Below are 144179 nucleotides of genomic sequence, written 5' to 3'. Positions count from 1 at the left end.
CGGGTGCGGGACGTGCACCCCGGGTGCTGGGGACCCCGATCCCCGGCGCCCCTGTTGGGATCGGGGCCCCAGGAGCAGCGGCGGCGGAGACGACGAGGGACTGACCTGTGCGGCGAGGATCGTTGGAGGTGAGTGACAGCCTCCTGCTGCATAACTACAGCTCCCTGCAAAAAGGGCATGCTGGGAGCTGTAGTTATGCAACAGCAGGAGGCAGACCACCACAACTCCCAGCATGCCCTTATGGGCATGCTGGGACTTGTAGTTTTGCAACAGCTGGAGGCACATTCTTTCTATGGAAAAGTGTACCTTCAGCTGTTGTGTAACTACAACTCCCAGCTTGCACAATCAGCTAAAGTGCATGCTGGGAGTTGTAGTGGTGCATCTGGTGGTTGCATAACTACAACTCCCAGCATGCCCGTTGGCTGTCGGTGACTGCTGAGAGTTGTAGTTTTGCAACAGCTGAAGGCACACTGAGTTAAGTAGCAAACCAGTGTGTCTCCAGCTGTTGCATAACTACAATCCCCAGCATCCCCAGCCAAAGTAGTATGCCTCCAGCTGTTGCATAACTACAACACCCAGCATGCCCTTCCGCTGTCCGTACATGCTGGGGGTTGTAGCTTTTGCAACAGCTGAAGGCACACTGGTTGGCCTCCAGCTGTTGCAAAACTACAACTCCCAGCATGCACTGATAGACCGTACATGCTGGGAGTTGTAGTTTTGCAACAGCTGGATGTTCCCCCCCCCCCAATGTGAACGTACAGGGTACACTCACATGGGCGGAGGATTACAGTAAGTATCCGGCTGCAAGTTTGAGGTGCGGCAAAATTTCTGCCGCAGCTCAAACTGCCAGCGAGAAACTACTGTGAACCCCCGCCCGTGTGACTGTACCCTAAAAACATTACACTACACTAACACACAATAAAATAAAAAGTAAAAAACACTACATATACACATACCCCTACACAGCCCCCCTCCCCTCCCCAATAAAAATGAAAAACGTCTGGTACGCCACTGTTTCCAAAACGGAGCCTCCAGCGGTTGCAAAACTACAACTTCCAGCATGCACTGATAGACCGTACATGCTGGGAGTTGTAGTTTTGCAACAGCTGGATTTCCCCCCCCCCCCCCAATGTGAACGTACAGGGTACACTCACATGGGCGGAGGATTACAGTAAGTATCCGGCTGCAAGTTTGAGCTGCGTCAAATTTTCTGCCGTAGCTCAAACTGCCAGCGAGAAACTACTGTGAACCCCCGCCCGTGCGACTGTACCCTAAAAACACTACACTACACTAACACAAAATAAAATTAAAAGTAAAAAACACTACATATACACATACCCCTATACAACCCCCCTCCCCAATAAAAATGAAAAACGACTGGTACGCCACTGTTTCCAAAACGGAGCCTCCAGCTGTTGCAAAACAACTACTCCCAGTATTGCCAGATAGCCGTTGACTGTCCAGGCATGCTGGGAGTTTTACAACAGCTGGAGGCACCCTGTTTGGGAATCACTGGCGTAGAATACCCCTATGTCCACCCGTATGCAAGTCCCTAATTTAGGCCTCAAATGCGCATGGCGCTCTCACTTTGGAGCCCTGTCGTATTTCAAGGCAACAGTTTAGGGCCACATATGGGGTATCGCCATACTCGGGAGAAATTGGGCTTCAAATTTTGGGGGGTATTTTCTGCTATTACCCTTTTAAAAAATGTAAAATTTTTGGGAAAACAAGCATTTTAGGTAAAAAAAATATATATTTTTTTACATATGCAAAAGTCGTGAAACACCTGTAGGGTATTAAGGTTCAAATTACCCCTTGTTACGTTCCCCGAGGGGTCTAGTTTCCAAAATGGTATGCCATGTGTTTTTTTTTTTGCTGTCCTGGCACCATAGGGGCTTCCTAAATGCGGCATGCCCCCAGAGCAAAATTCGCTTTCAAAAAGCCAAATGTGACTCCTTCTCTTCTGAGACCTGCAGTGCGCCAGCAGAGCACTTTTCACACCCATATGGGGTGTTTTCTGAATCGGGAGAAATTGGGCTTCAAATTTTGGGGGGTATTTTCTGCTATTACCCTTTTTAAAATTGTAAAAATTTTGGGAAACCAAGCATTTTAGGTAAAAAAAATATATATTTTTTTACATATGCAAAAGTCGTGAAACACCTGTAGGGTATTAAGGTTCACATTACCCCTTGTTACGTTCCCCGAGGGGTCTAGTTTCCAAAATGGTATGCCATGTGTTTTTTTTTTTGCTGTTCTGGCACCATAGGGGCTTCCTAAATGCGGCATGCCCCCAGAGCAAAATTTGCTTTCAAAAAGCCAAATGTGACTCCTTCTCTTCTGAGACCTGTAGTGCACCAGCAGAGCACTTTTCACCCCCATGCAAGGTGTTTTCTGTATCGGGAGAAATTGGGCTTCAAATTTTGGGGGGTATTTTCTGCTATTACCCTTTTTAAAAATGTAAAATTTTTGGGAAACCAAGCATTTTAGGTAAAAAAAATATATATTTTTTTTACATATGCAAAAGTCGTGAATCACCTGTAGGGTATTAAGGTTCACTTTACCCCTTGTTACGTTCCCTGAGGGGTCTAGTTTCCAAAATGGTATGCCATGTGTTTTTTTTTGCTGTCCTGGCACCATAGGGGCTTCCTAAATGCGGCATGCCCCCCAAAAACCATTTGTTGCTCCTTCCCTTCTGAGCCCTCTACTGCGCCCGCCGAACAATTAACATAGACATATGAGGTATGTGCTTACTCGAGAGAAATTGGGTTTCAAATACAAGTAAAAATTTTCTCCTTTTTATCCCTTTCAAAAATTCAAAAATTGGGTCTACAAGAACATGCGAGTGTAAAAAATGAAGATTTTGAATTTTCTCCTTCACTTTGCTGCTATTCCTGTGAAACACCTAAAGGGTTAATACACTTACTGAATGTTTTTTTGAATACTTTAGGGGGTGTAGTTTTTATAATGGGGTCTTTTATGGGGTATTTCTAATATGAAGACCCTTCAAATCCACTTCAAAACTCAACTGGTCCCTGAAAAATAGTGAGTTTGAAAATTTTGTGAAAAATTTCAAAATTGCTACTGAACTTTGAAGCCCTATGGTGTCTTCCAAAAGTAAAAACTCATAAATTTTATGATGCAAACATAAAGTAGACATATTGTATATGTGAACCCCAAAAAAATATATTTTGAATATCCATTTTCCTTACAAGCAGAGAGCTTCAAAGTTAGAAAAATGCTAAATTTTCATTTTTTTCATCAAATTTTGGGATTTTTCACCAAGAAAGGATGCAAGTTACCAAAAAATTTTACCACTAAGTTAAAGTAGAATATGTCACGAAAAAACAATCTCGGAATCAGAATGATAACTAAAAGCATTCCAGAGTTATTAATGTTTAAAGTGACAGTGGTCAGAATTGCAAAAAACGCTCCGGTCCTTAAGGTATAAAATGGCCTGGTCCTTAAGGGGTTAAACAGGAGCCATTAATACAGGTAACGAGTGGAGGACAGAGAAGACTCTAAAAGAAGAAGTTACAGGTCTGTGAGAGCCAGAAATCTTGCTTGTCTGTAGGTGACCAAATACTTATTTTCCACCATAATTTGCAAATAAATTCTTAAAAAATCAGACAATGTGATTTTATGGATTTTTTTCCTCATTTTGTCTCTCATAGTTGAGGTATACCTATGATGAAGATTACAGGCCTCTCTCATCTTTTTAAGTGGAGAACTTGCACAATTGGTGGCTGACTAAATACTTATTTGCACCACCGTACTTTCCTTTTCTTATCTTCTACTGATTGTGATCTATATGTCATATTCTTCACCATTCACACTCAAAGAGGAAAATTCTGCCTTTTTCTTGGAATCTAGATGTGGTTTATCTTCTCTTTATAGACAGTCATTAAACTTCATATGTTTTTTAGACTATAAAATGCACCTGACTATAGGACGCACCCTTGGTTTACAAATGACAGAAAATAAGAAAAAATACTTCTCTGGTGGTCTTGGGATGGAATTAATTTAGTGTTCTATGTACCCCAGCACCTAAGGGGTTAAACAGTGGGGTTAAGAGCCATTTATGATCCTTGTTGCTCCGAGTAGTGTCTGCTCCATATTTGCCCAGCACACATCTGCCTTTCATATACAGCTGATGCTGCTACATGGTTACACCTCTTTTAGCTCAACGTGCCTAAACTGTACATGTAAACTATGCAACTCCTTTAAGATGCATGCTTACAGTAAAATATCTTATATGTAAATGGATTGAGCAGCTAAAAGCACCCCAATTCTGACCCCGTATAGACATTATACTAAATGAGTAAATACATTTCCTAGGAGGTCTACAGTTCTCTAAATGATATGCTGTTCAGCTTTCTCTCCTGCTCTTATTTATCAGCCATGGGGAGATTTATCAAAACCTGTCCAGAGGAAAAGTTGCTGAGTTGCTCATAGCAACCAATCAGATTGCTTCTTTCATTTTTCAGAGGCCTTTTCAAAAATGAAAGAAGCAATCTGATTGGTTGCTATGGGCAACTGGGCAACTTTTCCTCTGGACAGGTTTTGCTAACTCTCCCCCTTAGTGTAGATCTAACCTATTAGAATATTTTTGGACTATAAAATACACTTTTTAAGAAGAAAAACATCTTGGTAAAAATCCTCATGTCTTACAGTCTGCAGTCAAAGGGAGCTCAGAAATGTGAAAATCTGCCGAACACTTCTTTAAGTATCAGGCAGACCATATGATGAGCACTCTGCCGGACCATTCTCTACTCATTGCACCTGTTTGTAACTTCTTCCACCTACCTGTTCAACTGTCATCTAAGATCCTGCAATGCACTGATCTCCAGTAGGTATCCAGCAGAATTAGTATTATGTTTGGATAAGGGACCTGGGGTGAGATAAGCTTTCTTGGTGTGCAAAACAAGAGTTTCTGAACTTCTCCTTAAAGCGGTACTCCGGCTCTAAGACATCTTATCCCCTATTCAAAGGAATCTGCTGTGTGAGGACCACGGGGCCAGAGTATCGTGATGTCACGACTCCGCCCCCGTGTGACATCACGCCCCCTCCCATAGACTTGCATAGTGGGGGCGGGGCATGAAGTCACACAGGGCCGGAGTTGTGACGTCATGATACTTCGGCCCCGTTGGTCGTGACATGGAAGATTCTGAGCTGTCAGTGCGGCGTGCAGCTCCCGAGGTGGGTGCTGAATGCAGCGGGACCCCCCGCGATCAGACAACTTATCTCCTATCCTTTGGATAGAGGATAAGCTGTCTTAATGCCAGAGTACCCCTTTAAAGTTTTTCTATACAGCTAGTAAACAGACAGTATTTTTTAAATTGTCCGCTAACCTCGCAATTTCCTCATCAAATACTTCATGTATAATACATTATCTCCAATACCCTGTACCCTCATCCTCATCACACAGTAGTACATCCACAGGACACATCATCAATAAATAAGTTATTACTAAGAAATAGACCATAGTGGCAAGTGATAGGCTGCATTCAGCTCAAAAAGTGGTTGTGTTCTGCTAGACTTTTAGGGTGTATTGTTGTGTCACAACCGAACCCACTAGAGGATCCTCTGGTGGGTCATTTTAACATAGTATACTGTATATACATAAATATGTCCAATACTTGCCCTTGTTTCTCTCTACCGCCATACCCAGAAGGATACACTGAATGGAGCTGAAAGTGCTGGCTCCTTATATTATGGAGCAGCCGGAAAAGGATTGCATTATGGAGTTGCAGAAAGAGGATCACACTGGGAACCGAACCATGACACTGTAGACACTGCAAGAAGTTTATTTCTTTACGTATTGCAGAATGGGCATAGTTCACAACTCCTTGCCTGCTGGATAAACCCTTGAATCTATACAAATTGTTCTGAAGATGTCTCCTCTCTCAACAATATACATTCATTTTCTGCTGATGGGACAAGGAGATCATCTGAGGAAGATGTTAATTCTGCTCTTCTCCTACTATTTTTAATGACTAATGCACTATAAAGAGGGGTTCACTGCTCAACAGCATTATTAGTTACCCTGACAGAGCATCCAAATGGTTGGCTTGAATAGAACAACAAGATGAGTAAAGCATAAACAAGTATAAATAAACAATTAAAATTTACTTGTAGAATATTGCAAATATTTGTAAATATCATGGGCAAAAAAACTGCAAACATTCCTACAAAAAACGAGAAATCTTAATATTAAACCACAATCTCCACCTGTGCCATTATTCTTTTAAGGGTCAGTTCACACATCATAAAATATTGTGACATATTTTATATTTTAGCAGTAATCACAAAAAAAGCTGTATTGAAAATGCAGCTTTTTTTGCCGATCACAAAGGAAAATCCATGCATAAAATTAAGTACGTCACTTAATTTTACGATGTGTGAACTCACTCTAATCCTTCCCTCAGCTAGTTTTGTCAGTAATAAGTGATATAGTCAAAGTGGGACATTTTCCCACTGGTTTTACAGCTTAATGAGTTTTTATTACTGAAAAAAGGTTTGCGCTGCTTGCAAAAATTGTTTACTCTGAAGATCCCAGAGAATTAGCTCTGTGAATCATATACTTCAGTAATATTAAGGCTGTTGTAAGAAATTCATGTTATTACCAGTAAATATTTCTCTTGTCACACAGTAAAATATCCTACACATTAACTTCATTATAGCAACCATATGTTAATTTTTTTCTAACGCTTTTTTTTTTATAACCAGCTGGTGTCATACTATAAGCTGACTTGAAGTATCTTAACCTTTCTTTGGGCAACCTATATTCTGATGATGCATAAAGTCAGTTAAAATAACCCTTTTCCCCTTAAAGGGGTACTACATCCCTAGACATCTTATCCTCAATCGATAGGATAGGGGATAAGATGTCAGATCGCGGGGGTCCCACCGCTGGGGACCCCCGGGATCTCGGCTGCAGGACTCACCTGTTGCTGCTTCCGACAGCGCTGGAGGCTCTCATCCTAACGCCTCCTGACCACGGAGACGTGAGATCATGACATTACGACTCCGCCCCTGTGTGCTGTCACGCCCCGCCCCCTCAATGCAAGTCTATGGGAGGGGGCGTGATGGCTGTCACGCCCCCTCCCACAGACTTGCATTGAGGGGTGGGGCGGGACGTCACACGGGGGCAGAGTTGTGACATCACGATCTCACGTCACCATGGTCGGGAGCCAAAGCCTCCAGCGTTTCCGGAAGCCGCAACAGGTGGGTCCTGAAGCCGAGATCCCGGGGGTCCCCAGCGGCAGGACCCCCGCGAACTGACATCTTATCCACTATCCTTTTGGATAGGGGATAAGATGTCTATGGGCGGAGTACCCCTTTAAAGTGGTACTCCCTTGTTTCCCCATAACATCGCCAATGATCCATTGAGCTCCAATGTGACAAATTAACCATAGTCTCCATCTCTGCCATGCTCAACTTCCCAGTGAAGAAGGTCAATGGGTCACATTGCTGATCAGCCAATCACTGGCTAAGATGGTACACTGCTGCAGCCAATGATTGGCTGAGTGGCAATGTGACATATTGGAAGTCTAACAGATGGAGAGTAGGTGTCACAATATCAGAGACTATAGGGGAGTGAGGGTGGTGTGTACAGTCTTCTTTTGTTTAAGCAAAAAGCCTGGGCATATTTAAAAAGATAGCCTTTTTGCCAGAATGTTCCTTTAAACTAAGCAAAATCCCGAATTCAAATATATGTTCAACTATTTCTGATTCAAGCAAAATCAGGTGACAACCAATATGGATTTCAATAAAACTCCTATAGTCCTAAACTGCAGTGGCACAGACACAGTATAGTGTGCCTTTGCAGTTTTCCAGCTTTGCTTCTCTGGGAGCTACCGAAACTCGGTGAAAAACATCTCGCCAAGCCATGATGGCTCATACTGCATGTTTCCCAGCTTTCCTATAAACAGATAAACAAAAAGTGTAAGTAGTTACTAGCAACGAAACCGGGGCAGATGACATGTTACATTAGTGAAAATTGTCGTTCTCAGATGTTGCTAAAATTGGCATGAAATGAGTGTGCATACAATTTTTAGTGAAGCCTCATGTGTTTTGCCCAGCTCTAGCCACACTCTGCTTCTTTGGGCAATGAGCAGCTTTTAAGGGTTGCTAATCCTGGAGAGCCGACTGACATCACCTCACCTCTCATGGGCTGATGGGCTGTACAAGCCTCTCATTTCCTCAATACTCTTAACGCTGCTGCTGATTTGCCACAATCATATGTTTACTTTTTTTTCCTCTTTTTCCCTCATGTCTTTTTTGGTCCTAATTCCTGTGAAACTGCTTCCCACCCTTTCTCTCGCCTCCGTCATGTTTTAATACTGCCCTGTTCAGCTGGACAGCAGTCTCTTACGACACCAACACAAAAAAGTGAGAAAGAAGGGGATTTTTTTCCCATTTCTTTCATTGATTTCAGTACCATGTGACTGGACTGTTTCCATTTCCCCTCCCGACTGAAGAGAAACATTGTTTGGCTGCTGCTGCAGGGGCGGTCTTTTTAGTCACTACGTAGGAAGATAAAAATAACCAGCATATTTAAAGGCAGCAGTGGAATCCCAGCACAGACAGAGAGGCCGGTCACTGGATGAGGCACCAGCTCTCCGCTACATGTGCGCACATAAAAACACTTACTCTCTAGGGGACATCTACTACGTGTAAAGTGCTTGCAGACGCAGGGAGACATCTGACTGTTACTTATGTATCACACAACTTACCTCTTGTAATACTAGAGCAAAGACTAATATAATAAAATCTAATATTGAAAATAGAATCAGTCCTCTACAATCTAATTGTATGGATTCAGTTAGGTCCATATCACAATTAATCATCACATCAGATAAACCCGAAAAACTATGCAGATGTCCACTGGAGAGTATCCATAGGGTTTATACTGTATGTAGCAGGTGTATGACGCAGAGATTATCTTTTTAGTGAAAATTTTAAAGCTTTACAAAGTTACTGATAATAACAGATTAATATCATTTATAGTATCTGATGCATATATATGCATATATATATATATATATATATATATATATATAAAGATATTAACATGAAACTTGGCACACATGTTACTTACATGTCAACAACAAACATAGGCTAGGTGATTTAACCATTACTCACCCCCATTTGCCAGGGGCGGGGCTTATGTTTAAAGTCCCATGCAAGTCAATGGGAAATATATATTACCGCATAACTTCCAAACGGCTGGAGATATTTCCATAATACTTGGTCACATGTTAATTATATGTCCACTTAAAATATAGGATAGTTAATTTAACCCTTATCTACCCCCATTTGTGAGGGTCAGGGTTTTTGTTTAATGTCCCATGCAAATCAATGGGAAATGTATGTTCCCATATAATTTCCGTATGGCTGGAGCTATATCCATACCTGGTACACATATTACCGGTCGGTATATGAGGACGGGATGGGAGGTCGGGATAGCAGGTCGAGATAGGAGGTCGGGATATGAGGTCGGGATAGGAGGTGTGGATAGGAGGTTGGGATAGGATGTCGAGATAGGAGGTTGAGATAGGAGGACAGGATAGGAGGTCAAGATAGGAGGTCGAGATAGGAGGTCGCGATAGGAGGTCGAGATAGGAGGATGGGATAGGAGGTCGAGATAGGAGGTCGAGATATGAGGACGGGAAAGGAGGACGGGATAGGAGGTCGGGATAGGAGGTCAGGATAGGAGGCAGGATAGGAGGTTGAGATAGGAGGTCGAGAAAGGAGGACGGGATAGGAGGTCGGGATAGGTGGACGGGATAGAAGGTCGGGATAGGAGTTTAGGATAGGAGGTCGGGATAGGAGCTCGAGATTGGAGGATGGGATAGGTGGTCGGGATAGGAGGTCGGGATAGGAGGACGGGATAGGAGGACGGTATAGGAGGTTGAGATAGGAGGTCGAGAAAGGAGGATGGGATAGGAGGTCGGGATAGGAGATCAGGATAGGAGGTTGGGATAGGAGGTTGGAATAGGAGGTTGAGATAGGAGGTTGAGATAGGAGGACGGGATAGGAGGTCGGGATAGGAGGTCGGGATAAGATGTGCTGACTTGGACAAAATTGTTTTGTTGGTACCTTTCCGAAAAAGACAGCAAAACCCACCCACCTGCTCCAGCTGTCTCAGATTTGGAGGGTGTCTTCTCCAGACTGCATATTTACCGTATTTTTTGCCCTATAGGAAGCACCGGCATATAAGACGCACCCAATTTTAAAGGTGCAAAATCTAGAAAAAAAAGATTCTGAACCCAACAGTGATCTTCAACCTGCGGACCTCCAGATGTTGCAAAACTACAACTCCCAGCATGCCCGGACAGCCGTTGGCTGTCCGGGCATGCTGGGAGTTGTAGTTTTGCAACATCTGGAGGTCCGCAGGTTGAAGATCACTGGATAGGAGGTAATACTCACGTGTCCCCGCCGCTCCGGACCCGTCACCGCTGCCCTGGATGTCGCTCCATCGCTGTCGCCGGACGTCTTCTTCCCGGGATCCACGCTCTCCGTCGCTGTCATCACGTTGCTACGCACGCCGCTCCTATTGGATGACGGGACAGCGTGCGCGACGACATGATGGCGTAGTAGGAGAGCGCCGGCCATGCAGGGGATCCTGGCACGAAGCAGACACTGAGGAGGCCTGGTAAGGTCCATCCCGGTGTCCTGTAAGCTGTTCGGGACACCGCAATTTCACCGCGGCGGTCCTAAATAGCCCGACTGAGCAGTCGGGTTACTGTCACTTTCCCTTCAGACGCGGCGGTCAGCTTTGATCGCCGTGTCTGAAGGGTTAATACAGGGCATCACCGCGATCGGTGATGTCCTGTATTAGCTGCGGGCCCCGGACGTTGATGGCTGCAGGGACCGCCGCGATAGGTTTGGGTATTCGCCGTATAAGACGCACCAACTTTTCCCCCCCAGTTTTGGGGAAGAAAAAGTGCGTCTTATACGACGAAAAATACGGTAGTTCCTATTACAGATGTTCAATAGGATTCAGAACAGGGCTCATAGAATAACTTTCTGGAAGTTTCTCCCACCTGCACGCAGGATCTTTTTACCTCAGGCAAAGCGACCATTTTTTGTACCCTTCTCCAGATCATTGTCACACAATCCTATCTCTGAGCTTCACAGGCTTCTGCAGGTTATTCCCCCCCCCCCCCCCTCATGTCTTTGTTTTTGCTCCAATAATGTCCAATAAATTAAATTTACCGCAGGTCACTCTAATCAAGGTGTAGACACATCTGAGATGTTCAAGTGGAATGGGAGGCTCCCAAAGCTTTATTTCAAGTGTCATAGCAGAGGGTCTGAATACTTACATCCATGCAAAATTTTAGTTTTTCCTTTTTAATACATTTGTGAAAGTTTCTAAAATTCTGTTTTCACATTCTCATTATGGGGTATTGAGTGCAAATTATATTTTTTAGTACATGTCTGCAACATGTGAAAATGTGAAAAAGGTGAAGGGGTCTGAAGACTTTCTGTGCATTGGGCACAAACATGGTAATGATAGGGCCTAAGTTGGAACCAACACCTGCAAAACTGCTGGCCATCATATGTCAGGTCTGATCAGGCACATAGGCACAAGTTGTAGAACAGTTAATGTTGGTAGAGGCCCCTAACTAAAATATTGGATGGGTTCCTCTAATCCCATTTTCTTAGAAGAAAGGAGCAAGATAATAGATAAGCGGCATTTGTTATACATAAACACCTGTGTTTGAAAGGTATACGTACTGTATGTTTGCAATTAGACCTCTCCAAAAGACCACCACAAATTTTCAGTCCACCATACATTATGAATAAAGACCATCTTCTTTATTCATAATGTATGGGATCTTCGTATCCCTTATCCAAAGGATAGGTGAGAAGTTTTAGATCGCAGGGGGGTCCGACTGCTGGGACCCCTGCGATCTCCTGTCTCTCCAAGCTCTCTCTCTGTGAACAGGGCACGCTGACCCCCACACAAATCAGCGGCCGACACACCCCCTCCATATATCTCTATGGGAGAGCAGCTTGTTCTAAAATCTATCCCCTATCCTTTGGATAGGTGATAAGTATTTCAGCGTGATACTTCTCCTTTAAATGTCCAGGACTGGAGTTAGGTGCCAGTTGTATAACACAGCTAGCAATTGCAGGAATTGGTTCATATAAAGTTCCTGAGGCCATACCATTACAGTACTGTAATAATCGGCAAACATACCGCATGGGGTGGGAAAGAGTTAAATACTTCTCCCCCCAACAAATCTATGTTCTGATGCATTGATAAGAAGAAGAAGAATATATTTAATGGAGCCATTTGCTCAGTCTTTGACATATATTTATTCATTCCAGAAAGAAAATTATTTGTCAAGACCGTCTTTTAGTTGTACCAGACATCACATCATTATCACTCCACGCACAAGATCCTTTGAACGTGGAAACACAGACAAAGTGCCAGGGAGAAGGTTTGATGAACAGACAAATTGAAAAGCAACCATTGCAACATAAGACTTGACTACTCATGTCTGGATATAACACGCCAAGTGAAGTCTCCCTGTAGTTTTTATTGGGCATGTATAGCTGTTCAAACTATAAAATGCTCCATAAAATTCTACAGCTATATGTACTGTAGTACACCTACAGAAATTCATTTACCATGAAACAGCTTTACTCCAGTTAATGCATTGAGTGGTTTAATCCCCTAGTGGCATATGTAGGTGATCTGAAGTTCCCTGTACAGTCATCTTCATTTAAATAGAGACGATTACTAATATCTCCCAGCATGCTGTCTTCAAATCATTCTGTTATGATATCAGTAACCCCATGTGAATGTTCAGAATCATCTATTCATTTACCATTTCATATTAGAAACTAGATGGAAACTCACTAAACTTTAGTGTTAGTGCTCGCCTCATGTTTGGTGACTTTCACACCCCAAAATACAGGCCCAAAACATTACTAAAACTGATCGCCGCAAGCACTGAGAAACAAGCTTTCTAAATTGTGCTGGTGAAATAGGCACCACAGCTTTCACTCACTATATTTGCTGGGCTATGCACCCAGCTGCTTAGTGTACTGTACAGGAGCAGGGACTCCTGCATTTTACATAAGTACCTGCTCCTGTACATACATTGCACAGGACGTCGCAGGGCATTTCTAATTCTAAACTGGAATTTGAATCTCATGTCATTCTGACAGTCGAATCAAAGAAATGGACTCAAAACTAATCTCTAACCAAGTCCACACAAGGCCCAATAACTTACCAGAGACCACTTAAAAGGAGTGTTTCTTATTTTTCACAAACTTTTATCTTTATGGGAGAATAAATCACAAACAAAAATAGTGGATTGGTCTGAAGCATCATAGTCTACAGTACAGCTGCAATGCAAATATGGGGTTACCCAAGTGTGCATTGCAGTGATTTAGCATTCTCCCTTTGTACACCAGATTGTTTAGTTAGATTTAATTAATCCTTTGGACTTATTACAGGTGAGGATGAAAGATTATTCAGCAAGTATTAAAGGGTTTTTTATGATATGACATCAATATAAGATCAGTTGTGGTTCAGCATCACCATTAACTGCCTGAAGGGTCTCTTTCATATAGTCCCAAGGCAGCCAAGTACAGAGATCCCCCGACCTACGATGGCCCCGACATACTCCGCTGCATAGCCGTCGCTCTCCTTCGTCGTCATCACTTCGCTGTGCCCGCCGCGAGTCATGCAATAGGAGCGGCGTGCGCAGCAACATGATCACGGCGAGGCAGAGCAACGACCCAGGGCAGCGGTGATGGTCCGGAGCAGCGGAGACACCCTGGGGACGTGATGACGGCAATGAAGAGTGACGATCAAGGGCAGCGGTGACGGTCCGGAGCAGCAGGGACACATGAGTATAACATTCTATATTAGTATTGTACGGATCCCTCAACATACAATGGATTCAAGTAACAATGGTTCAAATTATCATCATATGTTGAGGGATCACTGTACAGCTATTTTTTGCTGTTACAGTTTAAATGGAGCAGCAGTGTGCATACTTGACCACTGCTTCCTTCAAACAGAGGCATACAGGAAATCTGTTCTCATGAAAAGTGTGGGTCCCAGCAGTTGGATTTCCACCAATCAGTATTCAAGTATTTTTAAAGTGGTTTTAAGTCTAAAGTAATGTCAAAGTTATGGAGGCATGCAGTAACTTATGGTAACTAACAGCTTGTTAAAAAACACACTGCGCTAGTGGATTTTGTATGTTTTTCAACACTAAAGTAAAGGTATATAAAGTATCCCTGGTTGTTGGTAGATGCCTGTCCGTGTTAAAAATGCACACGGAGGTATCGGAAGATACAATGGATTTTTTCCAAGCATTCTGAAAACGCCCACTTTTTGCAAGTAGCAACAGGTTTTGAGTCTGGAAAGTAAAGATGCAATAGATGCAATGGATTTTTCCTGGTGTGTCAAAAATTCTGCCATTTAGGAGTTGCAACAGGATTGATGTCCCAAAATAGTGAAGAATAGTACACACCTGCTGCTGTTCTAGACAAATACTGTTTTAAGCGTAGTGAAGCATATTGTACTCCCCTGATATAAGCAATAAGTATGTCATGCAGAGTAGTGCCAGAATGTGCACAGTGGAGTGGCAGAGGCCTAAATTCATCAGGCACAGGCAGAGGTCACAGCAGAGTTAGGTGTGTGTGGCAGCCGGAGTCACAGCGAGAGGTCTGAGCTCCCGGTGTCAGCTAGCAGTCATGCCTTGATCAGCAACCCAGCAGCCGTGATTGATCGGTTCACTCGGTCATCCACTTCATCCCAAGTGACATCCGACACCCCCAGTCAACAGTCGGTGGGTTCCTCAGACTCAACCCTCAGTTGGCATGGCCCTTATGCTGCTGCTGCCACCTCAAGGCTCTGTCATTGTGCTGCTCTATAGTCTCCTCATGCTAATGCTACCACCTCCACGCTGTCTTTGCGCCACCATATGGTCTCCTCATGCTGATGATACCACCTCCAGGCTCTGTCATTGTGCCGCCATATGTCTCCTCATGCTGATGCTGCCACCTTCAAGCTCTCTAATTGTGCTGCTTTATGGTCTCCTCATGCTGATGCTGCCACCTTCAGGCTCTCTCATTGTGCTGCTCTATTGTCTCCTCATCCTGATGCTACAACCTCCAGGCACCGTCATTGTGCCGCCATATGGTCTCCTCATGTTGATGCTGCCAACTCCAGGCTCTCTAATTGTGCTACTGTATGGTCTACTCATGCTGATGCTACCACCTCCAGGCTCTTTCATTGTGCTGCCATGGATACTGCAAAACATAATTAAGGTGCTGGTTCCCCGTTTCAGAAATTCCTCTGCATAAGGGTCACTTTCAGGACTTCTGATGCTGCTGATGCTACCTCCAGGCTGTCTCATTCAGCTACTATACGGTCTCCTCATGCTTCAGCCAACTCCAGGCTGTGCAATTCAGCCACTATATGGTCTCCTCATTCTGCCACAAACTCCAGGCTGTGCCAGTCAGCCACTATATGGTCATGCTGCCACAAACTCCAAGCTGTGCCATTCAGCCACTATATGGTCATGCTGCCACAAACTCCAAGCTGTGCCATTCAGCCACTATATGGTCTCCTCATGCTTCAGCCAACTCAAGGCTGTGCCATTCAGACACTATATGGTCTCCCCATGCTGCCACAAACTCCAGGCAGTCATTCAGCCACTATATAGTCTCCTCATACTGATGCCACCTCCAGGCTCTGCCATTGTGCTGCCATGTGACATGTGACTCCTTGTTAAATTTGGTCCTTTGGTCCCACACGCCGGGGCCCGGGACACTAAAACTTGGGAGTTAAAATTTTAATTTCAAAATCTTCAATTTCAGTTTCAAAATCTTAAATTTAAATTTTAAAATCTTAAATTTCAATGGTCTCCTCATGCTTAAGCCACCTCCATCTTGTGAAATTCAGCCACTATATGGTCTCATGATTCAGCCACCTCCAGGCTGTGTCATTCAGCCAATAAATGGTTTACTGATGCTGCTGGGCCTGGGCCTAAAATGTTTATGGTAGGTTGCACTAGCTAGCATAAATATTCAATTTAAATTTCAAAATTCATCTTGTGTCACGCCAGGGCCCAGGACACTAAAACGTGGGAGTTAAAATTTCAATTTCAAAATTCCCAATTTCAATTTAAAAATCTTAAATTTCTATTTAAAAATCTTACATTTCAATGGTCTCCTCATACTTCTGCCAACTCCAGGCTGTGCCATTCAGACACTATATGGCCTCCTCATGTTTCAGTCATTACCAGGCTGTGTCATCCAGCCACTATATGGTCTCCTCATACGTCAGCTAGCTCCAATCTGTGTCATTCAGCAACTACATGGTTTAGTGATGCTGCTGGGCCTAGGACATTACCTATATATGTTTATGGTAGCACTAGGTAGCATACATCTTCGATGGAAATTTCTAAATTCATCATTTAATCTTAGGGGTTGTGAAGACCGGTAAGTTTAACGTGCATTGTGGGTAAATTGTTTGAAGGACTTATAAGGGATTACATAGAGGAATACATAGGGGATAATTGTATTATAAGTGATAGCCAGCATGGGTTTACTAAGGATAGAAGTTGTCAAACCAATCTAATTTGCTTTTATGAAGAGGTGAGTAGAAGCCTTGACAGAGGAATGGCTGTGGATATAGTGTTTCTGGATTTTGCTAAAGCATTTGATACTGTCCCTCATAGACGTCTGACAGGTAAGTTAAGGTCTTTGGGTTTGGAAATTTTAGTTTGTAACTGGATTGAACACTGGCTCATGGATCGTACCCAGAGAGTGGTGGTCAATGATTCGTACTCTGATTGGTCCCCGGTTATTAGTGGTGTACCCCAAGGTTCTGTACTGGGCCCGCTGTTGTTTAATTTATTTATTAATGATATAGAGGATGGTATTAACAGCTCTGTTTCTATCTTTGCAGATGACACCAAGCTTTGTAGCACAGTACAGTCTATAGAGGATGTGCATAAGTTACAAGATGACTTGGATAGACTAAGTGTCTGGGCATCCACTTGGCAAATGAGGTTCAATGTGGATAAATGTAAAGTTATGCATCTGGGTACTAATAACCTGCATGCGTCGTATGTCTTAGGGGGGATTAAACTGGCAGAGTCACTGGTAGAGAAGGATCTGGGTGTACTTGTAGATCACAGACTACAGAATAGCATGCAATGTCAGGCTGCTGCTTCCAAAGCCGGCAGGATATTGTCATGTATCAAAAGAGGCATGGACTCAAGGGACAGGGACATAATACTCCCCCTTTATAAATCATTGGTACGGCCTTACCTGGAATATGCTGTTCAGTTTTGGGCACCTGTCCATAAAAGGGACACTGCGGAGTTGGAAAGGGTGCAGAGACGCGCGACTAAACTAATATGGGGAATGGAACATCTTAGCTATGAGGAGCGATTAAAGGAGTTACAATTGTTTAGTCTTGAGAAGAGACGTTTAAGGGGGGATATGATAAACGTATATAAGTATATTAATGGCCCATACAAAAAATATGGAGAAAAACTGTTCCAGGTTAAACCCCCCCAAAGGACGAGGGGGCACTCCCTCCGTCTGGAGAAGAAAAAGTTTAGTCTCAAGGGGCGACACGCCTTCTTTACCATGAGAACTGTGAACTTATGGAACAGTCTACCTCAGGAACTGGTCACAGCAGGAACAATTAACAGCTTTAAAACAGGATTAGATACATTCCTGGAACAAAATAAGATTAATGCTTATGAAGAAATATAAAATCTCATCCCTTCCCCAATATCGCGCCACACCCCTACCCCTTAATTCCCTGGTTGAACTTGATGGACATATGTCTTTTTTCGACCGTACTAACTATGTAACTATGAAGCCCTAGTGTCTACTCAGGCTGCTGCCAGCTCCAGGCTGTGTCATTCAGCAACTATATGGTCTCCTCATGTTGCCTACACCTCAACGCTGTGTCATTCAGCAACTATATGGTCTCCTCATGCTGCCTACACCTCAACGCTGTGTCATTCAGCCACTATATGGTCTCCTCATGCTTCAGCCACATCCAAGCTGTGTCATTTAGCCTCTATATGGTCTCCTCATGCTGCAAACACCTCCACACTGTGTCATTCAGCCACTATATGGTCTCCTCATGCTGCCCACACCTCCATGCTGTGTCATTCAGCCACTATATGGTCTCCTCATGCTTCAGCCAAATCCAAGCTGTGTCATTCTGCCACTATATGGTCTCCTCATGCTGCCAACACCTCCACGCTGTCATTCAGCCACTATATGGTCTCCTCATGCTGCCAACACCTCCACACTGTGTCATTCAGCCCCTATATGGTCTCCTCATGCTTCAGCCACATCCAAGCTTTGTAATTCAGCCACTATATGGTCTCCTCATGCTGCCAACTCCTCCATGCTGTGTCATTCAGCCACTATATGGTCTCATCATACTGATGCCACCTCCAGGCACTGTGATTGAGCCGCTCTGCGGCAGTAATTCTAAAGGTGATGCCTGTAATCTGCATGTCATACTGAATAGCAGTATTATTTCACTATCCCAGCACACTCCATATGCATCTTAGAACAAAGCAAAGTGTTCTACACCCCTATTGAGGCTCTCGGTAGTCCAGAAATAGCCTTTTTTAATATAGATTAGCCGCAAATAAATTTGGATCAAACCAAATTTTTTCAAAAAATTCGGCAAATCGGCCGAATCAAATTTTTCAAAAGTTCACTCATCTCTAGCTAGTACCTTGGAAGTCCTGAGTGGGATGGGGATTAATACTGAGTACCTGGTATATGTCAGGCAGGTGCGCTCTGCAGTGCTGGAGTCCCCCTGTTATTTCACTTAACCCTGATGGCACAGGCATAATGAATCGGAAGTCCCAAGTGAGGTGGGGGGGGGTGGCACCAAGCGACTCTTACCGGTAATATGTAAGCTGATGTAAAACTCGCCTCGGGACATGGTTCCTCAGACAGATCAGATAGAGCTGGCCAGCGGTGTGAGTGAGATTCAGAGAGCGTGCGCTCCACTTCTGTACTTGCGGTAGGTTTACAGTATTGCAGATCCTCTGGTTTTGTCAATATTGGGGTATGAGCAAAGGTATGGGTATTGGCTATACGCGTTTTGGGGAGCCAGGGCCCCTTTTTCAATAGCTGGTAGTGGTAGTTGTATAAGTGAAATGCCCGGGAAAGTTGTGGCATTTTATAACTCCTGCATCAATACGTCAGACAGGTATCTGGTAAACACAGGACTGGATCACCTAGGGGTATAATTGAAACCTAGGGGTATAGTTCAAACTGGGAATATACAAAATTATTGGACAAAAGAAAAGAAAAACAAAGAAAAAACATAGACAATCAGAAAGTTGAGAGAATATTAGTGTATACACAAAATTAGAACATGTGTATGTAAGAACTAATCAATAAAATATAAAAAATAAAAAATAAAAATAAAATATATATATAAACAAAAAGATGAATAAATGAAATGATACTATTGTATACAATATAGATATTTTCCTATATCAAACACAATGGTACAGATGATAAAAAGCATAGAAATAGGTGACTTGTAGTGTGGTAGAATATATAGATAGACCAAATTAGATAAATATATCGGGACTGTACATAATTAAAATAACTCGTGAGACTGTATATTGCTAGTAGTTCCAGATTATACAGTCATGTGGGCTACGCCGCAGGGTCCATCCAGGTGTCAGTTATGCGACCAGGCTCAGGACGAGCCGTGCAGCCAAGTCTACCAAGACTGACTTCCTTATTAAAAAAACGATTCTGCATTTAGTCCTCTTGGTTCCAGACTAGAAAACTCATATTTTTTTCTCGTTTCTGCACTCGACATCTGTAACAAGTAATTTTCACCTCTCCAGCTTCTCTTGACCGACTGGATTGCTGTGAAAATAAGACCAGACGGATCTGAATTATGGTGAGTGTGAAAATGTGCTGAAAGGAGGTGTTTATCATTCTTTTTTATATCGTAAATATGTTCTGCAATTCTGGCTGTTAACAGGCGTTTCGTTCTTCCAATGCACTGTTTATGGCATGTACATGTTATTACATAGATTATCCCTTTTGAATTGCTTGTTAGTAATTGTTTTATTTCCCACTGAAATGCATTGAATGTAGATATGATTTTTTCAGTCTTTTTTTTGGTAACTTGGTAACTCGGCAACAAGAACAGAGGCCTCATCGATGGAACCCCTAGGTGGATAACCACATATCTGATCTGCTTTCCTGTCTGTTAAGGATAGTTGGGGCAACTTGGATTGCTAAATTGGGTGCTTTGGTAAACACGATAGACTGTGTATTTGGTAATAATGTGCCTAAATATTTGTCTTGCTGTAATAGATGGCAGTTTTTGTTATATATTTGTTTTAGCTTTTTGTGTTCTTGGGTGAAGGGTTGTATTAGATGTATAGAGTTGTCATTTGTTTGTAATTGTGGCTTATTTTGGAAGAATTCAGTTCTATCAAGTTTTTAAATCTTTTCCTTGGAGCTTGCTAGGGTTTTGATTGGATAATTTTTTTCTCAATATTTTTTGGTGAGTTCTTGTGCTTCGGTTTGGTATTGTTGATCACTAATACAATTTATTTTTAGTCTTCAATATTCGCTGGTAGGAATGTTAAGAAGCCAACGTGGCAAGTGGCAGCTCGAGAATAAAATAAAACTATTCCTAGCTCTGAGTTTATTAAAAGTGCTACATACTTATTTAGTGGGAGTTCAAGTGATTTGTAAATCAAGAAATTCTATATTTGTATTACTTATGTGGGAGATGAAAGTTAGGTTCCAAGTGTTACTGTTTAGATTACTGATAGATGTGTTAAATTCGCTCATTGATCTGTCCCAAATTAGGATGATGTAATCAATGTAACAGTGGCAGCGTACCAGGCCCGCACCCAGCTGGGGAGTGATGTTAGGATGTTCCCAAAATGACATAAATAAATTTACATAGCTGGGCGCGTACCTGGTACCCATAGCAGTTCCGTTATTCTTTAAAATAAGCGTCAAGATAAAATGGATAGCTTCCAAAATAAAAGATACTTGGTCTGGTAAAATATGTGCCTCTAAAAGATCGTGTTTGACTGCATTTAAACCCAATTCATGTTTAATATCAGTATACAATGAGCTAACATCACGCGTGGCTAGTGTATAATTGGGGTTCCATGGGAATTCTTCTATTAGTTTTACTACTTGAGTTGTGTCCTTAAGAGAATACGGAGTTGATTGAATGTGTGGCTGTAAAAATGTTTCAATATATTGAGGAATGCTGGAGGTTAGTGATCCTATCCCTGAAATTATGGGGTGGCCAGGAGGTTGTATTGGATTTTTATGTATTTTGGGTATACAATAAAAGGTAATTTTTCTTGTGTCCCTAAAATAAATTTGGCTTCTTTGTCTGTTAAAATATTATTTTCTAAAGCTCTATGGGATAATTTTTTTAAGTTCACCAGAGAAATCTATAAGTGGATCTCCGTTTAATTTTTGATATGTATTTTGATCCGCCAATTGTTTCAAACATTCCATATTATAATCAGATGTGTTTAAAATTACTATGCCCCCTCCCCCCTTTTCAGCTGGGGGGATAGTAATTTGTGTATTTTCTTATAATTCTTCAATAGCTGATCTCTCTTTGAATGTAAAATTTTGTTTGGTATTCTGTTTGATTGGTAGACGTGATAAGTCACTTTCTGCCACATGTTTAAAAGTGGTAATGGCTGGTCCTGCTTCTTGTCTGGGGTTAAAATTGGATTTGAGGACACAATACATATGAATGTAAGGGTCTGTATTGGGTGGTTTAGGTATGGCAGGATGTTTCATGAAATATTTTTATTTGCAATAAATTAGATAATTTGAAAAAAGATATTATACAATGTAATTCAAAAAAACTTGTTTGGTCAGCAAGTGGCCCTAAACCACACACTGACACAACTAACAAGAATAATGTGTATAATATTCCAACACAGAACAGATTCACTCCACTTATTGAACCTAATTCCCCTTCTTTAGACAAATGCACGTATCCTCAACACTCACCTTGGAGAGACAACAGACCAAATTATTCTCATCTTTCTCCTCACACAAGTCACCACACAAACACATACAGAAGGGAACCAATCCACATTATGCACCTGGATACACAAGACACCCACATTATGAGCCCCAGAACACTCTCCCACACAGACAACCTCCTTTATTACCCATTCCCTTAGGAAACCCAACACAACACCAGTGTCACGATGCCGGCTGGCAGGTAGTGGATCCTCTGTGCCAGAGAGGGATTGGCGTGGACCGTGCTAGTGGACCGGTTCTAAGCCACTACTGGTTTTCACCAGAGCCCGCCGCAAAGCGGGATGGTCTTGCTGCGGCGGTAGTGACCAGGTCGTATCCACTAGCAACGGCTCACCTCTCTGGCTGCTGAAGATAGGCGCGGTACAAGGGAGTAGGCAAAAGCAAGGTCGGACGTAGCAGAAGGTCGGGGCAGGCAGCAAGGATCGTAGTCAGGGGCAACGGCAGAAGGTCTGGAAACACAGGCAAGGAACACACAAGGAACGCTTTCACTGGCACTAAGGCAACAAGATCCGGCAAGGGAGTGCAGGGGAAGTGAGGTGATATAGGGAAGTGCACAGGTGAACACACTAATTGGAACCACTGCGCCAATCAGCGGCGCAGTGGCCCTTTAAATCGCAGAGACCCGGCGCGCGCGCGCCCTAGGGAGCGGGGCCGCGCGCGCCGGGACAGAACAGACGGAGAGCGAGTCAGGTAGGGGAGCCGGGGTGCGCATCGCGAGCGGGCGCTACCCGCATCGCGAATCGCATCCCGGCTGGCAGCGGAATCGCAGCGCCCCGGGTCAGAGGACGTGACCGGAGCGCTGCCGCGGGGAGAGTGAAGCGAGCGCTCCGGGGAGGAGCGGGGACCCGGAGCGCTCGGCGTAACAGTACCCCCCCCCTTGGGTCTCCCCCTCTTCTTAGAGCCTGAGAACCTGAGGAGCAGACTTTTGTCTAGGATGTTGTCCTCAGGTTCCCAGGATCTCTCTTCAGGACCACAACCCTCCCAGTCCACTAAAAAAAAATTTTTCCCTCTGACCTTTTTGGCAGCTAAAATTTCTTTGACCGAGAAGATGTCCGAGGAGCCGGAAACAGGAGTGGGAGGAACAGATTTGGGAGAAAAACGGTTGAGGATGAGTGGTTTGAGAAGAGAGACGTGAAAGGCATTAGGGATACGAAGAGAGGGAGGAAGAAGAAGTTTATAAGAGACAGGATTAATTTGACACAAAATTTTGAAAGGACCAAGATAGCGTGGTCCCAACTTGTAGCTAGGGACACGGAAGCGGACATATTTAGCGGAGAGCCATACCTTGTCTCCAGGGGAAAAAACGGGGGGAGCTCTTCTTTTCTTATCCGCGAACTTCTTCATGCGTGATGAAGCCTGTAAGAGAGAATTTTGGGTCTCTCTCCATATGATGGAAAGGTCACGAGAAATTTCATCCACAGCGGGCAGACCAGAGGGCAAGGGAGTAGGGAGGGGGGGAAGAGGGTGACGGCCGTACACCACGAAAAATGGGGATTTGGAGGAAGACTCAGAGACTCTGAAGTTATACGAGAATTCGGCCCATGGGAGGAGATCTGCCCAGTCATCCTGGCGGGAGGAAACAAAATGTCGCAAATAATCACCCAAGATCTGGTTAATCCTTTCTACTTGTCCATTGGACTGGGGATGATATGCAGAAGAAAAATTTAATTTAATCTTGAGTTGTTTACAGAGAGCCCTCCAGAATTTAGACACGAATTGGACGCCTCTATCCGAGACAATCTGCGTAGGCAACCCGTGAAGACGAAAAATGTGTACAAAAAATTGTTTAGCCAACTGAGGCGCAGAAGGAAGACCAGGAAGAGGGATGAAATGTGCCATTTTGGAGAATCGATCAACGACCACCCAAATAACAGTGTTGCCACGGGAAGGGGGTAAATCAGTAATAAAATCCATACCAATCAGAGACCAAGGCTGTTCGGGGACAGGCAGAGGATGAAGAAAACCAGCGGGCTTCTGGCGAGGAGTCTTATCCCGGGCACAGATAGTGCAGGCTCGCACAAAGTCCACAACATCCGTCTCCAGAGTCGGCCACCAATAGAAGCGGGAGATGAGTTGCACAGATTTCTTGATACCCGCATGACCTGCGAGATGGGAGGAGTGACCCCATTTGAGGATTCCGAGGCGTTGGCGAGGAGAAACAAAGGTCTTTCCTGGAGGAGTCTGCCTGATGGAGGCAGGAGAAGTGGAGATCAGGCAGTCAGGTGGAATGATGTGTTGCGGAGAGAGTTCAACTTCTGAGGCATCCGAGGAACGAGAGAGAGCATCGGCCCTAATGTTCTTATCGGCAGGACGAAAGTGAATCTCAAAATTAAATCGGGCAAAGAACAGAGACCACCGGGCCTGGCGAGGATTCAGCCGTTGGGCAGACTGGAGGTAGGAGAGGTTCTTGTGGTCGGTGTAGATAATAACAGGAGAACTTGATCCCTCCAGCAGATGCCTCCATTCCTCAAGTGCTAATTTAATGGCTAGAAGCTCTCGATCCCCGATGGAGTAGTTCCTCTCCGCTGGAGAGAAGGTCCTAGAGAAAAAACCACAAGTGACAGCATGCCCGGAAGAATTTTTTTGTAGAAGAACAGCTCCAGCTCCCACTGAGGAGGCATCAACCTCCAATAGGAAGGGTTTGGAAGGGTCAGGTCTGGAGAGGACGGGAGCCGAAGAAAAGGCAGACTTGAGTCGTTTAAAGGCGTCTTCTGCTTGAGGAGGCCAGGACTTGGGATCAGCATTTTTTTTGGTTAAAGCCACGATAGGAGCCACAATGGTAGAAAAATGTGGAATAAATTGCCTGTAATAATTGGCGAACCCCAAAAAGCGTTGGATAGCACGGAGTCCGGAGGGGCGTGGCCAATCTAAGACGGCAGAGAGTTTGTCTGGATCCATCTGTAGTCCCTGGCCAGAGACCAAATATCCTAGAAAAGGAAGAGATTGGCATTCAAACAGACATTTCTCAATTTTGGCATAGAGTTGGTTGTCACGAAGTCTCTGAAGAACCATACGGACATGCTGGCGGTGTTCTTCTAGATTGGCAGAAAAAATTAGGATATCGTCCAGATATACAACAACACAGGAGTATAACAGATCACGAAAAATTTCATTGACAAAGTCTTGGAAGACGGCAGGGGCATTGCACAGTCCAAAGGGCATGACCAGATACTCAAAGTGTCCATCTCTGGTGTTAAATGCCGTTTTCCACTCGTCCCCCTCTCTGATGCGGATGAGGTTATAGGCGCCTCTTAGGTCCAATTTAGTGAAGATGTGGGCACCTTGGAGGCGATCAAAGAGTTCAGAGATGAGGGGTAAGGGGTAGCGGTTCTTAACCGTGATTTTATTAAGACCGCGGTAGTCAATGCAAGGACGTAGGGAGCCATCTTTTTTGGACACAAAGAAAAATCCGGCTCCGGCAGGAGAGGAGGATTTACGGATAAAGCCCTTTTTTAGATTCTCCTGGACGTATTCGGACATGGCAAGAGTCTCTGGGGCAGAGAGAGGATAAATTCTGCCCCGGGGTGGACTAGTGCCCGGGAGGAGGTCGATAGGGCAATCATAAGGCCTGTGAGGAGGTAGAGTCTCAGCTTGTTTTTTGCAGAAAACATCCGCGAAGTCCATATAGGCCTTAGGGAGACCGGTTACTGGAGGAACCACAGAGTTACGGCAAGGGTTACTGGGAACCGGTTTTAGACAGTTCTTGGAACAAGAGGACCCCCAACTCTTGATCTCCCCAGTGGACCAATCCAGGGTAGGGGAATGAAGTTGAAGCCAGGGAAGTCCAAGGAGAATTTCCGAGGTGCAATTGGGGAGGACCAAAAGTTCAATCCTCTCATGATGAGATCCGATGCTCATAAGAAGGGTCTCCGTGCGGAAACGTATGGAACAGTCCAATCTTTCATTATTTACACAATTGATGTAGAGGGGTCTGGCGAGACTGGTCACCGGGATGTTGAACCTGTTGACGAGAGAGGCCAAAATAAAATTTCCTGCAGATCCAGAGTCCAAGAAGGCCACTGTAGAGAAGGAGAAGGCAGAGGCAGACATCCGCACAGGCACAGTAAGACGTGGAGAAGCAGAGTAGACATCAAGGACTGTTTCACCTTTGTGCGGAGTCAGCGTACGTCTTTCCAGGCGGGGAGGACGGATAGGACAATCTCTCAGGAAGTGTTCGGTACTAGCACAGTACAGGCAGAGGTTCTCCATACGGCGTCGTGTCCTCTCTTGAGGTGTCAGGCGAGACCGGTCGACCTGCATAGCCTCCACGGCGGGAGGCACAGGAACAGATTGCAGGGGACCAGAGGAGAGAGGAGCCGAGGAGAAGAAACGCCTCGTGCGAACAGAGTCCATATCTTGGCGGAGTTCCTGACGCCTTTCGGAAAAACGCATGTCAATGCGAGTGGCTAGGTGAATAAGTTCATGTAGATTAGCAGGAATTTCTCGTGCGGCCAGAACATCTTTAATGTTGCTGGATAGGCCTTTTTTGAAGGTCGCGCAGAGGGCCTCATTATTCCAGGACAATTCTGAAGCAAGAGTACGGAATTGTACGGCATACTCGCCAACGGAAGAATTACCCTGGACCAGGTTCAACAGGGCAGTCTCAGCAGAAGAGGCTCGGGCAGGTTCCTCAAAGACACTTCGGATTTCCGAGAAGAAGGAGTGTACAGAGGCAGTGACGGGGTCATTGCGGTCCCAGAGCGGTGTGGCCCATGACAGGGCTTTTCCGGACAGAAGGCTGACTACGAAAGCCACCTTAGACCTTTCAGTGGGAAACAGGTCCGACATCATCTCCAGATGCAGGGAACATTGGGAAAGAAAGCCACGGCAAAACTTAGAGTCCCCATCAAATTTATCCGGCAAGGATAAGCGTATCCCAGGAGCGGCCACTCGCTGCGGAGGAGGTGCAGGAGCTGGCGGAGGAGATGACTGCTGAAGCTGTGGTAGTAACTGTTGTAGCATAACGGTCAGTTGAGACAGCTGTTGGCCTTGTTGCGCTATCTGTTGTGACTGCTGGGCGACCACCGTGGTGAGGTCAGCGACAACTGGCAGAGGAACTTCAGCGGGATCCATGGCCGGATCTACTGTCACGATGCCGGCTGGCAGGTAGTGGATCCTCTGTGCCAGAGAGGGATTGGCGTGGACCGTGCTAGTGGACCGGTTCTAAGCCACTACTGGTTTTCACCAGAGCCCGCCGCAAAGCGGGATGGTCTTGCTGCGGCGGTAGTGACCAGGTCGTATCCACTAGCAACGGCTCACCTCTCTGGCTGCTGAAGATAGGCGCGGTACAAGGGAGTAGGCAAAAGCAAGGTCGGACGTAGCAGAAGGTCGGGGCAGGCAGCAAGGATCGTAGTCAGGGGCAACGGCAGAAGGTCTGGAAACACAGGCAAGGAACACACAAGGAACGCTTTCACTGGCACTAAGGCAACAAGATCCGGCAAGGGAGTGCAGGGGAAGTGAGGTGATATAGGGAAGTGCACAGGTGAACACACTAATTGGAACCACTGCGCCAATCAGCGGCGCAGTGGCCCTTTAAATCGCAGAGACCCGGCGCGCGCGCGCCCTAGGGAGCGGGGCCGCGCGCGCCGGGACAGAACAGACGGAGAGCGAGTCAGGTAGGGGAGCCGGGGTGCGCATCGCGAGCGGGCGCTACCCGCATCGCGAATCGCATCCCGGCTGGCAGCGGAATCGCAGCGCCCCGGGTCAGAGGACGTGACCGGAGCGCTGCCGCGGGGAGAGTGAAGCGAGCGCTCCGGGGAGGAGCGGGGACCCGGAGCGCTCGGCGTAACAACCAGAAGACTAAACCAATTCCACTGATCAAGAAACACGTTATAACCACGGACATACACTTAATACCATTAACACCCTCGCTCAACACGGTAGTCCCCAATTTTCCAGTCACCCCCAGAAAAAGAGCGATAGACGAAAAAACAGAACTAGACATGCAGTCCCAACCACCATCGAAAGTAGGCAAAACACAGCAGAATTAAGTGCTATTATCAATTTAAGTAATGCAAAACTTACACCAGCTCAAACCTCACTATTTAATAAAGGCCTCAAATATGCCCCAACACACCCATTAGACAAGTTTAGCTGCTACATTGTCTTTGAAAAATTCGTTAGACAATTATGTCTGAAACAATATTTAATGAAACATCCTGCCAAACCTAAACCACCCAAAGCAGACCCTTATATTCATACTCATGGTGTCCTCAAATCCAATTTTTACCTCAGACGAAAAGCAGGACCATCCATTACCAAAATGTAACATTCAAATAGACATCAGCTATTAAAGAATTACAGGAAAATGCCCAAATTACTATTCGCACAGCTGAAAAGGGGGGGGGGGGCATAGTAATTTTAAACACATCTGATTATAATATGGAATGTTTGAAACAATTGGCTGATTAAAATACATATAAAAAATGAAAAGGAGATCCACTTATAGATTTCTCTGCTGACCTTAAAAAATTATGCAATCAAGCATTAGAAAATAATATTTTAACAGACAAAGAAGCCCAATTAATTTAAGGGACACAAGAAAAATTACCTCTCTTTTATTGTATACCCAAAATACATAAAAATCCAATACAATCTCCTGGCTGCCCCATAATTTAAGGGATAGGATCACTAACCTCCAACCTTTCTCAATACATTAATACATTTTTACAGCCACACGTTCAATCGACTCCGTGTTATCTTAAGGACACAACTCAAGTAGTAAAACTTATAGAAGAATTCCCATAGAACCCCAATTACACACTAGACACTTTTGATGTTAGCTCATTGTATACTGTTATTAAACATGAATTGAGTTTAAATGTAGTCACATACCATCTTTTAGAGGGACATATTTTACCAGACCAAGTATCTTTTATTTTGGAAGCTATCCATTTTATCTTGATGCGCAATTATTTTTATTTTAAAGGAGATTATTTTTTACATTTTAACAGAACTGCTATGGGTATCAAGTTCATGCCCAGCTGGCATCAAAACTGGCATCTATTACAGCAAGACAAATATTTAGGCACATTATTACTGAATACACAGTCTATCATGTTCACCAAAGCACCCAATTTAGGAATCCAAGTTGTCCTATGAGTAACAGACAGGAAAGCAGATCAGATATATGGTTATCGACCACGGGGTTCCATCGATGTGGCCTCTGTTCTTTTTGCCAAGTTAACAAAAAAAGACTGAAAAAAAATCATATCTACATTCAATGGATTTCAGTGGGAAATAAACCAATTACTAACATGCAATTTAAAAGGGGTAATCTATGTAATAACATGTACATGCCATAAACAGTACATTGGAAGAACGAAACGCCCGTTAAAAATATGAATTGCAGAATATATTTACAATATAAAAAAAGAGTAATGATAAACACCCCCTATCAGCACATTTTCACACTCACCATAAGTGAGTGGGCTTATTTTCACAGCAATCCAGTCAGTCAAGAGAAGCTGGAAAGGTGGAAATTACTTGTTACAAATGTCTAGGGCAGAAGCGAGAAAAAAATATGAGTTTGCTAGTCTGGAACCAAGAGGATTAAATGCAGAATTGGAGCTGTTTTTTATAAGGAAGTCAGTCATGCTGCACGGCCCGTCCTGAGCCTGGTTGCATACCAGACACCTTGACTGACCCTGCGGCCTAGCCCACATGACTGTATTATCTAGAACTTCTAGCAATATACAGTCTCACAAGTTATTTTAATTATGTACTGTCCCGATATATTTATCTAATTTGGTCTATCTATATATTCTACCACACAACAAGTCCCCTATTTCTATCCTTTTTATCATCTCTACCATTGTGTTTTATATAGGAAAATATCTATACTATATAGAATAGTATAATTTCATTGATTCATCTTTTTATTTATATATATTTTTAGCTTTATTTTTTATTTTTATATTTTATTGAATATAAATATTAGTTCTTACATACACATGTTCTAATTTTGTGTACACACTAATATTCTCTCAACTTTCTGATTGTCTATATGTTTTTTCTTTGTTTTTCTTTTCTTTTGTTCAATAATTTTGTATATTCCCAGTTTAAACTATACCCCTAGGTTTGAATTATACCCCTAGGAGATCCAGTCCTGTGTTTACCAGATACCTGTCTGACGTATTGATGCAGGAGTTATAAAATGCCACAACTTTCCCGGGCATTTCACTTATACAACTACCACTACCAGCTATTTAAAAAGGGGGACCTGGCTCCCCAAAACGCGTAAAGCCAATACCCATACCTTTGCTCATACCCCAATATTGGCAAAACCAGAGGATCTGCAATACTGTGAACCTACCGCAAGTACAGAAGTGGAGCGCGCACCCTCTGAATCTCCCTTACTCTGCTGGCCAACATCATCTTATCTGTCTGAGGAACCGTGTCCCGAGGCGACTTTTACATCAGCTTACATCGGTATTAACGGTTAGAGGCACTTGGTGACCACCCCCCCCCCCAATTCACTTGGGACTTCCGATTCATTATCCCTGTGGCGTCAGGGTAAAGTGGGGTATATGCAGAGCGCACCGGCCCGACATATACCAGCACTCAGTATTAATCCCCATCCCATTCAGGACTTCCAACGCACTAGCCCTGCGCCATCAAGATAGAGTGGGTAACCAACAGGGGAACTATAGCGCTGCAGAGTGCACCTGTCCGGTCTATACCAGCCTCACTCAGTGTTTATAATAGGGCACGGTGCTGTCCAAGCCATTATCATAAGAGACAGTTTGCTATTTGAACTATTATATCACTCTACAGTATTGAGGAAAGACACTAATCAGTTACCTATATGCTAATGAGACATCAGTTTTAACATTTATACTCAGTCTACCAATTGGGGAATAATCTTCTATTTACTGTTTTAATATATGAGCATTTTTTACCAGCATTTTATGAATATTTGAATAATTTTATCTTATTTTATTCTTCTATTTAAACCTGTGACATGTCTGATGTAAGGGCCCTGCAGAAGACATCATAGTAAGCATCATTTATTGTTTAATAAATATTCTTAAATAATTTTTGGACACATTCTCTCTTTCTATACTTTAACCTAGTAGGACTGTTACAATTATTTGGTTTGTTTCATATAGTATTTTGACACATTGGGTAATGTGTACCACAGTATCCTCAGTTTAGGATTGTTGATTTATGTAGAGCTCCCACAATTCTTTTTCTTTGTATATTAAGCTTGCTATTTACGTGCCATGGCCTACTTTCTGTTTGCAGAGACAGCACAGTGCTGCCTTTTTGCATCTGGTAAGGTAGAAAAGAATTACAACATGGCAGAATACCAGACAGGTACACCACCACCTGACTGTGTACCTCCTTTGGAAGGTTTTTTTCTCGAGCCTACAGATGCAGCAGAGAATCATCAAACTCCTTCCCATTGTTCCTGCAACTCTTCTCACCATGAACTTCTAATGTCTGATCATGAACTATTTTCTCCAGCTTACTATATCCACCAAGATGTCTTACAGTATGCCCACCACACATGCCACCACCAGTCCCACTACTGCTATGTTCAGCCACAGCTACCACTTCCACCAGAGGACATGGTATAGGTGTTCTTTCGCCTACACCTTCCTCTGCCAGCAATTCCTTTAAGAGACATTTTCTTTTATTACTGAAAAAGATTTGGAAGTACATTTTTTTGAGTAATTTGACATTCACCAACTAGTCAAGTGGCAGAGAAACTGCCATTCCATGTTAACTATACACGCTTTTAATGCATATTTAAGTTAAACCCAGGTAGAAATACTATGTGTTTGATTAAGCCTAGAAAATACATGTATCTTGGCCTAAAATACAATAACTGAAGATGGCTAGGCATGTCATCAGTCTCTGAACACAACAGCAGTTAAGCTAAAATCTACCTCAGTTCCAAGAAGTGGTCATAAAGGACCCTACAAGATCTAAGGATCAAGAGCTCTGGTATTACTCACTGGTCAGACTGCTCCTGCTCACCACACACAAACACCATACCAGATTGCTGCACAATGTTTAAGTCAATTCAGTGTAATCTATGAAAACTACAGCTTACACTCCAGTGCCACTAACTGCTGACTGTGTTACTGCAGTGGTAACAGACAGGACAGGTTTAAAATAGAGGTGAATGTGATGGTGAATGTTTCATACTTTCAGTATTAGTGATGAAATAATTATTAATCACCAACATGGTAACACAAGAACTTAAGAATGATGGGAACCTCCCTTCGATATATACTATGCGCGTATACGTTTTCATAAGTAAGGAATGGTTTTATAGCATTATTAGAGATAACAAAAATTATCTAGAATGAAACCCTTTCCAAATGCACATGATATTTCCTTGTAATCTATAAGAATCACAAAAATTCTTCTTAACATATTACAGTAAAGTTAGTGAGAAATACAGCGCATTTGGTCAGCGCCAGGTCTGGCAGCTGTGACACTGGATGCTTACCAAACATTTTTAAAGCAGTCATAAAATTAGGGATACAGCCAAAAAGAACAATAGCAACATTTTAATGGCTTCAATGTGTTCCCATTATTTATTTATTTTATTAACCATTAAATGGCAGATTCACAATACAATTGTGTATTTTTTCTTTCAATGTATTTCTCTATGTCCATGTGTAGAACCATTAGAGTATTCAGGATTCTTATAAATATTGGTATAGCTACACTGGGTGTTAATATAATAGAAGATATTGTTGGTAATATAAAGATCATAATTCATAATAAAAAGATAAACAGACTGAATATATTATGATATCACTAGGTTGGCCACTTGCTGCATATAGGCAACTTTTGTGCAGCTCCAGACCATTTATGCCTATGCCAAAAATGTCCAGGGTACAGTAAGACAGTGCTCAATTCCTGGTATTGTTTAAAGGGGTATTCCAGGAAAAAAAACTTTTATATATATATATATATATATATATATATATATATATATATATATATCAACTGGCTCCAGAAAGTTAAACAGATTTGTAAATTACTTCTATTAAAAAATCTTAATCCGTTCAGTACTTATGAGCTTCTGAAGTTAAGGTTGTTCTTTTCTGTCTAAGTGCTCTCTGATGACACCTGTCTCGGGAAACGCCCAGTTTAAAAGAGGCTTACTATGGGGATTTGCTTCTAAACTGGGCGTTTCCCGAGACAGGTGTCATCAGAGAGGACTTAGACAGAAAAGAACAAGCTTAACTTCAGAAGCTCATAAGTACTGAAAGGATTAAGATTTTTTTTATAGAAGTAATTTACAAATCTGTTTAACTTTCTGGAGCCAGTTGATATATATAAAAAAGTTTTTTCCTGGAATACCCCTTTAAGCAAAGCTGTGGCAGTAAGTACAATGCTGTTGCTGCTATAAGATTGGAAATATTATATGGCCCTTGCTTTGTGACTGAAACAATATGATCAATAATTCTGTGAGGAGGGCACACAGTTATGGGTATCTGTGAGTTGATGCTGTTACTTAGCTGTGTTATTGCTATTTGACCAGGAAGTGTGAGTGGGACAAGCCTTGCACTGTGCAGGCTCCTGGCTTGTCAATCAGCCTGCTGTGTGAGTCGGGGGTGGGGGTGGGGGGGTTACAGAGCCCCAATGCACAGCTCAGGCAATTGTCAGCTCTGAGGAGTGAGGGAGGAATTCTCACAAAAGATTTCAGTGCAAGGGAACGCAACAAAAACAAGGAATTAGGAGTCATAGAAGGATGGAAACCAGGATTTCGGCACACATACAGGATTAGCACTAAAGAGGAAGCCTGGTGCATTTTTTTCTGTCTTGTGACAACTGCACTTTAAGAATCCCATTAGGACATTTTAATGTAATGGGGGATGCACTTACCTCTATAAGCCAGAATGTAGAACTGCTACAAAGTATGCCTTAAAGGGCTACTCTGCCCCTAGACATCTTATCTTCTATCCAAAGGATAGAGGATAAGATGTCTGATCGTGGGGCTGTCGCTGCTGGGGACCCCCGCGATCTCCCTGCTGCACCCAGCATTCGTTTAGAGCTTTGGGTGCAGTGCCACAGGCTCTTGAGGTCATGGCCACGCCCCGCTCATGATGTCATGGTCATGCCCCCTCAATGCAAGTCTATGGGAGGGGGCATGACGGGCATGATGGGGGGCCCCTCCCATAGACTTTCATTAAAAGGGTAGCCGTGACGTCACGAGAGGGGCGTGACCATGAAGTCACAAGCCTCCGCCCCGCATCGCCAGTCATCTGGCACGGAGCAAGGTTCGCTCTGTCCACCAGATGTCTGGGGTGCCGTTGGAATTTAATGATAACGTTCTTGAAGTTTCCACTGAATACAGAATAGTTTTTAAGTGTAACATATCAGGCAACCCCAAGTGATGATGTAGCCACTTAGTTCAATAGACATTAGTCAGTGTATACATGACTACACACTATTACCGTATATACTCGAGTATAGGCCGAGTTTTTCAGCACGATTTTTCGTGCTGAAAACACCCCCCTCGGCTTATACTCGAGTGAACTCCCCCACCCGCAGTGGTCTTCAACCTGCGGACCTCCAGAGGTTTCAAAACTACAACTCCCAGCAAGCCCGGGCAGCCATCGGCTGTCCGGGCTTGCTGGGAGTTGTAGTTTTGAAACCTCCGGAGGTCCGCAGGTTGAAGACCACTGCGGCCTTCAACATCATCCAGCCCCCTCTCACCCCCTTTAGTTCTGAGTACTCACCTCCGCTCGGCGCTGGTCCGGTCCTGCAGGACTGTCCGGTGAGGAGGTGGTCCGGTGGGATACTGGTTCCGGGCTGCTATCTTCACCGGGGAGGCCTCTTCTAAGCGCTTCGGGCCCGGCCTCAGAATAGTCACGTTGCCGTGACAACGACGCATAGGTGCGTTCATTGCCAACGTACTTCTGCGTCATTGTCAAGGCAACGCCTCTATTCCGGGCCGGAAGCGCGGAGAAGAGGCGCCCCCGGTGAAGATAGCAGCCCGGACCACCTCCCCACCGGACCACCTCCTCACCGGACAGCCCTGCAGGACCGGACCAGCGCCGAGCGGAGGTGAGTACTCAGAACTAAAGGGGGGTGAGAGGGGGCTGGATAATGTTGAAGGCCGCAGTGGTCTTCAACCTGCGGACCTCCGGAGGTTTCAAAACTACAACTCCCAGCAAGCCCGGACAGCCGATGGCTGCCCGGGCTTGCTGGGAGTTGTAGTTTTAAAACCTCTGGAGGTCCGCAGGTTGAAGACCACTGAGGGCGAATGATGAGAAGAGGATGATGAAGGGGGGGTGTGGGGATGATGAAGGGGGGTGGGGATGATGAAGGGGGGGGTGTGTGGGATGATAAGGGGATGATGAAGGGGGGATGTGCGGGATGATAAGGGGATGATGAAGGGGGGATGTGTGGGATGATAAGGGGATGATGAAGGGGGGATGTGCGGGATGATAAGGGGATGATGAAGGGGGGATGTGCGGGATGATAAGGGGATGATGAAGGGGGGATGTGTGGGATGATGACAAGGGGATGATGAAGGGGGGATGTGTGGGATGATAAGGGGATGATGAAGGGGGGATGTGTGGGATGATAAGAGGATGATGAAGGGGGGATGTGTGGGATGATGACAAGGGGATGATGATGAGGATGTTAATGACGGGTCTGGATGATGACAGGGGGGGATGAGGTATTTCCCACCCTAGGCTTATACTCGAGTCAATAACTTTTCCTGGGATTTTGGGTTGAAATTAGGGGTCTCGGCTTATACTCGGGTCGGCTTATACTCGAGTATATACGGTAACCTTTAAAGGGGCTGTCCCGGATTATAAAAACTCCTTGCTGCTTTATATCATACATAGTGTCACACCTGTTCATTGGTTATTTCTAGTATTGCTGCTCTACATGCTACAAGTAAACGGGTCCCATTCTGCAATACCCTACACAACCTATGGACACGTGTGGTGCTGGCTTTGATATAAAGCAGCAATGTTTTCATAATTATCATGGGGGAAGCTCTCACCTGGAAAACTCCTAATGTAATTTCTTCCTCAAAGAAGCTTGATGTAAGGGCGGGTAAAGCTTCTATTGTTCCTGTCCAGTACTACAGTTTGGCTCAGGTACTAGAAATGCAGTATATATGTATAATGCTGCAAAATGGACTTATATCCTAATCTACCCTATTATTGCCTATTCATTACAGTAAGTTGTTTCCATTTTATAAAACAAAACATAACATTATACTAATAAGAAAATTTGAGTAAACACATAACAGTTTTATCACATTCTTCCCTATAGAACTGCATTAATTCACACAATGAACAGTATACCTATATAAACATCTTATTATAGAATATGAATTTGACGTGCCAATCTAGACTTATTATTCTTTCCGCACCCCTTTTTTCTCTCATCCCCTAGACCAGGGGGTAGCCTGCCCTAGACCCTCTTTCCATCCACCTTCAATGTTGCAAATGTTTAGAAAGTGCTTCTGTTATCTCCGCAACTGCTTTATCTATGCCCCTGGATCTGATGGGTATTTATCTGTAGATTTGCCTGTAGTTGTACTTAACCCCTTAAGGACTCAGCCCATTTTGGCCTTAAGGACTCAGACAATTTAATTTTTACGTTTTCATTTTTTCCTCCTCGCCTTCTAAAAATCATAACTCTTTTATATTTTCATCCACAGACTAGTATGAGGGCTTGTTTTTTGCGCGACCAGTTGTCCTTTGTAATGACATCACTCATTATATCATAAAATGTATGGCGCAACCAAAAAACACTATTTTTGTGGGGCAATTAAAACGAAAAACGCAATTTTGCTAATTTTGGAAGGTTTTGTTTTCACGCCGTACAATTTCTGGTAAAAATGACGTGTTCTTTATTCTGAGGGTCAATACGATTAAAATGATACCCATTATTATTTACTTTTATATTATTGTTGCGCTTAAAAAAAATCACAAACTTTTTAACCAAATTAGTACGTTTATAATCCCTTTATTTTGATGACCTATAACTTTTTTATTTTTCCGTATAAGCGGCGGTATGGGGGCTCATTTTTTGCGCCATGATCTGTACTTTTTTTTGATACTACATTTGTATATAAAAAACTTTTAATAAATTTTTTATAATTTTTTTTTTAATAAAATGTATTAAAAAAGTAGGAATTTTGGACTTTTTTAATTTTTTTTCGTTCACGCCGTTCACCGTACGGGATCATTAACATTTTATTTTAATAGTTCGGACATTTACGCACGCGGCGATACCAAATATGTCTATAAAAAATGTTTTTTGTATCTGTATTGATCCCGGCACCTGAGGGGTTAATGGCGGACGCCCGCGAGATCGCGGGCGTCGGCCATTGCCGGCGGGTCCCTGGCTGCGATCAGCAGCCTAGATCAGCAGCGCATGACACGGGCATCGCTCCGATGCCCGCGGTTATGCTTAGGACGTAAATGTACGTCCTGGTGCGTTAAGTACCACCTCACCAGGACGTACATTTACGTCCTGCGTCCTTAAGGGGTTAAAGGGGTATTCCAGCCATAGACATCTTATCCCCTATCCAAAGGATAGGGTATAAGAGGTCTGATGGCGGGGGGCCCATCACTGGAACCCCCCGCGATCTCCGTGCAGCACCCGGCATTCTTTTCTGGGCTGCTGCTCCAGTCTCGGTAACCTCTGTGTTTCCGGGACTGGAGATGTAACGTCACACCACACCGCCTCATGACGTCACGCCACGCTCCCTCCAATTTATGTCTATGGGAGGGGGTTTGACGCCCCATTTGTCTATAGCCCTTTAAGCTAATATGTTATATTAGGGAATTGCTCATTCATAACTCCATCTCAGAGTTAAACTTTAACCATTAAAATACCGAGGCCTTTAAAATGTATTGATTATTCTTTGAGATGTGTCAACATACACTGTATAAGGAAGGAAAGACCCATTCAACACAGGAAGCCCTAACAAGTGCCAGTTATTCCTCTACCTACAGTATTCGGAGTGGCTGACTGTTTGCACAGTTCCCAGGATTTTTACGCATGGCTTCAATGGAGTGAGTCTGTTTATTTTAAATAATGTAATGTGTATGTTTCAGTTGATGACAACATCTTTCTCAGTTGTTTCCTCAGGAAAAAGTAAGGCTGATAAATTTACAGCAAACGTAGACAATGGTTTCTCCAAACATTCAGAATTTGGTTTAATACCATACATTACAATCTACACTTGAAATATTAACATGGACTAGTTTGTACTGAATATAGATATTATTTGTAGCCTGAGGGTAGGCTCCCACGTAGCGTATGCACTGTGTTTTTGCAGCTGATTTTGCTACAGATTTACTTTAATGGGTAGGAAAATACACAGTGCATACACTATGTGGGGCACTACCCTAAAGGAATTCACTATTATTCCTTTTTTTATTTTTTTTATTTTTTATAATATTTCATACATGTAAGGGGGATTTATGAAGGTGGGTATACCTGCTTTCAGGAATAAAATCAAGTTGCAAGTTGGAAGGGTCAGGATTATGCTTGTCACCCGCTCGCACATCTTCTGCCCGCCCACATCACACGACTACAACTCCCAGCATGTCCTTACTGTAAGGGCATGCTGGAAGTTGTAGTCGTGTGGCACGGGCGAGTGACAAACAGCGGCATTGTGTTCCGCTCCCTGGCTTGAAAATGAAGTTATGGCACTGTAACTTCATATTTCCCTCTGGCAGCTGTGATTGGCCAGGAGGTCTGGGCCAATCACCGGTCCTCTGGGGAAATATGAAATTGCAGTGCCGCAATTTCATTTTACTGTTGCCCAGTTCCGCTTCTCGGCCACCCGCCCATGTCTACCACCCGGCAGCAAGCTGTTGGAACTATAACTCCCAGCATGTCTCCTCACTGTAAGGGTATGCTGGGAGTTGTATTCCTGCAATAGCCACCGGGCGGGTGGTAGATGCGGGCGGGTGGCCGGGGAGCGGAGCTGTGCAAAAAGTCACACAAAAGCAACTTTTAAAAAAATGCTGTCAGAGGCAAATTTGTAAGTCATGTGTGAGTTGGCTTACACTTGTGACTTTTTAAGGGGGTTTGCAGCATTCACACCTGATCAATTCCCGACCATTAGTACTTTATGCTTACCCACAAAAGTCGCACAAAAAATTAGCTTAGGTGCAAGTGTAACTTTTCGTGCAACTTTTGTAGGCAAAATAACCCTCTAAATACTTTGATAAATCTCCCTCTATAGCTTAAAAAATTGGGGCATAATAGTTTATTGACTTTTTTTTCTTCACATACCTCTGATTTCTAGGTTACTTTGTGGCAGATATACACTTTAAAAGAACACTAAAATGTAAAAAATACAATAAAAACAATCCCAATAATCCCTGCCTTAATCTCCTACTCTTCTTGATCCTATTGTTTTTTATAGTACAACCAAAACTGAGATACAGTTATAGAGAAATCTTCTGTATGTGTCCCATTATGTTCTCCCCCTCCTTCCTTACCATAATCATGTATATCTGAAACACAGGCGGCTACATATGCATTGTCTGGTCTGCCCTTGACTAAGCCCAACTTCTATATTATGGATCCAGGGCAGTTAATATACATAGCACAAATGCAGGTATAGCAGGAAAGAGGGCCCTGTCTCAGGGGCGGATCCAGAGTCTAGTCTCGGGAGGGGCACTATTAGAGAATTTCGTTTTGGTGGACAGAAAATAAGGTGTTGCTTAAAGAACTTACAATATTTTTAAATGTATCCAGTATAACAATCAAATACACCAATTGCCACAGAATGGGAAAGCGCTAAAGACGTTTTAACCATTTAAAACTACAGCTCCCAGTATGACCTAAGTAGTGGTGAGGAGATGCTGGGAGTTGTTGTTTCACCCATCATTACTGCAAAACTTACAAGTGACTACAGCTCTGATGGGACAGTCAGGACAATACACAATGATATCAGTGACTATAGGTGACGTCTTCTCTATAGTCTTTCCTTATCTAATTCAGATGGTACATACCACCGGGTCTAGCTAAATATTCTCGCTGCATAACTTGATGCCCAGATGGCTCTTCACTATGTCAGCGGATTCTGATCCTCTATATGAAAAAAGTATTATTATAATACTGCCAAACATCCTATCCTTTGAATATAATTCTGACACACTGTACCCTCCGAATATACTACAACTCACTTTACCCTTTGAATACAATACTGCCACACACTGTACCCTCTGAATATAATACTGCCACACATTGTACCCACTGAATATAATACTGCCACACATTGTACCCACTGAATATAATGCTGCCACACACTGTACCCTCTGAATATAATACTGCCACACACTGTACCCTCTGAATATAATACTGCCACACACTGTACCCTCTGAATATAATACTGCAACACACTGTACCCACTGAATATAATACTGCCCACACACTGTACCCAATGAATATAATACTGCCATACACTGTACCCTCAGAATATAATAATGCCACACACTGTACCCTCAGAATATAATACTGCCACACACTGTACCCCAGAATATAATACTGCCACACACTGTACCCCAGAATATAATACTGCCATACACTGTACCCTCAGAATAAAATACTGCCACACACTGTACCCTCTGAATATAATACTACCACACACGGTACGCTCTAAATATCCCTCTGAATACAATACCGTTATGTATTGTGGCTAATGAAAACCGTACTACCCCAGAAATTCCTTATACTCTGTGCCCCTCATATATAGTAGTAATGCCCCATCCTGTGCCCCCACATATAACTATAACCTGTCCTGTTTCCCCTCATAATAATAATGCCCTCTGTCCTGTGCCCCTACCGTATAATGCCCCCTGTGCTGTGCCTCTCACATATAATGCCCCTGCAATGTTCCCCTCACTTATAATGCCCCCCAATCCTGCTCCCTCAGGGGGCATTATAAGTGAGGGGTACATAACAGGGGGGCATTATAATACAGGGCACATTATATGTTAGGGGCACATGACGGGGGCATTATATGTGAGGGGCACATGACAGGGGGTTCCTCACTTATAATGCCCCCCTATCATGTGCCCCTCACATATAATGCCCCTGTAATGTTCCCCTTACATATAATGCCCCCTTTCCTGCCCCTTCAGGGTGCATTATAAGTAAGGGGCACATAACAGGGGGCATTATAAGTTGAAGTACATTATATGTTAGTGGCCCAAGACAGGGGGGCATTATAAGTGAGGTGCCCAAGACAGGGGGGCATTATAAATGAGGGACCAAAGACAGGGGGCATTATAAGTGAGGGCCTGTTATGTGCCCCTCACTTATAATGCCCCCTTGTCATGTGCCCCTCACATTTAATGCCCCCTGTTATGTGCCCCTAACTTATAATGCCCCTTTCATGTGCCCCTCACATTTAATGTCCCGTTATGTTCCCCTCACATATAATGCCCCCTGTCCTGCACCCTCAGAGGGGCAGGACAGGGGCACATGACAGGGGGGCATTATACGTGAGGAGCCCCCCTGTCATGTGCCCCTCACTTATAATGCCCCCCTGTCATGTGCCCCTCACTTATAATGCCCCCTGTCATGTGCCCCTCACTTATAATGCCCCCCTGTCTTGGGCCGCTAATATCTAATGTGCTTCGACTTATAATGCCCCGTTATGTTCCCCTCACATATAATGCCCCCTGTCCTGCACCCTCAGGGGGCATTTTAAGTAAGGGGCACATAAAAGGAGGGCATTATAAATCAGAGCACATTATTTGTTAGCGGCACATGACAGGGGGCATTATAAGTGAGGGGCACATGACAGGGGGGCATTATAAGTGAGGGGCACATGACAGGGGGGTATTATAAGTGAGGGGCACATGACAGGGGGGCAATATAAGTGAGGGGCATTATAAGTGAGGGGCACATGACAGGGGGGCATTATAAGTGAGGGGCACATAACGGGGCCCTGTCAGTCTGCTGGAAGTGGCCATTCCAATGTTCCCCGCAGGAAGCTCCGTGCAGGGTTCAGCACCCCTTCCAGCAGACTCCAGGGGCCCTGTTCGGGAGATTGTAGGGGGTCCTAGCGCTCAGATCCCCCCCAATCTATAACTTATCCCCTGTCTCGGCATCTAAATAGGCTGTAAGTAAATGAAAAATAGATGCTGGCAGCAGTGGGATAGATATGATATAGATATATATGAGATAGATAGATATGAGATAGATATGACATAGATAGATATGAGATAGATAGATATGCTATAGATATATAGATAGATATGAGATAGATAGATATGAGATTGATAGATAGATATGAGATAGATAGATAGAGAGATATGAGAGATAGATAGATAGATAGGAGATAGATAGATAGGAGATAGATAGATAGGAGATAGATAGATAGGAGATAGATAGATAGATAGATATGAGAGATAGATAGATAGATAGATAGATAGATAGATATGAGAGATAGATAGATAGATAGATATGAGAAAGATAGATAGATAGATAGATATATAGATATGAGATAGATAGATAGGAGATAGATAGATAGATATGAGATAGATAGATAGGAGATAGATAGATAGATAGTAGATAGATAGATATGAGATAGATGGATAGATAGATAGGAGATAGATAGATAGGAGATAGATAGGAGATAGATAGATAGATAGATATGAGAAAGATAGATAGATAGATAGGAGATAGATTGATAGGAGATAGATTGATAGGAGATAGATTGATTTGAGATAGATAGATAGAAGATAGATAGATAGATAGATAGATAGATAGAAATACAGATAGATCAGTGTTCCCCAACCAGGGTGCCTCCAGCTGTTGTAAAACTACAACTCCCTGTATGCCCACAAAGCCAAATACATGATGGGAGTTGTAGTTTTACTATAGTTAGAGGCCTCTGCTGGGAAACACTGATAAGCGTCCCCCTTTACCTCTCACTGTCTCCTGACCCCCCCCCTCCTCCTCACCCCAAAGTTACTTACCATGAAGGGCAGCATCAGGGTGGGCAGGGGGGGGGGGGTCTGGAGGCATTGGGTGGGTGTCCGGGCCTGTGGTGGAGGGCAGTAAGCTGAGCCCGACCTGTAGGAAACACAGAGGAGTGAGAGGGGGAGGAGCTTATCTCTTCCCAGCCCCTGCACAGTGTAATGGCTGCAGACTGTATAATGCTGAGATCGGAGCATTCTCAGCACTGACAGGCAGCCCGCGCGGCCTGCAGAGAATGGTGTCCTGCAGAGAATGGTGTCCTGCAGAGAATGGTGTCCTGCAGAGAATGGTGTCCTGTAGAGAATGGTGTCCTGCAGAGAATGGTGTCCTGTAGAGAATGGTGTCCTGCAGAGAATGGTGTCCTGTAGAGAATGGTGTCCTGCAGAGAATGGTGTCCTGCAGAGAATGGTGTCCTACAGAGAACGGTGTCCTGCAGAGAACGGTGTCCTGTAGAGAATGGTGTCCCTGGCGGTTCACACGCTGCAGGTGAGGGGACAGTGCAACCGGGGCTGACAGCTCCCGCTCATCACTAATATAGTATTGGGAGGGGCAGCAATCTCCCCCCGGATCCACCACTGCCCTGTCTGTGAGGCCTTACAATGTTCTTTTCAGGAACATTGGTTCAGGGACATACAGATAATCCTGCACCCTGACAAACAGTGGGGGGGGGGAATGTGACACCTGCTTACATTTAACATTCATTTCAAGGTAACATTTTCTTAAGCAGGAGGATGCAAGTCTGTTTTATGTTTGATATACAGGAATATTGTCTCATCTTTAGAGTTTGCCAAAGGAGGCTATATTTTGTATGTCTTGTAATAAGTGACAAATAATACAGACAGATGATAGACCGGATAGGTTTGTCCTTTTTACAGCCACCATCAGGCATATCAGTAAAGCAATAAAACTTTATAATTACAATCTAAATAGGATGACGTGAAAAAGGTCAGGATCCTTACCAAGCTAATGGTAACCTTCATGTTTGCCATTGTACAATACTTGAGCACAGATGTTTTAGGTAGAAAATACCAATAACATGGATATCGTATCATTCAGTGTACAGATAACTCTGAGGGACTGATGTTACCCTTGTATTTCAACCTTCACTGCTCTGGTGGGAGATTGATTCATTTCAAATAAAATCTATGATAGTATTTTTTATCGATTCAGAAAATATAGGACTTGTTTAAAGTGCATCTGTCGCTTTAAAAACAACTTTTGATATATCCTAAAGATGTGTCACAAAGTTTAAATTGGTGCGGGTCTAAGTGTACAGCCCCTGGCCAGTTGTTGTAATGAGCAAGGAGAAAAGCACGGGTGACCGAGACAATCCTATAGACTTACATTGTCAGTTGTGTCACATAACCCATGTTCACACGGCAGAATTTCCAGCGGAGATTCCGCTGCTGTTGAATTTAACGCAATTTTGCTGCTCTGTGCACACGGGGAACATTTCCATGTCAGATGTTTCCATGCTGACATTCAGGCGTGTGAACATATCCTTAGTGCGCTCTTCTCCCAGCTAGTTCTAGCTATTGGTTGCAGTTTGATCACTCAGATCCTAACCGATCAAAACATGTGACATATCTCTACAACATGTCAAAAGTTTTTATTTTAAGCAACAGTAGCCATTTAATGACGTTATTTACTCTTTAAACCATGGCTGTCTTGGCATACTTAGAGGTGTAGTTTTACAATATTTGGAGTTCCATAGTTTGGTGACCATTGGCCTATGAGTTGAAACCGCAGGGCCAGGTTAAAAATGCATTAGCATTTATTTCCTAGTATTTTTTTTAACAATGTTCACATAAGTGTTGATGCTTTTATACCTATCCTACACGTTATCCAGATCAAGTTATACAGACCAACCCTGTAAATAATACATTTTTCAACCTGACCTTTCCAAGTGCATCATATGATATGATATGAGGGGAAAAAAACTATAAAGAACAAAGGTATGTACTATAGATTGTGTATCATTTGATATTGCATGTGGAGATATTCTGATTCAGGTAAAATGATTACAGTGTACCTATCATTTTAACAAACTTCTTACATGTCATAGTGACAGATCAGAAGTCTGTCTTGGTGAGGGTATATCTGCTGAGACCCCCACTAATCACTAGAATGAAGGGGCAGAATTGCACAGCTGTGTGCACTTTCATCCCTGCTCAGCGAGCTATATTCGGATAAAAGAAAAACATTTGGAACATCCACAAACTTCAGTAGTTATTCCTGTGAGATATACTCTAGGATTGTCATTCGCGGCAGCCAAAAAGCCACATTTTCACCTCATTAAACCAGCTCCACACCAACTTCTGCATGCAATTCTGGCTCCTCGCCAGCTTTATTCACACAAAGGTTGCAGGTTTACAAAAAAAAAATCCTAAGCCTGTCAGGCCTGCTTACTATACATAGAGCGTGCCCTGCCAATCAACTGGAGGACTTTTCCCTACCAGTTAGAACATGTGATAGGGCAGAGATGAAAGGGCACTATGCTGGGAGCCTTCATTCTTTGAAATGTTGATGGTTTCAGCACCCAGACCCCCACCAATATAAACTTCTGACATGTCAGGCATAGGCAACCTTTGGAATTGTAGATGTTTTGGACTACATCTCTCATGATGCTCTTACAGCCAAAATACTGCTAAAGCATCATGGGAGATATAGTCCAAAATATCTGCAGTGCCGAAGGTTGCCTATGCCTGGCCTAGACTGTAGAAACTCTTTGGGATCCCATCATGTTCAGGCTGTCTGTCAGTGTTTTACTGTTACGCCGATCGCTCCGGGTCCCTGCTCTCTCTGCAGTGCCCCGGTCAGACCCGCTGACCGGGTGCGCTGCACTGACATTGCCGGCGGGGATGCGATTCGCATGGCGGGACGCGCCCGCTCGCGAATCGCATCCCAAGTCACTTACCCGTCCCGATCCCCGGCTGTCACGTCCTGGCGCGCGCGGCTCCGCTCCTTAGGGCGCGCGCGCGCCAGCTCTCTAAGATTTAAAGGGCCAGTGCACCAGTGATTGGTGCCCGGCCCAATCAGCCTAATTAGCTTCCACCTGCTCCCTGTCCATATTACCTCACTTCCCCTGCACTTCCTTGCAGGATCTTGTTGCCATTGTGCCAGTGAAATCGTTTCCTTGTGTGTTCCTAGCCTGTGTTCCAGACCTCCTGCCGTTGCCCCTGACTACGATCCTTGCTGCCTGCCCTGACCTTCTGCTACGTCCGACTCTGCTCCTGTCTACTCCCTTGTACCGTGCCTATCTCAGCAGTCAGAGAGGTTGAGCCGTTACCGGTGGATATGACCTGGTTGCTACCGCCGCTGCAAGACCATCCCGCTTTGCGGCAGGCTCTGGTGAAAACCAGTAGCAACTTAGAACCGGTCCACCAACACGGTCCACGCCAATCCCTCCCTGGCACAGAGGATCCACCTCCAGCCTGCCGAATTGTGACATTTACATTGGGAAACTGGCATACCACAGCATACCTCTGGTGGACCCATTCTATTTCTTGACCATGTGCTACTACATTTAGTTCAAATGGTCCGCTGCAGTATATTTTGTTATACCTAGTTGGCATACACCAATGGCTTACAGTCCGTCGTGGGGCGAGAACCTAGCTGTGAAAAAACCTAAAGTGGTATATGCCATCAGTTTCTGGATGAGAACACAAATGTTTCTATTCAGTAAAGGCAAATATACACATATTATAATTTTTTCATATAATTTTTTATACTATTTTATATATTATTATTATTTTGTCGCCTAAAAATAAGGGCAAGACTAATGTGATTTTAATGGCTTCTTTCCAATGCAGGACATTCTTTCATGTTAGAAGTAGAACCCACAGCACAAAGATTACAGAGTGTATAAAAGAAACCTTAAGTGCTGTAGACAATGTTATACTGTAATTGTAAGTTTCACAAGTTTCTGCTCCATGAATAATTATATTCTAGCAGAACAATAAACCTTTGGAGTTCAAAAAATATAGGAAATAAGATGTTATTTTCTCTTTACTCATTACTCATTATTGCTGGCTGTTGGAGCCTCTGCTCACTTTATATAATATACGTTTAGAAAAATTATTGTATAGGTCATGTAACTTCTCATATAATGTATTACTTTGTTTAATAAGCAGAAGTTATGGCAATATTATATTATATATTAACCCTTTAAGGACACAGTTTTTTCCACCTCACCTTCTAAAAATCATAACGCTTTCAATTTCCACCTACAGATCCATATGAGGGCTTGTTTTTTGTGCCGCTAATTGTACTTTTGTAATTACATCAATCATTTCACCACAAAATAAAAATAAAAAATCCTCCATTTTGTATCTTTTGTGGGCTTCCGATTCTACACAGGGCAATTTTCGGTAAAATGTTATCATGTTACATGTTATCTTTATTTTGTAGGTCCACCATTTACAAGGATACCCAAATTATATAGGTTTTATTATGTTTTAAGTCTTATACCGTATATACTCGAGTATAAGCCAAGTTTTTCAGCACGATTTTTTGTGCTGAAAACACCCCCCTCGGCTTATACTCGAGTGAACTCTCCGCCTGTCAATCCCTTCTCAGTGGTCTTCAACCTGCGGACCTCCAGATGTTGCAAAACTACAACTCCCAACATGCCCGGACAGCCATCGACCAAAAAAGTGAACTGCATAGAATCGGAAGCCCCCAAAAGTTCCAAAAGGGCGTTGTTTTTTTTGCAATTTTGCCCCACAAAATTTTTTTCTGGTATCGCCGTAAATTTTGTGGTGAAATGATTGATGTCATTATAAAGTACAATTGGTGGTTCCTCATCACCTTTTTAGAAGGTGATGAGGAAAAAAACAAAGTGCAAAAATGGAAAAAAAAAACTGTGTGCTTAAGGGGTTAATGGCAAAAGGGGGTGATTAACACTTAAATCACATTTATTAACAATTTTTTTACTTTTGTTTTTACACTGTGTTTTAGTGTATGCAATCATTAGATTGCATAAACTGAACAATGCTATTCCATAGCATAGCATTGATCAGTGTTATTGGTGCTCCATTCCTCTAGCCTGCTGAGGCTGACTGGAGACTTGAAGAACCGATTGGACGGTGAGGAGGCAGGTAAGGGCCCTCCCGCCATTCTTTCAGCTGACCAGGACATCCCAATTTCCCCACGATGATCTGGATAAGCTCCGCTGAGCTACTGTCAGTTTTTTTCACCATCAACGTCTAAAGGGTTAATGCTGGGCATTGGCCCAATTGCCGGTGTCCGGCATTAGCAGCCGGGACCGAACAGATAAGAAGCGAGCTCAGCTCCTGAGCTCGCTTCATAGACCTACCACATGGCCACGCCATATATATACGGCGCAGGTTATTAAGCGGTTAATACAGGGTCAGTTTATTTTCGTATTCACTTAGTAATCATAATGATTTTAGGTTAGTTACTATGAGTACAGTCAGAAAATTCATTGAATAAAAGACAATTCTGTAAAATTAATTTTTATAAATATGCAAATTAGAGTGTTTGGTGCACAGTGAGCATTCCTTTTCCACTAGGTGCACCGATCCACCCACCTGCTGCTCTAATAACGTCTACTTTAGGTTATCAGCGACCCCACTGAAGTGAAATAACTCGATAACATGACATGATCTTACTCATGAAATGGGTTAGTTTTCTAAATGCTCCAAGAACATGTTGTTTTTAAATGTCTTCTGATTTTAAAGGATTTAAATAAAGATCACCCCGTTTTATTTCGAAGACAAGTTCTGGATATTACTACCTATTTCTACAAGAGCGCACCCCGACCATCATGAATGTTTTCCCCAGGCTCTACTGGAACTGAAAGGAGTGTGCCCAAGTGGCTGACGGCTTATTGAGAAGTGATCTTTTGTTTGCATATAGGGGGAAATTTATCAAACCCGTGCAGAGGAAGAGTGGTGCAGTTGCCCATGGCAACCAATCAGATTGAATCTTTCGTTTTTAAAGAGGCCTGTGAAAAATGAAAGAAGCTATCTGATTGGTTGCTATGGGCAACTGCACCACTCTTCCACTACACAGGTTTTGAAAAATCTCCCCCATATAGTATGGTTCACTTGATTCACTTGTATGGTGTAGTTATTCTCTTTCACTACAACCTTTGTTCATAGGAAGAAAATGTTGATTTTTGCTTCCCACAAATAAAGATTTCTTTTTTGATGGACTGGTCACCCTGTGTCAAGAAGCACATAGACTTAAAGGGGTACTCCGCCCCTAGACATCTTGCGGGGTATTTATCAATTTTGCCTGTTGACAGTTTCTTTTTACCCTTTTTTTTTCACTTTGGTTTTCGTGGACATGGACCAAATTTATCATTTGGTGCAAGTTGTTAGTAATTTTGGCGCAAATGTTGAAATCAGCTGTTCACAGCGCCTTTTACACAGAACTTACCGCCACAGAGGACGCATATTTTACCCTGTAGAGCAGCCATGTCGGAGTCCCTCCTGCAGTATATCAGCAAGCGACATGAGTTATTTTCTTTTGTGGAGTTTATAGCCACCATGTGAAATGGATTTTATTTTCAATTTGGGTAGTTTTTTTTTTTTTTGTTACTTTAGTGCAGTGGTCTTCAACCTGCGGACCTCCAGATGTTGCAAAACTACAATTCCCAGCATGCCCGGACAGCCGTTGGCTGTCCGGGCATGCTGGGAGTTGTAGTTTTGCAACATCTGGAGGTCCGCAGGTTGGAGACCACTGCTTTAGTGCTTACCTTTCCTGAACCTGTGTGGCCATGTCCAATGCTGGCTCAACGGAGGGTGAAGGTTCCTCAGAGACAACTATGTCGCAGGATAGTATTGCGCAGCCCCAGAGGCGTCGCTGCTTTCACAAAAAGATTTTTTCATGTATTTTGACACCTTTACATTTTCTGACATTGCTATGTGTGTTTTCCATGTGCAAAATTTCTTGGCGGTGATTTGCGCCCAAAAAAAACTCTAAAGGCGCAAAATTGCGCCAAAGATCGATTGGCGCAAATGATGAATTACTGACTAAAGTTAAAATCACACACAGGACCATGTGATTTTGATAAAGTTGTAAAAATGACCGTGGAGAAAATGCGCCAAACTTTGGCACAAAAAGACACTGAGCCAAAGCATTGCGCCAAAGTTACGTTAAAAAAAAACATAAATCCTTTGATAAATACCCCCCTTATCCCTATGCAAAGGATAGGGGATAAGATGCGATCTCCTGCACGCCACCCTGGCATTCTGAACTTTTCATTCTGAACGCTGGGTTTTGGGCTGTGATGTCATATCTCAAGTTACCCATGTAGCTCAGTTACTTTGTTCTCAGAATTTATCTACCGTCTCTCTTCATTCTCTTCATGTATTTAAAGGGGTACTCCGGCGCTAAGACATCTTATCCCCTATCCAAAGGATAGGGGATAAGATGCCTGACCACGGGGGTCCCGCCACTCGGGACCCCGTGATCTTCCACGCCGCACCCCGTTAGCATCAGCCCCTGGAGCGTGCTCGCTCCGGGTCTGATTACTAGCGATCACAGGGACGGAGCATAGTGATGTCATGGCTCCGCCCCGTGTGACATCACGGCTCCGCCCCCTCAATGCAAGCCTATGGAGGGGGCGTGGGGCTGATGCTAACGGGGTGCGGCGGGACCCCCACGGTCAGGCATCTTATCCACTATCCTTTGGATAGGGGATCAGATGTCTTAGCGCTGGAGTACCCCTTTAACATAGACATAATAACAATCCTCAAATAACTTGTTGATACATCCCACTTTCCCTTGTGGTTTAACATTTTAGTAAAATAATTAGAAATCTATAATTATAATCTGAAACAGAAAAAAGGATATTCTCATGCTGTGTGGTGGTAAGGAGTTACAATACAGAATAGCCTGAAAGGAGTCCTATAATTATAGTCATTAAACCAGCTAAGTAAAGCCAGGGATAGTCTTTCTAAGCGCAGAATTAACTAAAAGTTCCTGACATATGGTACATATGAGAAAGCAGAATGCCACTTAAAATTATGCAGGTATTATATAATACATAGTAAACAAATAAAATGAAAAGTTACGGATTACTGTAATGAATACATTTGCTCCATGTTAATATCATCAGGTTGTTATGTAATATTAGTTTTTTTGTTGGGCAGTGTTGTCATGTTGCAGTTGAATTATGTATTAAATCAAACAATTTTTCATTGCCTAAAATATAAATAGGCAAGCAACATTAAATACGTTTTTAGAATATTTTTGTATTTTCTGAAGCAATGCGTTGTGTTCTTTACACAGGATTAGTGGATACGTGCTTCAGAAAATACACAGACCATTCGAATAATCAAATGAAATCTATTTTCTTATACACACAATGCTATACATCTCTGCCGTGATTTACAGGACTCATCTCATCTGGACAATGTCATGGTAAATTTCCCATGTAGGGGAAACTGAAGGGCCAGACACAGCTTTCCCTGGAGATCAACTGATCAGCTTCCATTTAAAGAGGACCTATTGGTTCTGAGAAAAAAAGAAAAAAAAAAAGAGACAGCAATTTACATTGTAAACCTTTTCTCAAATACATATCATGAAATCATTTTTTCTCCTCATTATCACAGGGGGACAGATTTAAATTGAAAGGGTCCCTGGAGTGAGACCCCCACAAATCATTAAAACAAGCGGGCAGGAGGGCAAAGCTGTGCATTTCACTCCCCAAATCACTGTGATCTCTCTCAGGAGACGGGCTCCATTATAAGTGTACGGAGCCCATCGCCTGCAACTGGACGGAGATTACAGCAAGCCGGGGAGTGAAGCTCAAAGCTGCGTGCTTTTCCCGCTCATATTAATGATTTTTGGGGATCAGAGCTAATAGATCCTGACCAATCAAAACTTTTGGCCTGTCTCTGTTACATGTCACAGAATGACACATGCAAACCTCCAGCTGTTGCAAAACTACAACTCCCAGCATGCACTGACAGACCATGCATGCTGGGAGTTGCAGTTTTGCCACAGCTGGTGGGAAGACACTGAGTTAGGTAACAGGCTAACTCAGTGCTTCCCAGCTGTGGCAAAACTACAACTCCCAGCATGCATGGTCTGTCAGTGCATGCCGGGAATTGTAGTATTGCAACAGCTGGAGGCACACAGGTTGGGAAACACTGAGTTAGGTAACAGACCCAAACACAGGGTTTCTTAACCCCTTAACGACGAGCACCATAAATGTACGTCCTGGTGCGTTGGTACATAACGCACCAGGACGTACATTTACGTCTTAAGCATAACCGCGAGCATCGGAGCGATGCCCAGATCGTGCGCGGCAGGTCCCAGCTGCTGATCGCAGCATGGGACCCACCCGTAATGGCGGACACCCGCGATCCCGCGGATGTCCGCCATTAACCCCTCAGATGCCGTGATCAATACAGATCACAGCGTCTTCAGCATGGCGGTCACTAAAATGGATGATCGGATCGCCCACAGCGCTGCCGCGGCGATCCGATCATCCTGCACGGCAGCCGGAGGTCCCCTCACCTTGCTCCGCTGCCTTCCTGCAGACCAGAGCAGAAGATGACCGATAACCCTGATCAGTGCTGTGTCCTATACATAGCACTGAACAGGATTAGCAATCGAGTGATTGCTATAAATAGTCCCCTATGGGGACTATTAAAGTGTAAAAATAAAAGTAAAAAAGGTATAAAAATAAAGTTTAAAAAATGTGAAAAACCTCCTCCCCCAATAAAAACGTAAATTGTCCCATTTTCCCTATTTCACCCCCAAAAAGTGTTAAAAAATATTTTATATACATATTTGGTATCGCCGTTTGTGTAAATATCTGAACTATTAAAATAAAATGTTAATGATACCATATGGTACATACCAAAAAGTACAAAATAGAAAAAAAATTAAAAAAATGGATTAAAAGTTCTATATAAGCAAATATGGTATCAATAAAAAGTACAGATCACGGCACAAAAAATGAGCCCTCATACCGCCGCTTATACGAAAAAATGAAAAAGTTATAGGTCTTCAAAATAGGGGGATTTTAAACGTACTAATTAGGTTAAAAAGTTTGCGATTTTTTTTAAGCGCAACAGTAATAGAAAAGTATGTAATCATGGGTATCATTTTAATCGTATTGACCCAAAGAATAAAGAACACATGTCATTTTTACCGTAAATTGTACGGCGTGAAAACAAAACCTTCCAAAATTGGCAAAATTAATGTTTTCTTTTTAATTTCCCCACACAAATAGTATTTTTTTGGTTGTGCCATACATTTAATGGTAAAGTGAGTAATGGCATTACAACGGACAACTGGTTGCGCAAAAAACAAGCTCTCAACAAGCAAAAAACAAAAACGTAAAAATATTATTGTCTGCCTCCTTAAGGCCCAAATGGGCTGCGTCCTTAAAGGAGTACTCCGGTGCACACTTTTTTCATGTTATCCCGTCCGGGCTGCAAAATAAAAGAAAACGCACTTTATCTTACCTGCCAACGAGCCCCCGGAGCTCCGGTACAGGTGTTTGGTCCCCGGGCTGTATTCTTCTTACTTCCTGTTAGCCCGGCACGTCACACGGAGCTTCAGCCTATCACTGGCCGAGGAGGGACATCGCTGTGGCCAGTGATAGGCTGAAGCTCCGTGTGACGTGCCGGGCTAACCGGAAGTAAGAAGAATACAGCCCGGGGACCGAACACCTGTACCGGAGCTCCGGGGGCTCGTTGGCAGGTAAGAGAAAGTGCGTTTTCTTTTATTTTGCAGCCCGGACGGGATAACATGAAAAAAGTGTGCACCGGAGTACTCCTTTAAGGGGTTAAACCAGTGTGCATCCAGCTGTTGCAAAACTACAACTCCCAGCATGCAGCCGAAGGGCATGCTGTAAGTTGTAGTTATCCAACAGCTGGAGGCACACAACTACAACCCCCAGCATACCCTTTGGCTGTCCGTGCATGCTGGGATTTGTAGTTATGCAACAGCTACTGCAGTAACAGTTTTCCAAAAAAAACACCAGATAAAAACCTGTGTGGAAACCTAGTCTAAGAGTCTTCACAAGAAGATACTACTATACATACATCCCATAATAGCAAAGTTTTCTTTTTATTTCTTCTGGAGCTGCACACTGATCACAGCTCAATACATCTTAATACACTGACCAATGACAGACAACTGAAATAGAGTAAAATAATATTTCACATACAGAAAACCTAAAGTGGTCTTCTCTCACAAGGAATCTCAATATACACAAAGCTGCTTCACAGTGCAATTCTTTTATAGGTAACCAGGAAAATGTATCCAGAGCAAATGAAATAATCCACTTATTCTACAGTAAGATCACCAGCTAGTCATTCAAAACATATTATTATTGAGAATTATCTCCATATTTCTCTTAAAAGATGTAACCCACAAGTAGTGTCCCAATCTATATTGCTCTAGTTTAATAAAGAATAACAGAGTTCATAACTTTCTTTAAATAAACTGCCTGATGATACTTGAGAGATGCATGCCCTTTTGATATAACAGGAAAGCTTAAAATGGAAAGTATGCAGTATAAAGGAAGGGTGTGGTAAGAACATACATAAGGAAGCGACAGGTTGCTAGGAATCATTTTCAAGGCAATTACAAATGCCAAGAGCTGCTACAACGAAAAAGCTCCTAGTGCAGGGCAGTGATGCTAAACTCAGCCTTTTACAGTCTGTAGTGAGTAAGTATCTGAAGATTTATCCAGGTCCTATGGTCACGATTACGTTAGAAGAGCAATTAGAACAGAAGAAAATCATATACACACACACAGTGGGGCAATAAAGTATTTGAGAGATGAGTCATTTTCTTCTACTGAGTATCCCCATCTTGAAATATTGGCATATCGCTAGGGCTTTTACTCCAGGGATCCCACCTATCTGAAAGAAGTAAGTGACGGACAAAGGTCTCCTAGCCACCTGCTGTGTAGGAAGCTACCATCAAGCTGCGCAGGAGCAATAAGCCCTATGCCAATACTGTAGTATATGTTGCAGAGCTCTGTCAAAGGTAACTAACTTTCAGAAAGGTCCTTTAATGTATTCAAGGGTTATTTACCGTATATACTCAAGTATAAGCTGACCTGAACATAAGCCAAGGCCCCTAATTTCACCCCAAAAACCCAGGAAAAGTTATTGACTCAACTATAAGCCTAGGATGGGAAATACATCATCCCCCCCCCCTGTCATCATCCAGACCCCAGTCATCATCACCCTTTCATCATCCAGACCCCCGTCATCATCACCATCTGTTAATCCCTTTAATCAGTGGTCTTCAACCTGCCGATCTCCAGATGTTGCTAAACCACAACTCCCAGCATGCCCAGACAGCCATCGGCTGTCCGGGCATGCTGGGAGTTGTAGTTTTGAAACATCTGCAGGTCCGCAGGTTGAAGACCACTGCCGGGCCTTCTTCATCATTCAGCCCCCCGCCCTTTAGTTTTCTACTCATCTCCCCTCGGTGGGAAGGAAGGATGAGCTGGTCCGGGCCATCTATTCTGCAGGGACTGTCTGGTGGGGAGGGTTAGTCGTTCCGGGCTGTCCATTTTCACCGGGAGGCCCTCTTCGCCGCTCCAGGCCCGGCCCCGGACTAGTGACGTTACCTTGTTGACGATGTCCGTGCGCATGAACGTCCCTGTGTGTCGTCGTCAAGGCAACGTCACTAGTCCGGGGCCAGGCCCGGAGCGGAGAAGAGGGCCTCCCGATGGCTGTCCGGGCATGCTGGGAGTTGTAGTTTTGCAACATCTGGAGGTCCGCAGGTTGAAAACCACTGAGAAGGGATTGACAGGCGGAGAGTTCACTCGAGTATAATCCGAGGGGGGCGTTTTCAGCACGAAAAATCGTGCTGAAAAACTCGGCTTATACTCGAGTATATACGGTAATACTGGAAAAGGGTTGTAGAAAAGGCTAGAGAAGAGGCCTTTGTCATGACAGTGAGGAAGTAATGTTTCTCCTTGAGGAGAGCATCAAAGGTCTCTCTGCTAGACAACACCCTGCCCTGTACTAATAAGGGACAAACAAAACTGGACCAGCTGTTTACAGATGAGTAACTTTTATTTTGGGGGGGGGGGGAGGGATAAAATTCTGTCTTGTTTAATAATCCACAGTCATGTTTTAAGGTACTGGAAAGTCAAGCATTGACTTGCAGGAACATTGGGGGAGATTTATCAAAACCTGTCCAGAGGAAAAGTTGCCCAGTTGCCCATAGCAACCAAATTGATTGCTTCTTTTATTTCTGAAAAGGCCTCTGAAAAGAAGTGATCTGATTGGTTGCTATGGGCAACTCAGCAACTTTTCCTCTAGACAGGTTTTGATAAATCTCCCCCAATGTTATCGTTAATATGTGGCACCAAAGAGAAAACTCTATCTTGTAAAAGAGAGCTACTTTGCATATTTATTTCATGAACTGTAAGGAGAAACATTATACCCGCAGTCCAACCAAAATCAGCCAGGGGCTAAAGGAAACATCTGTCATTTGCTGTTAGACTGGCAGCTTATCCAAACCTAACACGTGCACACTGCTTGACACAGGTAAGCTCTGATAATTACTACTCTTCTCCTTCACTAGTGGAAGGGTGTTGTGTTACAAAAAAATAAAAAAAATACCATGCATAAAAGTGAATTTGTTTTCAACAGACCAAACAGACCTGGTCGCATGTCTACAACACGCACCTTGATCTAATGCTTCTCAGCAACATTCATTAAACTAACAGATCATTAGCGTAGTTTATTACCATGAAGTGCAAGCCCACTAGCCACGACATGGCCACCTGTAAGTAGCAGGTCCCTACCATCTCTAGCACAAAATGGCGCCGCACTGAGCAGCGACCACCACCACTGCAACTCCAATGCCCACAGGGACCATGGCCCACTGGCAGAGCATCCCCAATGCTGCCCGAACCAGACACGGCACCGCGGCAGCAATGGACACCACATGGCACAGCACCAGAGTGAACAGGTCACAAAGCTCACTTACCATGTGCTCCCAGTCAAAGACTGGGAGACTACCAGAAAGAATATTGCCCTATGACGCTTCCTGCCAATTTATATAGGCCTGGGCTGAGGGGGAGGGGCAATGTGCTGACCAAGTAAAAACAAAAAAGAGGGGGATAGGAAACTCAATGTGAATTCAAGTAGAGAAAAAAAACAGACATGGTCGCACATCCTGTCTGTTTTCTTTCTCTACTTGAATTCACATTATAAATTTGCTTTCACTTCCTTCATATCTCCAATGTGGCCCAAAATGTGATGTAAACAGTGAAACCTTAGCCTGATAGCAGTTGGAACTCACACATTTATCCTTTGTACAGGACCATGCTGCATTGAATATATTGGGCCTCATTTACTAAGAGTGTAGGGTTCTTATGCTGCTTTCACACTATAAAATTCATCCGTTTTAAAGATCCGCTTGATGTTCTGTTATGAAAACCCTGAAAATCGGCCATTAAACGTCCGTTAGAAAATCCCATTATAGTTTTTACATTATCCGTTTTAATCCGTTATAGTCCGTTATTAATAACGGACTTTATTTTGTGATGGGAGAATGAACGGAAGAAATAGTGCATGCAGTATTTCTCCTGTTACTATCTTCAGTCACAAAATAATGACCGTTATTAATAACGGATTAAAACGGATAATGTAAAAATCCCATAGTCACGCCGAGCGCTCCGGGTCCCGCCACTTCCCCGTGTCTCCGGTGGGGACGCGATCTGAGGAACCGGACGTGCCTGCTCTCGGATAGCACCCCGTGTCTCTCACCTGCCCCGTCCTCCTGTTCAGTCCCCCCGCTCTCTAGGGCGCGTGCGCGCCGGGTCTCTCAGATTTAAAGGGCCAGTGCACCATTAATTGGTGCATGGCCCAATTAGTCCCAAGCACTTCCTACACTATATAAACCCACTTCCCCTTCCTGTCCTTGCCGGATCTTGTTGCCTAGTGCCGTGTGAAAGCGTTTCTGTGTGTTCCATTGCCAGTGTACCCAGACCCTTGCTGTTGCCCCTGACTACGAACCGTTGCTGCCTGCCCAGCCCTTCTGCTACGTCCGACCTTGCTCTTGCCTTGTCCTTGTGTACCACGCCTGTCTCAGCTGTCAGTGAGGTTGAGTTGCTATCGGGTGGAACGACCTGGGGGTTACCTGCCGCTGCAAGTCCATCCCGCTTTGCGGCGGGCTCTGGGGAAAACCAGTAACCCCTTAGATTCCGTTCCCCTGGTACAGCCCATGCCATCACCTCACTGACACAGAGGATCCACCACCCGTGTCCTCCCTGCATACCAGTCCGGATCCTGACAGACTATAATGGGGTTTTCTAATGGACGTTTAATGGCCGAATTTCAGGGTTTTCATAACGGAACATCAAACGGATCTTTAAAGCGGATGAATTTTATAGCGTGAAAGCAGCCTTACTAGTGTGAAATGTTGTTTCAGACTTGTAGGACACCTCTCTATTTACTATGGGGATTCACAGATTTACAAGTTGGAAACATTTTCTGACCACCTTTTGCTTGGTGGAACTTTCCAGCCATTTACTCACAGGATGTTCTGTGAATTCAATAGTAAATAGGTCTGGTTGTGAAACCACACCCCTTTTTGGGCCAGTCATGCCCCTTTGTGACAGAAACCACCCCTTTTCCGGCTTTTCACAATGCAGTGTCGGGTTAGTTGGATTTTACTGGTGGACAGTGTATCAGACATGTCTCAGACACTATGCACCAAAATAACTTGGAAAAAACAGACACAAACTAGTGGGTTTTAGCTTAGTAAATGAGGACCAATGTTCCTAAAAAATGTATATGCCCATTGCCTTATCAGTAGTCTCTCTATGCACTTGCCCCAAGTGAGACAGGAATTTAGGAATACCTTCTTAAATTGCCTTTGTATTTGCCTGGTATTGCACAGAGAAATTCATCATAACGAAGAATGAACGTAGTGGCACTCACTACGCTTCAACAGACCCAGACACCATATTTCAAAGTACTCCTACTGTTTCCTCAAATATATAGTTATGTTTGATCATCTACTGTTTTACATTTTGCTGAGCACCTACCAGTGGTCACATTGGGGTGGAGTATTAGCCAATCCCCAAACCAGGATGTCTAACAAAGAACATTAAAGGAGTAGTCTGGTGGAAAACAAATGTTTTCAGATAAACTGGTACCAGAAAGTTAAACAGATTTGTAAATTACATCTATTAAACAATCTTAATCCTTCCAGTGCTTATCAGCTGCTGTATACTACAGAGGTATGGTTCTTTTTTTTTTTTTTTTGACCACAGTGCTCTCTGCTGACACCTCTCTCCATGTCAGGAACTGTCCAGAGCAGGATAGGTTTGCTATGGAAATGTGCTCCTTCTCTGGACAGTTCATGACATGGGCAGAGGTGTCAGCAGAGAGCACTGTTGTCAGACAGAAAAGAACAGCTCAACTTCCTCTGTAGCATACAGCAGCTGATAAGTACTGGAAGGATTAAGATTTTTAAATAGAAGTAATTTACAAATCTGTTTGAGGCTGGGTTCACATCACGTTTTACCAATATGGGACCGCAAACGGCTGTGGGGAGCTAAAACCTTGCACTCCCATATCACTGCCGTATGCTGCCTGTATGTAATTCATTTCAATGAGCCGACCGGAGTGAAACACTTTTAGGTGCGATGGAAAACCGCATACGGGGCAAAAATGAGCCGACCGGAGTCAGAGTCTCACTCCAGCCGGCTCATTGAAATTAATTACATACGGGCGGCATACGGCAGTGATACGGGAGCGCAAGGTTTTAGCTCCTCCCAGCTGTATGCGGTGAACACTGCAAAAAAAAAGTGGCAAAAAAAAAAGTTAATGAAGATCATTTAAACCCTTCCCTAATAAAAGTTTGAATCACCCCCCTTTTCCCATTTAAAAAAAAAAAAAACCTGTGTAAATAAATGTGGAATCGCCGCATGTGGAAATGTCCGAATTATAAAAATATAACGTTAATTAAGCCTCATGGTCAATGGCGTACGCGGAAAAAAATTATAAAGTCCAAAATAGAGTATTTTTGGTCACTTTTTATATCATGAAAAAATGAATAAAAAGCGATCAATAAGTCCGATCAATACAAAAAGGGTACCGCTAAAAACTTAAGATCACGGCACAAAAAATTAGCCCTCATACCACCCCATACGCAGAAAAAAGAGAAAGTTATACGGGTCAGAAAATGACAATTTTAAACGTATAACTTTTCGTGCATGTTGTTATGATTTTTCCAGAAGTACGGCAAAATGAAACCTATATAAGTAGGATATCATTTTAACCATATGGACCTACAGAATCAAGATAAGGTGTAATTTTTACCAAAAAATGTACTGCGTAGAAACGGGAGCCCCCATAAATTACAAAATTGCGTTTTTTGTTCAATTTTGTCGCACAATGATTTTTTTTTCCGTTTTGGCTTAGATTGTTGGGTAAAATGACTGATGTCATTACAAAGTAGAATTGGTGGTTCAAAAAAATAAGCCATTATGTGGATTTTTATGTGCAAAATTTAAAGAATTATGATTTTTTAAAGGTAAGGAGTAAAAAACGTGCAAAAATGGAAAAACCCTCAATCCTTAAGGGGTTAAAGGAGGAAAATAGGAGGTCGGTAAGTATTTATAAAAGTAAAAAAAAACATGTAAAATATTTTTATTCTATTGTACAGAAATTACATTTCAAAAAGGATGAGATGACAGAACCAATTTAAAGGGGTTGTGCGCTGCCCTGCAGTTCGGAGCTCCGCTCACAGCGTCCGGAAGTTCATTACTCCAAATGCTGTGTGCGGGCTTCCGTGTTCACGGCCGGCGGGCGTGACATCACGCCCGGCCCCTTTGTGACGCCTCGCCCACCCCCTCAACGAAAGTATATGGGAAGGGGGCGCGACCGCTGTCACGCCCCCTTCCCATAGACTTTGGTAGAGGGGGCGGGCGTGATGTCTCGAGGGGGCGGGCGAGACGTCACGAAGAGGCCGGGCGTGACGTCACGCCCGCCGGCCATGAACACGGAAGCCCGCACACAGCGTTCGGGGTAATGAACTCCGGACGCTGTGAGCGGAGCTCCGAACTGCAGGGCAGCACACAACCCCTTTAACAGAAATCTCTGAGTGGCGCCAATGTGTTAGAGCTTATTATAAAGCCCAGAAAAACTGTATGTAGTATGTATGAGCAAAGAAATTGTCATTTTCATTATATTCCGCCTCTATGTTGCATAGCTAAATTAGAGTTATGTATATATAACATATAGATCACTTCCTTGAAGGGACACTTACATGATGTTTATTCTGTTTAACGTTCACTTTTTGGCTGCCTTTAAGCACTATTACATTTCTGCCTTAATACACACTTTGCTTGTGTAAAAACAAGGTATACTTCAGCTCTGCTTGGTCAGATATGTTATTATTTATATGCATATTCCCACCATATTCCCACCAACAGGATGCCTGCATATTATGAGCTATTTGCCACTACAGCATTATAGCCACCAAATTATTATAAGCTACTGCAAACATAACTAATCCACCAGTGAGTAAGGCTGTCCGATGTGTGTAATGCATGTAGTGAAGCTAAAAAGCCAAAATAACAGGGCGCTTGAGATTAGTGTATCATGATAATGACATAAAATAAAGTAACACATTTACTTGATGGCAGCTTTGCATGTAATCAGCGAATTTGCATGTTTGCTAAAGAGCTATAAATGACCATAGTGTAAAAAGCTTCTTAGTTCAGTGTGTGGATGAACAGTAGATGCCTGTGGCTTTTTACATTACATGATCTCCTGAAAACACTGAGACATACCTCCATCTGCATGTCAATGTTTTAGCAGGTGTTTGCCTTAGGGGCTGAATTCAAATGTATGAAAAAGTCTTAGCTCAAATATTAGCCTGATGATTTGCTTATAAACCATAATGGAAGTTGCTATTTCATTTCCATAAAAATTTCATTTTATACTCTTACATTATACACCGATCAGTTATACCATTTAAAACACCTGTGGTATATTGTATATGTCACCTTTGTGACGCTAAACCAGCTGTGATCCATCAAGTCCTGTGATATTTTTATTTTATTTTTATGTCCTACAAGTTATAAGGTGATGCCTCCATGGATTGGACTATTTGTTTTTTTTCCAGCACATCCCACATATTCTCAATCACATTGAGATCTGGAGAAATACGAGGCCAAGTGCACACCTTGAACTCTTTGTCATGTTCCCTTAACCATTACTTAACAATTTTGCACAGTCCAGGGGCTTACATAGAATTCATGGGGCCCCATGGCAAAAATCAGCCCCCCCCCCCCCCTCCTGAGCAGGAAGCAGCTGTGCATGCATGCCTGGTGCACGGAATTTTGCCACCATAGGCGAAAACTAATTTTGCTGCCCCTTGCCCTCACCCATTAGCTCCTCCTGATGTATAGAGGCACGCACAATGTCAGGATCTTGGACAGACCTTACCTTGGTGATGACCCCTGTCTGCCCCAGATTTGGTGCTATGCTCCTCCAGCAGGCTGAAAAAAATGCTGATTATTATAGTACAGGCGGAGTAGGGGTAGCATGGTGGGGTTTTGCTTAAAGAGCAGGTGCTTCTGATGGGCAGGTGCTTCAGATGTTGGCCAACTTTATTGCAGCGTGTACAGCGGCGCCTCCATCAAGAGTGCGCTCTAGGCGGCTGCCTATTTTGCCTATAGGCAGAGCCGGCCCTGTGTGCATGCAGTCTTAGAAGGAGGCAAAGCCAGAGCCATCAGTAATGTGCGGTGTGCAATGTGAGAGACTAAGCTATCCAATGAAACAGCGCCAGCAGCAGAACATCTCTGTTCATTGTCCAGCTGAGCCCTGTGGCACCAAGTCTGGTACCTTCAGTTTAGGGCAGGGGTACTCAACTACTTTAGAAAAGTTCCACTTACCAAGGTCTGTTATCAGGTGAAGTTCAAAGCGGAACACCAGCGGTAAAGATAAAGTTACATCCAATAATTATCCAATAATGTAGTTGTTCTCTTTCCCTTTTCTTCTCCAAACATTCATGACTATTTCTTCCCACAGAATGCGCTTCAAAAAACATCTTAGGTTTGTTTATTTTTTAACACACATCCAACCTCTATATAATTTCCCCATCATCAGCCCCCAAACGGTAATGCCCCTCTTGTTGCCTTGCATTAGGGAGATAGATTCCCCATTTAGTATATCAAACACAACAGTTAGATAGTTCCCCCACTAGTAAGTAGGTAGTTCCACCATTATGCAGGTAGTCTCACCATTAGGTAGGTTTGTCTCACCAGTATTTAGGTATTCTGTTCAGTAGGCTAGTAGTTCCCTTTTGTCAGCAGGTTAGCTCCCCCAGGAGGCTGGTAGTCCTCCCATTAGAAATGAGTCCTCCCAGTAGTGATGCAGTTTTCCCTAAAAGGCAAGTATTCCCCCAGTAGGCAGAGGCCCACTCAGTAGCCCTCATTTACTAATGTCAACCCGACACTTTTTGTCGGGTTGTGCGACCAATATTGTGTTGCATGGCCCATGTGACACAAATTTGGTCGCACAACCCGACAAAATATATCCTCACTCCGAATGTTTTTTAAACCTGTCAAAATGGGCGTGGTTATCACAAAAAGAGGCGTGTTCCCGACAAAAAAAGAAAAAACACTTGGAGTATGATGAAAAACTCACAGGAAAATCTGTGAATTTTTCTTCACCAAAACCCGACAGCTCTGAGCTGTCGGGAAATGACTCAAAACTGACTAAATCCTATCCACATCATGGAACAGGGTCTGTTCCATGTTGGGGGTAGTAGTACAGGGGCAAAGGGGTTGACCGCATCGGGTCTCACTTCTGAGACCCAATCCAATCAAAAGTTATTAAGCAGGGGAGCGGGCTGTGGTGTTAACGCTATATATCTGGTCCCACCTTCGCTTCTATACACATATGCCTCTGAAGCGCTATCACTCACAAGCGGAGCATTAGCAGAGCATCGGGCAGCGGCTTCCCGGAGAGATGCTCTGCTAATAAAATGCTTGTCAATGATAGCGCTACCGGGAGCTTATGATTGCGCTGTGCGGGGCATATGATTGCGCTGTGCGGGGCATATGATTGCACTGTGCGGGGGACATATATACATGCACTGTGCGGGACATATATACATGCGCTGTGCGGGCATATATACATGCGCTGTGCGGGCATATATACATGCGCTGTGTGGGCATATATACATGCGCTGTGCGGGCATATATACATGCGCTGTACGGGGACATATACACATGCGCTGTGCGGGGCATATATACATGCGCTGTGCGGGGGACATATATACATGTGCTGTGCGGGGCATATATACATGCGCTGTGGGGGGACATATATACATGTGCTGTGCAGGGCATATATACATGCGCTGTGGGGGGACATATATAACATGTGCTGTGCGGGGCATATGATTGCGCTGTGCGGGGTACGTATATACGATTTACCGTGCGACACAATTTCCAACCCGTGGGACACAATTTTTTTTCCCATGTGACACATTAGTAAATCAGGGAGAAAAATACACAGAATAAATGAAGAAATACTCAGAGATAAACCCGACACTCTTCATAAATGAGGGCCAGTAAGCATATAGTTCTCTCCATTAGGTGTGTAGCTACCATTCAGAGATCAAGCTCACGCTCCTTGTATAGGCTGCAGCCATCCAAACTGCCCAAATTATGTTTCACAGGATGGACTGACAGAGGAATTATCCTGCTGAAAGAGGCCATTGCCATTAAGTAATACCATTGCTATGTTGGTGTGAACATGGTCTGCAACCTCTGTTTAGGTAGGAAGCACATATCCAATGAGCTCTCACATGAATGCCAGGACCCAAGGTTTCCCGGCAGAACACTACACAGAGCATAACATGGCCTTCCAAAAGTGCATCCTGGTCCCATCTCTTCCCTGGGTAACACACACCTGAATGTCCACTTATGCAAAAGAAGACGTGTTTAATCAGACCCCCTTTATCATTTGCTCTGTAGTCCTGTTCTGGTGCTCACATGCCGATTGTTGGTGCTTTTAATGGTGGACAGGATAGGCACTGTTCTTCAGCATTGTAGACGAATACAAAGCAAGTTATACTATACTGTACATTGGGGATCAAAAGTTTGGGCACCCCAGGTAAAAATTTGTATTAATGTGCATAAAGCCAAGGAAAGATGGAAAAATCTCCAAAAGGCATTAAATTACAGATTAAACATTCTTATAATATGTCAACAAAAGTTAGATTTTATTTCCATCATTTACACTTTCAAAATAACAGAAAACAAAAAAATGGCGTCTGCAAAAATGTGGGCACCCTGCAGAGTTAATATCTTGTACTGCCCTCTTTGGCAAGTATCACAGCTTGTAAATGCTTTTTGTAGCCAGCCAAGAGTCTTTCAATTCTTGTTTGAGGTATTTTTGCCCCTTCTTCCTTACAAAAGTCTTCCAGTTCTTTGAGATTTCTGGGCTGTCTGTCACACACTGCTCTTTTAAGGTCTATCCATAGATTTTCAATTATGTTGAGGTCAGGAGATTGTGAAGGCCATGGCAAAACTTTCAGTTTATGCCTCTTGATGTAACCCCCCATGGATTTCGAGGTGTGTTTAGGATCATTATCCATTTGTAGAAGCCATCCTCTCTTTAACTTCAGCTTTTTTACAGATGGCATCAAGTTAGCATCCAAAATTTGCTGAAATGTCATTGAATCCATTTTTCCTTCTACTTGTGAAATGTTCCCTGTGCACTACCTGCAATACAATCCCAAAGCATGATTGATTCACCCCCATGCTTAACAGTTGGGCAGAGGTTCTTTTCATTAAATTATGTTCCCCTTCTTCTCCAAAGGTACCTTTGCTCATTCCGGCCAAAGAGTTAAATTTTAACCTCATCGGTCCACAGAACTTGTTTCCAAAATGCATCTGGCTTGTTTATATGTTCATTTTCAAAGTTCAAAAGCTGATTTTTGTGGTGAGGGCGTAGAAGAGGTTTTCTTCTATTGACTTCCATGAAGACCATATTTGTACAAGTATCTCTTTATAGTGGAATAGTGTACCACAACTCCAGTGTCTGCCAGGTCTTTCTGGAGGGATTGTGGAGTCAAATGTGGGTTTTGAATAGTTTTTCTCACAATCCTGCGAGCTGTTCTGTCTGATATTTTTCTTGGTCTTCCAGATCTTGCTTTAACTTCCACTGTTCCTGATGACTGCCATTTCTTAATTACATTCCGAACAAAGGATATTGACATCTGAAAATGTTTTGCTATCTTCTTATAGCCTTCTCCCGCTTAGTGAGCGTCAACTATTTTCAGTTTCAGATTTCTAGACAACTGCTTAGAAGAACCCATGGTGCTGATTGTTGGGGCAGGGTCAGATGAGTCTGGGCATTTAAAACCTTTGAGATTGACATCACCTGGTCTTCCCAGATGATGATTGAGAACAATCCATGACACTGGCAGGTCTCAGCTTTGCAAAGGGGGCAGTGCATGCTATAAATTCTGCAGGGTGCCCAAACTTTTGCAGATGCCAAATTTTTGTTTTCTGTTATTTTGAAAGTGTAAATGATGGAAATAAAATCTAACTTTTGTTGACATATTATAAGAATGTCTAATCTGTAAATTGATGCCTTTTGGAGATTTTTCCATCTTTCATTGGCTTCTTTGTGCACATTAATACAAATTTTTACCTGGGGTGCCCAAACTTTTGATCCCCACTGTATGTTCTAAAACCTTTCTGTTCTATCCAGTAGAAACATTGTGTTTATGGTAAAGTGGTTTTTCTGTGGGACTAGACCAGATGGACTTATCTTACACACACATCAATAAGCTTTAGGTGTTCATGACATTGTTGCTGCTTCACTAGTTGTCATTTCTTGGACCACTTCAGCTAGTTACTAACCACTGCATACCAGTAACATTCCACAAGTGTTGGAGATGCTCTGACTCACATGTCTTGGAATTCAACATTGGCCTTTGGCAAAGTCATTAAGATCCTTACGCTTGCCCATTTTTAGGGAGATTTATCAAAACCTATGCTGAGGAAAAGTTAACCAATTGCCCATAGCAAACAATAAAATTACTTCTTTCATTTTTGAAGGGGCCTCTGAAAAAAAAGAAGCAATATGATTGGTTGCTATTGGCAACTGGTCAACTTTTCTTCAGCACAGGTTTTGACCAATTTCCCCCATTATAGGGGTTATCCAGGAAAAAAAAACTTTGTTTTATATATCCACTGGCTCCAGAAAGTTTAACTGACTTGTAAATTACTTCTATTAAAAAATTAAAAATCTTAATTCTTTCAGTACTTATGAGCTGCTGAAGTTCAGTTGTTCTTTTCTGTCTAAGTGCTCTCTGATGACACATGTCTCGGGAACTGTCCCATAGCAAACCTCTTCTACTCTGTGCAGTTCTCGAGACAAGCAGGGATATCAGCAGAGAGCACTGTTGCCAGACAGAAAAGAACAACACAACTTCAGCAGCTGATAATTATTGGAAGGATTAAGATTTTTTTAATATAAGTTGTTTACAAATCTGCAAGCACAAGGTAGGTTTTTCAGCTCACCTGATTCTAGATGCGTGCACGGCCAGCGTCTAAATACAAAGCAAGGAACAAGGAAGGGTGGAGCCAGCACTGAATAAAAATATACTTCTTTATTGTGATCCAAAATTAAAAATCCATAGAAGGCAGGGAAAATGAGCACAAGGACAACAAAGTGCAAAGTTGCATGGTTGGAACTCCTCAAACACCGACGCGTTTCAGGCCATCAGGCCCTTAGTCATGGCATACATGTTATCTCTTCAAAAGATTATTTTATACTGAGGAGGTCAAGAAGGGGAGCAAGGGGAGGGAGCAAAAAGACCCACCCATTTGGACAACCAACTTTATTGTCCAAAGTGCATTAAAAACATATAGGAAAAAGGAGAAGTGCAAATAAAGGAAAAGAAAACCAAAGAAAAAATATTTAGCTTTTTCTTTGGTTTTCTTTTCCTTTATTTGCATTTTCTCCTTTTTCCTATATGTTTTTAATGCACTTTGGACAATAAAGTTGGTTGCCCAAATGGGCGGGACTTTTTGCTCCCTCCCCTTGTGGGAGGTGAGCTTCTTGACCTCCTCAGTATAAAATAATCTTTTGAAGAGATAACATGTATGCCATGACTAAGGGCCGGATGGCCTGAAACACGTCGGTGTTTAAGGAGTTCCAACCATGCAACTTTACACTTTGTTGTCCTTGTGCTAATTTTCCCTGCCTTCTATGGATTTTTAATCTTGGATCACAATAAAGAAGTATATTTTTATTCAGTGCTGGCTCCGCCCTTCCTTGTTCCTTGCTTTATTTACAAATCTGTTTAACTTTCTGGAGCCAGTTGACATAAAAAAAAAAAAAAGTTTTTTCCTGGAATACCCGTTTAACTTCAAGATCTGACCATACCTTGTTGCCTTATATATTTCACCTCTTAACAACCATTATACTGATATAATCAAGGTTATTTATTTCACCTATCAGTCTTAATTTTCATCCTTTGTTTGAAGACTCATTAACTGCAATGTATCACAATATTAGTCTATTATTAGAATTCAACATTGGGGGTAGTATACACAAAAATAGTAAAAGATAAAATGTAATATGTTTGTTGTAGTGATTTCTTGAACTAATGATCTTCTGATGGCCAAATCTAATGGCAACATCTTTACTGATTCTCCTAGATCTCTCTGCGGCTTTCAACACTGCAGATCCCCAACTCCCCCTCAGTGGTCTCTGCTTTATTGGTCTTAAAGGAAAAAGGCTATCTGGTCACCCACACTAACCCAAATAAACTGGGTTATAGTGTGGGTGAACTGGAGACCGATGAGGGGTAATGTTAATGGGTTACATACATACCCCCACTCTCGACATCTGTCCCTCCGAAGATCGGCATTCATCTTCAGTGAATTGCGCGCTGGATGCCGGCCCGCCGACTCAATTTGAATATTGAATATGCGCCCACATGACCCGCCAGAATAAATATTCATATTGAGCCGGCCGGCCTGCCTCCAGCGTGCAAGTCACTGAATATGAATGCCAATCTTCTGAGGGATAGATATCTGGAGTGCAGGTATGTATTTAACCCATTAACCCTGTATCAGTCTCCTGTTCACCCACATTATAACCCAGTGTGTTGGGTTTAGTGTGGACGAACAGATGACCATTTTCCTTTAAAGGGGTACTCCGGTGAAAAACAATTGTTTTTAAATCAACTGGTGTCAGAAATCTAAACAGTTTGTTAATTACTTCTATTTAAAAATCTTAAGCCTTCAAATACTTAACAGTTGTTGTATGCTACAGAGGAAGTTGTTGCCACAGTGCTGAACCTCTCTACATCTTCTCCCTCATCTTTGTCTACCATCCTACACATGCTCTCCAGATAATTGTGCTTGTCACAGCCTGAGAGTCCTTTAGGTGCTTTTGCAAACTTTCAGATTCCATACGTCCATTAAAGTGGAGAGGCTTTATTTTGGCTTCTTTTCCATAATGCCCACATTGGTGCGTCACAATGAAGGTTGACCCACTGGAACTCTGGAGCATCACAACGAAGGTTGACCCTCTGAAACTTTCTTCCATCTGCACACAGGATCTTTGGAGCTTAGCCAGAATGTCCTTAAAGGGGTACTCGACAGAAAAAAAAATGTAATCAATTGGTGCCAAAAAGTTATACAGATTTGTAAATTACTTCTATCAAAAAAATCTTAATCCTTCCGGTACTTATCAGCTGCTGCATGCTCCACAGGAAGTTTTCTTTTTGAATTTCCTTTCTGTCTGACCACAGTGCTCTCTGCTGACACTTCTGTCCATGTCAGGAACTGTGCAGAACAGGATAGATTTTCTATGAGGATTTGCTCCTACTCTGGGCAGTTCCTAAAATGGACAGAGGTGTCAGCAGAGAGCACTGTGGTCAGACAGAAAGGAAATTCAAAAAGAAAGAACTTCCTGTGCATCATACAGCAGCTGATTTAGTACTGGAAGGATTAAGATTTTTTTCATAGAAGTAATTAACAAATCTGTTTAACTTTCTGGCACCAGTTTATTTAAGAAAAAAAAATGTTTTCCAGTGGAGTACCCCTTTAAGGTTCATGGTCACCTCTCTTATCAAGGCTCCTCCGAGTACTTAGTTTAATAGGGCAGCCAGCTCTAGAAAAAGTCCTGATTGTTCTATATTTCTTCCATTTAGAAATTGTGGAGGCAACTGTGCTCTTGGGAACTTTCACTGCAGCAGAAATGTTTTAGTACCATTCCCCAGATCTGTGCTTTCACACAATCCTGTCATTGAGCTGAACACAGATTTTTCCCCCCACAGATTTTTTCTCTGATATACAGTGGTCCCTCAACATACAATGGTAATCCGTTCCAAATTAACCATCGTTTGTTGAAACCATCGTATGTTGAGGGATACGTGCAATGTAAAGTATAGGAAGCTGTACTCATCTGTCCCCGCCGCTCCGGACCCGTCACCGCTACCCTGGATGTCGCCCTCCATCGCTTTGCCGCGTCCCTGTGGTGTCCGCGATGTTCCGGACGTCTCTGCTTCCCCAGGATCCTCGCTCTCCGTCGCCGTCATCACGTCACTACGCACGCACGCCGCTCCTATTGGATGATGGAACGGCGTGCGCGCGATGTGATGACGAAGAAGGAGAGTGCCGGCAATGGAGGGGATCGTGAAGAGGAAGCTCCGGAGCCCCGAGGACAGGTAGGAGACCATCACCGGAGCACACGGGGCACCGTAAATGGCTATATGGCGGCAGCTGTGCTCTTGGGAACTTTCACTGCAGCAGAAATGTGAGGCCATCGCATGTTGAAATTATCGTATGTCGGGGCCATCGTAGGTCAGGGGGTCACTGTACATTGTCAGCTGAAGCATGAAGCAAGAAATGAGTACTGTGGTGCTTGAACCCCTATAAAAAGCTGATAGATTAGAATGCTAAGAGTTGAACCCCCACTTGGCTAATATTCTAACATTAATGGCTTATTCTAAGGACCATGCACCAAATATCACATTCTGCTTATGTTTTGGCAGTTTTTCCAAATGCTGCGGTAATACACACTGTATGATGGAATTTGTGAATCAGTAAGCAAACTATTTATTTTTACACTGAATCATCCTAGAACTCCATGGTGATTTTTGGTTACATAGTTTTATCTCAGCCATCGCACAACCTCAATGTCTCTCTGTGAGGAAAAGTCATGTGACAATCACGTTTGGAGTTCTTGTGATCATCACAAGTTGTTTCAGCTTTTTTCTTTATAGAGAACCATTGAGGTTGTGCCATGTTCTAAGTACCCTCAATTTTAATAACAACCTGTGCAGAGGAATAGTTGACCAGTTTCCCATAGCAACCAATCAATATTGATCTGATTGGTTGCTATGGGCAAATGGTTGACTTTTTCTCTGTAAAGGGTTTTGATAAATCTCTGCTTCTGTGAGTTGTCACCTTTGGAAATGTATCATCTGTCTGAGAGATAGCACAGGTAACACAAATGCCTGAATTAAACACTGAATGACATTTGGGACTTGTTCCTTTAAGGTATTTTTAAAGTGTTTCTGTAATTTCTGACATGTCAAAAGTTTTGATCGGTTGAGGTCTGAGTGTTCAGACCCCTACCAATCATCAATAAAATCTGGGAGGACTTCCGGTTCTGGCACAGGCATGTAAGAAGCGCTGAGCTGGAGCTCCCACACCCCGGACCACATACCCGTGCCGTACCTACTGTCAACAGGGACCCTTGCTTACCTGCCTCGCTGCCTGAGGTCCCGGAGCACACAGGAGCGTTTTGGAGCCATCTTCCTTGCGCTGCCAGCAATGGAGGCCGCAGCATCAGAGCAGTCCCGCGCGGCATCCCTGATTGGGCTGCCATCTTCCCTTAGCCGACAGAGCGCAGCAGCAGCTGCTTCATTGCTCCTGTCTTCCCGCATCGTGCGGACACTTCTCACTGTTACAGAGGCCAGTGACAGCTCGCTCTTCAATAGGCAGCCCCAAACAGCATAAGGGGCTGCCATTCTGCTATACGCCACTCCAGACACGCTGCATTGAGGACCGGACATTAGCCTCCATAGCTGAGCTAGTGCAGCACAGCACAGGCTGCACATATACTACAGTTGCAGTGAGGATCCAGGATCCCCTCCACTATACCCTCTTTTGTAAAGAGCCTCATATCTGCTCCTCTTGCCTACATCCTCATTGATTGCTAATTACATAAGGGACCCCAATGTGTGGGCTCCCCAGCAGGGGCACCCCCCTCAATGCCTGCACCTGTGCCAGCTCCAGACTCTCTCTCAGTGCCTTCTAAGAGCTTACAACCCCAACCTGTTGTCATGGAAGTTGCCAGTAGTCAGCCGCTGTTCACCCATGAGGATGTTGCACAGGACCCGCCTGTACCCCTTCAGCTTCCTCCGCTGGTGGGGGCCACGGAGGTCTCCTTTGCTTCTTCAATGGATATTCAGACCTTGGCGGTGACCCTAATCAAGCTGATCACCCCTACTATACCCTTGAGATACCCATGCGCTCGTTAACACAGTTGCAGACAGAGCTGGTTGCTCAATCAAGTCGGCTGGATGAGGCGGAACAATGCATTATCACTCTGGAAGAAGAAAATAGTGGTCTTGCTACCAGACTTCGCCAAACTGAAACAGATCTCTGCTACATGAGCGAAAAACTGGAAGACAAAAAACAGGTTGCGCCGGAACAATCTCTGTATTGTAGGGATTAGTAAATCTCTCCTCCCAGGAAAGTGATTTACCTAAGGCTCTAGGACTCACCCATAAATGCAGAGTGGAGAGAGCTCATCAAGTGGGGTGGCCTCAAACAGTCCCTTCTTAATCTCGGCAACCTGTGGACTCCCATCCCCGGAAAAATATATTCAATCTGCTGGATTACAATGATAAAGTGGAACTTCTGCTAGCCTACAGAAAGCGCTGTTCCCCACTCGCTTTCCGCAACAAGAAGATATTGCTTTTCTGAGGACTTTTCGACAGATATATTATTATATAAGCGTCGGAGGGCCTATGGTAAAATCTGCACTGAAATGTTCAAAGCAAAACATTGTTTTTAGCTCCAGTATCCAGCCACTTTGAAAGTATTCCGTCCTGATGGATCCTTCTCTTCCTATCAAACTCCAGCTGCGGCAAAGGCCGCCTTACAGGATCTCCTGAGGGAACCTACTCACCGTGATCGCTCTCCCTCTCGTCTCTCTCTCTCTCCCAGGGACTGTGGTGACTCATCTCATCGCTCTTCTAGACGCAGGACCAGCCGTACAAGACCTCTGGACGACTTCGGGAAGGGACGCAAATCAGTGGGGAGACGTAGCAGAATGTACCTGTTTATCGGTAGTTTCAGTTGATGCAGACCCTTATGGCGTCTTTTATTACTATGCACTTACTATCCTTAGGGAATGCCCATACTGTGCCTTAGGGGGTTATTGACATTGGCTGCTTTATATATGGTGCCCTCTGTTGTTTTTGCTATTCTAATGTTATACTAATTTCACTTGGTCTTGTTTCCCTGCTCCTGCTTCCCTTATCTCTACGAAGCGGTTGCAGGTTGCAAGTCATGCACCCATCTGCATACCTCTCCCTTTATATGATTAGCCCAGCTTTGTTAAACTTGCCAGATGGGGTGGGGGTCAGGTGCTTTTCAATTTCTCTGTGTTTTCTGTTACTTAACTGAATCCCGTCCTGTTGAGCCTGCCTTGTATGGGGCCCAGGGAGGGAGTTCTGGCTGCCCACATGCCTGAAAATGTGGAGTACCCAAATCACTACCGTCTTATTTGGTTGGACTTGATGGACGTATGTCTTTTTTCAACCATACTAACTATGTAACTATGTAACTATGACATCACACAGTTGCTGTAGATTTGTTCTATTCTGGGGATCAGTCTGCCCAGGGGTTTCTGTATTCCTATTCATGTTCTCCTTTTGGTTGGCTGTGTTGATTTTTGTGTTGTTGTTTTGCCTGCCCCCCTCCTCCCCCCACACGGTTCTCCAATGGCACATGGCCCCCTTCTGTATTAATCTCCATGACATTGACGGTCCTCCCTTCTGGCTCCTCCTCTCTTTCTCCTCCATGTTATTTTCATGCTCTTTCTGCCTCCTCCTCCTCAGCTTTTTTTGTCTGTCTCTCATCTGGTTTAATCTCTCGCCCCTCCTCCCTACCCCCCAGGGGGTTATTTATTCCACATGTGTAAGATTGTGACATGGAATTGTAAGGGCCTCTACTCTCCGCAAAAGCGCGTGAAAAGAAGACCCATCTAACGGAGCAGGATTTTCAGAGAATGCAGAAGCTATGGGTGGGCAAGGTGTTGGGCAGCTTAGCAGTAGAAGGCAAATCTGGAGTTTTAAGTTTGATTAATAAATCCTTCCCTCATCACATACACTCACATGACAGGGATGATGAAGGCCGTTTCTCCCATTTACAACTGGCTCATAACGGCACCACATTTATAATGTTTATGCTCCTAATAGTGATAATTCTTCCTTCTTTCAATCTCTAGCAGACAAGGTTAATGGATCTAGTGGACCGCTCACCATCCTGGGTGGGGACTTGAACACAGTGGTTGATCAGCTAGTGGACCGTAGGCGACCTGTCCTTACATCGATGTCCTCCCAATCGAGTAATAAAGTCCCCCCCCCCCTTCTTGACACAGACAGGGCTAATCGACTCTTGGCATCATCTGCACCTTGACGGTCGTGAGTACACGCACTTCTCACATGTACATGGTTCTTGCTCTCAACGCATCTCATGTAGACAAGTGCCTCCCCCCCCCCTTTACTGGGAAACAGCAAAAGTGGTGCTTCGTGGTAAGATAATGTCCTATAGCAACATGGTTAAAGGAAAAACCATGCCAGGGCGAGTGCAGCTGTAGCAGAGGCTTATTCCCATTTCCTAGAGTCCCCCACCACAGACCATAAACTCAAATGGCAAGAAGCGAGGTCCTCATATGAACTTTGGTTAGATAGGAAAGAGAGAATCTATCGGTCCCACTTTGAAGCAGATTTATTTCGGCAGGGATATAAGGTGGGACGTTTACTTGTACGGATAGCGAAAGGCTCCCACGCGCCTGTACATGTCCTAGCATTGCGCGACCCAACGGGAAACATAGTGCACGACCCACACTCTAAAATGGTGTCTTAAGTTCCTACTACGCTGCTCTGGTAGAAGCAGAGTCGAGTATATCCAGCTCATCCCAAACCGTGCGCACGAACAGGACTAGAACTTGTCCATATATATGCAACAGAAGTAAGATATCCAGCGCACACACATGTAAAGGAACTTCTTTTATTCAGTTGCCATTAGATACAGCAGGTACTCAGGTAACGTGACGCGTTTCAGCCCGCAGAGCCTTAGTCATACAATATGACTAAGGCCTTGCGGGCCAAAACGCATCACGTTACCTGAGTACCTGCTGTATCTAATGGCAACTGAAAAGAAGTTCCTTTACACGTGTGTGTGCTGGACATCTTCCTTCTGTTACTACGCTGCTCTGTACTCTTCCCCCCCCCCCGCTCCAACTGACGAGGGAGTGCAGATTTTAGAGGGGCTACCCTTGCCATTCCTATCTGATGAGCAGCGTCAGGACCTTAATGCATATGCGACGTCAGAAGACTTAGCAAGTGTGATACACTCCCTGGCGCCGGGCCCAGATGGTTATCCTGGCAAGTTTTATAAACCCCTAGTGGATCAGGTGGTACCCCCCTTAACAGCATATTTTACCGAAATATTACGTACAGGTGTACTCTCGCCAGCTGCGAAATTGGCTTACATAAACGTTTTCCCCAAACTGGGGAAAGACCCCTCGGAGCCTGGTTCTTATCGCCCCATCTCCCTGATCAACCAGGATGTGAAATTGCTTTCTAAGATTTTAGTTGATCGCCTGGCCAGGTTTTTACCCTCCCTTGTAGGTGATCACCAGGTGGGTTTTGTGAAGACCCGCTCGGCGGTCACAAGTATTAGGAAGGTACTGGCAGTGATTAATAGTGGTCAGGGCCAGTCCTGGACAGTTACCTAGCCTGCTTTGCTCACCCTGGATGCCGAAAAGGCTTTTGACAACATATGTTGGGACTGGCTGAGACTGGTCTTGTCCAAATTTGGGATTACAGGACAGTTTAGCTCCTTCATAGATGGCCTTTATGATGATCTTACAGCTAAGGTACATATGCCTGGTATCCTATCCTCCTCCATTATGTTAGCAAAGGGCACGCGACAGGGTTGCTCCTTGTCACCCTTATTATTCGATCTGACGATTGAGTCGTTGGCCCGTTTTTTGATCTCTTCAGGTGTCTACAAGGGTATAGCTGTGGACACCCGGGAAGTCAAATTATCCATGTCTGTCGATGATGTTTGCTGATGAAAGCCACCCAGGAGAAGTCGCACCTAGCGGCAACAGCATACTCTTGGTTACATTAACTCTATAACTGTGAAACTCCCCACATAGGATAAAAAGGTATACATTTTAGGGACAGCTTCCCTGGAATTGCTATGATAAAGAAGCTATCTTAGCAATCCCAGGGAAGCTGTCCCTAAAATTATACCTTTTTATCCTATGTGGGGAGTTTCACAGGTTATAGAGTTAATGCAACCAAGAATATGCTGTTGCCGCTAGATCTGACTTCTCCCGGGTGCTTTCTGATGTGAAGGCGCTAGGGGTGCAAATTGCCTCTTCTTTTATAACTTATTTGGGCATATGCATAGGGAGAACTCCTGATATGCTTTATTCACTCATTATACACCGATCTTCTGATGTATATAAACTGAACTTACCACTGTCTTTTCTGGGTAAAAGCCATCTTGTCAAAGTTATTAGCTTCCCTCGGTTATTATAGACTTTACAAACACTCCCACTCCTTCTTCAACATTCTGATGTTAGACACCTCAACACTGTCTTTCAACGCTTTCTGTGGCAAGGCATGCGCCCGCGCATAGCTCTGCAGAAACTCAAGCTTAGTAAAGCGGAGGGGGAAGTAAATTTCCCAAATGTCAGGGGTTATAATTTGGCATGTATATTTTACCACGTGCTTGATTGGCTGCATTACTCCAATTATTTCTCCAACCTAGAGGTAGAGAAAGCCTTGGCTGCCCCTTGGTCTTTGTCGGCCTTGCTCCACACGTCCTATGCTAAACTTCCGACGGAGAACAGGGGGTCTGCGCTCCTATGTGATACAATTGTAGTTTGGAAGGAGGTGAGGAAGGTCTTGGCCTCCCGTTCCTTTTACCAAAACTAAGCCTTTACTCGACCACCTGGAATTCCCACAGGGTAGATCCTCTTCATGGTTGCGACTATCTGTTTCTAAAGGGGTTCAGACGGTGGGGCGACTGATTCATAGTGGTGACCGTAGATGGTTCACACCTGGAGAAATGATCCGCACGTTTGATCTCCCACCGTTCCACATTGTATATGCCAATCAGGTCCATGCCTTTTGCTTATCTAGACTATGTGTCCTGTCAAAGGAAGCACTGACTCACATCTTGGACGAAATCATAAGTAGTGAACCACAGAGGCGATCAATATCCGACCTATGCGCAGTCTTTCGCAACCGTTTTCTAAAACTTGACCCCAAGCATGTTTCGTACATGGGAGCGGTGGATTGGAGATTCTGACATCACTGACATAATTCTGCGTGGGTGGACAGCTGTGCGAAAGAATGTTATCAATTAGAGGTGGAGGGAGACTTATTTCAAGGTAGCCCATGCAGCCTTATATGGCTTTAACCCCTTAAGGACTCAGGGTTTTTCAGTTTTTGCACTTTCGTTTTTTCCTCCTTACCTTTTAAAAATCATAACCCTTTCGATTTTCCACCTAAAAATCCATATTATGGCTTATTTTTTGCGTCACCAATTTTACTTTGCAGTGACATTAGTCATTTTACCCAAAAATTCACGGAGAAACTGAAAAAAAAATAATTGTGTGACAAAATCGAAGAAAAAACGCCATTTTGTAACTTTTGGGGGCTTCCGTTTCTACGCAGTGCATATTTCGGTAAAAATTACACCTTATCATTATTCTGTAGGTCCATACGGTTAAAATGATACCCTACTTATATAGGTTTGATTTTGTCGTACTTCTGGAAAAAAATCATAACTACATGCAGGAAAATTTATAAGTTTAAAAATGTCATCTTCTGACCCCTATAACTTTTTTATTTTTCCACGTACAGGGCGGTATGATGACTAATTTTTTGCGCCGTGATCTGAAGTTTTTACCGGTATGATTTTTGTTTTGATCAGAATTTTTGATCACTGTTTATTAATTTTTTAATGGTATAAAAAGTGACCAAAAATAAGCTTTTTTGCACTGCACACACTGATCTCTCATGCTGATCACTGGCGTGTATTAACACGCCTGTGATCAGTGTTATCGGCACTTGACTGCTCCTGCCTGGATCTCAGGCACGGAGCAGTCATTCGTCGATCGGACACCGAGGAGGCAGGCTGGTGTCCTGTAAGCTGTTCGAGACGTCGCGATTTCACCGCGGCGGTCCCGAACAGCCCGACTGACTAGCCAGGATAGTTTCATTTTCACTTTAGAAACGGCAGTCAGCTTTGACCGCCGCTTCTAAAGGGTTAATACCGCGCATCACCGCGATCGGCGATGTGTGGTATTAGCCGTGGGTCCCGGCCGTTGATGAGCGCCGGGACCAACGCGGTATGATGCGGGATCGCGGCGCGACCCCGCTTCATATCGCGGGAGCCGGCGCAGGACGTAAATATACGTCCTGCGTCGTTAAGGGGTTAACATCTTGCCCTCTCCTTCCTTCCTGGATAGCATAGTCCAATGCCCCAAATGCAAGGCACCGCTTACTAATATGTATCATGGAGTCTGGGAGTGCCCCCACACAGCCGAATACTGGCGCCTCATACAGTCGCACATATGGGACCATTGGAGAGTGCGAGTCCCGTTTACACCACAATCATTATAATTTCACCAGTTACACCCACGGGAGGGAGGAGAGGAGGGGGAGGAGAGAATCCTGCGGTTTCTTCATGTAATCCTTTTAGTAGCACTACGTTGCCTTTTCGCCAAATGGTTGGACCCTGTCACTCCAGATTTACCACTGCAGATAGCCCAATTGAAGTCCTTTTTAGAGATTGACCACTTGGATGCTGAAAGACAAACTGGCTCGGGCATGAAATGTTTTTTCCAGAAATAGAAATCCTTTATTGTTACTCACTTTGACTCTCAGGTGATTGCTGCGATTGTATTACCATTTAGATACACCTCTTGGTATGGAGTGGAATCTCTGAGAGGTTCCCTATGGGGCTTTGAGGTTACCGGATATTAAATATAGTCTACGTATCCTCACTTCAATACGGTTGTTTTTCCTTTAGATCCCCTGGGAGTCAGAGGAGCGGTACCTGCGACTACATGTGTGAGGGACCGTAAACGGTACTCACTTGTATAGTTTGGGACCTGGGAGGCAATCTTATTATGTTTCCTTCTCTTCCTGAGATGTACTTACCTTTTTCCGGATTATCACATTGTAGCAATCGAGGACATTTACTTCTAGGAACATCGTCTCTTGTTCTTCATGGGCGATAAGTGATTGCTTCTATTTTGAGGGGGGAGGGAGGATTTTATTTTATGTTATTGTATTGAGGTCCTTGACTGCTATGGATAGAGATGTCTCTTGCCCTTTATACATTGTCGTGGTTTGTACTTTTGTCCATACGGATCTTGCACTTTTATATAGTTCTGTTTTCTGTTTAATGAAACATTTTTAATTAAAATATAGTTAAAAAAAACTGGGAGAAGAGAACAGTTAAAGGGGTACTCTTCTGTTATTCTTATGTTATCCCCTATCCAAAGGATGTCAGGATAACACGTCTGATCGTGCGCAGGGGGTGGGGGTGGGGTGGTCCAGTCGCAGTGACCCCGCGTGATCTCCGGGCCAGCACTGCGGCATTACGGTCATGGAAGCCCCCTCCACTCTTATCTATGGGAGGGGGATAACATGTCTAGTGATGGAGTACCCCTTTAGGTGCTTCGCTCCCTATCGTGCCACCTTTTTCATGATGGAAAAGACTGAGCTGGATCATGAATCACTTAGCCATACTCCTCTCCCCACTGGTTCTATAGATCGATGGAGGGTTGAACACTCAGACCCTAACCAATCAGAACTTAAAGGGGTACTCCACTGGCCAGCATGCAGAATATTTACTTCTGAATGCTCTGTGTGCGCGCTGCGGGAGTCATCCCTCTCATAGACTTGAATTGAGGGGGGCATGGCATGATGTCATGAGGGGTCAACCCCCCCGCAGCACACACAAAGCATATGAACATACCCTAAGTGTAATGAAAATCTGTTCCAGACATCTGAATGAGATCCTTAGCTCAAACATGTTTTGCTGCCAACTTTATTTGGATAAACTTTACAGCCACAAAATTTCTGCAACAAATTCAACGTGTGTGAATTTACCCTAAAACTTGATTCAAGACACAGATACTAGAGCTACATAATACCATATATTGCTCAATTTTACTTAAGCATCATTGTATTTACAGAGTCATTATATTTACAGAAGCTTACTAGGAGTCTTATCAGAACAAGCTGTACATGAAAAGTTCAAAGCAGAAGCGGAATAGTGAAAGAAGACTTAGGCTACCTGCCAAGATCTTGCAAAAAGCAGCTGTTTTACAGTTAAGAGATTGTTAAATATATTATTTGAGACTTATTTCTCATCGGTTTATCTTTTTTTTTTTTCAATGTGTACAACCTATTTCAGTTAAAAACTCATCAAACAACCATCTTTCACAATGCAGGGAATTTGCTGATGACAGCTATTTACTGCAGAAGGGCTTTTCATGGATACATTAAATGGATATAGTGTAGAGTGATTAATACATGGAACCTTAGACAGTAAATACAGTAGTTTCAATATATTTTATAGAGTATTTCTACCTCAAAAAAATACAGTAAATAGAAGTGCTTAAGTTGTCTTCTTTTACTGAACCAAAACAATTGGCACTGCAGCTTCTCTAGTGACTGTCACACAAATTTCCTAGACTAATGAATGTCATACAATCATTATAATGAAATGTGTGATTTTGGGCCTTTTTATTTGATGCCAGATCTGTGGAGGTTTAATATCCCTATACAAGCATAACTCATTAGAACTTGCGTAGCAATTCATGAAGGTTGCACTAAGAAATCATACAGCCATGATGCACAGCCAAGGTTTCGCTTTATATATGTAACATGCAAATGAGGATAAGTTTTATTATTAGTTTTATTTATGCAATAATTAAATGGTCACTGTCATGTCAACAAACTTTGCATAAAGCAATAATCTAATATAAGAAATAGTGTAATATTAGGGGGAAAAAATCCCTCTCTCTAGTAATGAGCAACAGTTTATTCTCCCCTGTCCCCTTCACTCAACATATCCATTTTGAGAGACTAGATTATAAACCCTATGAGCTCTATAGAGACCTATGGGAAGAATGAGGTGAAGTAAGAGTTGAATTTAGGGATAACTGACCATTAAAGCCTACATAGGGGAAAACTGGAGAAGAATATCATGTACAAGTCATATAATTTCCAAAAATACTATTATTCATCATGTATAGATACATATCACTTAATTCTGAAAAGTCTCCGGAAAAGACCGTCATGCTTTGCTTTAGGGTATGTTCACACTGCAGATTTCCCATGGAATTCTGTGAGCGGAATTCCGCCAGTAGAATTCCTACGCTGTGAACATTATCATCAGTGTGAATGGGTCTTCCGCAAGACCCGTTCACACTGCGGAATTTCAGCGGTGGACAATTCCGCCGCTGAAATTGTTCGACGAAAATAAAGAATATGTTCATTCCTTGCGTGGAATTCCACGAGTACTGCATAGCCATCAAGTGCCCTGCGGTCCTACCGCTGAAGTATCTTCAGCAGTGGCTGTCTGATGGAATCTCTGGCCACGGAAATCTGTTCCACAGTGTGAACATACCCTTAACCCCTTAAGGACCAGGCCATTTTACACCTTAGGACCAGAACGTTTTTTGAACATCTGACCACTGTCACTTTAAACATAAATAACTCTGGATTGCTTTTAGTTATCATTCTGGTTCCGAGATTGTTTTTTCGTGACATATTCTACTTTAACATGGTGGTAAATTTTTGTGGTAAATTGCATCCTTTCTTGGTGAAAAATCCCAAAATGTGATGAAAAAATTGAAAATGTTGCATTTTTCTAACTTTGAAGCTCTCTGCTTGCAAGGAAAATGGATATTCCCAAAAAAAAAATTTATTCACATATACAATATGTCCACTTTATGTTTGCATCATAAAATTGACAAGTTTTTACTTTTGGAAGACACCAGAGGGCTTCAAAGTTCAGGAGCAATTTTCCAATTTTTCACAAAATTTTCAAACTCACTATTTTTCAGAGACCAGTTCGGGTTTGAAGTAGATTTGAAGGGTCTTCATATTAGAAATACCCCATAAAAGACCCCATTATAAAAACTGCACCCCCCAAAGTATTCAAAATGACATTCAGTCAGCGTTTTAACCCTTTAAGTGTTTCACAGGAATAGCAGAAAAGTGAAGGAGAAAATTCACAATCTTTATTTTTTACACTTGCATGTTCTTGTAGACCCAATTTTTGAATTTTTACAAGGGGTAAAAGGAGAAAATGTATACTTGTATTTGTAGCCCAATTTCTCTCAAGTAAGAAAATACCTCATATGTCTATGTAAAGTGTTCGGCGGGCACAGTAGAGGGCTCAGAAGCGAAGGAGCGACCAGGGGATTTTGGAGAGTAAGTTTTTCTGAAATGGTTTTTGGGGGGCATGTTGCATTTAGGAAGCCCCTATGGTGCCAGAACAGCAAAAAAAAAAAAAAAAAACATGGCATACCATTTTGGAAACTAGACCCCTTGAGGAACGTAACAAGGAATAAAGTGAGCCTTAATACCCCAACTTTTGCATATGTAAAAAAAAAATGTTTTTTCACCAAAAGGTGTGTTTCCCCCCAAATTCCACATTTTGCAAGGCTTAATAGCAGACAATACCCCCCAAAATTTGTAACTCCATCTCTTCTGAGTATGGAGGTACCCCATAAGTTGACCTGAAGTGCACTACGGGGGAACTACAATGTTCAGAAGAGAAGGAGTCATATTTGGCTTTTTGAGAGCAAATTTTGCTCGGGGGGCATGTCGCATTTAGGAAGCTCCTATGGTGCATTTAGGAATCCCCTATTTTGCATCCATATACACGTTTATCAGGTGTCAGGATGTGATTGTGGTACTTGTGACCGTCTGCAGGCATTCTCCATTGTATGCAATTTTTTGCTGGGGACATCGCCCTTAGCAACGGTTGACAAGTGCAGGTCCACCCCAGCGAAGGTGCACAATTGCACTTGGGGTTGAGTTTCCTGCTATAGCCATGTCCATGCAAATATAAGCCGGCAAGCGTCTTTTAAGGTTTATACCAATGCACGCTTTTATCTTATTGGGTAGTGTTGGGGGTTTCACCTGTGAGGCCTGCTATATAAAAACCAGCAAGGGTGGGGCTTGTAACCTGTCTCCCCCTCCCATTGTATGTGTGGTGAGTTCACACTGGAGGCGACTGGGGAGCAGTCTGCAAGTTGGACCTTAGGCTGCTGTATATCTGGTTCCTGGTTCTATGCATCTGGCCAGGCAAAAAAGGTTAGTGGTTAGGTCCTGCATCACATGAGAAACCTTGGCGTGGTGTGCGGGCTCAGGTATGTCCTTCATATAAGGATATACTGGCTAATGTCTCATTTTTACATCAGTTTTGAGGATTAGCTAATATCATTGTATATATTTACCACAGGATTGAAACACCACTTTTGTCCATAGGTGCGGGTCCTCTACCCCATTGTATGAGTGCATAATTGCACTTGGGGTTGAGCACCTGTTATCACCTTGAGACTACGTTGTTTTGTTTTTCCCTATGGTGCCAGGACAGCAAAAAAATACCCACATGGCATACCATTTTGGAAACTAGACCCCTTGAGGAACGTAACAAGGAATAAAGTGAGCCTTAATACCCCACAGGGGTTTCATGACTTTTGCATATGTAAAATTTTTTTTATAATTTTCACTAAAATGTGTGTTTCCCCCCAATTGTACAAGACCAACTACTACAAAGAATGGCCTGTAGGACATTTGTAGAGATATACTCAACAGAAACAACAATTTAACCCAAAGGGGTTAACTAATTCTCTATAATTCAAATGTGCTCTAATAAAACTTAGCTTTTATTGGGTTCAAATAATAGGTGAGGAAACTGTTTAAAATCACAACCCCATTGTGTGTCTACTTCCAGACATTGATCTCTATCCATATGACACCTGCTGTGCACCGCAGGTGCATATATATTGTTTTGGTATATACCACTATGCTTTAGTGTTTGTGGTATAGACACACTAGGGTTGCTGATTAAAATATGGTGCTGTCACACCCCGACATGTTTCGCCACTAGATGTGGCTTTATCAAGGAGACTACTGACAGCATTTGAATTATAGAGAATTAGTTAACCCCTTTGGGTTAAATTGTTGTTTCCCCCCAAATTTCACATTTTTTGCAAGGGTTAATAGCAGAAAATACCCCCCAAAATTTGTAACCCCATCTTTTCTGAGTATGGAAGTACCCCATAAGTGGATGTCAAATGCACTATGGGAGCGCTACAATGCTCAGAAGTGACGGAGTCACATTTGCAAATTTTGGTGAAATAGGGGGGACATGTCGCATTTAGGAAGCCCCTATGGTGCCAGGACAGCAAAAAAATCCCCACATGCCATACCATTTTGGAAACTAGACCCCTTGAGGAACGTAACAAGGGGTAAAGTAAGCCTTAATACCCCACAGGGGTTTCACGGCTTTTGCATATGTAAAAAGTTTTCCCCATAATTTTACATTTTTACAAGGGTTATTAGCAGAAAAGACACCCCACAATTTGTAAAAAAAAATTTCTTTAGAGTAAGGACATAAATTATTTTTGGATGATTTTGGCTCACCACGTGCTCACCAGGTCTTGGTATAAGCATGAGATCAGTCAGGGGCCTTGAGCTTTTCATGTCAAAGGATGTGGGAACCCCCTCAAGGAGCGTTAATGGGGGGAGCACTGAGTCCTAAAATAGGGGAACACTATGGGGGACAATGGGCCGTAACTGGGGTATACAGGTGGGGTACAGAGGCCCGTAATATGGGGTACAATGGGCCAGAAAATTATAAATTATAATAAAAAAGGATATATTTCCAGAATGATGACCCAGAGCATAGCCAAAACTAAAAAAAATATGCCCACCCCAAACCCTATGCTCTGAGTCATCATTCTGGGAATGTGATGTGTGTGGCCGTCCCTAACCTGTTGCCTCAAATGCGCACCCGCTCAGGTGGAGAGAGAGCGCTGCGCATTTGAGGCAACATAAAAAAGTCCCCGATGATAGTGACTCAGTGACCTATGACAAATTTTTTTTTAAAACACCCCCAGAGGTCTTATCAGGTATTTATTTATTTATTTTTTCAGGTTTTTTTTGGCCAATTTAGTGGTTTTAGGAGGTTAACAATTTGGAATGTACTCTGGACTTGGTACATTGGTCAAATTATGGCAAATTAAACTGAAAAGGGAAAATTTTGTACTCCATGGAAGTGTGATACTCCCTGAAGCAGCCTATGCAGAGGCCCGGATTATCTGGGCAAGTGTCGCACTGATACGTGGTGTCCTTCCGTATCCCCCACCTGCTACACACTCTGCATTTTTCGGGGTTCGTCCCTTCTTTCCACTGTGGGAGATCACACCTGGAAAGTGTTGGCCTGGGACGATCCTGGCGCCTATAACTCCAGACCCTTGGGAAGTCCGGCCTGATCTTTCCCGGTCGCCAAAGATCAGGAACCTTAGGACTTCTTCTTGGTACTGGAGGAATGTCCCTGTGTTGCCAGAGTACTGGGATAGTACAAAAGCGTTGTACATGGCAACCTGTACCAAGTAGGCCGCAACTTTTTTGTACCATGCCCGTGTTTTCCACATGGCGTTATATGGCTTAAGGACTTGATCTGAGAGATCAACTCCCCCCATATACCGATTGTAGTCCAGAATACAATCGGGCTTGAGGACCGGTCCCACGGTACCTCGCACAGGGACAGGGGTGCTGCCGTTCCCATGAATAGTGGTGAGCATAAGGGCATCCCTCTTATCCTTATACTTCACCAACAACAGGTTATCATGGGTCAGGGCACGGGACTCACCCTTGGGGATAGGCGTCTGGACCAAATTTAGAGGGAGGCCTCTCTGGTTCTTCCATACGGTCCCTCAAGCGGACGTGGATCTGGCGGAAAGGGATTTGAACAGAGGGATGCTGGTATAAAAGTTATCCATGTATACGTGGAAACCCTTATCCAGCAATGGGTGCACAAGGTCTCAAACGAGTTTCCCGCTAACACCCAGAGTGGGGGGACATTCTGGGGGTTCAATACGGGAATCTCATCCCTCATACACTATAAACTTGTAAGAGCTTCACGCCATACCGCGCCTGCTTCGAGGGAATATGCTGGCGGAAGATGAGTCTCCCCTTAAAACTAATGAGAGACTCATCTACCGAGAGGTCCCTGAGCGGTACGGAGGCCTCCAAAAATTTGGCCCCAAAGTGATCGATGACCGGCCTCACTTTGTAAAGATGTTCATGGGCGCGATCACCTCAGGGCGGACATGCCTCATTATCTGCATAATGCAGGCATTTCCGAATGGCCTTGAACCGCCTCCGTGTCATCGCAATACTGTAAAGCGGGGTCTGATAGAGGACATCCCTGCTCCAGTAATGACGAGCACTTGGTTTTTTGTCCAGGCCCATATGCAGCGAGAGGCCCCAAAATGTCCTCATTTCCGCTGCATCAATGGCGCACCATTCATTAGGCCTGGCCAAAAGCGAATCTGCAGCAAGAAACAGGGAATAGAAGCAAAGATAAGAAAACAAAGTTAGGGATAAAAAAGACAACAAAGAACGGAAATAGAGTAGGCTAAGCAAGAAGAATAGAAATGAAACAAAACAAATAGGGTAAGTCAATAACGGAAAAACACGTTGACCACCGGAGTACCCCTTTAAAGGATAAGTCTCATGAAAAAAACGTATCCCCTATCCGAAGGACATCACAGAGGTGCGTCACGCCCCCCGTCTGAAGCGGGAGCCGCCACACACGCCCCATAGAACTATATGGATGGGGCGTGGTGGCCCCGCTTCGGACGGGGGTCGTGATGTGCCACTGTGATGGAGAGCCGGGGTTCCAAACAACAGATTGAGGGGTGGGGCCCCAGTGCTCGGACCCCCCACAATCTAAAACTTATTCCCTATCCTTCAGATAGGGGATACGTTTTTTTCATGAGACTTATCCTTTAAGCTTTTTTTTTTCTTCAACGTAATTTAGCAATGCTTAGAGACATATGCTTGACCTGTATTGTTTTAAGTCACTCCTCATTTACAAATATGAGGAGTAAGTGAATAACTCCAAAATAAAGTTTTATTGAATGGAACATAGTTTTCTCAAAGTTGAAAGTAGACCATCTGTCCTAACTCAATTCCTGCAGTCAGCTGTAGGCTAGGCATGTTTATTTATATGGAGCACATCCACAGATGAAGAGTATGTGAAAAGGATACTAGGTCTGATCATAATATCATAGTAAGCATAATTGTCAAGTTTTTATCTATAGAACGTATTGCTGAGTACCGTATATACTCGAGTATAAGCCGAGTTTTTCAGCACTATTTTTCGTGCTGAAAACACCCCCCTCGGCTTATACTCGAGTGAACTCCCCCACCCGCAGTGGTCTTCAACCTGCGGACCTCCAGAGGTTTCAAAACTACAACTCCCAGCAAGCCCGGGCAGCCATCGGCTGTCCGAGCTTGCTGGGAGTTGTAGTTTTGAAACCTCCGGAGGTCCGCAGGTTGAAGACCACTGCGGCCTTCAACATCATCCAGCCCCCTCTCACCCCCCTTTAGTTCTGTACAGTACTCACCTCCGCTCGGCGCTGGTCCAGTCCTGCAGGGCTGTCCGGTGAGGAGGTCGTCCGGTGGGATAGTGGTTCCGGGCTGCTATCTTCACCGGGGAGGCCTCTTCTAAGCGCTTCGGGCCCGGCCTCAGAATAGTCACGTTGCCGTGACAACGACGCAGAGGTGCGTTCATTGCCAACGTACTTCTGCGTCATTGTCAAGGCAACGCCTCTATTCCGGGCCGGAAGCGCGGAGAAGAGGCGCCCCCGGTGAAGATAGCAGCCCGGAACCACTATCCCACCGGACCACCTCCTCTCCGGACAGCCCTGCAGGACCGGACCAGCGCCGAGCGGAGGTGAGTACTCAGAACTAAAGGGGGTGAGAGGGGGCTGGATGATGTTGAAGGCCGCAGTGGTCTTCAACCTGCGGACCTCCGGAGGTTTCTAAACTACAACTCCCAGCAAGCCCGGACAGCCGATGGCTGCCCGGGCTTGCTGGGAGTTGTAGTTTTGAAACCTCTGGAGGTCCACAGGTTGAAGACCACTGAGGGCGAATGATGAGAAGAGGATGATGAAGGGGGGGGTGTGGGGATGATGAAGGGGGGTGGGGATGATGAAGGGGGGGGTGTGGGATGATTACAAAGGGATGATTACAAGGGGATGATGAAGGGGGGATGTGTGGGATGATAAGGGGATGATGAAGGGGGGATGTGCGGGATGATAAGGGGATGATGAAGGGGGGATGTGTGGGATGATAAGGGGATGATGAAGGGGGGATGTGTGGGATGATGACAAGGGGATGATGATGAGGATGTTAATGACGGGTCTGGATGATGACAGGGGGGGATGAGGTATTTCCCACCCTAGGCTTATACTCGAGTCAATAACTTTTCCTGGGATTTTGGGTTGAAATTAGGGGTCTCGGCTTATACTCGGGTCGGCTTATACTCGAGTATATACGGTAAGATAAGAAAGAGTTTAACGCCCATATTCTCTATGCAAAATCAGTTGTGAGCATTGAACACAGAGGGTACTCAACTGATATGGTTTTGTTACGAACAGAGCACCAATGTATCCTCACAATGCTGCTATTCCTTGTGTCCACCCACCTACACTAAAGATACATAAAATCTAGAGTACACTTCACATTTTTCAAAACTCTCAGTTTTGCAAACTTCACACTAAACCTGGTTCACACTAAGGTGAGAACACAACAATACATAAGATATGCATAATACCTGTTGCCACTGGGTACTCTGGTGAAAAACTTTTTTTTTTTTTTTTATCAACTGGTGCCAGAAAGTTAAACAGATTTGTAAATTACTTCTATTAAAAAAATCTTAATCCTTCCTGTACTTATTAGCTGCTGAATACTACACTGAAAATTATTTTCCTTTTGAAACACAGAGCTGTCTGCTGAGTCACGAGCACAGTGCTCTCTGCTGACATCTCTGTCCATTTTTAGGAACTGTCCAGGGTAAAAGGAAATCCCCATAGCAAATATATGGGGATTTTATATTTAAAAAAAAATATTTTTTAATTTAAATAAAAAAATGTTGTACAATTTTTTGGTCCTGTCTAGTTAAATTCACACCAGAGTAATAAGAATATCAACTTGGGCAATTAATATGCAGTCACTCATCAAATAGTCTGCTCACAGAGATTTCAGTGGCTCCTAAATTTTGGGGAACTTTATATACTGTGTTCCTTTGTGGTATTTAGCTTCTACTCACACTCCAATAACATACTATTAGCAGATAATAAATACGGTAAATCAGATAATCTATCCTACTTGGGGCAGGGACTGATGAATGCAATCACAGATTCTCTTCAACACTGTAGAATATATTGGGTCGCCTCTTTTAGCCCTCCTTTAGCTAATGGAGGGGAAGGTTCTTCATATGTAAGAAATCCATCTATAACATAGGTGGAAAAAAACTCACACCAGTCAAATCTATCAGTCCAATACAATACCAAGTTAAGCCCCATAGAAATTAGCTCGAAAGTGGGTCCTGTTGAAAATGTCTGGAATACCAATGAATATCTTGAAACTAAACAAACTAGGAAAGTAAACAACTTTACTCGGAAATGTAGTTCCTCCTGTGTAAAGGGGTTATCCAGCAGCTAGGGAGGGATTCAAAAGTAAGTCAATTATGTGGGATATAACAAAGTAAACCCTTACTTGCCTCCAGCGCTCCCACAATGTCTCCAGTGTTTAGCTCTGGACTCCACGCAGCGATCACCTTCCTGAGCTGCAGCATGACATGTAGGGCCCGAGAAACACCTGGGCCCAGTGTGTCCCACTGCCGCCTCAGCCAGCGATTCACTAAGCAGCAGTGTGACAATGGGCCCAGGTGTCTCTTGGGCCCAACACTTCATGCTGCAGCTAAGAAAGGCGATCACTGGGTGGGACCAGAGCAGGATACCGGAGGCATGGTGGTAGCGTTGGAGGTAAGTAAAGGCTTATTTTGCTATACCCCACACAATAGGCTTACTTTAAAAAATAACAATAAAAAACAGCCACTGGATAACCTCTTTAGGCATAATTTGTATATTTTTTTGGCCATAGTTGTATAAATAATTCTACTCAAAGCATAAAGATTTATTTTTAATACTTTAGGAAAAAAAACACCAATTCTGATTTGTGATTTACTATGGGAACTTTAATGGGAACTCATATATTCCCAAGCCTGATAAGTGAATCTCAGCAGCTCTCAGGCATTATTAATCACAAATGATATTTTGTCAAGAACAATTCAGAAAAACTTATACCAAAAATGTAATTTTCCTAGCATTACACGTTACCAAACTGTTAAGCTGAATAACATCTGTTTTATTACTTTTCTTGCTTCTATTGTACACTATATTCTCTATGTGCATCGCAGGAAATTTGAAATGCAATTACTTTATCTGATCTCTATGGGCTCATGAGAAACTTTTGATACTAAGATATTTGTTGAAATATTCTCCCTACCATTTACCTTTTGCTAATATGTGAAGATAATTTGTGCCATTTTCCAACAATAATTATGAACGGCTAAGACTTAAAGCAGTACTCTGGCCCTAGACATCTTATCCCCTTTCCAAAGGATGGGGGAAAAGATGTCTGATTGCGGGGGTCCCACTGCTGGGGATCCCCGCAATCTCTCCTGCAGCACCCACTCGTCATCAGCTTTTTGTAGCGAAGATCGATCCCTGTCTGATGACTTACGATACAGGCGCCGGAGTATCGTGATGTCATGGCCCCGCCCCCTCGTGACATAACACCCACTCCCATAGACTTGCATTGAGGGGGCAGGGCGTGACGTCACGAGGGGGCTGGGCCGTGACGTCATGATACTCCGGCCCCTGTATCGTGAGTCAGACACGGAACAATCTGCAGAGAGCTCGCAAAAGTGGGTGCTGCAGGAGAGATTGCGGGGGTCCCCAGCAGGGGGACCCCCGCGATCAGACATCTTATCCTCTATCCTTTGGATAGGGGATAAGATGTCTAGAGCCATAGTACCCCTTTAAGGTGCCTACACACAAGACAATCCTCCACAGATAGATTAAAGGGAATCTGACAGCATGATCACCGGCGCTAACCTTGATACGCAGGTTAAAGAGGTACTCTGGCCCTAATACATCTTATTCCCAAAGGTTAGGGGATAGTCGCAGGGGTCTGAAGGCGGGGTCCTGCTGCTGGGGACCCCTGAAATCTGTCATTCAGCACCCACCTTTGCAAGCTCTCCGCAGCGCTGGAGGCTCCAAGTGTGCAGCATGACGACCACGGGTCCGGTGTATCATGACGTCACGTCACACCCCGCCCCCTCAATGCAAGTCTATGGGGCAGGGCGTGACATCACATGGGAGCCGAGTCATGATGTCACGATACTCCGGCCCCGTGGTCATCACGCTGCACACTCCAGCGCTGCGGAGAGCTCGCAAAGGTGGGTGCTGAATGACAGATTGCAGGGGACCCCCGCGATCAGGCATTTTATCCCCTATCCTTTGGATAGGGGATGAGATATATTAGGGCCAAAGTACCCCTTTAATAATGCAAGCGATCCTAAATAAAATGCCTTATTAAAATTGGTCAAGCCATTCCACAGTAATCCTTAGTTTTGCTAATATGCAAATTGGTGATATGCGCAATGGAGGCTGTCTGCTGCTTTGCTAGCAATCCTTTCTCCATACCTTCTGTCCCGAGATTCCCTCCACTGTCTTGAATATTCATCTGGCTTAACATTCAGGTCTGCATGCCATGCGAGTCATTGCCCAAATGACCACTCTGCACGGGATGCAGATCACAGGCGCCGCTGATCCTCTACACCCTTAAGTCATGTGGGCAATGACTCTCATAGCATGCACACAGTATGTCATAGTATGTCTTTCATAGAATGTTGGCATCGTTTAGTGCAATTTCATCAATGTAATGAGACAATCTCAAGTGTATACCAAAAAGAACACAGAGTAACAAATTCCAAATTTTTATTATTTTTAATATTATTTCTTCAATAAAATCAATTGTGATGTATATCAGACACTAACACTGATATGAAAATCAGAGAAACACTGGATAGTTGGCAGATTATATTCTGCACAATACAGCACTTCAAGATACAATCAATACAAAAAATTCTAAAAGTATATCCAAATAGATTAGGTACAGTGTATACACTTCTATAGGGTGTTATAGCACACAATGTAACAATATCAGGGATGTCTCCATATATCCAAACTGTAACCAATGGCCCTTCCTGTGTAGTCGTACTGCAGGGAATTACCTAGTCAGTCTAGCATAATGTGCAGTGAATTATCTGCATTAACCCACATTAGTAAAGTTAATATACTAATCACCCTAGTTTAGAATAGAAACAGTCTATTCAATATATGCAAATGATCCTCTAAACTCCGCTATACACCGTTATTATACCAATATGATTGAATCAAAGTAAGAAGTGTCTCATTCATTTTGGTGCCAATCCTGTGTGTCTTTGTAACCCCTACACCTGCCATTTCGCTCCTTCATCAGAGGGCTCGTGCTTATTTGTTCACATGCTCTATTTATAGCTGCTTCTGTTTCTGACTCCTCCGATCATGTGACTCTGACGCATGCTCAACATCCCGCCTGAGAATCCTGCTGCCCTCACTATATGTCATCTCCTCAGTGTGCATAACTGAACCATGTTTTGGCCGGGAATGCGCATAGCAATTAATGTCGCTGGGGTCTTCCAACGATGTAAAGTTAATAAAATCAAATGTGTACTACATACATATGTGTAAAGGAGCACAAATGTGCTGTTTTTAAATAAAATGCCCAACAACTGTGACCCTGCTGTTGCAACAGAGCACACCTTTTTCACATACACCCTAGACACTAAGGAGCAATATGCATGCTTGACCACCTCAGTGGATGCCCAAAGGAGGTCGTAACCAAGGACAACAGGGCTAAAGAAAGAAGGCACACAGGGGATTAGTAAGTACATATATCTCTCAAAAGGAACATTTTCAGAAAGGCTTACACATATATAATATGTTTCATTTTACATAAAGCACTAGTCTAGGCCTGTTTATCTTCTTGGTAAAACCCCATTTAAACATAAGTCACAGATTCCTACTAATACACACCGCTGTTAAAATGGACTATAATGTTTTTCCAACATAATGGTAGAGATCAGTTTTCTATGATGTTCACCATTAGGCAGTCAATGACATTCCAATTTTCATGGTTATATTTGCGAGTGCCATCACTGTACCTACAATACCCATGCTAGCACAAAGAAATAAATGGAACACATGCTGTCTACCTCATGTGCTCCTTATGGAGAGATAGGGTCTTATTCCAGAGATCATGGTGATTCCCAGCAGTCGGACCCCCTGCGATCAGCTACAGTCATGGCCGTAAATGTTAGCACCCCTGAAATTTTTCTAGAAAATGAAGTATTTCTCACAGAAAAGGATTGCAGTAACACATGTTTTGCTATACACATGTTTATTCCCTTTGTGTGTATTGGAACCAAACCAAAAAAGGGAGGAAAAAAGCAAATTGGACATAATGTCACACCAAACTCCAAAAATGGGCTGGACAAAATTATCGGCACCCTTAACTTAATATTTGGTTGCACAACCTTTGGAAAAAAAATAACTGAAATCAATCACTTCCTATAATCATCAATAAGTTTCTTACACCTCTGCCGGAATGTTGGACCACTCTTCCTTTGCACACTGCTCCAGGTCTCTCTTATAAAAATATAATGTAACAGTAATAACCATATACCGTATATACTCGAGTAAAAGCCAAGTTTTCCACCACGATTTTTCGTGCTGAAAACGCCCCTCTTGGCTTATACTCGAGTGAACTCTCCGCCTGTCAATCCCTTCTCAGTGGTCTTCAACCTGCAGACCTCCAGATGTTGCAAAACTACAACTCCCAGCATGCCCGGACAGCCATCAGCTATCTGGGCGTGCTGGGAGTTGCAGTTTTGAAACCTCTGGAGGTCCGCAGGTTGAAGACCACTGCGGCCTTTGTCATCATCCAGACCCCCCTTTTAGTTTTCTACTCACCTCCCCTCGGTGGGAAGGAAGGGTGAGCTGGTCCGGGCCATCTATGCTGCAGGGACCATCCGGTGAGGAGGGTTAGTCGTTCCGGGCTGTCCATTTTCACCGGGGGGGGGGGGGGGGGGGGCCTCTTCTCCGTGCTCCGGGCCTTTCCTGGACTAGTGACGTTGCCTTGACGACTACACACAGGGATGCCCATGAACGTCCCTGTGCGTCATCATCAAGTGCGGAGAAGAGGCTTCCACGGTGAAAATGGACAGCCCAGAACGACTAACCCTCCCCACCGGACGGTCCCTGCAGCATAGATGGCCCGGACCCGCTCATCCTTCCTTCCCAGCGAGGGGAGGTGAGTAGAAAACTAAAGGGGGGGGTCTGGATGATGTCGAAGGCCGCAGTGGTCTTCAACCTGCGAACCTCCAGAGGTTTCAAAACTAAAACTCCCAGTATGCCCAGACAGCTGATGGCTATCCGGGCATGCTGGGAGTTGTAGTTTTGCAACATCTGGAAGTCCGCAGGTTAAAGACCACTAATGACGGGATTGACAGGCGGTGATGATGGAGGGGGGGGGGATGATGACGGGGGTCTGGATGATGACATGGGGGATGATGTATTTCCCACCCTAGGCTTATAGTCGAGTCAATAACTTTTCCTGGGTTTTTGGGGTGAAAGTAGGGACCTTGGCTTATATTCGGGTAGGCTTATACTCGAGTATATACGGTACCTCAAGGGAAATACCAGGGTTACTGGTACATGATGGGTTAAAATTGATAGATGTTAATATATGAGAGACCGCGCTTCAATTAACAGATTTTATTATAACTTGAGTTTATATAAAATTACTCCTGTCACAGAGTCTTTGTGGCAGGAATTAGGTATACAACAATTGTAACAGATAAAATAAAATGAATAAAAGTTGAAATTAAAAACTACTACAATAGATCCAGCATTTGAAAAAAACAGTCCTATATATGGTAAGCCTGATATGCAGTTCATCCGGTAGCAGGGTTTCCCCTGTGCAGAGTATCAGCAAGCCTCTGCTAGCATCACAGACGCATGTTACCTGTGAGGTCAGATGCATGATGTGGAATTGCTGCGCTGAAGACTCAGACATGTACGCTAGCTGGAAGCGCTGGCGGGCGCTGCTGCGGTTGGTCTGTAAGCACTGAACACCGTGGATACCGCAAGTGGTTGAGGCAGATGGAACTGTGCAGACTGTATAGGAAGCGCAGGCTAGTGCTGATGCTCCAGCTCAAGGTCCCGTTGCTGAGGCACTTGGAGACATGGAATCACCATAAAGAGTCCTCGTGGCTAGGCATCTGAAGTCGGCAATGATCTCAAGGTTTCCAGGTATTGTCCAAAAGATGGATGGCTTGACCAATTGAATGAATGCGCTTGCTGGATATAAATTAGTGTAGTAGTGTTTTAAAAAATGGAAAAATAGCAGTCCTACTAGGCTAGGAAGAAAATTTAGAATAAGGCAGAATAAATAGAGATAAATTAGAAAGGAAGTGTCTGATAATAAGATATAAAATATAATTACATTTATTGAATAATACTGTGAGGTCTGGGGCAGGGCCCTTGCCGCAGACAGCTCACTAAAATAGAATGGTGAAAGATAGTTATAAACATTTAAAACATGACATTAAAATAGTATTGCACTTAAACGGTGGGACAATGGTGGGGGTTTATAGTCCAATGTTTGTAATAGGATATGTCCAATAAACTGTTTTTGCAGTGCTGGAGGCTCACAGTTATGAGCCCACTGAGTATACTTGTATGCGCAGTAGCGCTAAAGATCTATCCTCCATACCCCGACAGCGTCCTGTTTTTCAATGGTGGATATGCAAAGACTGTGATATCCACCATTGAAAAAGGGGATACTGCTCCCCGAAACGCGTCTGCTCCAAGACTGCCTTTGCACAAGAAGTCGGGACTATTTGGATTATATGTCCACCACTATTGGTCTTTTACTGCCCTCTCAGCTTCTCCCCGCGCCGTCGGGGTAGAGAGGGATCCCACACCAAAGACTTCCAGCGCTGCCATACAGTCCAGCGGACTACGCAATAACCATCTGTACCGGACATCTTCACCTCTCCTACACCTTCCCTGTGCTGCCGGGGCTGAGAGGCATCAATCCGGATCACCGTTAAGCGCTGCTATGTGCATATAACTGCTTTCGCCAGAGCCGGTAAGAGGCACTAAGTGCCTGACTTTGATCTATTTTCCCTCTTATACTTTGTCCCCGTGCCGTCGGGGTATAGAGGATAGATCTTTAGCGCTATTGCACATACAAGTATACTCAGTGGGCTCGTAATTGCGAGCCTCCAGTGCTGCAAAAACTGTTTATTGGACATGTCCTATTACAAACATTGGACTATAAACCCCCACCATTGTCCCACCGTTTAAGTGCAATACTATTTTAACATCAAGTTTTAAATGTTTATAACTAACATTTACTATTCTATTTTAGTGAGCTAATTCTAAGTTTTCTTCCTAGCCTAGTAGGACTGCTATTTTTCCATTTTTTAAATCAGTATCTATTTGGCACACGGGTATGTGCAACGCAGTATCCTCGGTTTAGGTCTCTTATATTTTACGTAGAGCTCCCACACATTATAGTGTAGTAGTGTGTCCATAAAATTCTAGACACGCTTCAGGGTACTTGTGGATATAAGCGACCCTTTCTTCAGTAGATATTCCTCTGGACAGGTTTTGATAAATCTCCCCCTTAGTGGGTACGCCAGGTTGGATCTGGAATACATATGCGACTTTTAAATGGAGATGCCAATTTTTTTCTTCATTAACAGAGACTATCGCATTTGATAAATACATGACCACTGCAAAGTTAAAAAAAAAAATTACTGCGTGAGCAGATTTCAGAAATGTGCTTTGGAATAAGCAAAGATCAAAAAGTCGCAGCATGTATAGAAAAGTTGCATATGCAAAAGTACAGTCATGGCCGTAAATGTTTGCACCCCTGAAATTTTTCAAGAAAATGAATTATTTCTCACAGAAAAGGATTGCAGTAACACATGTTTTGCTTTACACATGTTTAATCTCTATGGGGGACATTTATCAATGTTTACTTATGTATTCCTTTTTTTAGTTGTTTTTTTCTTACAATTTTTTTGCTTATGTGCGACTTATTTATCACCTGATTTCAGCCTGTTGATAAATTTCGTTCACTTAAGCACTTTTTCTTTTTTTGCTTTGGTAGTGGCTTTTTCTGCTCCATGTCCGAGCTGGAGTAAATTTAGTAGGTTTTCTCATGTAATGCGTCTTTTTTGCGACTTTCGCACTTGATAAATCTCTGACCACTGCAAGTCAAAAATCACTTTTTGCTTTGGTAAGCAAGATTTTTATTTTTTGCTTAGGACACTGAACATGCAAAAAGTCACAGAAAAAAGAGCGCAGTCACACGTGCGACTTTTTTGCGACAATTTTAAGCAAAAAAACCTACTAAATGCTCTGATAAATGTTCCCCTTTGTGTGTATTGGAACTAAACCAAAAAAAGGGAGGAAAAAAAGCAAATTGGACATTATGTCACACCAAACTCCAAAAATGGGCTGGACAAAATTATTGGCACCCTTTCAAAATTGTGGAAAATAAGACGTGATGCCCCTTTAAACTCACCTGGGGCAAGTAACAGGTATGGGCAATATAAGAATCACACCTGAAAGCAGATAAAAAGGAGAGAAGTTCACTTAGTCTTTGCATTGTGTGCCTGTGTGTGCCACACTAAGCATGGAAAACAGAAAGAGGAGAAGGGAACTGTCTGAAAACCTGAGAAGCAAAATTGTGGAAAAATATCAACAATCTCAAGGTTACAAGTCCATCTCCAGAGATCTAGATTGTCCACAATGCGCAACATTATCAAGAAGTTTGCAGCCCATGGCATTGCAGCTAATCTCCCTGGGCATAGTCGGAAGAGAAAAATTGATGAAAGGTGTCAAAGTAGGATAGTCTGGATGGTGGATAAGCAGCCCCAAACAAGTTCCAATGATTTCCAAGCTGTCCTGCAGGCTCAGGGAGCATCAGTGTTAGCGCGAACTATCCGTCCACATTTAAATGAAATTAAACGCTATGGCAGGAGACCCAGGAGGACCCCACTGCTGACACAGAGACATAAAAAGCAAGACTACATTTTGCCAAAATGAACTTGAGAATTCCAAAATCCTTCTGGGAAGATGTCTTGTGGACAGATGAGACCAAGATAGAGCTTTTTGGTAAAGCACATCATTCTACTGTTTACCGAAAACGGAATGAGGCCTACAAAGAAAAGAACACAGTACCTACAGCTAAATATGGTGGAGGTTCAATGATGTTTAAGGGTTGTTTTGCTGCCTCTGGCACTAAGTGCCTTGAATGTGTGCAAGGCATCATGAAATCTGAGGATTACTAACGGATTTTGGGTCGCACTATACAGCCCAGTGTCAGAAAGCTGGGCTTGCGTCCGAGATCTTGGGTCTTCCAGCAGGACAATGACCCCAAACATACATCAAAAAGCACCCAGAAATGGATGTTAAAAAAGCACTGGAGAGTTCTGAAGTGGCCAGCAATGAGTCCAGATCTAAATCCCATTGAACAGTTGTAGAGAGATCTTAAAGGGATACTCCGCCCCTGACATCTTATCCCCTATCCAAAGAATAGGGGATAAGATGTTAGATCGCCGCGGTCCCGCCGCTGCGGCACCCCGCCATCATTACTGCACAGAGCGAGTTCGCTCTGTGCGTAATGACGGGCGATACAGGGGCCGGAGCAGCGTGACGTCATGGCTCCGCCACTCATGACATCACGGCCCGTCCCCTTAATGCAAGTCTATGGCAGGGGGCGTGGCCACGCCCCCTTCCCATAGACTTGTATTGACGGGGCGGGCCGTGACGTCACGAGGGGCGGAGCCGTGACGTCACTAGGGGCGGAGCCGTGACGTAACAATGCTCCGGCCCCTGTATTGCCTGTCATTACGTCCAGAGCGATCTCGCTCTGCGCAGTAATGATAGCGGGGTGCCGCAGCAGCGATCCCCGGGGTCCCCAGCAGCGGGACCCCGGCGATCTGACATCTTATCCCCTATCCTTTGGATAGGGGATAAGATGTCTAGGGGCGGAGTACCCCTTTAAAATTGCTGTTGGGAAAAGGTGCCCTTCCAATAAGAGAGACCTGGAGCTGTTTGCAAAGGAAGAGTGGTCCAACGTTCCGGCTGAGAGGTGTAAGAAGCTTATTGATGGTTATAGGAAGCGACTGATTCCACTTATTTTTTCCAAAGGGTGTGCAACCAAATATTAAGTTAAGGGTGCCAATAATTTTGTCCAACCCATTTTTGGAGTTTGGTGTGACATTAGGTCCAATTTGTTTTTTTCCTCCCTTTTTTGGTTTAGTTCCAATACACACAAAGGGAATAAACATGTGTATAGCAAAACATGCGTTACTGCAATCCTATTCTGTGAGAAATGGTTCATTTTCTAGAAAAATTGCAGGGGTGCCAACATTTACGGCCGTAACTGTATGTTCGACTTTTTTACGACAAAAAAAATCTACTATGGAGCTTGATAGGTGTCCTTCTATATCTTCTTTACATCAGGACTTTCACTACCGATCACCTCTGATTCATATCTGGTGTTCTACGAGATGTTCTAATATTACATTGCAGGCATGTACCTATAGCAAATGAGTTCATCTTAATGAATTTAAACTGCTTGTCATAATGTGTTAATATCCACTCAGTATAGGAAAAAAATTGTCTTAATATGTTTTCATTAGTTATGCAGTATGCTTACCTGGTATTCTTGCTAACAATAAACAGAATATAATCCCATTAGCAAAAATGACCATCAATTTATACACAGCAGAAACAGCCTAACTAGCCTTCCTGACAACATCCACACACTATAGCTTACTTAAAGAGGTATTTCAAACTTATAATATTATGGCTCATCTGTAGATATTATCCCTCATGCCCTAAACTCTCAAAGGACCAAGGCCTTTTTAGAGTGCTCTGGCTCTCCTTAGGCATGGAGGGGGGTAAGCGTGCACTCTCCATGCATCTCTATAGGAGAGCCAAAGCAATGTACTCATGTATCTCCGGCTCTCTCATAGAGATGCATGGAGGGAACATGTCGACCACCACTTTGTGTGGTGGTCAACACAGCTATGTGCATGGCGAGAGCCAGGGGGCCGGGCAGGAGATACAGGGGCGTCCTTTGGATTGGAGGTCCATTTTTCTAAACTGGCCTGCTCCTTTGAAGGGGAAACTCCACCAGAAAACATCTTATCCCTTATCAAAAGGGGTGGCGATCTCCACTGCGGCACCCCAGTCAGGAAGTAAACTCTGCTAAATGCCGGATGACTGGCGACTACAGCCGCCACACCCCCTCCTTTAAAGTCTATGGAAGGAGGCTTAATGGCTACGTACTCGGAACGTTCAGCAAGATGGTGTGACAGCTGTTTTGTAGGTCAAGCGCTGTCACACCATCTTGCTGAACACTCTTGTGCCCATGCCTGCCGTGCTGAGGAAGCTGTGACTTGTATCTTACCTACTCCATGAAGTGTATGCAATAAAGATGATCTGCACATGATGACTATGGTGAGTGTTATCATTGCTCTTTTCTGGTATGCTTTATTTATTCATGTTTTCCCTGTAATTTAGCTGGTTTTTACCCTGTTCACTATTCTAGCTAATTTTTCGAAATGTTGGTGTGTTATTTTAATTTGTTCACAAAGTGAGTGATTTCTGAAGTTCATCCTGTTTTTGGTACCTTTTTTAGGCTGCGATCTTTTACCTTTAACAGAGAGATTAAATAAATGAAAAACACTAAAGTTTTATGAAAGTTTCATGTATAAAAACTTTCATGCATATGAGGATAAAAAAAATCATAATGAAAAGAGAAAAAATGGAAAACATTGTACATGGGGACTATAGAATCTTGTTGCTTTGTCCATATATATATGCATCATCCAGAATGATTGTTACAATAGTACAGTATGTGCAAACTTACATATTTGTCTAAAATCGCAATGATGTTATCAGGTCCTTATGATGGCAAAGTGATGTATAATATTATGTCAGTGGCTTGTGTGAAGTATTGCTTCCTGACTAATACATGGAGAAGGAACTCTGCTCCAGTATGAAAGAGGAAAAAGCCATTGATGAGGAGTCTTTCAAATACACCTTCCTGCATTTGTTAGTTGTACTCACTAATAATTGATCTGCTCTACATTTGGACTTTCAAGTAATTATGTTGTTTTAAATGTAATAATATTATAGAGATAGTGCCAGGGCTGTAAATTTGACCAAAATAAAGTAAATAGATAGGAAGCTATGTAAGTATACCACATAGTGTATGTCTAGCTGCCAGTGTATGTCTAGCTGCCATTCTAAGCCCTCACCTATCCTAAGACCTATGTGCTATCTCTTTAGCTGTGAAATTGTGCCTTGGCCACGCCTTCATTCTGAAAATATTCCCATTTGATGAATTTCCAAGCAACAAGCAGAGACTCTAAATGTACCCATAAACCCTCAGTAGCCATTAGCTGACTTGTTTCTCCAGATCTCTTCAAAGACATGAATAGTTGGTCAGGGGTTAAAGTGTTCTGAATGGGGAGAGTTGGGGTATGCGGCTTACAGACAGCTTTGGAGGCAGTTTATCTCACCAAAACAGGTGGAGAAAATTCCTTGCGTTTTATAAAACAGCCCCTGACTACTGAGGTATGGACACTCTAGTCCAGTGTTTCTCAAGTGCATCACTCATAGAAGCCATACACTGCAGTACAGAAGTAGAGAGCAGACTAGCAGCAGGAATCGTCAGCTGGCTCCTGGTCAGGCGGCTCTTTCATTAGGCCTGTTAGGCTAAGGCTTAATCAGTGAGGCAGAGGCGGCAGCCTAATAGACCTAAATAAAGAGCTGCCAACGGCCATCGTTTCAAGTTTATGAAGCCTCCACCGTCAGGGCATCCGCCCCAATAGTTGTAAGGTTGGATAAGAGATATGTAGAGCAAAGGTGACCTATGTATTGCAGTCCATTATTAATTTTCTCAATTTGTAAAATGTTTTGATAAAAATAAAGAACTTCAGGAAAAATCACAGAGATTAAACTTTCATATAAAATAATAATGAGTAAATGTGTAAATACTTCACTTATCTTACGCTAATTTTGAGCTATCTGTACTTTTTTTTTTACCATTCACACTCAAAAGGAAAGTAAAAAGTCTTCCAGATTCTTGGAATCTACAGTATATGAGGTTTATCTTCCCTGAACAGCCATCTATGAGACCTAACAGTTAAGCTCTCAATGTGCAACAGTCATCTAAGCTCGCACAACGCAGTTTTTTTTAGTAGCGAGCCTAGCTGAATTTTCTATTCAGTTTTCTGTCTCATTAGACAAGTTTTTCAACCATAAGAGAACCCCATAAAAGATGGCAGTCCAGTGTTCAGCACTATGTATTATATGGAGGAACAAACAACCCCTAGTTCTCTCCATGATTATTTTTAGGTTTTTTAAAACCTAATGTTTGAATGAGGGTTTGTCACAACTGTATACAGTCTCATCTGTAGGCCAAAGGCATCATCATCACAAGCTTTTTCTTGTCCTGAAGGATTGCTGCAATGTATCAGCTAAAAAAGCCCTTGCCATACAAAGTGTATAACATTTGGATGGATTTTTTTCAGCCACATGATGTAAATAAGACTATATTTTAATTTATTGAAATAGCAAAGTGAATTGAAACACATAAGTTGCAGAAGTTTCCCCCTTCTTATTAATATTTAAATATTTACACAACTATTCAACCTCTTTAACCCGTGGGTTACACAGGGCATACATGTACACTCTGGCTGCCCGGTCATGAATGCTCCAGGGTGTACATGTACACCCTGGAGTGTTTAATGTCTATGAAGCAAACTCAGGAGCTGCGCTCACTTCTTGGAATGTGAGTCACAGCTGTTATCATTGACCAGCGATGTTTGCCATTAAACCTTTAGATGCTTGATGTCGATCACAGCATCTATAGGGAAAATTACAGTTGTCAGTGAATTTGTGGGGCTCTTCGGACCCCCCACAGCTTGATCTCAGGGATGGGTTAAAATAATGGCTGGAGGTCTCCTACACATCTTTGTGCTGCAGGATTGTCTTCTCTTATGGTCTGCCTTAGGCAGACTGTACAAGCAGATTACAGAAAGTACTGACCAGTGCTATGTTGTTACATAGTACTGAACATTACATGCAATCTAAAGATTGCATATAATAGTCCTCTATGTGGACTTAAAAAGTGTAAAACAAATCGTTAAAAAAGGTCTTAAAAACATGTAAAAGCCCATCTCCTAAATAAAATTCTGACCACTTTTCACATTGTATAAATAAAAAATGTAAAACAAAAACCATATTTGAAATTGTCGCATGTGAAAATGTTCGACTTATTAAAATATAAAGTTTATGATCCTGTACAATAAAAAGTGTAAACATAAAAATAATACCAAGCGCCAGAATTGCTGATTTTTCATAAAATTATATATCAGAAAAAATATATATAAAAGACATCAAAAAGTCCCATCTAAACAAAAAGGGTACTGATAAAAACTATGGAACATAGCACAAAAAAATTATCCTCATACAGCCCATTATACGGAATAATTAAAAAGTTTTAAAGGTTAAAATAGGGCAATATTGAAGGAGAAGTCCCATCAAGAAGTTTTTTGTACCATTATGGGCAGCCAGCATCTAAAATAAACTGGGCTTACCTGGCACTGCTCCCTCAGTGCCATGGTATTGCCGCTCCAGTCCTCCACTGGCAAACTTGTCACACTGCTGATTAGCAAATTGGTGGCTGCAGCGATGTCCTACCTCATTAGGCGATAGGCTAAACAGTAGTGTCATGCATTGAGCCCCGACGACCAGTTCATGCATGACAGTTTTTCCAATCCCCACCCCCACAAACAACATGTTTTTTTTAGTTTCACCATACATTTAATTTGAAAATGAAAGGTCTGATTGCAAAGTACAACTGATGCGCAAAAAAAAAAAGCACTGATATGGCTCTGTGAATCAGTTATCTCTCTGAAAGTGCGAGGGAGAAAAAACAAAAACACAAAAATGAAAATTGTCTGAATCAGGTCAACACAGGCTGTGTCCTTCAAGGGGTACTCCACCCATAGACATCATATACCCTATCCAAGGGATAGGGGATAAGATGTCTAATTGCGGGGGTCCAGCCACTGGGACCTCCCACAATCTCCCTGCAGCAGCATTATTCGTTTAGAATGCCAGTTGCGGTGCCGGAGGCTCGTGACATCACAGCCATGCCCACTCAATGCAAGTCTATGGGAGGGGGCGTGGTGGCCATTATGCCCCCTCCCATAGACTTGCATTGAGAGGGAGGGTGTGATATAATGAGGGGGCATGGTCATGAAGTCACGAGCCTTCGGTGCCGCAGACGACGTTCTAAACGAACAACAGATGCTGCAATGAGATCCCTGCCGAAGGACCCCCACGATCAGACATCTTATCCCCTATGCTTTGGATAGGGGATAAGATCTCACGGAGCAGAGTACCCCTTTAAGGGTGCAGGTAAGCCTTCGGTCCCTGGTACTTAAGGACCCAGGGTGTACCGGGCGGGAACCGGACCGTGGTGACTGCTGATATCGATCAGCAGGCTTCCCGTGCAAATGCCCAGGGGGGTCAACAGACCCCCCATGTCGGCGATCGACGCAAATCGCAAGTGAATTCACACTTGCGGTTTGTGCCTATTCCCAGTCGTACGGGTCTATGGTGACCCAGTGACCCGGAATATAAAAGGGATCGCGGTTGTTCAAGACACCTACGATCCCCCTGAAGGGATAGGAGTGATGTGGCAGGGGTGCCACCCCTCCTATCCCTGCTATTGGTCATCAAAAGCGACGACCAATAGCAGATCGGTGGGCGGGGGGGTTTACTTTTGTTTTCCCCGTTCTGCCCACCCACAATAGGCAGGGCAGGACAGGGAAACGACAAAGGACCGGGCGCTGAAGTCCACTTACCCATCGGCGACGGCTACGATCGGGACGGGGATTGGCGGAAGAAGGGGACGACGATGCGACTCCCTGGATCCTACGGAAGCCGGTGAGTTGCCTAGCAACATCTGGAGGGCTACAGTCTGAGACCACTATACAGTGGTCTCTATACTGTAGCCCTCCAGATGTTGCAAAACTACAACTCCCAGCATGCCCAGACAGCTATCATGCTGGGATTTGTAGTTTTGCAACAGCTGGAGGATCAAAGTTTGCAGATCACTGTCCAGTGATCCAACTGTGGCCCTCTAGATCTTGTAAAACTATAACTCCCAGCATGCCGAGACAGCTTTTCCAAAAGGCAAAGTTGGGGGCTACACCAGCTTGTTAGTGTAAAAAAAATATATATTTTAACACTAACAAGCTGGTGTTGCCCCATACTTTTTATTTTCACAAGCGATAAAAGCAAAAAAAATATAATTTGTAACGCAATTTCTCCTGAGTACGGAAATACCCCATATGTGGGTGTAAAATGTTCTGCGGATGCACAACAAGGTTCAGGAGTGAAAGCGCACTATGTACATTTGAGGCCTAAATTGGTGATTTGCACAGGGGTGGCTGATTTTACAGCGGTTCTGACATAAACGCAAAAAATAAATACCCACGTGTGACCCCATTTTGGAAACTACACCCCTCACGGAACGTAACAAGGGGTATAGTGAGCTTAACACCCCACAGGTGTTTGACGAAATTTCATTAAAGTTGGATGGGAAAATAAAAATAAAAAATAATTTTCACTAAAATGCTGGTGTTACCCTAAATTTTTCATTTTCACAAGGGAAAATTGGAAAAAAGACCACTAAAATTTGTAACCCCATTTCTTCTGAGTAAGAAAATACCCCATATGTGGATGTAAAGTGCTCTGGCTCTGGGAGTGAACTACAAAGCTCAGAAGAGAAGGAGCGCAATTTCTCCGGAATTGAAGGCCATGTGTGTTAACAAAGCCCCCATAGCGCCAGAACAATGGACCCCCCCCCCCACATGTGAACCCATTTTAGAAACTACACCCCTCACAGAATGTAATAAGGGGTATAGTGAGCATTTACGCCCCACAGGTGTCTGACAGATTTTTGGAACAGTGATCCGTGAAAATGAAAAATTTTATTTTTCATTTGCACAGTCCACTGTTCTAAAGATCTGTCAAACGCTAGTGGGGTGTAAATACTCACTGCACCCCTTATTAAATTCTGTGAGGGGTGTTGTTTCCAAAATGGGGTCACATGTGGGGGGTCCACTGTTCTAGCACCACGGGGGGCTTTGTAAAAGCACATGGCCCCCGAATTCCATTCCAAACAAATTCTCTTTTAAAAAGCTCAATGGCGCTCCTCCTCTTCTGAGCATTGTAGTGCGCCAGCAGAGCACTTGACATCCACACATGGGGTATTTCCATACTCCATTTTCTCCTATTACCCCTTGTAAAAATGTAAAATTTGGGGAAAAAACAGCATTTTAGTGAAAAAAATGTTTTTTTCACTTACACATCCGACTTTCACAAAAAGTTGTCAAACACCTGTGGGGTGTTAAGTCCCTTGTTACATTCCTTGAGGGGTGTAGTTTCCAAAATAGTATGCCATGTGTTTTTTTTTTTTTTGCTGTTCTGGCACCATAGGAGCTTCCTAAATGCGACATGCCCCCCAAAAACCATTTCAGCAAATTTTTTTTCCAAAAGCTAAATGTGACTCCTTCTCTTCTGAGCATTGTAGTTCACCCGCAGAGCATTTTACATCCTTACATGGGGTATTTATATACTCAGTAAAGATGGGGTTACAAATTTTGGGGGGCATTTTCTCCCATTACCCTTTGTAAAAATGATAAATGTGGGGAAAAAACTGCACTTTAGTGAAAAAAATTTTTTTTTCATTTACACATCCGACTTTAACGAAAAGTCGTCAAACACCTGTGGGGTGTTAAGGCTCACTGGGCCCCTTGTTACGTGCCTTGAGGGGTGTAGTTTCCAAAATGGTATGCCATGTGGGGGTTTTCTGCTGTTCTGGTACCATAGGGGCTTTCTAAATGTGACATGCCCCCCAAAAACCATTTCAGCAAAATTCACTCTCCAAAATCCCATTGTCGCTCCTTCCCTTCTGAGCCCTCTACTGCACCCTCCGAACACTTGACATCCACATATGAGGTATTTCCTTACTCGAGAGAAATTTGGTTACAAATTTTGGGGGGCTTTTTCTTCTATTACCCCTTGTAAAAATTCAAAAACTGGGTCTACAAGAATATGCGAGTGTAAAAAATGAAGATTTTGAATTTTCTCCTTCATTTTGCTGCTATTCCTGTGAAAAACCTAAAGGGTTAACAAACTTTCTGAATGTCATTTGGAATACTTTGAGGGGTGCAGTTTTTTTATAATGAGGTCATTTATGGGGTATTTTTTTTAATAAGAAAGCCCTTCAAATCCACTTCAAAACTGAACTGGTCCCTGAAAAATTGCGATTTTGAAAATTTTGTGAAAAATTTGAAAATTGCTGCTGAACTTTGAAGCCCACTGATGTCTTCCAAAAGTAAAAACATGTCAACTTTATGATGCAAATATAAAGTAGACATATGGTATATGTGAATCAAAATATAATTTTTTTGGAATGTCTATTTTCCTTACAAGCAGAGAGCTTAAAAGTTAGAAAAATGCAAAATTTAACATTTTTTCATCAAATTTTGGAAAATGATTCAAGTATCGGCGAAAATTTGCCACTAACATAAAGTAGAATATGTCACAAAAAAACAATCTTGGAATCAGAATGAAAGGTAAAAGCATCCCAGAGTTATTAATGCTTAACTCCTTAAGGACTCATGACGTTCTCATACGTCTTCATTTCAGAGTCCTTAAGGACTCATGACGTATGAGAACGTCATGAGCTTTCCCTGCCCCCCGCAGTCAGCCGGAGCGGAGCCGGTGCCTGATGCCTGCTGAAATCGTTAAGCAGGCATTGCGGCATATCGCCCAGGGGGGTCATGATGACCCCCCATGTCGGCGATGGCCGCAGATCACTGTACAATTCAGCCCAGCGATCTGTGGCGGATTCCGGGTCAATCGGGTCTCCAGTGACCCGGTGACCCGGAATTACTGGCCCCGAACAGCCATAGCCAGCAGGGGTGAGGTGGCACTGGTGCCACCTCACGATCGCCCTGATTCGTCGGCCGGTTGACCGGCCGACCAATCAGGGAACCTGCTGCGGGTGTCACTCCCACAACCCACTCCACCCCTCTTCCGGAGGTTGTGAGCGGGTGCGGGAAGTTGACCCCGGCAGCTGAGGATCCCGATCCCCGGCGTCCCTGTTGGGATTGGGGCCCCAGGGTCGGCGGCAAGGAGGGACTGACCTGTGTGCCGGAGCAGCAGTTGGAGCTGAGTGACAGCCTCCTGCTGTTGCTTAGCAACAGCTCCCAGCATGCAAAAAGGGCATGCTGGGAGCTGTAGTTATGCAACTGCAGGAGGCAGACCACCACAACTCCAAGCATTCCCTTATAAGCATGCTGGGACTTATAGTTTTGCAACAGCTGGAGGCTAATTTTTTCAATGGAAAAGTGTACCTTCAGCTGTTGTATAACTACAACTCCCAGCTTGCACAATCAGCTAAAGTGCATGCTAGGTGGTGCATCTGCTGGTTGCATAACTACAACTCCCAGCATGCCGGTTGGCTGTCGGTGACTGCTGAGGGTTGTAGTTTTGCAACAGCTGAAGGCACACTGGTTGTGAAACACTGAGTTAAGTAGCAAACCAGAGTGTCTCCAGCTGTTGCATAACTACAATCCCCAGCATCCCCAGCCAAAGTAGTATGCCTCCAGCTGTTGCATAACTACAACTCCCAGCATGTACGGTCTATCAGTGCATGCTGGGAGTTGTAGTTTTGCAACAGCTGAAGGCACACTGGTTGCAAAACACTGAGTTTGTTACCAAACTCGGTGTTTCATAACCAGTGTGCCTCCAGCTGTTGCAAAACTACAACTCCCAGCATGCACTGATAGACCGTACATGCTGGTAGTTGTAGTTTTGCAACAGCTGGATGTTCCCCCCCCCCCCCCCTCAATGTGAATGTACAGGGTACACTCACATGGGCGGAGGTTTACAGTAAGTATCCAGCTGCAAGTTTGAGCTGCGGCAAATTTTCTGCCGCAGCTCAAACTGCCAGCGAGACACTACTGTGAACCCCCGCCCGTGCGACTGTACCCTAAAAACACTACACTACACTAACACACAATAAAATAAAAAGTAAAAAACACTACATATATACACATACCCCTACACAGCCCCCCTCCCCTCCCCAATAAAAATGAAAAACGTCTGGTACGCCACTGTTTCCAAAACGGAGCCTCCAGCTGTTGCAAAACAACTACTCCCAGTATTGCCAGACAGCCACTGACAGTTCAAGCATGCTTGGAGTTTTACAACAGCTGGAGGCACCCTGTTTGGGAATCACTGGCGTAGAATACCCCTATGCAATCCCTAATTTAGGCCTCAAATGCGCATGGCGCTCTCACTTTGGAGCCCTGTCGTATTTCAAGGCAACAGTTTAGGGTCACATATGGGGTATTGCCGTACTCGGGAGAAATTGTGTTACAAATTTTGGGGGGTATTTTCTGCTATTACCCTTTTTAAAAATGTAAAATTTTTGGGAAACCAAGCATTTTAGGTAAAAAAATGTTTTATTTTTTTTACATATGCAAAAGTAGTGAAACACCTGTGGGGTATTAAGGTTCACATTACACCTTGTTACGTTCCCCGAGGAGTCTAGTTTCCAAAATAGTATGCCATGTGTTTTTTTTTTTGCTGTTCTGGCACCAAAGGGGCTTCCTAAATGCGGCATGCCCCCAGAGCAAAATTTGCTTCCAAAACGCCAAATGTGACTCCTTCTCTTCTGAGACCTGTAGTGCGCCAGCAGAGCACTTTTCACCCCCATATGGGGTATTTTCTGAATCGGGAGAAATTGGGCTTCAAATGTTGGGGGTTACTTTCTGCTATTACCCTTTTTAAAAATTTAAAATTTTTGGGAAAACAAGCATTTTAGGGGAAAAAATGTTTTTTTTTTACATATGCAAAAGTCGTGAAACACCTGTGGGGTATTAAGGTTCACTTAACCCCTTGTTACGTTCCCCGAGGGTTCTAGTTTCCAAAACAGTATGCCATGTGTTTTTTTTTATTTTTTATTTTGCTGTTTTGGCACCATAGGGGCTTCCTAAATACGGCATGCCCCCAGAGCAAAATTTACTTTCAAAAAGACAAATGTGACTCCTTCTCTTCTGAGACCTGTAGTGCGCCAGCAGAGCACTTTTCACCCCCATATGGGGTGTTTTCTGAATCGGGAGAAATTGGGCTTCAAATTTTGGGAGTTATTTTCTGCTATTACCCTTTTTAAAAATGTTAATTTTTTGGGAAACCAAGCATTTTAGGTAAAAAATTTTTTTTTGTTTTTTTTTACATATGCAAAAGTCGTGAATCACCTGTGGGGTATTAAGGTTCACTTTACCCCTTGTTATGTTCCCTGAGGGGTCTAGTTTCCAAAATGGTATGCCATGTGGTTTTTTTTTGCTGTTCTGACACCATAGGGGCTTCCTAAAGGTGACATGCCCCCCAAAAACCATTTGTCGCTCCTTCCCTTCTGAGCCCTCTACTGCGCCCGCAGAACAATTTACATAGACATATGAGGTATGTGCTTACTCGAGAGAAATTGGGCTACAAATAAAAGTAAAAATTTTCTCCTTTTTACCCCTTGCAAAAATTCAAAAATTGGGTCTACAAGAACATGCGAGTGTAAAAAATTTAGATTTTTAATTTTCTCCTTCACTTTGCTGCTATTCCTGTGAAACACCTAAAGGGTTAAAACACTTACTGAATGTCATTTTGAATACTTTGGGGGGTGCAGTTTTTATAATGGGGTCATTTGTGGGGTATTTCTAATATGAAGACCCTTCAAATCCACTTCAAAACTGAACTGGTCCCTGAAAAATAGGGATTTTGAAAATTTTGTGAAAAATTATAAAATTGCTGCTGAACTTTGAAGCCCTCTGGTGTCTTCCAAAAGTAAAAACTCATAAATTTTATGATGCAAACATAAAGTAGACATATTGTATATGTGAACCCAAAAAAAAATTATTTTGAATATCCATTTTCCTTACAAGCAGAGAGCTTCAAAGTTAGAAAAATGCAAAATTTTCTTTTTTTTCATCAAATTTGGGGATTTTTCACCAAGAATGGATGCAATTTTCCACAAAAATTTCCACTATGTTAAAGTAGAATATGTCACGAAAAATAATCTCAGAATCAGAATGATAAGTAAAAGCATTCCAGAGTTATTAATGTTTAAAGTGACAATGGTTAGAATTGCAAAAAACAGCCGAGTCCTTAAAGGAGTACTCCGGCGCGCACTTTTTTCCTTTTATCCCGTCCGGGCTGCAAAATAAAAGAAAAAATACTTTTTCTTACCTGCCAACGAGCCCTCGGAGCTCCGGTACACTCCGGTACAGGTGTTCGGTCCCCGGGCTGTATTCTTCTTACTTCCTGTTAGCCCGACACGTCACACGGAGCTTCAGCCTATCACCGGCCGAAGCGGGACATTGCTGCAGTCGGTGATAGGCTGAAGCTCCGTGTGACGTGCCGGGCTAACAGGAAGTAAGAAGAATACAGCCCGGGGACCAAACACCTGTACCGAAGTGTACCGGAGCTCCGGGGGCTCGTTGGCAGGTAAGAGAAAGTGTGTTTTCTTTTATTTTGCAGCCCGGACGGGATAAAAGGAAAAAAGTGTGCGCCGGAGTACTCCTTTAAGGTGAAAAAGGGCTAAGTCCTTAAGGGGTTAAAGTGACAGTGGTCAGATGTGCAAAAAATGGCCGGGTCCTTAAGGTATAAATGGGCTGGGTCCTTAAGGGGTTAAAAGAATGAAAAGACATCAGGACATATACAGCACAAGCATTTTGGATAAAATGGTCCTATTGTTAATATATAAATATGCACACTTGACCTTTGTTCAGATATGAGAAACAGCCATAAATTACTTATATTTGAAATCTTCTGTTATTTAACAGTTACCATGACAAGACTTTCATTATTATAATTACATAGCTGGTTCATTATGATTTATGGTCTTTCGTAACAAGGATACAAACAACTCAAATTGCAAACAGTAGCTAATAAAACCCACTATAAAAGGCATATACTTCTGATTTATTTTAATCTAGTGATGGTTGTATTGTAGGATCTTTAAAGGGGTACTCCCCTGGAAAAAAAAATTTAATCAACTGGTGCCAGAAAGTTACACATATTTTGTAAATGACTTCTATTAAAAAATCTTAATCCTTCCAGTACTTATAAGCTGCTATATGATCCACAGGAAGTTCTTTTCTTTTTTAATTTCCTTTCTGTCAGACCACAGTGCTCTCTGCTGACACCTCTGTCCATTTAGGAACTGTCCAGAGCAGGATAGGTTTGCTATGGGGATTTTCTCCTATTCTAGACATTTCCTAAAATGGACAGAGGTGTCAGCAGAGAGCACTGTGGTCAGACAGAAAGGAAACTTAAAAAGAAAAGAACTTCCTGTGGAGCAAATAGCAGCTAATAAGTACTGGAAGGATTAAGATTTTTTAATAGAAGTAATTTACAAATATGTTTAACTTTTTGACACCAGTTGATTAAAAAAATTATAATAATAATAATAATTTCGACACCAGTGGATTAAAAAAAAAATTATAATTTCCAGTGGAGTACACCTTTAAACCCGTAAGTGACCTAGCCAATTTGGGCCTTACTGCTCAATCTTCTTCATTTTCTAATGTTTCCATTCTAATAGCTCCAACTTATTTATTGACATTTGACATAGCCATATTAGGACTTGTGGGATAGTGTGTCCTTTTTAATAGCACCATACTAAAGTTCATATAAGTCACCACATTGTAGACCAAGACCCACAACTTCATTTTTTTCTTTGGCACTCCAGGCTGTAAGCAAGCATGAATTTTATTAACACTCAATGGGGGAGATTTATCAAAACCTGTGCAGAGGAAGAGTGGTGCAGTTGCCCATAGCAACCAATCAGATCGCTTCTTTCATTTTCCACAGGCCTCTAAAGAGGCCTGTGGAAAATGAAAGAAGCAATCTGATTGGTTGCTATGGGCAACTGCACCACTCTTCCTCTGCACAGGTTTTGAAAAATCTCCCTCAATGAGAAAAAGTGTATTAGAGATGAGCGAACTTACAGTAAATTCGATTCGTCACGAACTTCTCGGCTCGGCAGTTGATGACTTTTCCTGCATAAATGTGTTCAGCTTTCAGGTGCTCCGGTGGGCTGGAAAAGGTGGATACATTTCTAGGAAAGAGTCTCCTAGGACTGTATCCACCTTTTCCAGCCCACCGGAGCACCTGAAAGCTGAACTAATTTATGCAGGAAAAGTCATCAACTGCCGAGCCGAGAAGTTTGTGACAAATCGAATTTACTGTAAGTTTGCTCATCTCTAAAGTGTATAATTACAAACAGTTTACATTCCATATAGAGGACAATTTCAACTTCAGACTGGATATACATTAAATTCCATAGAGGTAGCTGGTGTACAAAGAAAATATTACACACTGGCCCTTATTTACTATTGTAAACCTGACTTGTTTTGTCGGGTTTTTTTGGCGCATCTTTGTCTGCGACATGTTGCAGATATCTTGCGCCAGTCTGCGACACGATGCAACATTTTTTCCCGACGGACCCCATGTGGATTCTCCCAAACCCGAAAAAGGGGCGTAACCCGACATTTCTGAGCTTTCCCACGTTTTTATGAAGGTTTCCAACCCGAATTTGTTGAATTGTTGTGGATTTTTTCCCGATAACTCAAAGGAGTTGGAAAATAAAACCAACAAAACCCAGTGCGACAAACAGGATGCGACATAATAATAAATACCAGGGGAAAAAAGCAGTCAGGTAAGAAAGCAACATAGACTTACAACCCAATTTTCTAAGTAAATGAGGGGCAATGTTTTGGTTCACCCAGGACCATTTTCAAGCCAATTTGTGTATATCTGTGCATGCTGTCAGGGATCTACCTGTCAGGAGCAGTGCCCGCTCTATATACAGCAAGTGCCGCCTATATCATAAATCACTCACAGTCTGATGCCAGCAGTCTGATATGTGCAACACCAGACTACTCACTGGACCAGGGTTTTTAGGGTCTCCATTTTCAGCCTGACAGGGGTCAGAAATCAGCATCATAGAAATATACTGAGCTGTAATACCCAATATAGTTAGCTTAAAGCAGTATTCCAGGCAAAACCTTTTTTATATATATATATATATATATATATATATATATATATATATATATATATTTATCAACTTACTCCGGAAAGCTAAACAGATTTGTAAATTACTTCTATTAAAAAATCTTAATTCTTCCAATAGTTATTAGCTTCTAAAGTTTTCTGTCTAACTGCTCAATGATTATGTCACGTCCCGGGAGCTGTGCATGATGGGAGAATATCCCCATAGGAACTGCACAGCTCCGGGGACGTGAGTCATCAGAGAGCAGTTAGACAGAAAACAACAACTCAACTTCAGAAGCTAATAACTATTGGAAGGATTAAGATTTTTTAATAGAAGTCATTTACAAATCTGTTTAACTTTCCGGAGCCAGTTGATGTATATATATTTAAAAAAAAAAGTTTTGGCCTGGAATACCCCTTTAAAAGATTTAAGGACAGGTGACCAGCACATATCACTCAGTGATTAAAACAGAAGATTCTTAGAAGAAAACAAGAAAGTAAGGTGCACGGGGTGCCGTCACCATCACTAGAGTGCATAAAGTTCCCTGCAATCCAGCATGCTGGCATCAAATGGAAGTGCACCACTACAACTAAAGGGCGCACTGCTGTCATCCCCAGAAATTGCCCACAGAGTAGAGCATAAAGGAGAAGTCAGAGGCCCCTATGTTAACTCAGGACATGTGCCCACTACCAGGATCCTTGAAGGACTGGCTGCCATTACCCACACCCCATGAGAGATGCTGGACAGACATAATCAAAAGTGGGTGATGAGAGGCCACTGCAGCACTATCTGGCAGGTACAATCTTCGTCTTTAGGCTATGTTCACAGGGCAGAATTCTGAAAAAAGTATTTCAAAATTCTGCAAAAGCCTGAAAGCTGCAGAATTCCGGCCAAATTAATGCAGACGTTGAATTAAATTCTGCTGTGTGAAAATAGGGAAAAAAAATGCTGTTTGGGGAAGGGGTTAAAATAATACTTTTTGCTAATGCATTCATGTGTAGAAACTTGCAATCAGCTAAAACAGAAAGAGTAATGACTTGTATTGCTGATGTATTGCTATTACAAAGTTGAGAAATAGTTGTATAAAGTACACATTACGATAAAAACAATAAAAGGGCACTGGGTAGATTTAAACAAGATGTATAAGGCTTCTTTCACACTGTGTCTTTTTTTTCCTACTTTGTCTGCCATTAACGTCTGTTATTGTAACGGAGCATAACGGGAGTTATAACCGGCAAAGAGGATCCCATCTCCATAGAGGAAATCACAGAGGTGCCTTGTATAAGTATTCACTCCATTGGACTAAAAAATCTTAATCCTTCCAGTACTTATCAGCTGCTGTATGCTCCAGAGGAAATTCTTTTCTTTTTGAATTTCTTTTCTGTCTGACCACAGTGCTCTCTGCTGACACCTCTGTCCATTTTAGGGACTGTCAAGAGCAGGATAGATTTGTTATGGGGATTTGTTCCTGCTCTGGACAGTTCCTGACATGGACAGAGGTGTCAGCAGAGAGCACTGTGGTCAGACAGAATGAAAATTCAAAAAGAAAAGAACTTCCTCTGTAGTATACAGCAGCTGATAAGTACTGGAAGAATTAAGATTTTAAAATAGAAGTAATTTACACATCTGTTTAACTTTCTGGCACCAGTTCATTAAAAAAAAAAAAAAGTTTTCCACCGGCGTACCCCTTTAAGGTACGTTCACATGCTAGTAACTAGCAGCGGATTTTCCGCTGCGGGAAATCCGCTGCGAGTTATGCTACAATTGATTTAAATCCACAGACAGTCCGCAATAATGTCAGATTTGTGGACTGTCCGCGGTCCCATTCAAATTAATGGTAGCGTAACTCGCAGCAGATTTGCTGCAGCGGAAAATCCGCTGCTAGATACTAGCGTGTGAACGCACCCTTAGGGTGCGTTCACACGTGCATATTTTCTGCTTCGTACCTGTCTCTGCAAATTGCTGAAGGACCCCTGAATGGTGGCTTAACATGTGCCTGCTCAGAGTGGCAAAACGCCGCTATGAGCAGACACACTGTGATGTGTGAGTCGCAGCGCGCATGCGCAGTATACTCGCACAGCGCAGCTGCTCTCTGCCTAGCTCATGGAGCAGGGGGAGCGGCCGCGATTTGTGCGAGTAAGCCGTGCATGCGCAGCAATTCCCACATCGCTTCAGTGTGTCTGCTCAGAGTGGCCTATTGCCACTCCGAACAAGCACATGTAAAACCACCATGCAGGGGTGCTTTAGCCGCGGATCTGCAGCGTAAAATATACTTGGGTCCGCTCGTGTGAACGTACCCTTAAGTTAGTTTTGGCTGGAGTTCTCCTTTAATATAGTGCCATTGTTCACTGTCCCCCTGCCATTCATAACTGTGCAGTATTAGAATGAGACCTGGCGGCAGGAGTCTCGGTCTGATATTGCACAGTTACAGGGGAGGACCATCAAAACGGTGCTATATTGAATTATTGAAGTCGACCATAGGTTTAATGATTAAAAATGTCTTTAGTACACAGTGCTGCACTATGGTCATTTATCATATTGTGTAGCAGTTACATTTTAAAGCGTTACTGTCAGTTGAAAAAACTTTCTAAAGACACCCGCTGCCATGCGCCCCTACTCCCCAACCTTTCTACTCCATGGACCAGTGTTTCCCAACAAGGGTGCCTCTAGTTCTTACAAAACTACTAGAGATGAGCGAACTTACAGTAAAGTCGATTCGTCACGAACTTCTTGGCTCGGCGGTTGCTGACTTTTCCTGCATAAATTAGTTCAGCTTTCCGATGCTCCGGTGGGCTGGAAAAGTGGATACAGTCATAGGAAAGAGTCTCCTAGGATTGTATCCACCTTTTCCAGCCCACGGGAGCACCTGAAAGCTGAACTAATTTATGCAGAAAAAGCCAGCAACTGCCAAGCCGAGAAGTTCGTGACGAATCGAATTTACTGTAAGTTCGCTCATCTCTAAAAACTACAACTCCCTGCATACTCAGGCGGTCTGTGCATGCAGGGAATTGTAGTTTTGCAACAGCTGGAAGGACACTGGTTGGGAAACACTGCCTTAGACTTATGCAGTGAAAGAGCCGGATTTGACTGACAGCTTTGGCGCACTTTGCCCGGATGTAACTCGCCGTCGCAGTGGGTCTCAGGACTGAGACCTAGTGCTATCTAAACTTTTGAAATGTGACGGTGACGCTTCAATAAACTTCTGACGTCATAATTTGAGATCAGTGGGCATCCAGCTGCTGAGACCCTCACTGATCACCGGAAGAAGGGGAAGAAGCATGCCCCCAGGCGCTGTGCCGCTCTTTTCTCCTCAGAGTCAGCTGTACATAAACTGTTGGCTTGGAGAATAGAATAAAAGCAGCCCCTTATTCTAGGGATAAGTGAGGGTCTTGAGTCCACTGTCCCTACTGCATGTCAGTTGTGTAGAAATATGTTACACTGTGACCCGGTGCTCCACGTATTGCCTATATTCCTGTATTGAAGTATTCTCCTACACTACGCTAAGTTCCCGCGCGCACCCGTCTCAGGGACTCCCACGTCCGGTTGCGCGCCGTCTCCTAGCAACCAGCTTTGTTTGGCTTTCTAAACAGAGCCGTGACGTCACGAGCCCAACAGCCGCGCCCACCTTCTCAGGCTCCTGTGACTGACGCCGAAGCCGCTACTACCGTCACAGCCAGGGCAGCGCTTGCCAGCCAGCTGCTCTTCTGACGTCACGGCCCTAGGCCGCGCCCTCGTATTGCTCTCTAAGGAGCCTCCCACCTGTGGCCGCGCTGGGTACCTGCTGGCGTTCTCTTCTAGATCAGTGTTTCCTAATCAGGGTGACTCCAGTTGTTGCAAAACTACAACCCCCAGCATGCCCGGACAGCCGTTGGCTGTCCGGGCATGCTGGGGGTTGTAGTTTTGCAACAGCTGGAGGCATCTTGGTTGGGAAACACTGTTCTAGATTGAGCCCTAGTCACATGATAACCGTTTTAACGTTTACCCTATTAACAAAAGTAGCGAGCGCCTCTAGCGGCCACATTTGTGAAAGGACGGAACGCTAGTGACAGTTTAGGGGGAAAAAAAATGGGCGGGAATCTGGGGGATTGTTATGAAGGGACTCGGGGCGGGAAATGGGTGTGGCTTAGAGCGTGGGCACGCTTGTCATTCCCGCCCCCCATTTATAAGGCTTGTCAGCCGCGGCGGCCGCTCGCAGTGACGGAGAACACAAGGTTGGGGAGAGACGCGGGAGGCGGTGCTCATGGCAGCAGCTGGCGGGGATCCCCGGACGATGTTATGTATGACGGGCTGGAGTGAAGGAATCCCTGGAGCCGCGCTTCACCCTGCATTATCTAATCACTAGTGTCTAGTCCGCAGTGTCCGTGTGGAAGCTGCAGCCTCTATGGACGATCTCCCATAAACTTGTGTCCCGTGTGGATTTGTTTGGTCTTGCTGTGTCTTATGTGGACGTAGCTGTTCTCACCTCTCCCAAGACGAGCTCTGCTGAGGTTCATGAGGTAGGTGTGAACAGGACAGATTTACCTATATGCCGATACGTTTTTAGGTGTTTATACATTACTGATCATCTGGCAGGTTACATTTGCATATGTGCAGATTATAGTTTTTAGGTGTTTATACATTACTGATCATCTGGCAGGTTACATTTGCATATGTGCAGATTATAGTTTTCAGGTGTTTATACATTACTGATCATCTGGCAGGTTACATTTGCATATGTGCAGATTATAGGTATTAGGTGTTTATACATTACTGATCATCTGGCATGTTATATATATGTGTGCAGGTAGTTTTTGGGTGTTTGTACATTACTGATCATGTGGCAGGTTACATGCATATGTGCAGATTATAGTTTTTAGGTGTTTATACATTACTGATCATCTGACAGGTTATATATATGTGCAGATAGTTTTTGGGTGTTTATACCTTACTGATCTGGCAGATTACATATGCAGATTAGTTTTTAGGTGTTTAAACATTACTGATCATCTGGCAGGTTACATTTGCATATGTGCAGATTATAGTTTTTAGGTGTTTATATGTTACTGATCATCTGGCAGGTTATATTTGCATATGATAGTTTTTAGGTGTTTATACATTACTGATCATCTGGCAGGTTACATTTGCAAATAGTTTTTAGGTGTTTATACATTACTTATCTGGCAGGTTACATTTGCATATGTGCAGATGACAGTTTTTAGATGTTTGTACATTATTCATTATCTAGCAGTAGCTGATCACCTGGTCAGTCATGCTGAGACTTGTAGTTACCCTGCATATATTACCAAGGGTTTAGTGCTAGTATTTGGCCTCTTTGCTTATTGCTGTCATGCCATCATAGTGCATGTATGTGTCTGCAGTGTGATGTGACTGTTGTGTATCTGTGCCCAGGCAGCCGCCCAGTGAGTGTGACATGGCTCTCAGCGGGACCTTACTGCCATCCATCTCCACCTTTACAGCGGGGACCCCGGGCAAGGACAAAGTGTTGAGACAGGCAAGTGTTGGCCACGTGAGTATCCTAAAGAGGATAACCCTATCCTTCCCTCCCATGCCTTCCCTGAGTATCCTAAAGAGGATAACCCTATCCTTCCCTCCCATGCCTTGCCTAACCATAGTGAGCTACAGCTGGCGCTGGGAAAGTTCTTGTGCCAGGCTCTGGTGCAATCTTTGACCAGGCTATGTGGACACTTTGTAGTCACCAGACTGGCTATAAAGAATGCGCTACTAGAATCAGGTTTGTGTGTACATAAAGTTTTATGTCCGGTTTGTTACATCTATAGCAGAACAGTCCTTTCTGGTCATAGAATGTTCTTGTCATCTCCCATTCAGGACTCTTACGTCCTGGGTTAATTCATTCTAAAACATCATCTGTGTGTCCCCCAACCTGTGGTTCTCCAGCAAAAGTACCATTGTCATGCAGTAATGATGGGAGTTGTAGTTATGCAGCAGCTGGAGAGCCGCAGGTTGGGGGACACTGCTGCTACACATGGGTTGACAGGTTTGACATTTAGCACCCACTCCGCACATTCTGCACAGAAGCCTCAGTAGTGAGCTCTGCTTCATCCATCTCAGCTGGCTTACATGGAATTCTAGTTCTAACTTCAGAAAAAAAAGTTTTGACTTTGTCCTGCTCCCCTCCTTTTCACTATGGCACAGTTATTGCTTTTGCATTACAGAGCTTTGCTGTTCAGTGCCTGCATCTTACTCATCTCCTTGTGATAGCGTTCAGATGGAAAATAGAAGGGGCTCTGTCTGGCGTTATCTTAGAAACCAGTGTACACATTAATTTTCCTAAAGGGGAAATGTTAAAATAGAAAGGAAATGCCAAATGCACATTAACTGTTGTCTAGTTGACGCTTGTAAGGACCAAATCTAATATAAGGTTGTTACCTGTTTGCAGAATTGTCATGTACTTGACAAATTTCAGCTTTTTTTTAAGCCGTCCTGTATTTGGTAGCTGTGTTATTAAGGAAGCTGTCTTACTTTTTCCTACAGAGGTGGAGAGAAGAGCTGTCCCACATGAAAAGGCATCCCGTACTTAACCAGTCTCAGTCTCGGCCCTATGATGGTGTAGAGGGACACTCTACAGCTTTGGGGTCTCGCAGAGATCAAGAAGAATTCAATGAGCTGCTGGACTTTGATTTTATACTGTCTAATTCTCTCATTCATCAGGAGTCTATGGTGGCTTCTTCCTCATCGTCTTCCTCTGCTACTGCCTCATCACCTCCACCTGCAGTATCACTACCAGACAGCATGTCTGGCGCTCTCTCGCCACCTGCCAACTGTAATTTTACATACCAGCTACCTTGCCCCCAGGAAGCATCTGGAGGCACCACCCTTATATACAGTCCTAGGGAATCCACTGTGCCAAACCCCACTTTTAACCTGGCGGATATAAATGATGTGTCTCCATCTGGTGGATTTGTGGCTGAGCTTTTGAGACCTGACTTGGACCCGGTTTATATGCAGCAAGCACAGACTAGTCTCCAAGGCAAATTTGTATTAAAGGCTGCAGTGGACATGAGTGATTATGGCCAGCCAGTCAGTGTTAGGAAGGGTGGTTCTGGCATGGACAGTCCCATGGTATATACTAGCCATCAGCTACCAAGGATGTGTCAAAAGATCAAGCAGGAACCACCTGCACCTTGTGCTATCTCCTGCCAAATGGATGGACAAGGTCAGCAGTCACAAGGGCAGCATGACTTCCAAGTGGGAAGGGTGCTGCCAAGCAGGACTAACCAACCTTTGTCCCCAGATGAGCTAATGGTAAGAGATTGCCATGCATCCCCTCAGGCATTAAGCCACCCATCTCTGTCAATACCTCCTGGCTACCATACTTCTGCAAGTTTTCCTCATTTTTCACCTGACCAGCAGCAGTCCCAGCTGCCTCCAACTCAGCTTCAGTATCAAGGTCAGTCTTATCTAAATCTTTTTGAAGAACCTTTAAACTTTCAACTATTGAAACAAGAAGTGATGCTGACTCCACCCTCTTCACCTCTAGAGCTTTTAACCCCCGGCAGCTGTATGTCAGAAGATGTTAAGCCCAAGAGGGGTCGCAAGTCCTGGCCCAGGAAAAGAACAGCAACTCACACGTGTGAGTATGCAGGCTGTGGAAAGACCTACACCAAAAGTTCACATCTAAAGGCCCATCTGCGCACACATACAGGTATGATAGTGTATCCTCTCACTACAAATTTGGGGTGCTATAGTTTTTGGTAATGGCTAGTTCATATAGCAAAATGTTACAAAACACAAGTGTACTTTGCATAAACATCTGTGCCCACAGTCCTCTGCTTCCTTCTGGAGACTATTTATAATGTTGGGTTTTGTGGTTTTACTCTTGGCAAAACTTTAGGCATATTACAGAGTAAAGCATAAAAAGAGCCTATAAAGTAAAAGAATACATTTTCTACAAATAGTTTACATCAAGGATGCAAAGTGGTCACAGATCTGAACCTGAACAGCAAGTTTCCATTTTGGGTCTGTAAACACGAAGTCTAAAAATGTTTGTGTATATGCAAATATGCGCATGTTCTACCTTTTGGCCATTGGTCACCGTCGGCTGGGGAAAAAAAATCCACATATATTTATTTTTAATTGCACTTTTAAAGTTGGTGAAAACATAAAAAAAAATTAAGATTATTAATGAAGATATGTCATACTTGTTCTGGTTTATCACTTTTCTTCTTTTTAGGTTGCGTTCTAAAGTTCAGGTTTTAATTGCAATTAATAATAAAACCTACTGCCAGGTGATTTACGATTGAGCCAGGGACCAGTTGGAGTGTACAGCGCTGTGGGATCTGTGTGTGCTTTATACAGAACAATAATTATTATAAAGAACTATTATTACTACTACTAAAGGGAAGACTTGTAAAGGAAACAGTGAAACTTCTCTCTTAAATTCAAGTCCTGGCTTTCTAGTCAGTTGCATTTAAAACCTGACTGTGTGAACATAGCCTCAAATTCTCCTCTTGCCATTTGTTAGAACACTTATTTTAGACCTAAATAATTTCTCAAATTTACACAATCAGTCCTTATATAATCATATGATCTCTCCCAAAAATAGGAAACTCATTAAAATGTTTTTGTTAATTAAACTTAACTCATAAATTGGTTTTCTAAAATGTTTGAAAGATGGCACGCGGAAGTATGTGTCAGTAAAGTGTAGTTTGTTTGTTTTTTACGGCGGAGATTCATCTTTTGGTTACTGTCACAAAGCTTTTACACATACAATATAGTAAAGTTTTCTGTTTTTATCTTTTTATTCTAAATATTTACATAATCTTTGAGAAGAAGCAAAGCCCTGGTGGCACAGTCATGGTTTGTTGAAGTAGGGGGCTTATTTATCAAACAATCTTTAAAATAAGAAAAATACAAAACAACTTCCTATTTGCCTTTTCAATACATCTACATTTGATGATTTTGATATCTCAGGTAAAATGTTTGCCGAGTCTCCCTTACCTGCTCACATTTGGTTAAGGAAAGACTCATCCTGTCTTATGAATTAGTTTGTTTAGATCACCTCTTCCATACTGAGAATGACACAAGAAAGACACCTTGTTTAAATAAAAGCACTCTTTACTAGGGCAGAAAGAGACCCAAGTTTAAATCCCGATTTATGAAACTTTAATGACCTGTTTTCCAACTCTCTGAAATAGCGGAGGGATTCGGAGTTGTTTTTCACACAAGAGCTGCTTGTTCTTTTTATTTCTATTTCTCTTTTGTGCCAGGAGTTGTCAATAAGGGCAGTTAGATATTTGTCACCGACTTTCAAGTGGAAAAACATTTCACAAGGTTTTGAGGTGTGGTTAATGTCTGTGGACCCTGGCCAAGTTTGCAACAAGTTTACCACAGATCAGATTCATTTTTAGAATAGTAGAACATATTTGCAGCTAACAATGAAGACAATGGCTTTGATCTTTTGAGACACTGCCGCAGAAGCCCTGAGGGCCAAGGCCATGATAATTGCAGAAATCCCCACTTGGAAGCAGCGGACTTGTCGGTGTTAAGAACATACCTTAGTAGACTAAGTCTTATTGACGTTCTTGTACAATTCGAAATCCACTGTCTAGCCGTTTCTTGTCACTTTTGTCATGGTAAAACTTTATCCTTAATGCAGAAGTTTTTTAATTTTTTAATTTTTTTTTTTACTTTTTGCTATATAATAAGTGTTCCCATTTCATAAATTGATGGCAAATCCTAATGATAGGCCATCACTTTAAGACTAGGTGTCTGATGTCTTAGACCCCCACATCCCTGCAGAGTGAAAAACAGTGGAGGCAGTGCTACACCAGCGCTGTGTCCACTTTCGTACATCTGATCTTAAGAGGAGTGTCCCAGACATCAGACTGCCACTGATCATAGTGATGGCATGCGCTATTGGTATGCCAGCACTCTAAAATGGTAAACACCCTTTCAAGGCAAAAAGTATTATGCAACTGGGACATTCTTTATTGGTGTACCAATACTAGCTGACCTGTTTTACTTTGCCAAGATCAAATTAAATTTTCCTTATCAAGTTTCAACACTCCTCCATTCTAGACCATTGTAATGGAAAAGTAAACGCCTTACGTTAGTCTTCCCATAAACACAATGACCCAGATTTACTAATGTATCTGCTCCACACTTTTGGCTTCTTCCTGGGTGGTTTTGTCGTATTGTGTATTTACTATTCTTTGCACCATTTGTGTCTCATTTCCTAAATTTTTTTTCCCCCAAACTTACCAAAATGGGGCAGATTGTTCCATAAAACAATCCAGTCAGATTTCTAAAACGAGTTTTCTGAGCATCTATTGCACAGTATAGCACTTTAAATTGCATAAACAAGAAGCATGTTAGCAAGATCAGTCAGTGCTAAAATGACCATAGCCCATGTGTCACACCTTTTGGCTGTCCAAGCAAGCTGGAAGTTGCAGTTTTGCAACAGCAGGAGGCACCCTGGTTGATAAACACTGCTTTAAACATTGGCGTAAGTTTATCAATCTACCTGAAACCAAAACTTTCTGATTTTCCCCACAACAACCAATCATAGCTCAGCATTCATTTTACCAGAGCTTGTCAAGATATATAAGCTGAGCTGTGATTGGTTATGGGCAAAACCAGACCGTTTTAGCTTTAGGCAGATTGATAAACCTGACCTGCATCTATGCAGAACACTTATTTAAATGAAGAGGAGTTTAATTTACTCCCCATTAGATTCACCTTAATATTCCATCTGTTTACCAGGATATCCTCTTCTTACAGTGACTTCATGGCATGAACTGTTGTGTAATGTTGACTATTTATGCAATGCAATTCCCTGTCTGTATGTGGTTTGGGTTATAATGTATCACCATAAGCATGTTGAAACAAACATACCTTTACAACAGTTACCTGAATAAGGTTTAACGCCTGGATTTCTACCTGATCTCCCCCCCCCCCCCCTTTTTTTTTTGTTTGTTTATTGGGTTACTCTGTCTGGTAAAAAAAAAAAAAAAAAAAAAATGCTGCAGAAGAATATAGCATTGCTTAACAGTCTGTCTCAATTTTTAAACCACCAAAATCCTGGTTGTACTTAATGGCTAAGAAGTTGCTCAGTTCTACAGTTCCCAGAATGCACTGCTTTCCCTCTGCTCTGTCTACCCACTCTGCCAACTCCCCTCCCACAGCACTCCTACCAGTTCCCTCCCCATAGCTGTTGCAGAACATTGAATGTATTCATTCTCTGTCTGCTCCTCTGCCGGTGGTATCATTTATCTCAAGGCAGCATCTTGTAATGCACCTCATTCTAATTGTCCTAATAAAGATATATATGTGTATGACACTGAGATGGTAATGTAGCTGTTGGGGCTGGTCAGAGTTGATGACATCACTCAGGGGACCTAGTTAGAGTTTAGACAAGATCCAGCCAAGCCCCCTGAGACAGAAGAGGATGATGTGTTATCTCGGGACAGAGGGAGGAGCAAAAACATACTAAAAGCAGACGCACAGGGCTACCGGGCTGCAGCGAAGATGTCAGCCACTGGAGTGAGCTCTCGGCTTCTATTCATGCACAGTCCAGCCTTCAAACCTTACTTCACACACAGGGCTGTGGCCGAGTAGCCCTGTGTCTGTTCGTAGCAGAATCCACAGCATAAAATACATTGTGGATATGGTGTGTGACCCTGCCCAACTCATAACAAAAACATAGGCCCATGTTGTAAGCAATAGGTGTGAAATTACTACTCCTGGACATGTAGGCCATGGAAAAATGATTTTATTTACTTTTCACATAACAGAATAAGTAGAAAAGAAGTCAGCTATGTTGCTGAACCAGAGACTGCTGCAGCTAGAAAAAGGGCTGTGCAACTTGTAATTTGTGAAAAACTGCCTTCTCAACAACTAGGGGGCGCTTCACAATTTGGGCAGCAAATTTATTACATTTTCTTTTGCAGAGATGACCTCTTTAGAATAGACATTTTGCATTGTTGTATTTAGAGTTAGGGTGAATTCACATTAATTAGATTTGTTGCAGAAATTTCTGTAATTGTCGTATTCATCTCAAATATGCTGTTCTAATGAATGGAACTGATTATTAGATGTAGAACGTTCTGTAACAGATCTACTGAATGTGAACTTGCCCTTAATGTTCTTGAGCACAGTAAGGGGATTAGTGTTTGTTAAATTGTATTCTTCCTCATGATGCCGAGAGCCATAATATGCTGCATTGAGATGTGTATACCTCCCTAAAATATGTTTTTAAAGGGGTTATCCGGGAGTGGGGGGGGGGGGGGGGAGCGGGACTATGCCCATTGTGTAGTATATAAAAAAAAAAAGTTAACCTTTACTCACCTCCAGCAGTGCCTCTGCTGTACTACTCCAGGCCCTGGTGCGATCCTCTTCCTGAGCTGCAGCGTGATGTGTCGGGCCCTGAAAGCACCCATATATATATAATTTTTTTTTTTTTTTTTTTTTTTTTAAATATTTTACACAATGGGCATAGTTGACACCCCCCCCCCCCCCCTCCTGCCAGATAACACTATTCTGGTCGTATCTCATTTATACACTGCCCTTCTAGTAAACCTCATTTTTGCACATATACAAGACCCCTAAATAAGATAATTGGTTATTTAGTAAATGGACTCTAGTAGCAGATGTACAGTTGTGTCAAAGCCTTACCATTTTCGTAATCTCTGCTTGCTGTTAGTGAATGGAAACCTAATTCACCTTTTGTAAGCAGAGTACAGAGCTCTGTTACACCTTAGCAGCCATGCTCATGTGTCACTTGAAGGCAACCGTCTACTGATTGCAAGTAGAGATCTTTAACATAAAGAATATAAAATTACGGTAAATAAAAGTGCTAAACATTTCATTATACAATGATGCTATTTTATGTCTACAAAACTAAGACCCTGTTGAAGCATTGATTACCATTGCACCCCTAGGGAAAGCCATATAATGCTTGTTCAGGACCTACAAAAATGTTTTACATTAAATGATGATCTACATCAGTGGGTCATTTATTTATTGCTGATTGTGTGTGAGTTCACACATGTGGCAGAGTTGTTGAAGAAAAATCCATTCCATTTATCTAAGTGGAGTCATTTCAGATTAATAGAACAGTTGCAGAGATGTCTGCAACAAATCTGCCGTGTGTGAATTCACCCTTTAGATGTTCTGTGAATGTGGACTGTACATATACCAGCCCACAGACCCAAGGTAGTTTGTGTTGCAAATGTCAAAGTGCAGATAAACTGGTTTGACTTGTCTGGTTTATGACAAGTGAAGTGAGCCATACCAGTCTTTATTACAGACCGTGTATTATGTGACAAAACCAAATAAATCTGGCAGCTTCATCTAAACAGTCCCCGTGTTTTACATTGTTTTTATAGTGGACTTGCAGTATGTATTGCTATACTGTTTGAATAATTCATCACTGTCTACTTTTTCCCCATAGGTGAAAAGCCATACCACTGTGACTGGGAAGGCTGTGGGTGGAAATTTGCTCGCTCTGATGAACTGACACGCCACTACCGGAAACACACTGGTCATCGGCCTTTCCAGTGTCAAAGGTGTGACCGCGCTTTCTCTAGGTCAGACCACCTTGCCTTGCACATGAAAAGGCACTTCTGAGTGCATGAAGTAGTCACAGACCCAATACTGCCACAGGATTTTCAGTATTTATAGTACACACAATACATGGAGATGGGAGGAAAACAAATATAAGCACTACAAGCTGCCATGTGTTGTGAAAAGACTTGGGAGTCTCAATTGACTGCATCACCATTCTCGATTACATGCCTGAGAACATACCATTTTAATGAACACTTTCTATAAGAGAATATTGTCTTTGACTTCAATCATTCCATTGTTGGATAAAACTGGACATTTTTGTTTATTGACTATATCTCAAGGGTCAATGACTGGAAAAAATAGTGGTTGCACTCTTACCAGGTGTCCTATATAGGCCCACCTGCTGCTGTCTTCTCATCCAGCTCCACCAGCCAGGTGAAGGGCTTACATGTTCTTCTGATGAGTAAACCTCTGGTTACCGAATGAAATGTGTAACATACAAGGAAGACTGAATTTCTTTTCATTCCATGCAAAACTCTAACAAGTGTGCATTTTCACACACATAGTAAAATAAAGCTAATAAAATGCTGGTTGAAGGAATAAAGTCATATTAGCTAAAGGTGCTTAAAGGCTCATACTTTAAAGGTACCAAAGATTGAAGCCAAAGTTCTCAAACTGCTGCATATTTGACAAGGAAACCTAGTTTGTCTTCCGATCCTTTTTTTTTATTTTCTTGAATTGACCAAAGTCAGGTGTGTAAACCTGATTTATTTAGATAAAATGTTTGTATATGCAGACAGTATGTGATGCACTGTGGTTTCTGTGTGCAATAATGTGTACAATGGTCTACTTCCACATATGCCTTACCCAGAACAAATGTCTTGTGTTTTCTATATAGGACTTTACATATAAAATATGTAATATAAATTTATGACAACTTCTATTTTGTATATTTGTAAACTATGAAGTAAATTGAACTTTTTTGGAGTTTGTATTTTCCCTATTCATTAAGTTTTAAATAAACCTATATTTTATTTGGCGGATTATTTGCACTAATTCCGATATTTAGGATGTCTTTGTTTTTTTGATGGGAGTTTCCATGGTCAATATTGTAATTTGAAACAATAGGTCTTATTTATCAAAACTTTCCACCCATGTCAACCAGTCATAGGTTTGTTTTACATGGGGTGATTATGGGCCAAATTAACTTTTGTTTCTGATAATTGACCTGTTTAAGGGTATGTTCACATGCATGTTCGAAATTCCGCACAGATTCCATTCAGCAAAGTTGCTAAGGAATTTTGGCAGAATTCTGTCTTCTTTAAAAAGAATTTTGCCGAAATTTAACACCATTGAATTCAATGGGATTTCTCTGTGGAATTTCACAAAATAGAAGACTGGGCTTATATTTTTGCAGAAAGCAGAATTTCTGCAGCGGAATGCTTGCTGTGGAAATTCCACTGTGTGAATGGAACAGCGGAATCCCATTAAAGTGAATGTACAGTAAATTTCAGCGATCATAGTCTAAGGCTTTGTTTCCACTTGACAGTTTTTTTCTTTTTTTTTGGAAAACTGCTGCTGCAGTTTTTGAGCCACAGTAGATCAGTGGGAAGGAGAAGTAGAAGTCATTCCTTTTTGAATTGTCCATTTCTTTTGGATCCACTTCTGGCTTTGGCTCAAACTGCTAAGTGGAAACAAAGTCTTAAAAGGGCCAGACATCCTCAGCCGACAAACATAGCGCTTGTTCATCGGATGATCCTATTGTTAATGCAGGTCTAAAAATCCTGGGCCACAAAGCTTCCTGTATAAATGATGTGAAGCCCTGCCTGTCAGCTGTGTAACAGACTTCGTAACCAAATGCTGATTTTACTCTAAATTGGTGCTCTTTTTAAGTGTGTGTGTGTGTGTATGTGTGTATATGTATATGTGTATATATGTGTGTGTGTATGTATGTGTATGTGTATATGTATGTGTGTATATATGTATATATATGAATTTTTGCTGGAATTGTAGAAAGAAAGCTATACTTGCCTACCCCTGGTCCCACTGCAGCTCCGATATGGCTTCTGGTCCCCACTGTTAGTCTCTTCTACCTACATTTGAGAAGAAAGCTTAGAGCAGAATCTGGCTGCATCCCATCCCAGTGATTGGCTGAGCGTGCAGTTCTTGCTACAAGCTCTGGCCTCCGAGGCAGATAGAAGAGACAAGGACCAAAATATGCAAAACAGCCCTAACGATTCATAATTAAGGAGAAAAGAACTAATCCCACCCCTGAATCTGTCACCCACACTATCCTGTTGGTGCAGACTTGATGCAGGTGACCCTGCTTACAAGGGTGTTTACCTTTCTTTTCTATGCCCCCCATTCCAGAGCTGTTGGGGAAAATGTATAAATGTAAACAAGTTGTTGGGTGCACTTGGGGGATTCTCAAGGAAGAAGCAGGCAGGCAGGACAGTGTATCTCAGAGCTTGGGAACTGCCTGAGGGAACCAAGCAACTAATTTACAGATAAACTTGTTCCTCAATACCTCAGAAACGGGGGCACAGAAAGACCCTTGTAACCAGCGTCCCCTGCACTTATAAGCCTATACTAGCAGGTTAGTACTGGTGACAGATTCACTTTGTTTGCTGTGAGCAACAAGGCCTGTTTATAAGTTAAAGCATTTTGATACATTTTCTGCACCCAGATTATTTTATTAACAGTGTCTCATCAGATGAGTGACTATCTCCCACTATAGGGACTGCACTAGACTTATCAATAGGCTCATGTCCTGTTGAGGAATCTGCAGTAGAATAGTAAATAAGTATGTGGTGCATACACCTGTATACAATGAGCCTGCAGAAAAGAAAATGTATAGCACCGTGTATATTTTGTAGGATTCCTTCCCTAGAGAAGTATAGTAGACTGAGTATACTGATGCATGCCAAATGGACAAGTATTTCAGCACAGTTAGCGTGGAGTTTTAGCAATGCTCAGAAGCCCCATAGAGAATGAACAGCGTGCTGGCAAACGTGTGCGTGCGTGCGCTCGTTTGCTCCATTCTGGGGAAAATGTCATCTCTGTTCTCAGGATCAGTGGGGATCCCAAACAGTGACTAGCATGCTGAAATGGGAGTACCCTTCAAAAATAAGCAAATCTAATCAATGTATTTTAATTACAAAGTGTGTTCAGGCACCTGCTTATTAACAGGCTGTCCTACACTGACAGATTCTAACACTTGTAGAGATCAGTAGAATGGCTTGTTGATGCGATTCATATGTCCCAACAACATTTTTAGACTGTACATTAATACAGTACATTAGATGGTACATTTATTAAATGACTGACTTTCTTTCTTTTGGATTGTAATTTGTAATTTGACCATATCCACCTAAAGGTAAAGCAGATTGTCCAGTAGCCATAGGCTTTAATGGGGCAGGCTATGCTTTGAAGAACAATATTAAGTCAAACACTTTCAAAAACTTTCAGCCACCATTCTCTTCTGACCTCTTCATACACATGTACATTCATGTTACCTCTATGGAGAGGGGAGGGGTAGGTGGCAAGCTCGAGCTAGACGGCTTACTTACTGGCTAATCTTTCCTAGAACAATGGGGTCAGACAGTAAAAGACAAACACACCTGACAATTCTCTGTACTGACGTCTGTTGGTTGAGAGTTGAAACTAACTGGCATTTCTCTCCATTTCTCTCCATTTCTCATCTGAAGGTCTAGGGGAGAGGTATCAAGGTCATTTATTTAGTTTTTTTTTTTTGCACATGCAACTTTTGTGGGTAAGCATAAGGTTGCAAGCAGCCTTAGCTAAGCAATTTTCATTTTGCTGTGGTCACGTTTTTATGATGTGCGAATATCACACGTAGGCAAAGAGAAGTCTCAAGTCCACTCAAAGTCTGACCTGAAGTACAAAACTCCCTTTTGTGATCAATTTTAAAAAGTCACAAAAAGGTCTCGGCTGAGACTTGTTTTACCGATGTGCTCTAAATTTATCACCTTCCTGTATTAGTATGATAAATATGTAGCACATAAGCAAAACTAAAGCAAACAATGATAAATGTTCCTTTTTAAGTTTTGTTTTAGAATGGAAGTCAGTAGAAGGTAATGTATCTCACAAGTGAGCATACCCCTCACATTTTTAATATTTAGCTTTTCATGTGACATTAGAAATGACGCTCTACTACAGTATAAAGTATTGAGTGCACAGCCTGTAAAACATTGTTTAATGTTGTTGTCCCCTCTAAATAACTAAAGGTAGAACCTTGACAGGAGGGTTTTCTTTTCTAATTATTCCCATTGTGTTACCTCCAGTGCTCTTGTGGTGTGTCCAGCTATTCACAGAGCTTCAGAATAACATATTGGGCCTAGGTGCAGCTTTAACCTTTTAAGGACCCAGGGCGTATGGATATGCCCTCACACCCTGGGCCTTAAGGACCCAGGGCGTATCCATACGCCCTGGCGTTTTCTGGTCCCTGCCGCGCGCCGGGCAGAGATCTGAAGCGGATGCCTGCTGAAATGCTTCAGCAGGCATCCAGGGCAAATGCCGAGGGGGGCCATGTAGGCCCCCCATGTCGGCGATCGCCGCAAATCGCAATGGAAATCGCCCTTGCGATCTGCAGCGATACCAGGCTGATCGGGTCCCTGTGACCCGACCGCCTGGTAATTTTGCATGATCCCGGCTGTCACAGACAGCCAGGACCATGCTGGAGGCTAGGAGCGAGGTGGCAAGCCTGCCACCTCCTCCTATCCCCTGCGATCCGTCGGTTAGCTAACCGACCAATCGCAGGGGGGGCGGTTACTTCCTCCCGCCCTGCCCGGCCCCTGGAAGTCCGGAGAGAACGGGAGGAAGACCGGAGGACGTGGCGGGGGACGGGGGAGTGCTGGGGCCCGGCCCCGGTACTTACCTTGTCCCTGAAGACCCGGATCCCGGCGATGAAGACGGCGGCGGTGGCGGCGACAGGTGAGTTCCTCTTCAGCCGCGGTCGGGCCCTTTACAGCAATGCACGTCACCGTAAAGCGACATGCATTGCTGTAATGGGACCCTGTATACTACAACTCCCAGCATGCCCAGACAGCCCTTGGCGTCTGGGCATGCTGGGAGTTGCAGTTTTGCAACATCTGGAGGTCCGCAGTTTGGAGACCACTGTGCCCTTCCAGATGTTGCAAAACTACACATCCTCAGCATGCCCTTACTGTCCAGGCATGCTGGGAGTTGTAGTTCTGTAACATCTGGCCCTTCAGATGTTGCAGAACTACAACTCCCAGCATGCCTGGACAGTTTTGGGATACGGGGAGTTGTAGTTTTGCAACATCTGGAAGGGCACAGATTGGGAACCACTGTATTAGTGGTCTGCAAATTGTAGTCCTCCAGATGTTGCAAAACTACAACTCTAAGCATGCTGGGAGTTGTAGTTCGGCAACATCTGGCTCTAAAGATGTTGCTGAACTACTACTTCCAGCATGCCTGAGAATGTTTGGGAGTTGTGGTTTTGCAACAACTGGAGGCACACTGGTTGGGAAACATTGTCTGTTTCCTAACTCAGTGTTTCCCAACCCGTGTGCCTCCAGCTGTTGCAAAACTATAACTACCAGCATGCACTGATAGACTGTGCATGCTGGGAGTTGTAGTTTTGCAACAGCTGGAGGTCCCCCCCCCCTGTGAATGTACAGGGTACATTCACATGGGCAGGGGGCTTACAGTGAGTATCAGGCTGCAAGTTTGCGATGCAGCAAATTTTGCGCGGCAGCTCAAACTCGCAGCGGGAAACTCGCTGTAACCCCCCGCCCGTGTGACTGTACCCTAAAAACACTACACTACCATAAAATAAAAAGTAAAAAACACTACATATACATATACCCCTACACAGCCCCCCTCCCCTCCCCAATAAAAATGAAAAACATCTGGTACGCCACTGTTTCCAAAATGGAGCCTCCAGCTGTTGCAAAAAAACAACTCCCAGTATTGCTGGACAGCCGTGGACTGTCCAAGCATGCTGGGAGTTTTGCAACAGCTGGAGGCACCCTGTTATGGGTATTCTATGCCAGTGATTCCCAATGTCCACCCCCTATGCAAATCCCTAATTCAGGCCTCAAATGCACATGGCGCTTTCACTTTGGAGCCCTGTCGTATTTCAAGTTTAGGGCCACATAACAGTTTAGGGCCACATATGGGGTATCGCCGTACTCGGGAGAAATTGCCTAACAAATTTTGGGGAGCTTTTTCTCCTTTCACCCATTATGAAAAGGTGAAGTTGGGGTCTACACCAGCATGTTAGTGTAAAAAAATTAATTGTTTACACTAACATGCTGGTGTTGCCCTATACTTTTCATTTTGACAAGAGGTAAAAGGGGAAAAAAGCCCCCCTAAATTTGTAATGCAATTTCTCCCGACTACGGAGATACCCCATATGTGGGGGCAAAGTCCTCTGGGGGCGCACAAAAAGGCCCAGAAGGGAGAGTGCACCATGTACATTTGAGGTGATTTGCACAGGGGTGGCTGATTGTTACAGCGGTTTTGACAAACGCAAAAAAAACAAAACCCCACATGTGACCTCATTTCAGAAACTACACCCCTCACGGAATGTAATGAGGGGTGCAGTGAGAATTTACACCCCACTGGTGTCTGACAGATCTTTGGAACAGTGGGCTGTGCAAATAAAAAATTTCGTACAGCCCACTGTTCAAAAAATCTGACAGACACCAGTGGGGGTAAATGCTCACTGTACCCCTTGTTACGTACCTCAAGGGGTCTAGTTTCCAAAATGGTATGCCATGTGGGGGTTTTTTTTGCTCTCCTGGCACCATAGGGGCTTCCTAAATGCAACACGCCCCCGAGCAAAATTTACTCTCAAAAAGCCAAATATGACTCCTTCTCTTCTGAGCATTGTAGTTCGCCCGTAGTGCACTTCTGGTCAACTTATGGGGTACCTCCATACTCAGAAGAGATGGGGTTACAAATTTTGAGGGGTATTTTCTGCTATTAACCCTTGCAAAAATGTGAAATTTGGGGGAAACACACATTTTAGTGAAATTTTTTTTTTTTTTTTTTTTTACATATGCAAAAGTCGTGAAACATGTGGGGTATTAAGGCTCACTCATTCCTTGTTACGTTCCTCAAGGGGTCTTGTTTCCAAAATGGTATGGCATGTGTTTTTTTTTTTTTTTTTTTGCTGTTCTGGCATACTGCGCCCACCGAACACTTTACAAAGACATATGAGGTATGTGCTTACTCAAGAGAAATTGGTCTACAAATATAAGTATACATTTTCTCCTTTTACCCCTTGTAAAAATTCAAAAATTGGGTCTACAAGAACATGCGAGTGTAAAAAATGAAGATTGTGAATTTTCTCCTTCACTTTGCTGCTATTCCTGTGAAACACCTAAAGGGTTAAAAGGCTGACCGAATATCATTTTGAATACTTTGGGGGGTGCAGTTTTTATAATGGGGTCATTTGTACCTCTCAATGCCCCAGTACCTCTCAATGCCCCAGTTCCATATGAAGGTATACACAGTTTTGCTCTTTGTTTTTTTTTTGGGTGGAGTTAATGCATTTTATAGGTATGCAACATAAAAATAATGGTAACATCCTCTGTCTGATGCTAAAACATGGATATATTGCTTTGTCCATCAAAAAAGGGGAAATGCTTTGGAAAAAGGGGTCTGGCTTAACATTCTGGTGGAAGCTTCTGGCACAGCTGTATTAGACTAAGGGGGGGGGATTTATCATTGCTTTTAGAGCATTTTTTTGTCTATGTTCAGGCGCAGTTCAGGCGCAAGCAGCTTATTTTGAGACTTTTATGCGCCTTTTGATATAGACAGCTTTACTCTTTTTGCCTACCCGTAGAACTTTTTCTTTTTTACCATGCAGTGGTCACCTTTTATCATTTGCGACTTTTGTGAAAAGTCGCTATTTTGTGCCCAAAGGTACATTTTTAGGTGCAAAGCTACACCATCTACCAGTAGGCGTGAGAATAATTTCTACCTTCCACAATTTAACCTTTAACCCCTTCCCGCAGAATCCCGTCTATAGACGGCGAATTGCGCAGGTCCTTTGCGCATTCCGCCATCTATAGACGGCATTCAGTTAACCCGGCAATGCGCGGCATCACACGAGTTAACTGGCAGAAGTCCCGCTGTTACCAGCCCGATAGCTGATAAATTATACCGATATTCCAGTACAGTATAAGTTATCAGCTATTTCTCCCCCCCTCAGAAGCCACTGCAGATCAATGATTTAAAGCGGGCGCTTTAAATCAATGAACTGCAGCGGCTTTTGTGGTGCCAGAGACCGCCGCCGTCTGCTTCTCTCCCCCTGCCTGTACTGGGGTCCTCCCTAGTCCAAACACCACCGCCGGCGCTGCCCCATTGCCTCCCCCATCCCCAGTTTTATAATTACCTGTTCCCAGGGTCCGCGCTGCTTCTGGCTCCGGCGGCGTCCTGAGCTGTCACTGTGCGCACTGACGGTGATGTCGCGTTGAGGACGTCACTCGTCATTGCACTGCGCCTTTGGCTGTCTGGACATGTCTGTGCTCCAATCTGTGCTCTTCCAGATGTTGCAAAACTTGAACTCTCAGCATGCCCAGAAAGTCCAGGCATGCTGGGAGTTGTAGTTCTGTGCATGCTTGGCAGTCTGGGCATGCTTGGAGTTGAAGTTTTGCAACATCTGGAGGGCCACAGTTTGGAGACCACTACACAGTGGTCCCCAATCTGTTCTCCTCCAGTTGTTGCAAAACTACAACTCCCAGCATGCCTTTCGGCTGTCTGGGCATGCTGGGAGTTGTAGTTTTGCAACAACTGGAGGCACACTGTCTGGGAAACATTATTGGAGGTATTTATCAATTTTGCCTGTTGACAGTTTCTTTTTACCGTTTTTTTTTCACTTTGGTTTTCGTGAACATGCACCAAATTTATCATTTGGTGCACGTTGTTAGTAATTTTGGCTCAAATGTTGAAATCAGCTGTTCACAGCGCCTTTTACACAGAACTTACCGCCACAGAGGACGCGTATTTTACCCTCTAGAGCAGCCATTTCGGAGTCCCTCCTGCAGTATATCAGTAAGCGACATGAGTTATTTTCTTTTGTGGGGTTTATAGTCACCATGTGAAATGGATTTTATTTTCAACTTGGGTATTTTTTTTTTTTTTTGTTACTTTAGTGCAGTGGTCTTCAACCTGCGGACCTCCAGATGTTGCAAAACTACAATTTCCAGCATGCCCGGACAGCCGTTTGCTGTCTGGGCATGCTGGGAGTTGTAGTTTTGCAACATCTGGAGGTCCGCAAGTTGGAGACCACTGCTTTAGTGCTTTACCTTTCCTGAACCTGTGTGGCCATGTCCAATGCTGGCTCAACGGAGGGTGAAGGTTCCTCAGAGACAACTATGTCGCAGGATAGTATTGAGCAGCCCTTTTTAATGTATTTTGACGCCTTTACATTTTCTAACATTGCTAAGTGTGTTTTCCATGTGCAAAATTTCTTGGCGGTGATTTGCGCAAAAAAAAACGGGATTTGCGCTAAAATTGCACCAAAGATCGATTGGCGCAAATTATGAATTACTGACTAAAGTTAAAATCACACACAGGACCGTGTGATTTTGAGAAAGTTGTGAAAATGACAGTGGAGAAGATGCGCCAAACTTTGGCGCAAAAAGACACTGTGCCAAAGTATTGCGCCAAAGTTACGTTAAAAAAGACACATAAATCCTTTGATAAATACCCCCCTATCTGTTTTCTAACAACAGCTGGAGGTTTACCTTCAGCCAGTGCATGGCCAGTATTTGTCGGCTATTTCGCATACCAACACTCAACCCGTGGCGTACCCCTATGGGTACGTTTACCAAGGGTTGAGAACCCAGGCCTCTTGTTGATGGTCTGACTCTTTTTTAGAAAAGGTGTACGTTAGACAACTTTTCATGCTTAAGGAGAGCTGCACCATATTCATCATTACACTGCGCATTATTGATGAATAAGGCGCACGCTAGTCAAAGTATAGACCCCAAAGAGTAGTTGGTCTACAGCTAAAGTAGACAGTCTAAGAATGCAACAGATTTTCCTAGATAAATTTGGCACAATCTTAGGCTATGTTCACAAGCCGGAATTGCCAGGCGGAATTGTGCTGAATAATTCTGTTGGAAATTTTGTCGAAATTTTATGCACATTGGCCAACATTTATCATTGTCCTTAGACTGTTTTTTCTGTCTAGAAAAAGTGCAAAAAAGGCGCAAGCAGGGTTTATTTGTGCCTTTTTTTGCGCCTTTTGGTTTACACATTTCTGCTGATTTTGAGTTGCAATACACATGATATAGAAGGGTTTTTTGAACTGCGTCTTTTTGTGGAAAGGCGCAAAGCCACTAAAAAGTCTCTAAAACTACACCAGCCCAGACTTAGCTTAGCTTTTTGGTGTATGTGAAGAGAGAAATTTCAGAAAATGTGACCTCCACAGAGTTTATCAAATGCTCTGTGACCATTTAAAATAAATCTGGTGCTCCTACACATTACCAGCACACAAAAAAAGGTGTAGAAAAATGCTTCACTTACACCTAAAATTATAAATGCTTCACTTACACCTACAATGATAAATGCTTAACTTACACCTACAATGATAAATGCTTCACTTACACCTACAATGATAAATGCTTCACTTACACCTACAATAATAAATGCTTCACTTACACCTACAATGATGAATGCTTCACTTACACCTACAATGATAAATGCTTCACTTACACCTACAATGATAAATGCTTCACTTAACACCTACAATGATAAATGCTTCACTTACACCTACAATAATAAATGCTTCACTTACACCTACAATGATGAATGCTTCACTTACACCTACAATGATAAATGCCTCACTTACACCTACAATGATAAATGCTTCACTTACACCTACAATGATAAATGCCGGCCATTGGGAAAGATTCATCAAAACCTGTGCAGAGGAAAAGTTGACCAGTTGCCCATAACAACCAATCTTTCATTTTTCAGAAGCCTTCTCAAAAATGAAAGACGCAATCTGATTGGTTGTTATGGGCAACTGATCGACTTTCCCTCTGCACAAGTTTTGATGAATCTCCCCCATTATGTTCAATGGGATTCTGCTGTCCCATTCACACATTGGAAATTTGCGGAATTACTGGTGGAATCCCATTGAACTCAATGGGGCTTAGAATTCCGTCAGAATTCTATGTTTTGAGCACCCAGAAATTCTGCCGCAATTCTGTGGAAATCCGCTCAAATTCTGCAAATAATTTAGCCGAAAGCTTTACAAAATGGAATTTGAGTGGAATTGCAGATTTTTTGCTGTGCAAATATAGCATTAGACAGTGTAAACTAGACAGTATAAGAAAATATGTGCTTTCTTACAATACAATTCTTCTAGGGGAGGATACCTAAGTATAAAAGCAACATAAAGTTGCAAACAAAGTGCCTACAGCTTTGTGATATAAAGCCATAAAGTCTCTGTGTGACTCCTAAGGCTATGTGTGCAGCTCAACCACATGCATTTTTTTTAGAGGACTATTAAACTAATGGTACTATCAGTAGTTCAGGGGTCTGGTGACCTATAGGGTAGGCTACTCTCTTTTTCAGCAGCTCGCTCATTTTTGCCATTCTGCTTTTGCAACTGGTGGAGATGGAATTTTATGCTGTGGTTTTATGATGGGTCTTCTTATATGATTCATTATGTTCTGGTAAGATATAAGATATTGGCCCTCATTTACTATTGCAAACCCGACATGTTTTGTCGGGTTGTGCGCCAGATTCTGCCGCTTTGTGCCAGAATATGTCTGTGCCAGAATTTGCGCCAGAATTGAAAAAAAAAAAAAAAAAAAAACGACTTACTCTCCATTTTGCTAAGAAAACCCCAAAAAAGGGGTGTGGCAGCTGGTAAAAGGGGGCGTGGTCTCCAAAAGGGGCGTGTTCCTGACATTTTCACAAAAGCCCAACATATTTACTAAGGTTTCCACATAAAATGTGGTGGATTTGAGCTGAGGAAGGCTAAGTTTCCACTTGGCTTTTTTTTCTGGCAGTTTTGGAGATCTGCAACTGCAGTTTTTGAGCCAAAGTCAGAAGTGGATCCATAATGGAGGAGAAGTGTAAGTCCTTCCTTTACATGTCCTATTCCTTTTGAATACATTTCTGGCTTTGACTCAAAAACTGCAGTGGCAGATATCCAAAAACTACCAGAAAAAAAAACAAGTGGAAACTTAGCCGAAAACCCTACAGATCAGAGCATGTGTAAAAAAAGCAAAGTGTAGGGAAAGTGGAAAATGTAGGGAAACCTTAGTAAATACCGTGGAAAATAAATTGTAGGAGATTAAAACCCACAAAGAAACCTACACAACACTCTTAGTAAATAAGGGCCATTGTATGTTTATTCCTGTAATTATTTATTGTTATGTTTAAATGTTTAATAAAAGAATGATGAGATGGGGAAAGGCCGTCAAGGTAAAGAAATGACAACATAGGCAGCATCTAAATACATAAGGGAGATTTATCAAAACCTGTGTAGAGGAAAAGTGGTGCAGTTGTCCATAGCAACCAATCAGATGGCTTCTTTTATCTTTAAAAAAAAGTCCTCTAAAAAGATGTAAGACGATCTGATAGGTTGCTATGGGCAACTTCACCACTTTTCCTCTACACAGGTTTAAAAGAAAAAAAAAATCTCCCTGTAGTTTTTAGCTCTGCACTACAATCACTCCATTGCATTATTTCACATTCTGTTCATTCTCAGCATTTTTGAACTATTGAGAAAAAAAATAAATAAAAAAAAAACTATTTCCATTGTAAACAAAAAGTTTGTAGATGTTAATAAAACTAAGGAAGGTAAGTGGAGAGGGTAAAAGCCTTATCAAAACTGGTCTTTTAATGTTTTTCTTTCTGTGTGAGTGATGACTATAGGTGTGCTTAATAAGGCATTACAGAAATGTTGTCATTGTGAAGTGCCTCTTCTGACACTGAATGCACTAAAGTTACAGTACAAAAGAACCTTCACAATAAACACATCTAGCTATGCAATAAACTAATTGTCCTGGCTGAATTTTATTTTTTCTCTTTTTGAAAGGTTTACATTTTAGAGATGGGATATGTACACACAGGAGACTACAAGTTGTGTATTTGCCAACCTGTTTGCAGTCATGGAGATATGCTGGATAACAATAGACAGCCCACTTGTGTGACAGCAACTCGGTAAAGTAATCCATATTTTAAAATGTAATCCACTTGAGTTCAAGAGAAAAGGCCTAAATATATATATAAATATGGATTGAATTTCACTCTAACTAGAAGACTGAGTAAACATACAGAGACTCCATGCCGGGCTTGATGCGTGTTTTCTGTAACATAAGTGTTTTACATAAACTGAGTAAACCGATAACATCTTAACAATAATGTTTTCACTATGATTTATTTATTGTTGTTATTGAAGAAAAAAATTACACACACACATATATATATATATATATATATATATATATATATATATATATAGATGCAAATCAAAAAATGTTGCAGTATCTTGTAATACCTTTTTTTATTGGACTAACAGCATTTTGTAGAGACAAGCTTTCGGGATTCCTCCATTTATCAAGTCCAAAGCAAATCAAAGCTCATTTGCTTTGGACTTGATAAAGGGAGGAATCCCGAAAGCTTGTCTCTACAAAATGCTGTTAGTCCAATAAAAAAGGTATTACAAGATACCGCAACTACCGATGATTTTGCTTTTTGCACCACTGGACTAATACGGCTACTCCTAACTACTCTTATCGTATGAAATACTTTCGTCTTTATATAGTTGAATGTGCTGACAACAAAATCACACAATAATTATCAATGGGGATCAAATTTATCAACCCATGGAGGTCTGGATATGGAGTCACACTCCCAATCAAAGTGGAAAACTGCTCTACAGGCTGATCCAACTTTGATGTAATGTCCTTAAAACAAGTCAAAACAAGGCTCAGTAGTGTGTGTGGCCTCCACGTTCCTGTATGACCTCCCTACAATGCCTGGGCATGCTCCTGATGAGGTGGCGGATGGTCTCCTGAGGGATGTCCGCCCAGACCTGGACTAAAGCATTCACCAACTCCTGGACAGTTTGTGGTGCAACGTGGCATTGATGGAGCGAGACATTATGTCCCAGATGTGCTCAATCTGATTCAGGTCTGGGGAATGGGCGGGCCAGTCCATAGCATCAATGCCTTCCTCTTGCAGGAACTGCTGACACACTCCAGCCACATGAGCTCTAGCATTGTCTTGGATTAGGAGGAACCCAGGGCCAACCGCACCAGCAAATAGTCTCACAAGGGGTCTGAGGATCTTATCTCGGTACCTAATGGTAGTCAGGTTACCTCTGGCAAGCATGTGGAGGGCTGTGCGGCCCCCAAAAGAAATGCCAACCCATGCCATTACTGACCCACCGCCAAACCGGTGAAGCTGGAGGATGTTACAGACAGCAGAATGTTCTCCACAGCGTCTCCAGGCTCTGTCACGTCTGTCACATGTGCTCAGTGTGAACCTGCTTTCATCTGTGAAGACAGTGGCGAATTTGCCAATCTTGGTGTTCTCTGGCAAATGCCAAACATCCTGCATGGTGTTGGGCTGTAAGCACAACCTCCCACCTGTGGACATCGGGCCCTCATACCACCCTTCTGGAGTCTGTTTCTGACCGTTTGAGTGGACACATGCACATATGTGGCCTGCTGGAGGTCATTTTGTAAGGCTCTGGCAGTGCTCCTCCTGCTTCTCCTTGCACAAAGGCAGAGGTAGCGGTCCTGCTGCTGGGTTGTTGCCCTCCTACGGCCTCCTCCACGTTTCCTGATGTACTGGCCTATCTCCTGGTAGCATCTCCATTCTCTGGACACTATGCTGACAGACACAGCAAGCCTTCTTGCCAAAGCTGGCATTGATGGGCCATCCTGGATGAGCTGCACTACCTGAGCCAGTTGTGTGGGTTGTAGACTCCGTCTTATGCTACCACAAGACTGAAAGCTCCACCAGCATTCAAAAGTGACCAAAACATCAGCCAGGAAGCATAGGAACTGTGAAGTGGTCTGTGGTCACCACCTGCAGAACCACTTCTTTATTGGGGGTGTCTTACTTTTTTCCAATAATGTCCACCTGTTGTCTGTTCCATTTGCACAACAGCATGTGAAATTGTTTGTCAATCAGTGTTGCTTCCTGAGTGGACAGTGTGATTTCACAGAAGTGTGATTGACTTGAAGTTACATTGTGTTGTTTAATAGAGATGTCACGAATTGTTCGCCGGCGAACAGTTCCCGGCGAACTTAGCATGTTCGCGTTCGCATCGCCGGGCGAACGTATGTGAAGTTCGATTCGCCACCTATACTTTAACATTGTGGTAAACTTTGACCCTGTGAGTCAGAGTCAGCAGACACATTACAGCCAATCAGCAGCAGTCCCTCCCTTCCAGACCCTCCTACCTCCTGCATGGACGCCATTTTACCTTCATTCGGCATGCTGCAGGCTTAGAAAGTGGAGGGATAGAGAAGCTGCTCCTGCTGTAATAGGGAAAGCGATAGCTAGGTTGCTGCTAGGTGGTGTACTCAGGGTCCACTTTACTCCTAAAGCACTAGTCTAACATCTGCTTTAAGGACAGGATCCAAAAAAGCCCTTTTTAGAGCTCAAATATCAGTCCGTGTGTCTTGCAACAGCTGGAGGCACCCTGGTTGGGAGGAAACCGCTGGTTAAATGGGGTACTCCAGTGTAAAACTTAATTTCCTTCAAGCAACTAACTACAGTATTAAAAGGGCTATAAGTTCAGTCCGTGTGTCTTGCAACTGCTGGAGGCACCCTGGTTGGGGACCTCTGCTTAAAAGGGGAACTCCGCTGGCAACCTTTTTTGCTCATTGTCACACTAGTGC

At 43.2% G+C, this 144179-nt stretch overlaps 1 protein-coding gene and 1 long non-coding RNA gene across 8 annotated transcripts; both read left to right on the top strand.

Moving 5' to 3' along the window:
• Positions 1-56278: 56278 nt before the first annotated feature.
• Positions 56279-80780, top strand: LOC130307221 (uncharacterized). Its single transcript, XR_008856436.1, has 3 exons — positions 56279-56546; positions 60550-60624; positions 80546-80780. It is a non-coding gene; the product is annotated as an uncharacterized LOC130307221 (long non-coding RNA).
• Positions 80781-95613: 14833 nt separating this feature from the next.
• KLF4 (KLF transcription factor 4) lies at positions 95614-129347 on the top strand. 7 transcript variants are annotated; one of them, XM_056520403.1, is made up of 5 exons: positions 118630-119273; positions 120166-120283; positions 121270-122185; positions 122276-122440; positions 128189-129347. In XM_056520403.1, exons 1-5 carry the CDS (start codon positions 119269-119271, stop codon positions 128362-128364), a joined length of 1380 nt encoding a protein of 459 aa, XP_056376378.1. In that variant the 5' UTR covers positions 118630-119268; the 3' UTR covers positions 128365-129347. The 7 variants fall into 7 exon arrangements, with proteins under 7 accessions (XP_056376397.1, XP_056376378.1, XP_056376368.1 ...); XM_056520393.1 differs by having other exon boundaries at positions 120170-120268; positions 121270-122440; XM_056520383.1 differs by having other exon boundaries at positions 120170-120283; positions 121270-122440.
• The last annotated feature ends 14832 nt before the right edge of the window (positions 129348-144179 follow it).

The sequence above is a fragment of the Hyla sarda genome, chromosome 1 (assembly GCF_029499605.1).
Source record: "Hyla sarda isolate aHylSar1 chromosome 1, aHylSar1.hap1, whole genome shotgun sequence".
Taxonomy (NCBI): Eukaryota; Metazoa; Chordata; class Amphibia; order Anura; family Hylidae; genus Hyla; species Hyla sarda.
Note: the sequence above shows the minus strand (reverse complement) of the source record. Positions and strands in the feature narration are given on the sequence as shown.

Excerpts from the sequence above, each read along its gene's own strand:
- KLF4 (XM_056520367.1), top strand. Across the intron at positions 120,284-121,269 it reads GACAGGCAAGTGTTGGCCAC|AGGTGGAGAGAAGAGCTGTC; the intron begins GTGAGTATCCTA and ends TTTTTCCTACAG. Across the intron at positions 122,441-128,188 it reads CCATCTGCGCACACATACAG|GTGAAAAGCCATACCACTGT; the intron begins GTATGATAGTGT and ends TTTTCCCCATAG.